The sequence below is a fragment of the Prenolepis imparis genome, unplaced genomic scaffold (assembly GCF_030444845.1).
Source record: "Prenolepis imparis isolate NDT839.2.m4 unplaced genomic scaffold, iyPreImpa1.0 SCAF_13, whole genome shotgun sequence".
Classification (NCBI taxonomy): domain Eukaryota; kingdom Metazoa; phylum Arthropoda; class Insecta; order Hymenoptera; family Formicidae; genus Prenolepis; species Prenolepis imparis.
Window position 1 is genome coordinate 7,398,490 of NW_028141171.1, and position 144,179 is coordinate 7,542,668.

The 144,179-nt window shown below is 41.3% G+C and overlaps 1 protein-coding gene across 12 annotated transcripts; it reads right to left on the reverse strand.

The window, feature by feature from the left end:
• Positions 1 to 15,189: 15,189 nt before the first annotated feature.
• On the reverse strand, positions 15,190 to 95,250 carry LOC145944866 (protein groucho). 12 transcript variants are annotated; one of them, XM_083053462.1, is made up of 13 exons: positions 95,049 to 95,250; positions 94,843 to 94,901; positions 64,568 to 64,665; positions 55,597 to 55,641; positions 40,808 to 40,945; positions 37,048 to 37,318; positions 33,511 to 33,536; positions 19,699 to 19,824; positions 19,328 to 19,610; positions 18,977 to 19,238; positions 18,585 to 18,863; positions 17,662 to 18,265; positions 15,190 to 17,534 (listed from the first exon to the last, which is right to left on the reverse strand). In XM_083053462.1, exons 1-13 carry the CDS (start codon positions 95,153 to 95,155, stop codon positions 17,427 to 17,429), a joined length of 2,406 nt encoding a protein of 801 aa, XP_082909588.1. In that variant the 5' UTR covers positions 95,156 to 95,250; the 3' UTR covers positions 15,190 to 17,426. The 12 variants fall into 12 exon arrangements, with proteins under 12 accessions (XP_082909588.1, XP_082909586.1, XP_082909583.1 ...); XM_083053460.1 differs by having other exon boundaries at positions 40,802 to 40,945; XM_083053457.1 differs by having other exon boundaries at positions 37,048 to 37,324; positions 40,802 to 40,945.
• Between the last annotated feature and the right edge of the window lie 48,929 nt (positions 95,251 to 144,179).

Genomic DNA, 144,179 nt, shown 5'->3' on the forward strand with positions numbered 1-144,179 from the left:
AATGTATAATCGATGAATTTTTGGCTCGTCTTAAAATATTAGAAATCGATACTTTTTTGACGCGGACCCTGTGCGACGCATACTTATTTTATGTTTATCGTATTAAAAAATTTGTACGCTGGTGTCTGTTTGGTACCAAATGATTCTGTAATCAATGTACTATTAAAATGTATAATCGATGAATTTTTGGCTCGTCTTTAAATATTAGAAATCGATACTTTTTTACCGCTGATCCCATGCGACGCATCCTTAATTTATGTATAGCAAATGAAAAAGTTTGTACGCTGTTGTCTGCTTGGTACCAAATGATTCTGTAATAAATGTACTATTAAAATGTATAATCGATGAATTTTTGGCTCGTCTTAAAATATTAGAAATCGATACTTTTTTGACGCGGACCCTGTGCGACGCATCCTTATTTTATGTTTATCGTATTAAAAAATTTGTACGCTGGTGTCTGTTTGGTACCAAATGATTCTGTAATTAATGTACTATTAAAATGTATAATCGATGAATTTTTGGCTCGTCTTTAAATATTAGAATTCGATACTTTTTTACCGCTGACCCTATGCGACGCAACATTATTTTATGTTTATCGTATTAAAAAATTTGTACGCTGGTGTCTGTTTGGTACCAAATGATTCTGTAATCGATGTACTATTAAAATGTATAATCGATGAATTTTTGGCTCGTCTTAAAATATTAGAAATCGATACTTTTTTGACGCGGACCCTGTGCGACGCATACTTATTTATTGTTTATCGTATTAAAAAATTTGTACGCTGGTGTCTGTTTGGTACCAAATGATTCTGTAATGAATGTACTATTAAAATGTATAATCGATGAATTTTTGGCTCGTCTTTAAATATTAGAAATCGATACTTTTTTACCGCTGATCCCATGCGACGCATCCTTAATTTATGTATAGCAAATGAAAAAGTTTGTACGCTGTTGTCTGCTTGGTACCAAATGATTCTGTAATAAATGTACTATTAAAATGTATAATCGATGAATTTTTGGCTCGTCTTAAAATATTAGAAATTGATACTTTTTTACCGCTGACCCTATGCGACGCAACATTATTTTATGTTTATCGTATTAAAAAATTTGTACGCTGGTGTCTGTTTGGTACCAAATGATTCTGTAATCAATGTACTATTAAAATGTATAATCGATGAATTTTTGGCTCGTCTTTAAATATTAGAAATCGATACTATTTTACCGCTGATCCCATGCGACGCATCCTTAATTTATGTATAGCAAATGAAAAAGTTTGTACGCTGGTGTCTGTTTGGTACCAAATGATTCTGTAATCGATGTACTATTAAAATGTATAATCGATGAATTTTTGGCTCGTCTTAAAATATTAGAAATCGATACTTTTTTACCGCTGACCCTATGCGACGCAACATTATTTTATGTATATCAAGTTAAAAAATTTGTACGCTGGTGTCTGTTTGGTACCAAAAGATTCTGTAATCAATGTACTATTAAAATGTATACTCGATGAATTTTTGGCTCGTCTTAAAATATTAGAAATCGATACTTTTTTGACGCGGACCCTGTGCGACGCATACTTATTTTATGTTTATCGTATTAAAAAATTTGTACGCTGGTGTCTGTTTGGTACCAAATGATTCTGTAATCAATGTACTATTAAAATGTATAATCGATGAATTTTTGGCTCGTCTTTAAATATTAGAAATCGATACTATTTTACCGCTGATCCCATGCGACGCATCCTTAATTTATGTATAGCAAATGAAAAAGTTTGTACGCTGTTGTCTGCTGGGTACCAAATGATTCTGTAATAAATGTACTATTAAAATGTATAATCGATGAATTTTTGGCTCGTCTTTAAATATTAGAATTCGATACTTTTTTACCGCTGACCCTATGCGACGCAACATTATTTTATGTTTATCGTATTAAAAAATTTGTACGCTGGTGTCTGTTTGGTACCAAATGATTCTGTAATCGATGTACTATTAAAATGTATAATCGATGAATTTTTGGCTCGTCTTAAAATATTAGAAATCGATACTTTTTTGACGCGGACCCTGTGCGACGCATACTTATTTTATGTTTATCGTATTAAAAAATTTGTACGCTGGTGTCTGTTTGGTACCAAATGATTCTGTAATCAATGTACTATTAAAATGTATAATCGATGAATTTTTGGCTCGTCTTTAAATATTAGAAATCGATACTTTTTTACCGCTGATCCCATGCGACGCATCCTTAATTTATGTATAGCAAATGAAAAAGTTTGTACGCTGTTGTCTGCTTGGTACCAAATGATTCTGTAATAAATGTACTATTAAAATGTATAATCGATGAATTTTTGGCTCGTCTTAAAATATTAGAAATCGATACTTTTTTGACGCGGACCCTGTGCGACGCATACTTATTTTATGTTTATCGTATTAAAAAATTTGTACGCTGGTGTCTGTTTGGTACCAAATGATTCTGTAATTAATGTACTATTAAAATGTATAATCGATGAATTTTTGGCTCGTCTTTAAATATTAGAAATCGATACTTTTTTACCGCTGACCCTATGCGACGCAACATTATTTTATGTATATCAAGTTAAAAAATTTGTACGCTGGTGTCTGTTTGGAACCAAAAGATTCTGTAATCAATGTACTATTAAAATGTATACTCGATGAATTTTTGGCTCGTCTTAAAATATTAGAAATCGATACTTTTTTGACGCGGACCCTGTGCGACGCATCCTTAATTTATGTATAGCAAATGAAAAAGTTTGTACGCTGTTGTCTGCTTGGTACCAAATGATTCTATAATAAATGTACCATTAAAATGTATAATCGATGAATTTTTGGCTCGTCTTAAAATATTAGAAATCGATACTTTTTTGACGCGGACCCTGTGCGACGCATACTTATTTTATGTTAATCGTATTAAAAAATTTGTACGCTGGTGTCTGTTTGGTACCAAATGATTCTGTAATCAATGTACTATTAAAATGTATAATCGATGAATTTTTGGCTCGTCTTTAAATATTAGAAATTGATACTTTTTTACCGCTGATCCCATGCGACGCATCCTTAATTTATGTATAGCAAATGAAAAAGTTTGTACGCTGTTGTCTGCTTGGTACCAAATGATTCTGTAATAAATGTACTATTAAAATGTATAATCGATGAATTTTTGGCTCGTCTTAAAATATTAGAAATCGATACTTTTTTGACGCGGACCCTGTGCGACGCATACTTATTTTATGTTTATCGTATTAAAAAATTTGTACGCTGGTGTCTGTTTGGTACCAAATGATTCTGTAATCAATGTACTATTAAAATGTATAATCGATGAATTTTTGGCTCGTCTTTAAATATTAGAAATCGATACTATTTTACCGCTGATCCCATGCGACGCATCCTTAATTTATGTATAGCAAATGAAAAAGTTTGTACGCTGTTGTCTGCTGGGTACCAAATGATTCTGTAATAAATGTACTATTAAAATGTATAATCGATGAATTTTTGGCTCGTCTTTAAATATTAGAATTCGATACTTTTTTACCGCTGACCCTATGCGACGCAACATTATTTTATGTTTATCGTATTAAAAAATTTGTACGCTGGTGTCTGTTTGGTACCAAATGATTCTGTAATCGATGTACTATTAAAATGTATAATCGATGAATTTTTGGCTCGTCTTAAAATATTAGAAATCGATACTTTTTTGACGCGGACCCTGTGCGACGCATACTTATTTTATGTTTATCGTATTAAAAAATTTGTACGCTGGTGTCTGTTTGGTACCAAATGATTCTGTAATCAATGTACTATTAAAATGTATAATCGATGAATTTTTGGCTCGTCTTTAAATATTAGAAATCGATACTTTTTTACCGCTGATCCCATGCGACGCATCCTTAATTTATGTATAGCAAATGAAAAAGTTTGTACGCTGTTGTCTGCTTGGTACCAAATGATTCTGTAATAAATGTACTATTAAAATGTATAATCGATGAATTTTTGGCTCGTCTTAAAATATTAGAAATCGATACTTTTTTGACGCGGACCCTGTGCGACGCATACTTATTTTATGTTTATCGTATTAAAAAATTTGTACGCTGGTGTCTGTTTGGTACCAAATGATTCTGTAATTAATGTACTATTAAAATGTATAATCGATGAATTTTTGGCTCGTCTTTAAATATTAGAAATCGATACTTTTTTACCGCTGACCCTATGCGACGCAACATTATTTTATGTATATCAAGTTAAAAAATTTGTACGCTGGTGTCTGTTTGGAACCAAAAGATTCTGTAATCAATGTACTATTAAAATGTATACTCGATGAATTTTTGGCTCGTCTTAAAATATTAGAAATCGATACTTTTTTGACGCGGACCCTGTGCGACGCATCCTTAATTTATGTATAGCAAATGAAAAAGTTTGTACGCTGTTGTCTGCTTGGTACCAAATGATTCTATAATAAATGTACCATTAAAATGTATAATCGATGAATTTTTGGCTCGTCTTAAAATATTAGAAATCGATACTTTTTTGACGCGGACCCTGTGCGACGCATACTTATTTTATGTTAATCGTATTAAAAAATTTGTACGCTGGTGTCTGTTTGGTACCAAATGATTCTGTAATCAATGTACTATTAAAATGTATAATCGATGAATTTTTGGCTCGTCTTTAAATATTAGAAATTGATACTTTTTTACCGCTGATCCCATGCGACGCATCCTTAATTTATGTATAGCAAATGAAAAAGTTTGTACGCTGTTGTCTGCTTGGTACCAAATGATTCTGTAATAAATGTACTATTAAAATGTATAATCGATGAATTTTTGGCTCGTCTTAAAATATTAGAAATCGATACTTTTTTGACGCGGACCCTGTGCGACGCATACTTATTTTATGTTTATCGTATTAAAAAATTTGTACGCTGGTGTCTGTTTGGTACCAAATGATTCTGTAATCAATGTACTATTAAAATGTATAATCGATGAATTTTTGGCTCGTCTTTAAATATTAGAAATCGATACTTTTTTACCGCTGATCCCATGCGACGCATCCTTAATTTATGTATAGCAAATGAAAAAGTTTGTACGCTGTTGTCTGCTTGGTACCAAATGATTCTGTAATAAATGTACTATTAAAATGTATAATCGATGAATTTTTGGCTCGTCTTAAAATATTAGAAATCGATACTTTTTTGACGCGGACCCTGTGCGACGCATACTTATTTTATGTTTATCGTATTAAAAAATTTGTACGCTGGTGTCTGTTTGGTACCAAATGATTCTGTAATCAATGTACTATTAAAATGTATAATCGATGAATTTTTGGCTCGTCTTTAAATATTAGAAATCGATACTTTTTTACCGCTGATCCCATGCGACGCATCCTTAATTTATGTATAGCAAATGAAAAAGTTTGTACGCTGTTGTCTGCTTGGTACCAAATGATTCTGTAATAAATGTACTATTAAAATGTATAATCGATGAATTTTTGGCTCGTCTTAAAATATTAGAAATTGATACTTTTTTACCGCTGACCCTATGCGACGCAACATTATTTTATGTTTATCGTATTAAAAAATTTGTACGCTGGTGTCTGTTTGGTACCAAAAGATTCTGTAATCAATGTACTATTAAAATGTATACTCGATGAATTTTTGGCTCGTCTTAAAATATTAGAAATCGATACTTTTTTGACGCGGACCCTGTGCGACGCATACTTATTTTATGTTTATCGTATTAAAAAATTTGTACGCTGGTGTCTGTTTGGTACCAAATGATTCTGTAATCAATGTACTATTAAAATGTATAATCGATGAATTTTTGGCTCGTCTTTAAATATTAGAAATCGATACTATTTTACCGCTGATCCCATGCGACGCATCCTTAATTTATGTATAGCAAATGAAAAAGTTTGTACGCTGTTGTCTGCTGGGTACCAAATGATTCTGTAATAAATGTACTATTAAAATGTATAATCGATGAATTTTTGGCTCGTCTTAAAATATTAGAAATCGATACTTTTTTGACGCGGACCCTGTGCGACGCATCCTTATTTTATGTTTATCGTATTAAAAAATTTGTACGCTGGTGTCTGTTTGGTACCAAATGATTCTGTAATTAATGTACTATTAAAATGTATAATCGATGAATTTTTGGCTCGTCTTTAAATATTAGAATTCGATACTTTTTTACCGCTGACCCTATGCGACGCAACATTATTTTATGTTTATCGTATTAAAAAATTTGTACGCTGGTGTCTGTTTGGTACCAAATGATTCTGTAATCGATGTACTATTAAAATGTATAATCGATGAATTTTTGGCTCGTCTTAAAATATTAGAAATCGATACTTTTTTGACGCGGACCCTGTGCGACGCATACTTATTTATTGTTTATCGTATTAAAAAATTTGTACGCTGGTGTCTGTTTGGTACCAAATGATTCTGTAATGAATGTACTATTAAAATGTATAATCGATGAATTTTTGGCTCGTCTTTAAATATTAGAAATCGATACTTTTTTACCGCTGATCCCATGCGACGCATCCTTAATTTATGTATAGCAAATGAAAAAGTTTGTACGCTGTTGTCTGCTTGGTACCAAATGATTCTGTAATAAATGTACTATTAAAATGTATAATCGATGAATTTTTGGCTCGTCTTAAAATATTAGAAATCGATACTTTTTTACCGCTGACCCTATGCGACGCAACATTATTTTATGTATATCAAGTTAAAAAATTTGTACGCTGGTGTCTGTTTGGTACCAAAAGATTCTGTAATCAATGTACTATTAAAATGTATACTCGATGAATTTTTGGCTCGTCTTAAAATATTAGAAATCGATACTTTTTTGACGCGGACCCTGTGCGACGCATACTTATTTTATGTTTATCGTATTAAAAAATTTGTACGCTGGTGTCTGTTTGGTACCAAATGATTCTGTAATCAATGTACTATTAAAATGTATAATCGATGAATTTTTGGCTCGTCTTTAAATATTAGAAATCGATACTTTTTTACCGCTGATCCCATGCGACGCATCCTTAATTTATGTATAGCAAATGAAAAAGTTTGTACGCTGTTGTCTGCTTGGTACCAAATGATTCTGTAATAAATGTACTATTAAAATGTATAATCGATGAATTTTTGGCTCGTCTTAAAATATTAGAAATCGATACTTTTTTGACGCGGACCCTGTGCGACGCATCCTTATTTTATGTTTATCGTATTAAAAAATTTGTACGCTGGTGTGTGTTTGGTACCAAATGATTCTGTAATCAATGTACTATTAAAATGTATAATCGATGAATTTTTGGCTCGTCTTTAAATATTAGAAATCGATACTTTTTTACCGCTGATCCCATGCGACGCATCCTTAATTTATGTATAGCAAATGAAAAAGTTTGTACGCTGTTGTCTGCTTGGTACCAAATGATTCTGTAATAAATGTACTATTAAAATGTATAATCGATGAATTTTTGGCTCGTCTTAAAATATTAGAAATCGATACTTTTTTGACGCGGACCCTGTGCGACGCATACTTATTTTATGTTTATCGTATTAAAAAATTTGTACGCTGGTGTCTGTTTGGTACCAAATGATTCTGTAATCAATGTACTATTAAAATGTATAATCGATGAATTTTTGGCTCGTCTTTAAATATTAGAAATCGATACTTTTTTACCGCTGATCCCATGCGACGCATCCTTAATTTATGTATAGCAAATGAAAAAGTTTGTACGCTGTTGTCTGCTTGGTACCAAATGATTCTGTAATCGATGTACTATTAAAATGTATAATCGATGAATTTTTGGCTCGTCTTAAAATATTAGAAATCGATACTTTTTTACCGCTGACCCTATGCGACGCAACATTATTTTATGTATATCAAGTTAAAAAATTTGTACGCTGGTGTCTGTTTGGTACCAAAAGATTCTGTAATCAATGTACTATTAAAATGTATACTCGATGAATTTTTGGCTCGTCTTAAAATATTAGAAATCGATACTTTTTTGACGAGGACCCTGTGCGACGCATACTTATTTTATGTTTATCGTATTAAAAAATTTGTACGCTGGTGTCTGTTTGGTACCAAATGATTCTGTAATCAATGTACTATTAAAATGTATAATCGATGAATTTTTGGCTCGTCTTTAAATATTAGAAATCGATACTATTTTACCGCTGATCCCATGCGACGCATCCTTAATTTATGTATAGCAAATGAAAAAGTTTGTACGCTGTTGTCTGCTGGGTACCAAATGATTCTGTAATAAATGTACTATTAAAATGTATAATCGATGAATTTTTGGCTCGTCTTAAAATATTAGAAATCGATACTTTTTTGACGCGGACCCTGTGCGACGCATCCTTATTTTATGTTTATCGTATTAAAAAATTTGTACGCTGGTGTCTGTTTGGTACCAAATGATTCTGTAATTAATGTACTATTAAAATGTATAATCGATGAATTTTTGGCTCGTCTTTAAATATTAGAATTCGATACTTTTTTATCGCTGACCCTATGCGACGCAACATTATTTTATGTTTATCGTATTAAAAAATTTGTACGCTGGTGTCTGTTTGGTACCAAATGATTCTGTAATCGATGTACTATTAAAATGTATAATCGATGAATTTTTGGCTCGTCTTAAAATATTAGAAATCGATACTTTTTTGACGCGGACCCTGTGCGACGCATACTTATTTTATGTTTATCGTATTAAAAAATTTGTACGCTGGTGTCTGTTTGGTACCAAATGATTCTGTAATCAATGTACTATTAAAATGTATAATCGATGAATTTTTGGCTCGTCTTTAAATATTAGAAATCGATACTTTTTTACCGCTGATCCCATGCGACGCATCCTTAATTTATGTATAGCAAATGAAAAAGTTTGTACGCTGTTGTCTGCTTGGTACCAAATGATTCTGTAATAAATGTACTATTAAAATGTATAATCGATGAATTTTTGGCTCGTCTTAAAATATTAGAAATCGATACTTTTTTGACGCGGACCCTGTGCGACGCATACTTATTTTATGTTTATCGTATTAAAAAATTTGTACGCTGGTGTCTGTTTGGTACCAAATGATTCTGTAATTAATGTACTATTAAAATGTATAATCGATGAATTTTTGGCTCGTCTTTAAATATTAGAAATCGATACTTTTTTACCGCTGACCCTATGCGACGCAACATTATTTTATGTATATCAAGTTAAAAAATTTGTACGCTGGTGTCTGTTTGGAACCAAAAGATTCTGTAATCAATGTACTATTAAAATGTATACTCGATGAATTTTTGGCTCGTCTTAAAATATTAGAAATCGATACTTTTTTGACGCGGACCCTGTGCGACGCATCCTTAATTTATGTATAGCAAATGAAAAAGTTTGTACGCTGTTGTCTGCTTGGTACCAAATGATTCTATAATAAATGTACCATTAAAATGTATAATCGATGAATTTTTGGCTCGTCTTAAAATATTAGAAATCGATACTTTTTTGACGCGGACCCTGTGCGACGCATACTTATTTTATGTTAATCGTATTAAAAAATTTGTACGCTGGTGTCTGTTTGGTACCAAATGATTCTGTAATCAATGTACTATTAAAATGTATAATCGATGAATTTTTGGCTCGTCTTTAAATATTAGAAATTGATACTTTTTTACCGCTGATCCCATGCGACGCATCCTTAATTTATGTATAGCAAATGAAAAAGTTTGTACGCTGTTGTCTGCTTGGTACCAAATGATTCTGTAATAAATGTACTATTAAAATGTATAATCGATGAATTTTTGGCTCGTCTTAAAATATTAGAAATCGATACTTTTTTGACGCGGACCCTGTGCGACGCATACTTATTTTATGTTTATCGTATTAAAAAATTTGTACGCTGGTGTCTGTTTGGTACCAAATGATTCTGTAATCAATGTACTATTAAAATGTATAATCGATGAATTTTTGGCTCGTCTTTAAATATTAGAAATCGATACTTTTTTACCGCTGATCCCATGCGACGCATCCTTAATTTATGTATAGCAAATGAAAAAGTTTGTACGCTGTTGTCTGCTTGGTACCAAATGATTCTGTAATAAATGTACTATTAAAATGTATAATCGATGAATTTTTGGCTCGTCTTAAAATATTAGAAATCGATACTTTTTTGACGCGGACCCTGTGCGACGCATACTTATTTTATGTTTATCGTATTAAAAAATTTGTACGCTGGTGTCTGTTTGGTACCAAATGATTCTGTAATCAATGTACTATTAAAATGTATAATCGATGAATTTTTGGCTCGTCTTTAAATATTAGAAATCGATACTTTTTTACCGCTGATCCCATGCGACGCATCCTTAATTTATGTATAGCAAATGAAAAAGTTTGTACGCTGTTGTCTGCTTGGTACCAAATGATTCTGTAATAAATGTACTATTAAAATGTATAATCGATGAATTTTTGGCTCGTCTTAAAATATTAGAAATTGATACTTTTTTACCGCTGACCCTATGCGACGCAACATTATTTTATGTTTATCGTATTAAAAAATTTGTACGCTGGTGTCTGTTTGGTACCAAAAGATTCTGTAATCAATGTACTATTAAAATGTATACTCGATGAATTTTTGGCTCGTCTTAAAATATTAGAAATCGATACTTTTTTGACGCGGACCCTGTGCGACGCATACTTATTTTATGTTTATCGTATTAAAAAATTTGTACGCTGGTGTCTGTTTGGTACCAAATGATTCTGTAATCAATGTACTATTAAAATGTATAATCGATGAATTTTTGGCTCGTCTTTAAATATTAGAAATCGATACTATTTTACCGCTGATCCCATGCGACGCATCCTTAATTTATGTATAGCAAATGAAAAAGTTTGTACGCTGTTGTCTGCTGGGTACCAAATGATTCTGTAATAAATGTACTATTAAAATGTATAATCGATGAATTTTTGGCTCGTCTTAAAATATTAGAAATCGATACTTTTTTGACGCGGACCCTGTGCGACGCATCCTTATTTTATGTTTATCGTATTAAAAAATTTGTACGCTGGTGTCTGTTTGGTACCAAATGATTCTGTAATTAATGTACTATTAAAATGTATAATCGATGAATTTTTGGCTCGTCTTTAAATATTAGAATTCGATACTTTTTTACCGCTGACCCTATGCGACGCAACATTATTTTATGTTTATCGTATTAAAAAATTTGTACGCTGGTGTCTGTTTGGTACCAAATGATTCTGTAATCGATGTACTATTAAAATGTATAATCGATGAATTTTTGGCTCGTCTTAAAATATTAGAAATCGATACTTTTTTACCGCTGATCCCATGCGACGCATCCTTAATTTATGTATAGCAAATGAAAAAGTTTGTACGCTGTTGTCTGCTTGGTACCAAATGATTCTGTAATAAATGTACTATTAAAATGTATAATCGATGAATTTTTGGCTCGTCTTAAAATATTAGAAATCGATACTTTTTTGACGCGGACCCTGTGCGACGCATCCTTATTTTATGTTTATCGTATTAAAAAATTTGTACGCTGGTGTGTGTTTGGTACCAAATGATTCTGTAATCAATGTACTATTAAAATGTATAATCGATGAATTTTTGGCTCGTCTTTAAATATTAGAAATCGATACTTTTTTACCGCTGATCCCATGCGACGCATCCTTAATTTATGTATAGCAAATGAAAAAGTTTGTACGCTGTTGTCTGCTTGGTACCAAATGATTCTGTAATAAATGTACTATTAAAATGTATAATCGATGAATTTTTGGCTCGTCTTAAAATATTAGAAATCGATACTTTTTTGACGCGGACCCTGTGCGACGCATACTTATTTTATGTTTATCGTATTAAAAAATTTGTACGCTGGTGTCTGTTTGGTACCAAATGATTCTGTAATCAATGTACTATTAAAATGTATAATCGATGAATTTTTGGCTCGTCTTTAAATATTAGAAATCGATACTTTTTTACCGCTGATCCCATGCGACGCATCCTTAATTTATGTATAGCAAATGAAAAAGTTTGTACGCTGTTGTCTGCTTGGTACCAAATGATTCTGTAATCGATGTACTATTAAAATGTATAATCGATGAATTTTTGGCTCGTCTTAAAATATTAGAAATCGATACTTTTTTACCGCTGACCCTATGCGACGCAACATTATTTTATGTATATCAAGTTAAAAAATTTGTACGCTGGTGTCTGTTTGGTACCAAAAGATTCTGTAATCAATGTACTATTAAAATGTATACTCGATGAATTTTTGGCTCGTCTTAAAATATTAGAAATCGATACTTTTTTGACGCGGACCCTGTGCGACGCATACTTATTTATTGTTTATCGTATTAAAAAATTTGTACGCTGGTGTCTGTTTGGTACCAAATGATTCTGTAATGAATGTACTATTAAAATGTATAATCGATGAATTTTTGGCTCGTCTTTAAATATTAGAAATCGATACTTTTTTACCGCTGATCCCATGCGACGCATCCTTGATTTATGTATAGCAAATGAAAAAGTTTGTACGCTGTTGTCTGCTTGGTACCAAATGATTCTGTAATAAATGTACTATTAAAATGTATAATCGATGTATTTTTGGCTCGTCTTAAAATATTAGAAATTGATACTTTTTTACCGCTGACCCTATGCGACGCAACATTATTTTATGTTTATCGTGTTAAAAAATTTGTACGCTGGTGTCTGTTTGGTACCAAATGATTCTGTAATCGATGTACTATTAAAATGTATAATCGATGAATTTTGGCTCGTCTTAAAATATTAGAAATCGATACTTTTTTACCGCTGATCCCATGCGACGCATCCTTAATTTATGTATAGCAAATGAAAAAGTTTGTACGCTGTTGTCTGCTTGGTACCAAATGATTCTGTAATAAATGTACTATTAAAATATATAATCGATGAATTTTTGGCTCGTCTTAAAATATTAGAAATCGATACTTTTTTGACGCGGACCCTGTGCGACGCATCCTTATTTTATGTTTATCGTATTAAAAAATTTGTACGCTGGTGTCTGTTTGGTACCAAATGATTCTGTAATCAATGTACTATTAAAATGTATAATCGATGAATTTTTGGCTCGTCTTTAAATATTAGAAATCGATACTTTTTTACCGCTGATCCCATGCGACGCATCCTTAATTTATGTATAGCAAATGAAAAAGTTTGTACGCTGTTGTCTGCTTGGTACCAAATGATTCTGTAATAAATGTACTATTAAAATGTATAATCGATGAATTTTTGGCTCGTCTTAAAATATTAGAAATCGATACTTTTTTGACGCGGACCCTGTGCGACGCATCCTTATTTTGTTTATCGTATTAAAAAATTTGTATGCTGGTGTCTGTTTGGTACCAAATGATTCTGTAATCAATGTACTATTAAAATGTATAATCGATGAATTTTTGGCTCGTCTTTAAATATTAGAAATCGATACTTTTTTACCGCTGATCCCATGCGACGCAATCTTATTTTATGTATATCAAGTTAAAAAATTTGTACGCTTCTGTCTGGTTGGTACCAAAAGATTCTGTAATCAATGTACTATTAAAATGTATAATCGATGAATTTTTGGCTCGTCTTAAAATATTAGAAAACGATACTTTTTTACCGCTGACCCCATGCGAAAGTAGCTAATTTCTATGAAAAAATATTAATAAATACTTTCGTCTATAAAATCATATCTCGACGTTATGATTATCTCTATTCACAAAAGATTCTTATAGATAATTCTATTTTGTTCGCACTTCTGTTTTAGATTTAAATACTGAATTTTTATGTATTGCATAATTAATTAATATATATTTTTCTATGCCTTGATTGCAATACATGCCTGAGAATATGTCAATTAATTATGCAATGCATAAATATTTATTATTTATATCTTTAACAGAGAATTAAAAAAAATAGAATTTTCTACAAGAATCTTTCGATCAAAATATCTACATTTCTATTAGATTCGTTCGTCTGTACATACACACACATCCATCGCGCTGCACGTTTCGCGCGAAACTGACTGCAAGACTCTGTGCAGCGGTATCGCCAAACACAGCCTATACGTCTACCACGCTGCGCGCCTCGCGCGAGACTGACGATCAGTCTCGCAATCACAATGTCTCGAGAATCAGTCTCGCGCGAGATGCGCAGCGTGGAGGATGTGTAGGGTGTCGGGTGCGCTTGGCGATACCGCTGCTCAGAGTCTTGCGGTCAGTCTCGCGCGAGACTGCAGTGTTGGATGTGTGTGTATAGACGCATGAATCTGATAGAAGCATAGATATTTTGTTCGAAAGATTCTTGTATATAATTCTATTTTTTTGGTTTTCTGTTAAAGATTTAAGTAATGAATATTTATGCATTGCATAATTAATTCACATATTTTTATGCATGCATTGCAATCAATACATAAAGAAGTATATATTAATTAATTATGCAATGCATAAAAATTCAGTATTTAAATCTAAAACAAATGCGAACAAAAAAAATAGAATTTTCTGTAAGACTGTTTTGATAATCGAGATAATCACAACGTCGAGACTAATTACGATTTTATGGACGAGAAGATTTATTAATATTTTTTTATAGAAATTAGCTACTTTAAACTCGGTTATTATTTTTGACAGTTATCAGCTGATTTCTGTCAAAAAGTATTAATCGAGGATAAAGTATTATCAACATTACTACTTTAATTTTTATAACGTATTATTACTCTGAAATTTAATTAGCAAATGAATGCTTTAGTATTATTTTTTGACAGAAATCAGCTGATTTAAGCGCCAATTTGTTAATTAAGTTTTTAAATAATATATTTTAAAAATTAAAATAATAATTTGTTTAAAATAATATGTTATGGTATTTTAAACTCGATTAATATTTTTTGACAGTTATCAGTTGATTCTGTCAAAAAAATATTATTTTAATAATTATTTTTTAAAATATGAAATCAAAGAATGGCGCGCGCGTAGCGCGCGCTTGTGTTGTTCTAGTGAAAATAAAAAATAAAAAATATCAAGTTTTAAAATAAGATGCTGCTGTATTATTGTTTTTTTTTCAGGAATGTCTCGAGTTACAAAGTATTCGATTGATGATGTATAGGATCGATGGAATGGGAATCAGCGAACATAATGATGTAAATTCTTTTATATAGATATAGAGGATTTAATTGCCGAAAGAAACAATTTTTCGCGTAGCTATAGGAACAACTTGTGAACAGTGCTTGGAAAAAGATTAACGCTGTTTGTCTTCCGTTTATTACGAACGTATATTTTTTTTTTTCTTTCCCACGGCGGCTTTCGTACGCTTTTCGCGGAGTGCAAAATGCGAACACGGAGACGCAATTTAACATATATATATGTATGTATATATATATGTATACGATACGAAACGGGGGAAGGGAAGGGAGAGGGGCACAATCATTATCGCGGCTATGCGATTCCTTTATCTTGCGTAATGCTTCTTTTTTTTTGCCCACAGTGCGTGTGTTATTCTCAACTGTAAAAGAATATCAATTCTGTACAAGTCAATGAGTTAGAGATAATTAACTATTGAGTCTTCTTGAGGTATCGTTGTTTCTATTGGTCTATATGATCGGAACTGTGCTCGTCCAAAATCGAATCCCGGAATCATCGATTCTCGTCAGTCTGCGTCTATCGTAAAACGGCACGTGGAACTGTGTTATCGTGTCCGGCAAAGCTTTTATCGTTTTATCGCGGCAGTATTATATTTCCGGAATTGAATTTCGGACGATCACAGCGGTGTCAACATGTTATGTGCCTTCCTGTAACAAAATATAAATCTCCATTACGCATCACCCGCTTTCACCATACGGTTTCCGAATAATAATGCGCTAGCTAGTATCCTAAGTCCAGACGCACTTCTGACTTTGTAAACTGCACCGAAGAGTACAGTAGTGTAAGAGTTGCTCAAGTGTCTCTCGCCTCGTTTCATGTCGCCTCGTCGTTGCAGTCGTTGTAGAAGACGAGCGCGACCGGATGGTTAAGCCTAGGGTCATGATGAATAGTCACAAAAATACTTTATCGAATATTCTGCAAAATCCGCCCACGAACGTGGTCCGCTCGCTCGTGTATGTATGTGTTTGGGAGTGTGTATTTACGAACATATGCGTGTGTGTGTATGTGTGAGTGGTATGTATATGCCTATTATGGCAGTCAAGTTGCAAACAATGTACATTATATCAAGAATCCACGCGCATACGGCGCAACTTATAGAGTTTCTATTTGTATTCGATACCACTTGTGATAGCCGTATGAAAGCCAGTTTTCCTAATTAATACGCGTAATTACCGCAAAAGATCAAAAAGTATCTTTCGCCGTTTTATTTATTTTTTTTTTCTTTATCACTGTCTCCATTCGCGCGACACGTATTTATAAAATCTCAATTACAATAAAGTCTTAACGGCAGACGCAACAGTGCCATATAATTATAAAAGAATCGTTATTTAAAACTGAAAGTGTAATAAGTACAAATTATTCCTCTTTGTCGGTGGTAGAAATGTCAAAGATCACATTGTTGGCTTCGATGCCGATGAACATACCGCGTTGATGTACGTTCAACACTGTTAGCGTGATCGATACTTATCGATTTCTCATAGCCCTACAATTCCTCCGCTACATGACGTAAACATTCTGTCTACATGTGTGCTCAATATATTATGTATAATTCTGCGACACAACATACACATCCCTACTTTGACAAGTCTACAACATTAGATCAGCGTTCCGTACGTATTCAGGTATTTCATCGCGGTGTACATTTCGTCGTTACGGTGCGAGAAGTATCTCGTCCGACGAAACGCACTTCCTCTCTCGTTCCATTTCCTCTCGCAATCGCGCACGCACAAGAGAACCTAATTGTAATGACTATATTACATCAGTAACATATTACACAAGCGACTTCATATCGCCTCCCACGTTAAAGGAGGGTATTTGCACGCATTTACTTTTCTCTCATATTCTCTCCATTCACTTCATTCTACTTACGATCATAGACTCTATACAATTTTTATACAGCCAGACGCTGCAACTTTTATATAATTATATATCTCCGTAATATTTTTACATACCATTCCCTGGTAATTTAACTGCTTTGAGAGCTCGTTACCAGAAACGTGGTATTTAACTTGGATTCCCGAATCGAATATAGCGACCATAGTACATCAACCAAGTCTTGTCAATTCTTATCAAATTAATTCAATTAATTCGCCGTATAGCTTCTTGAAGTACAAGTCACATTTCGCGTACAAGAAATTAATTTTCTTGTTTCAATTCCTCCGTCAATTACACTGAGTGTCACAAGAAACTTTAATCGATGTTGCGTAAATATTAAAATGTATCGTCGAGTCAATGTGTGGTTCAATATATCACTTCGTAGACGGTGGCTTTTTTGTCACCGGATCCTGTCACGATGTACTTGTCGTCCGTAGAAATATCGCAGCTGAGCACCGAGGATGACTCCTTCGACTGAAAAAAAAAGGAAAACGGAACCGCTTAGAATATTACACTCTATGAAATAAGATGTGATAACAGATAGTGCGCAAAGAAAAAAAGTGTAGAAAAAAAGACTAACAATGTCGCAACAATAACTAACCTGGAAAATCGAGGCCCCATACGGCGTGCGCCACGCATTAAGTAAATTGTCTTTACCAGTGGAGACGAACCACTTGCCACACGAAGCGAAGCGTAACGATAGCACGCAAGACTCGTGCAGATGCAGCTGATACTTGTCTGGCTTCGTGGCGTGAAGTACCTCGACATTCGAATTCTCCATACCTACGGCCAACCACTCGCCGGTCGGGCAATATCCCAAGGAGAATATCTGAGACGTGAAGTCGTGCTGCTGGAGTTGCCTGCCTTCCCGAAGATCCCAGGAGCGCACGGTATTGTCGAGACCGCCTGTCCAGAGTTTCGAGCCATCGGCGGAGATGTCGATGCACGAGGCGCCATCCGTATGACCTTGGAATTGTCTGACCAATGACTGATTCTGCAGATCCCACACGGCGATGTTGCCGTCGCTGCAGCAGCTGAAGCAAACCTTCGAGTCTGGTGATATAGCCAGGGCGTAACACGCCGGTGCCGAGGAGGTCAATTCGGCCTTGATTCTTGGCGTCGGGCTCGCCAAGTCCCAGATGCTGAGATTACTCGCCTCGCCGCCCACAATCAGCGTTCTGCCGTCAGGTAGCAGTTTCACCGACCTAATAATATCGAACAATGAGCGTTGTACTAGCGTTAATCTCGTTAAATACCGCCACTTATGCACGCTTTTAAATAATTATTACTCTCGCGCAGCGTTGATACGCGAGGACGGGGACGGTTGGAAAGGAGGGAGTTAAATGCATACGGAAAATGCGCGCGGTAAATCGATGCCGCGGTGCTTCGACGGATGATATACAGCCGGCGGACACGACTAAATGTCATCCAGAATTCAGTTGGAAATTAATTACATCGACCGCGTTTGGTAGTTAATGTGTGTCACGAACTGCGAATGAAGACACATGTTACCCCATCACTGACCTGATGTAGTTGTCTCGTTGCAAGCAATCGAGCTGGGAGACTGGTTTCGCGCTACCGCTACCGCCCTGACTGATGTCCCACACCTTGACGCAACCCTTGCCACCGGTGTAGACATACTTGGTGGGATTCGAGATTGTCACGGCACAGACAACCTCGCCATGAGTGAGCGTGTTTATTTGACGCGCATGACGCGGTATGCCTGGGCCAATAAGTGCGTCCTGCGGAAACGGCACCGGCTGCATCTGGCCTTCGCTAGACACGTGAAAACTGTACGCACTGCTGAACAAATAAAGATTTTCCCATAAAAATTGCGATAAATATATATTAAAACGATGACGTAATAAGGAGCAAGACAGACGACGAATTATTTATTAAAGAGGAGAAACACTCACGGCTTGCCACCGGGAGGCACGCCGAGTGGTCCGAGCGGCGCTCTCATGCTGGCGTGAGGATCGTAGAGTTGTTGAAGGGGTGGTCTCGCAGGGTAGCCGTTGAGCGCCGCCTGGGGATAGCCCAGCATGTCCACGTGAGGTCCCGTTGGTGGATGATGCGGTGGAGGATAATGCGGGGGATAAGGACCGACCACCGAGGCCGAGACCAGCGGTTTGCTGGAACTCGACGGTTTCAGGCCACCGGAGCCGGAACTGCTACCACCTACGATACCGTCAACCAACCCTTATTTTCTCTCGACGCTCTACTCTCTCCTCGTACGCTACATCAGTTGCCAATGAATCGACACCGACCTGCCGACGTGGGTGTGACCGGTTTCGAGATCGGTGTCGTCGGCTTTTCGCGTTCCTCCATCTTCTTGGCCGAGGGAGTGCTGGCGTTGCTGCTGGTGCCGCTTCTAGGCGACGGCGGTGGTACCTCTTTCTTTACCTGGCCGCTCAAAGGCACCGAGGACGGGCCCAGCTTGTCCAGACCATTTTCTCGCGGCGACGCGGTGCCGTTCGCCGCCGGACTGGTCGGACCCTCGCTCGCGTCGTCGACCACCAGGTCTTGGTCGCTCTTTTCACCATCGCTTTGCTGTCGGGGAGAACACGCACGGCTTTTTATTAAGGCGGATCGCGGATCGCGGATCACGGAGCATGGAGCACCAATATTGGATACTTACATGGCCTATGTCTTTGTCGTGCTCCTTCTTCATCTTCTTCCCTGTCAAATGCAGATGTTCGTGTTGCGGATCGGGCGTACTGCGAGGCCTGTATTTCTCTCGCTCCGCCGGCGATATCGAATTTCTCTGCAACAATCAATATTCAGCGTTAACATCAGCGTGGTCTTTAACAAAACCGTTCGACGAGAACGTTACGATTTTTATAAAATCTCTTATCGACGCGACAGAGACACGATCGGCCCTCGTTTTGCGCGATTAATCCGATTACGGAGATTTGCAGGATTTATTCGTCCGAGATTTTTTTACGGACCGCGCGATTCCACTGCCTCGATAAATTTCCACGGAAATCGTATCGAGAACGAAGGACTTCTTGCGGCCGATGGGGGATGGTCGACGGATGGAGGGTAGAACGACTAAATTCCTTCCTTCCTCTTTCGCGATTAAATAAAACGACTTTCCCGTTGGATGGGTGGAAGAGGTATCGACGGAATTACTTATCTCTCTCGGCCCGTACGACCTCCATTCGCTTCGAGGTGAACGAAGAATAATAGGACGGATCTCGTATAGAGTTTTGCTTCTTTCTATCTTTTTATGCACGAGTAGCGAGAAAAACATCAGCATGTCCGTTTCCGAAAGCAATTCAATATACTGGGTGTCCTGAACTCTTAAAGCACTTACTTCTTTTTTATTTCATCGCATCTTTTCAATATAATTGCACTCTTGTACCAATTAAAACAAATTGTTTTTCCCCGAATAGAGATCTAATTAAAAGTATTTTAATTATAATAATATGTTGTAAATAATATAATATGTTATAATATATACTTTGTCCGCGATTAATATTTTCTAACAGAAATCAGGTGATAACTGTCAAAAATTTTAATCGAGTTTAAAGAATTATAACATATAGTATTTAAAACATGTTATTATTTTAATTTTTATAATATATTATTTTAAAATTTAATTAGCAAATTAACTCAACTAATATTTTTGACAGGTATCAGCTGATTTCTGTCAAAAAATATTAATCAAGTTTAAACAAACTTTATATAAAAATAACATTCTTTTTTATATAAAATCGAGGAATGGTGCGCGCTTGTGTTGTTCTAGTCTAATTAAAGAAGAGATTTCACTTAAAGTTTTTATCACGGAAATATATTTTCAATGTTAAATATGAAATAAAAGTAGATATATATACTATTTGATTTGTTAACTCTTCATTTTTTTCTCGCATGTTAAATAAAATTATTAATATTGTTATTATCATTAATAAGTAATACACATATATTGCTTATCAATATTTTATCTTTCTCTTTCGGCACGATAAAATAAAATAAAGAGAAAAACATCAATTGACAATTTTCATAAAACATGGAAAGATGCATTTTTCAAAAATGCAAGATCGCTCAAGGATTCAAATCGAGAAAAGCCCTCACGACGAAAAGTTTTACAGACGGCAGTTTCGTCGTCGACAGAGTCCGTATACCTCCATATATATATATATATATATATATATATATATATGTATATGTATATATGTATATATAGAGGCGTACACTTATATAAATGTGGCAGAGCCCTTGTACCCTGTCTCCGATAACTGCGCGCCCCATCTCGCAACCCCGTAAACCGTAAACCTCTCCATCGCGTCCCCTCGCAGTCGGTGTCGAAGTAAATCTCCTCTTCTCAATTACCCTTCGTTTCTCATTCACTACTATCGCGTCGCCGCCGCCTCTCTCGCTCTTTCGGTCCATTACTTCGACGCCTCGGTATCATCCCCCTCTCGCGGTCGAGAGACGCCGAAGACGCTTCGAGCGGAAAGAAATAAAAAATAGAACCTTGAGGAAGATGTACGAATACGTTCGCAAGTATCTCCAGGCGATTAACGTACGAAATTACATTCCGGCGCGGTATCGTACCGCAGTCTTGTCAAACAACGTCGAGATATCACTCGAGAGAACGAATATAAAATCCCGCGACGTGGAAAAATCAAGCAATCGTGTTCTTCCGTTCGCGACGACGATATAGCGACGGGAGAAAAGCGAAGACAAAAGCCGGAGGGGGTTGAACAGGGGGAGAGTTCCGCAAACACGCGCTCCGTTCACGTCATGAAAGATTCTCGGAAGAAAAAGATTCCCCAGGAGTCGTATTACGTGCCTCTTTCGAGTTTTCCTTGCGAAAGAAGTCTGAAAGAGAGAAAGGGAGGAAGAGAGAGATCTTTTTCTTCCGACCTCCCCCGTAGAAGAAGAGTAGTCTTCTCGTTATCTGGAAATGGTCGGTCACTGCTTATCCGGCTGGAATCCACTGAAGCAGACGAGACAATTGTCGCGTCGCTTTTGAGACGATCTTAGAAAATAAGACGCGCCAAAGTAATCCAAAATATCTTTCGATTTTATCGCCGGTACAAAAATAACTTTGAGCTACTTTCTTGACGATATTTTTTTTAGCTTAAAATACTTTAAAGTATATTGCAATGTCTCCTTGGATCGTGTCGCACGTCTAAATGAATGGCGAACTTAATTTCTGCTCAAGAAGAAAATTTCTGAATGTTGTAAAATATATTTAAATAATTAAATAAATTAATATGCATGTTATTTATTACTGTTAAAACGGAGAGAGGATTCTAGCGGATGGATTATAACTGCTGCGGCGAAAAGATTCCACGAGGAAATCGCGACGTGATTCAGTTCTCTAGAAAATCATGCGAAAACGTACACCACCTCTCGTCCACAGTCGATACCGCTAGTAGTAATATGTAGGAAGTCTCGTCTTTCGGAGAGGTAAGCGCATCCTTTTTCTCCTTCTCGAGACGCCGATACCTCGCAATGTCGTTTCCCGTTTCTGTTCTCTCTCCTGCTTTCTCGCTCGTGTGTGTTGCGTTAGTGTGCATGTGTGTACAATACATACATACATATATGCATATATGTACATCGTACACATACGATATGTGTGTATATATCTCCGCGAAGAAATGATACACACGCGGCCCGCCTTCCATTCACGTAAGTTTACTTACACCTATCCCGTCGGCTATCCATACCACCTTCTCCCACAAAGAGGATTCGTGCCACGATCAATATGGGGGTTGGTACCCCTGGGGAGGACGAGGAAAAGGAGGGAGAGACGGTGGAATGTAGGAGGAGCTGCGGGTATACCGTAGATATATAGACTTTGTAGTGTTAGGGACGACTTGGTCCGCAAGCAGGCAGGCAGGCAAGCAACTTGGCAAGCAACAGCAGGCACCGAAGTACAGTCAGGGGTGGCTCTTTCGAGGGTGAGACGGGATGAAAGCGGGAGGAACGGTGAAAGGAGTACAGCGGGGGGATGGAAGCGGGAGACGGCTTTGGCCGTGTGCATAGTATTGGGGTTGGCGGTCGCAGCCATGAGGGTGGTAAGTGAGTGAGCGACTCCTTCGCCACGGCGCCTCGTCTCGACTCAACCACCCTAACCTTACGGATATATCCCAAGCCACCGACCGACCACCCACCGTCCTCTCTCTCCGGCTCCTTCACTCCTCTATCCTTTTCTCCGCCGTCTCTCTCACCCCCTTACTGCCGCTACTTACTCGCGCGCTCTTACCCTACGTCGACCAACCATCTCCGTATCCTCCGCTTGCCTGCCTGCCTGCCCTGCCTGTGGTGCCTGTTTCCCTATTCCTCGCTCCATCCTCGTCGTCGTGGCTAGGACCCCGAGAGAGAAGGTTACGAGCCAGAGTCGCGTCTCCCAAGACCCCGCAAACCCCAGCTGGTACAAGATTGCACCCAGTGGCTCTCAGCAGCGTCGTTGTCATCATCGTCGTCGTTCTCGAAGGAACGACTAACATCGAGAAATTGGGATTCCGTGCGGAGGCGAGGCGATATCATCGACTGCGGGAGATGCCCATGGTTGATGGACATTGCGGGACTTTGCGCCGCAACGAGAGATGTTCGATTAATGCATTTCGTGTCGCTAAATCTCAGACTGTCGAGCATGTCGAAGAGAAACAAAAGACAAGACTCCTAGTATGTCAACTTTGAGATTGACGTCGCACGAATGACCATGAGATATCTGTATTTCCAACGAAACTTTTGTATTTATCTTTTCGCTGAAGATATTCCGTACGTCGTGACGAGTCGGTTTAAATCTCGGACGAGGAGAACAATCGTAAACTACAATAATAGTGCATCTTCAAAATTCGACTTTTGAACAAATAAACATCCGCGGCATTTATATTACGTTGCCACTTGTGTTTCGCGGTTTCTCGTCAAACTCGCTTGAGAATAACAGCTTCGGAATATTCAATACTCGATCGCGATCTTCGCTTCGCGATTTCGCATCGGACGATTAATTTAATTACCGAACGAAATCGCGCCTGCGAGCTACAACGGCGGCAAGATTCATGACAGGATCTGAGCGCGCGCAATTTCGGGAGAATATCCAGCTTGCATCGCGGATGCATGGAATTTTTTATGATTGTGTCGGACAGGACGACGGTAATCGGTTCGCAGAATCTGCCGCGTATATGTCACTGGATCAATCGGTGCGTTCGTCACAACGGCAATTAGTACACGTGCGAATTTTTATCATCGTCGCAGCAGGGCAACGCGGCGTTTCGGCCGAACCGATCTTTTCGACAATCAGCTGATCTCCGCTCGACGAAAACAAGCAGCTCGATGTGACTTGTGTGTTTCTATACAAGGCAAATCGAATCGTATTTTTTTCAGATGAGGGATTTTAATTATAAACAGCACTTGCAGAAAATTTTTATAAAAGCGTCGATGCTGGAATTTATTCAATACAGACGTTATTGTTGATGCTGCTTGTAATTCTACACGCGGATTATCCCCGTCAAATTTTCAACGGAAGAACGAAGCGTTCTCGCAATCGGACTTGGTCAAATTGGACGACATATATAAATAAAGCTCACACGCAACGCCGCGAATCGGACCAGACATTCACAACGCTATGATTTATGACGCCGCCGTAAATAGCAAAGTTCCCTTTCTCTCGGTGCGTTGTGTATTCTCTCTCGCGCTTTTTCCTCCCTTTCTCTCTCTCGTGCATCGCTCTCTTTTTCCCGCCCCCGGAGCGGCAGAGAGTCCCGTGGTGGAATTTGCATTTTTAAATTAACTCGCGTCTGTTTGCAGCTATCTCGGCTCGCTCGGCTCGGCGCCGCGCTGCTGGGCTCCGCAATTTTATGCGGCAACGCGCGTCCCATGGCCCCCGCGTATACACACCATCATCTCGTCGCTCGCGTACTTTCTTTCGCGTACATATACGTATATACATATACATATACACATATAGGCGGTTCCATCACGTGATCGATAGTGCAACAGTTATCGTTATCGTGCCAACGAACCGGCGGTTGCAGCGAACGCGTTTTCGGTCCAAATTCGGTTCGCGCGCGCGATAAAAATTGCGCCGAAAAAAAAATAATAAAAGACAGGCAATTTCCGTTTTTTTTTTTTAATGAATATATAACTTAAAAAAATGACATTTTTGAAAAATGTTATTCTCTCCGCTGTATCATCCTTCTCTCTCGCCCTTCCCACCAATCGAAGCCTCGAGGCTCAAGTTTCATTAAATTTTCATACGAGGCAACCAGCCTCGGGCAACGTTCCCCGTCCTTACGATCGATCGATCGAGCGTCGCGCTTCTCGTAATTACTGCTTTTAATTACGGTTTTAATTACGAACATGGTTCTGACGCGAACCGCCAAGGCCATAGCGTCGCGTGAATACCTACTCGACCAGGCAGCTCGACCTGATTGCACGCGCAGATTTTTCAATGGGGGGAAAACGCCGATGGTGCCCTTGTTCGTACGCGGGCGTTGTCGAGCCAAGTCATCGAGAAAGTCCCGCAACGAAGCATATGAGTGGTCTTTTACGAGAGAAGCAGCAGCAGCTTCCTGAGAGAAGTACAGTAAAGCTGAGGCCGAGACGCGAGGAAAAGACGACACACGAAGAATGATGCGAGGGGATAAAAGACGAAGAAATCGAGGACGGGAGGCGATCGGGCGGAGAAATAAGGGGCAAACAGAATAGCCTGCGCCATAAAGTGCCTGCGTGTTATCCGCGAGGGAGAAGGAGAGAACGAAGAAACATTTTTATCGCTCCGTCAGAGAGATGGAGAGAGGGAGGAGGAAACAAAACAGACGGCGGAGCAAGAGAATGAGGACAAGCGGAGTAGCGAGAAGTGAGTGCGGTGAGAGAAGAGGAGCTACGGGTAATTGAAAAGCCCATGGTGCATCCCGATCGTCGCTTTATTTCGCGCGCGCACGCTCGGCGGTACACCGGAGCTTCTCTCCTATTATCTCACCCTTCTACCGACCGCTTGTCTTCTCTCTCGCGCGCGCGTACGTTCTCACCTTTTGCAATAAGGATGACGAGAAAAAGTCGAGAAGGAAAAGAGGGGCGCGAGCAGATGCCCGATGTCGAGGTAAGCCGGTGAGGAGGAGAGACAGATGAGGGGGGAAGAGAAAAAAAGGTCGTATGCAACAATGCCCGCGGAGGTGCATTCTCGCGCGATTACCAACGCGGCGCGGAGGGGCCCTTAACGAATGGCTTCGTAAACCATGGGCGCTTTAAGGTCATTACACATCGCAAAAAAGAGAGTTAATGGACGTCGTCGAGCCACACTGCCGGCAGGAGGCGAGACGAAAGGAGCGGAAGGTGGAGAGTAAGAGAAAGAGAGAAAGAAGAGATGAGGACCGGTTGGCCACCCGTCGCCGATCGACCGTCTGATTTATAGCGGTAGTATCTTCCACCGGAAAGACGTGAACGCGCAACCTCATTGGCTTCCTACATTAGCGAGTTAAACGTTATCCTGCGGCGCGTCCTCCTCTTGAACGTTCGCCAAAAAGCGAGCACGTGTGCTTGCCGTTAGATCGAAAAGTCTGAACGGAATACGAAATAGTCAATCGGAATTGTAGACGCGCGCGAATGATGGTGTATACCAAATTTCTCTCCTTCAAAATATACGGAATAAAAATTATACGGTACAGTACTTCGTTCTACATATATGTATTTCGTTGCGTGAATTTCTAACAAGAAGCATGGTGTTCGCAAATTTTCAGATTTTTTTTTCTGTCCGCGAATTCGCGTATCGCCCACGTTATGTAACGGTGGACGTTATATCGGAATAAAATAATGATCCTTCGCTATGTATCTCGCGTTCTCGTTTGCAAACTGCATCCATAGCGCGCAGTCCGTTATATTTCCAGCGGGACGTTTTTAATAACAAATCCACGCTTTCGCGACCACTCTCTTTTTTTCTCTCTCTCTCTCGCTCTCTTCGTCGTCGCTTTTCTCTTTCGCTTCTGCTTTTTTTCTCTCTTTCGTCCATCTCTCTCTCTCCCTTTTCCTCTTTTGTTCCTCCCGTCGTCGTCGTCGCGGAAAAAGCTTTTCACAGCGTCGTAGAAAACGCGTTGCACAGAGTACGCAGCATAGCCGGCAGATTATATTGTGAAATATACACAGAGACGTAATTACGCGACGGTCGATCTTTGCGTCGACTTACTACGAACGGCCTTTTACGGCTGCCTCATTAAATTACGGAGTAATTACCGGTCGACGAATTATTAAAAAGCTTAGTCGGCCGTTAAGCGCGCCACGAGTCGTAAAAACGCGCAAGAATGGTGATACGATCTCGAGAGTGTGTATTGAAGCACTTCGTGCGAAGATATACACACACATGTTAAAAATTATGTCATTGAGAAATCATATATATTAATATGTATTTTAAATTTTTCAAAAGGAAAGATTCAAAACTATAAAAAATATCTAATCTTTAAAATGCAAACTGAATAAATGACGAAGGGGAGAAATCGCGCGAGCTCTGAACGGCAGTCTGCGAGATGCGAAGAACTCGAGTTAATTTCTTGATTAAAAATTGTGTGACACCGGGGGCTTATATCGCTCTACAAGCTACAAACGGCGAGCGTAAATATATCAGCGCGCGAAAGCGAAGCGGAACGAAAACTACGAGCCGAGAGAGAATCGATCGTAAAGGACCGCGACGAAGCGATTCGCCGTTGAGGTACTGTTGTTAAAATTGCTCCCAACCGCACCTACGTACCGCCGCTGCTGTGCCGTGTAATAAATACGGAGAGACACTTTATTCCGTTTCGCAGAATCGTCATCGATCGTTGCAGACGCGCAATGACTATAAAACCGCCGATCCGTTGCGCTCTGATTGCGATCGCGACACGCGCAACTTTTATATATACATATGCGTATGTGTGTGTGTGTGTGTGTGTATCTTTGTCTTTTTCCTGACGATTACGTTTGTTGCCAATCGACTGTAAAACTAGGACGCGTTACAAAGTGCCGTGTTGCGTTTTTGCTACCGTCGCAAGCACAATCTATCATTTCACATGCACCTTTCGTTAATAATTGATACTTGAAATAATTAGACATCTTCCTATATTTATTACGCGATGCTTTATTGCTCTTGGTCTTGTAGATGGTTTGAAATTTACTCTGAAAAATTGGTAATAAAGCGGGAGGAGCTATAAAGTCCTATTCCATGACGGATTTAATCTTCCCCGATCTTTTCTTTCCGATTTTCATAACGATTGCGCCGCGGAAGAGAAAGGTACTTCAAAAAGGGAAAACAAAAAGAAGAGCAGAGAATAAAGTGAAGCCGAAAAGCGGACGCGACGAGGCGTTATTAAGGCGCCATGATGTTTTTAATTAATTAATTCACGGAAGCCGCAGATTCACCGTCTCATAAATTCCGGTGTCGAGAGTCGGGAGCATCCTCCCTGCGAAGGGGAAAAAGACGGGAAGAGTATAACCGGGGAAAGTATGCAAAGTATTTAAAAATATTAAGTATCCCCGAGAGAAGAGCGGATATTAAGATTAGAGTCGGAGAGGAGATCGCTGGGCTTTGGAAGGGACTGGAAGATCGTTCGAGTTAAGGGTGAGGGAAGGGAGAGGGAGGGTGAAAGTGACAGCGACGTGGAAACGGAATTACGGGATCGGCGCGGTGGAAGGTGGTAGCAGAACGTTTCAATTAGTAATTAAAACGTGCCGTGCAGTAACCCTCGCCCCAACCCCTAGTTCATCGCTCCCCTCTGTCGCCCCGCGGTACGACGAGGCTCTTGCTCTCTCATACTGTCGTCATCGCCACCGCCGCCATCTTGTAAATTAATTAATGCGTTCCTAACGAGATCAGAGGCGTCGGTAAAGCAGGAGGGTTGGCTAGTTCTCTACTTTGCCCCCCAAGAAATAGGGGTGAGAAATTCAAGAGCGTAACTCGGATCTCGCGAACCCCATGTCGGATGTACTTTAAGATTCTTCAACAGCGCAGCTTCGCTCAAATCCTTTTTAAAAACTAGATAATGTGATAATTAAGTACTTTGAATCACACACAAATATTTGATTAAAAAAAGCTTTGAATAAAACTTTAAATGGATAATCGATGCAAGCTTTTAATCTTTTGCAATTCTCTCTATGTTTAACGTATTTGAAAATTTCGTTGAATTTTATAGTCACATTGTGCTTGTACTTAAAAACACATCGGCAAATATTTCAGATTCGAACTTGCCATTACGCAAAAGTGGCCGCGAATGTTCACGCCGATTTTTCGAAACGCCCTCCTATCATCGTCACAGCCCTGGGCAAGAACGAATTAGTCTGTTCCCGGGGGTAGACAGCAGAGACAGGGTGTTAGTGGAAGGGGGATGTTGGTCGGGGGCTCGGTGTCAGGATCTCTCGACCCTTTCATCGGCGCTTCACCCGCTTACATAATGCAGCCACTCTAATTAAAATAAATTACACTCTCACGCGTCAGTTCGCTCTTTTGTCTCTCTCTTTCTCTTTTACATTCTCTCTCGGTCCCGCATCCATGCTCGTTCTTTCTCTCTGTGTGTCCCCTCCTCTCCTCTCTTTTCTCACTCTCTCTTCCTTTCCTCTTTTCCCCCCCTGGCTTTTTTTCCGCTCTCACCCTGTCGCTTTTTTGTACCACACTTTCGACCACCACCAGGGTAACGCCTCCTCTTCCACCCTCTCTCTTTCTCTCTCCCTCTCACCCCTTGCTCGTTTATTTGCACTTTATTCGAGATTTAATTTACCGACCTCCGGCGACAGCCTCGTTGGTGCGCGCTCGACTCTGTGATGGGATTAAAAAGGCGGGTAGGGGATGATAGGATGGAAGAGAGACCGGGAGAGACGAAGGGTGAGAGAGGCGAGAGGGTCGCGTAAAAGTTGAAAAAAGAGTAACGCGACCGCGAGCCTCGCGACCAATGGAGAACGAACTGCCGGAAAATGGCTGAACCAAGGAAAAAGCGAGAAGGCGTACGAGAGGGGTAGGAGGACGAACAATCGATATCGCGGCGTCTCGATTCGTAGCCGATTTTCAACTCCCGGAACAGAGACCGTGTACCTATCACCGCAACATCGCGAGAGCTTATACGCAGTAAATAACGGAATCGATTTCGATTAAACGTTTAAAATCATTCCTGTTTTCCAGATATCTGGATCGTTGGTGCGGTTGCGTGGGGCCTCTGGGCTACAAAAGGGGAGAAAGGGAGGCAATTTTTTTCCAGGTTGATATTTGATCACAATTAACGCTCAGCAAATCGTACCGACGTCATAGTCCCGAATTAAACACGTAATATCGTATATATTGTTGCATTTCTCGTCAATGTTTAAACAATTCACTGTACAAGATTAATATCACCATAAAGATATGCGTGTGACAAAAGAAGTGTGAGACAACGAATTAACAAAACAAAACAAAAAAAAAAAAAAAATAAGAGCTCAATCTTCGAATCATACAGATGTGTTTGTGAATGATGCTTTGTATATCTTGTTTATTGAACGCGTTTCACGTTATAAGTGTTTATTCATTAATGCGAGTAAGAAACGAGAAAAATACGAGCGTAACAATATGCAATATAATTGGCTTTACAATCACGATCGATTTTAGCGACGAAGATTTTATTGACATTACAACGGAATAAAACATTTACGATCTCCACAAGTACCGTCGTCGTCGTCGTCGCCATCGAGATTACCAGCTTTCGCGACAATTTATCGCGAGCTAATAGCGAAACGATGCCCAAGTACCGCGTAATTCAATTAAGCTCGTGCTTGCGTGCCGGTTGAAGTAAATTAAGAAAGCTCCTCCCTTTCTCGTCTGTATCGGTGCGATAAAAAATATTCCACGGCTGCCTCCTTTCTCCTATCTCTCTTTTTTTTATACAACAAGAAGCAGCCGATTTACGGAGTTTTATGAATTCTTTATGAATTGATGCCTCGGGATGGGAGGGATGGCGAGACGAAGATTAACTCGACTAACTCGTACAAACTCCTGCTCTTTTTTTTCCTCTTATCGTACAACGACGATGACGATGACGATGTTAACGTCGATGTCGATCTATAAGCATCGTAGCTTCTTTTTCGTATCCTCGGAAAACTCCGAGTGTACGGAACCCACAGAGTAAATATCTCTCAGGTCGTGAAAAATCCTGAAAACGGAGGAGCGAAGCGCATCTCACGCGCGCGAGAAAAAAAGAGAGAGAGAAAGAGAAAGACGAGGCAGGAAGCGAAAGGTAAAGCTCCCAAGAATGAAAGGAGAGGACTTTACTAGTACGCGAATAATAACGACTCGCATTCTCTCCGGCTGTCGCCGTTTTCGAATTGAGACGCCAACTCTCTCTCCCTCGTCTCTTTTTCTCTCTACAGTCGTATATAACCCCTTTCTTCTCCCTCACGCTTTTTTTTCTCAATCTTCTTTTTTCCCTCTTTTTTTTTACCCTCTCTGGCGATGGTTTGCCTCTTTTCCGCAAGCACCGTTCTTCCTCGTCGATCCAATCACGAGATCGGATTGCACGGTAGAGGACGGAGGCAGGAGGAGAAGCACGGAAGGACATGAAAATGCAGTTGGGTAACGAGCCGTCGAGCGGAATAGAAGTTTTATCGTGCAGCCTGCTCCACGTTGCTGCGGAGAGGAGGTATAAATTCAAAGTGACGCGAAAAAGCGGATCGATGGGAACGTAATTCTTCGCTCCTCGGAACTTGGTAAGTACGGCGTCAATTTGTTCGATGGCTCGGAACTCCCTTCCCGTTGAAAAGAAGGCGATAGACGTCTTCGCGCCGAGATCGGACTGTCGATCAATACGGCATACATACGGTGAAACGTCTTGACGGAACAAAGGAAGTAGCGAACTTTCAAATGGGGAGGGATGTGCGCGCGTAATCGCGGCCCTTTAGAATTTATTATCATTTAAATTATTAACCCGTTAGGTAAAATAAAAAGGAAAGAGAAGATTAATGAAGCTTAGGAGAAATCGATCGTCTGAGGTGTTTCTGGGGATGAATAAAGATGTAAGGGGCGAACGAAAAATCTGTAGCGAAGAGAGAGAATATAAAAGGACTTATATCTGCCCGACAATCAGTAATATTATATGACGCCGAGGCGAGTAACCCCATTAGCATTCATATTTCAATTTCACAGCCCTCAGGGTCGCAGTTTGAAACTGTGGAAGAGGTACTCAGTCGGAGCGACGAACGGGGGAGATAAACGGAAGAGAATTCACACAGGGAAGAGCCAGAGGGGAGAGGGGAACCACCGCGACGCAAGGGATGAGGGAGGGAACGTACGGGCGAAAGAGAAGAGCTAACATCGATAGCAACCTATTACCATCTATCTCCATACCAATGTAATGGACGCGCAGCCCCGATTATCAATCCGTAATAATTGTGCATATTAAACGGACGCTAATTATCGGGCTGGCAGCGTGCCGCGGGCGCCATCGCCATCGAATCGAACGAGTTACACAACTCGGCCCGTTCGCTCTCGTAGTAAATTTTACCACGGCCGAAAGAGGATCAATAACCTCCCTCCCTCCGCCCACCCTTCCCAAAAAAAGAGAGAAAAAAATTCGTCGCCCGCTCGGGTGCGAAAATATTCGCGAAATCAAATATCAAACTGTGTTTTTCGCGATTCGCCAAGTGGTACGCGAATTTTTCAACGAGCGTGAAACCTTAATCGCCCATTCGTTTCGCCGCATCGCATCGGTTAATGCGGGAACGCTGTTACGACGCACGGGACCGTTTAATCGACGCCCGAGCTAACTGCGTTCATCGATATTCATCGATCTCGGAAAAACGAAAAAGAAAGTAGGAGCGAGAATGGAAGTTCCGACCGCGTCGGCATCGATTCGCCTTTCTCTCGCGCGAGCCTTTTGCCGAGCGAGCGATCGATCGATCGGTAGGACGATCTCGCAGGACACTCGAGAGAGACCCGGGAGGCGGAGAGCGCGAACGGCGGTACCCTCGAGCGCTCTCGAAGCTTTTTTCCTCTCCGGAACGCTTTTAATAAACGCGTGCGCCGCAACTAGCGGACGTTTTATGTTATCGAAGAAGGAGAGAAACGCGGAGAAATAGAGAGGTCAAGAGCGAGCGAGAGAGAAAGAGAGAGAGGCATCGGGTGGTCGATGAAAGCGGAAGGGAGTGCTTTTGACGACGAGCTTTTTATGGCCCTGTGTTCCGGTGTTCAGGCTTTTATGTCCATTCCGCGTTTCCTCCACCTTCGTCGCCATCTCCGCCTTCCATCCGCTTTCTGCACCGCTTCGCTCTCTTTCCTTTTCTCCACGCTATCGTGTATCGCGCTAATTTCCTCTTTCGCTCTCTCGTTCGTTCGCTATCTCCGCTATCATCCAATAATACATCGCGCTATCATCCAATAATACAAGCGGCAGTGTAATTTCGCTTTATGGGGTGAAATTTTACGTACTTGGCAGTATCAGCGACACGCTTGTCTTTCTCATCCGTGACAAAATAATAAAAAATTACTTAAATAATATTTAAATGTGATACTCACATGTCTCTCCTCGGCTGGATTGAGACCTGCAACGTAAAAATTTCGTGTGAGTCACGTATAAAAATCGCACTATCGTTAAGACTAGAGATATATCTAACAGCGCGGCTTTATTTGCGAAATCGTCCGTGTGTTTCAGATATCATTTCTTCAAAGTCGACATATCTATTCCTGACAGAATGGACGCGTCGTGAATGTTTTTCATTATTATTACAACGTCGAAGCGAATATAGAGTCGACGATATGTCGACGGAATCTTTTTCGCGAAAAGAAGGAGCTAAAAGAAGCGGAAGATGGAATATACGCGAGACTAGCTAGAGTTCTCAAGGATTTTCGAGACAGTGATAGAGAGGGAGAGGGAGAGAACGCGGAGAAAAAGAAAGACCGGCTGGAATAGGGAGCAAAGAAAATCCAGACGGAAAAGCTTTGTCCTCGAGAAGCTGAGTTCATAGTTTGCCCTCGCTCGATTTCCCCAGCCTCTCCTTCTCCTCCTGCTCACCCTCCTCCTCCTCCTCCTCCTCCACCTTTCTCGGTTGGTACACTTCGGTCTCGTAGGAAATATCTTAACGATATCTTTTTCCTCCCGTTACCCCATCCCATCACGAAGTAAGAATTACACGAGCCGTTTATGTTCCTGGTGCACCGGGACCACCATAAATTGCCTCTCTTTTCTCCCGCGACATTAACCACCGCGGAAATAAAATATTTTTATTGACGCGCAAGAGACAGAGTTTCGATATCCGCGTTATTGAGGCGCGGCGTCTCCTTAAAAATAAGTTGCACAATAAAACGCGCATTTTCGTCGCTCGATGAAACCTTAATTCCTAAGCTTCCCATTTGGACGATATTATCGAGTATCAACATCGCGAACGAACGAGTGGTTTTACTATTATAGTCTTTATAGTCCGTCAAATAAAGGGAATGATATTATAGTCTCTCGGGGAAGAAGGTCCTGATGGAGCGGAGAATTTTCTGATATTTTTCCGGGCATCGTCGCAAGTAGCTAGACGTAAATATGCGGAAGAGGCCGAGGATCAGTGTTTCAGGGGTTAAAAATTCGGGAATACACGTCCACGAGCTGACACGTGTAAAACGGAGCAATTTCGAAAGAGAGAGGAAAAGAGAAAGAGAACGAGCGATAAGTATCGTTGTTCTCTTCGCGCCACAGTACTCGCTAATGCCCCGTCATCCCCCTTTCATTCTTCCTACTATCCGGCCAGGAAACTCTTTTCTCTCCTCCCACACTCGACTACTCTTCTCTTTCTCGCGCACGTGCTCGTAAACGGACGCGGAAGAGCGCGCATAATTTTCTACTAAAGCGCGAAGAGGTCGTCGAGTATTTCCGAGAGGCGTTTTAAGGACCCACGTACTCACATCTCGTCTCCCATCTTGGGGGGCGAGCTCGCTAAAAGTACCGAGAACATACATATATACAACTCGCCCATTAGTCGGAAAATTATCGCGTAAAAAGTAGTATGTTTCGAATATTTCGAATTATCCAACGAAAATCTGTTTTATATTAAAATCGTACTACTTCTACTTTAGAAGCAGCGATATAGAGATAAACCTTGGTAAATTGAGCGAGAATCAGAGAACGCCGCTATTATAAACGCTGTAACAATGGCCAACATTAATTTCTAATCGACCATAAAAACTGTAGATCGCTGAGCGAATAAAAAGAAAGAAAATCTTCATGTACAGCCAGCCGTTGGCAGATATTACGTTGGCGGATATGTCCGAAGATGAAGCCGTTTTAGTACGAGATGCGAAAAACCACCGGAGAGGAGAGAGCAAAACGATAACGGGGCGCGCTACACACTGGCAGAAACAATTCGCTTCAAGCAATGTCCCGGAAAGAAGGGAAGAAGTTTCAGTTGTCACGACAGAAATACTGGGCCGTTACACGTCTCTCGGTTCGCGCCGAAATCTCGTTTCAAAAGAGTATCCGCGACAATGTGGACTGTGGCAGATTCGTTTCTTTTTCGTCGCGCTTTTTTCACTCTTCTTCTATTTCAACGAAACAAAATGTATGTTCGCGCTTTGACGAGAAAAAGAAGATAAGTTTGTAGAACGAGTACAGTCGGATAGAGAAAACGAATTCGAAATAATGTCTAAAGTCTAAAGCATTATCGAATATTTCGCAAATATGCAAATGTAAACACAATTTGTCATTTAAATTTTAATTATTGAATGAAATTTCTGAGAACACTTCCGTCGAGGTAATTGCGCCAAGATCGGTGAATATTTAATTACGATAGCCCCGACAATAGTCGGAAAACGCAAAACAACACGCGGAGCAAACCGACCGGAGGCTATACATCCAGCTTGAGTAACATAGTTAGGTGCGAGCGAGTCGAGGGAGAGGATAGGCAGGGTCAGAGTGGAGGCCATCAGGGAATAGAGACAGCGAGTAAGGGTGGCAAGCGCGGGAAAGGCAGAGGGGAACGGGTTGTGGAAGTACACTCGTGTCGAGAGGAGATTCTGAGTGCTCTCTTGAGAGATGGTTGTGGTTAGAACGAGACACGCCGAGCGAGACATCGGAGAGGAGCTAAGAAGCGCGCGAGAATGAGGACGATAGAGGAGAGAGAGAGGGAGAAAGAGATGAGTCTGGAGCACCGCGCATCTTCGTCAGCGCTACGTGGGGCCCTCCCGAGAGTGCGAACGAAGATCATCTTGTACTCGCGTGACGTGCCAACGAGAAAGATGGAGAATGAAAGAGGGAAAGAGAGAGGACGAGGACTTAAAACCATCGGAGTAGATTCTCGAGGTCAAGATCGAGAGTTTCAGGTGCTTCTCTCGGATTTAAGCACGGTCTCGTTTGCGTCATCGGCTCCAAACCGTGTATTTAAAATAGCAGAACGAGAGAAGGTTCTGCTTAATTTCAGTAACTTTCGAGTCTCGCAAAGTAGTCCCTCTCTTCTCAAAAACGTTCTCACGAAGACGTTTTCATCCGTTACACCGACGACAGCTCTCAAACAGATTAATCGGTGTTTACGTTCATCGTCGCCTACGCATACCGCTGAATCATCGATGAGATTACGAGTCACGACGAACGCGGCAAAACAACGCGTATCGTCTCATGAGAGGATCGGTTACCGGCTTATTCTCACAGAAGTCAAGATAAGCGATTGAACAGCAGGTAGCCAAGTTATACGGGGAGGAAACTGGATACGCAATTCGTTCCACGAATGAGACAGTTAGACGGATCGTTTGGCGCGCGAAATCACGAGCGAGTCGCTGAGTGCGCGAGAGTTGCCCGAGACATTGGAACCAACGGGCTTCCACGAATCGAATCTTCTCTATTAACGCGGGCTGATCTCACGTTCGTTAAGAGAGATATATTCTACACGTAACCGCAGCGATTGACGAAACTGAAAGAGATACTTTTCTCGCAATTTTTAACGCGAAATTTGATACACTCGAAATTTTAAGCTTCAGACTCTGTTTTATAAATTTTTAAATCTATTTTTTTTAGACATATGTCTCGAGTTTAAATATTGTAAAAATCTGATATAAAAAATGTAAAAATGTACGTCTTACCTCCGTTAGGCTTCAGATCGTCAGGCTGACCTCGATGAAGGTCCGGTTTCGTCAGCATCGACAGTGGATGCGCGGCAGTACCTCCCGGAGTGGCGGCCGCTCCCGGAGGAAGGCTCAAACCGAGAAGCGCGGACGCAGAGGTGGGGACCGGTATACCGGCACCTGGGCCCAATCCAGGAAGTCCGGGTATACCCGGATGTGGTCCCATCGTCGCGCCAGGCGGCAATTGCTGGGCGTGCATCTGCTGCAGTAGTCTCGGCAGGTCCGGCCTCTGTTGCTACAACCGCGAGAAAAAAAATTTCACGCGTAAGTGATATCGGTTGCGCAACAATTCGTTTGATCGTTATCGCGATATCGGGATATCATCGCCGGTCGCCCTTCGTCGTCGATACGCGCCGCGAAGCATCGCGTAAAAAAAAAAAGAAAAAAAAGATTACGCGATTGCACGTACGTAGATATGCGCGGGATGACGCGAATTTATATCGCTCGGATCTCGATAAATTTCCAAGATTAGATTAAGTAAGTGGCGAGGCAATTAACGGGCTCGAGAGCGCGTAACGGTGCCTCTCGAGTATTTCCGCTGTAATTACCAGATAAAAGCGAACGGGTATTATTCCGCGAGACGTGAAAAAACGCGATGCGCGGGAATCGAGGCGATCATCGCTAAGAGCGCGGCAGATTGGAATTGAAGGGGGCGGATAGGATGTGGGGGAAAACTTTAATAGCGCGTCGATATTATCGTCGGCGGCCGCTATAGCAGCACCGCAAACGAGAGATGAGGGAGAAAGAAATAGAGAGAGAGAGAGAGAGAGAGAGACAGGGACTCGAACCCGATAGAAGTTCGGAAATGATTTTTACAGGCTATCGGTTTAGCACGATGGTGTAGTGTGTACGCTGCCGCAGCTTCGTTAGGAGAGTCTGTTTGCCGAACGTGAACTCACGTTTCCAGCGCGGACAAATGCATAAGCAAATAAAATCGCGCGAGCGAGCGAGCGAGCGAGCGCGCGCGGATTTAAAAGCACGGCACGATGGGCCTCTTCCCTCTCACTCTCTCTCTCTCTCTCTCTCTCCATCCGTCATAATTGATCAAACAATTTCGTTCCCACGAGAGGAGACAGGGAAACAGCGAGGGAGCGAACAAAAAGCAACGCAACGATAATTCGCTGGAAAAATCGCTCTGCTTAATTCCGGTCACGATCGCGCATTCTCTGCTGGTTTTCTTCTTCTCTTTCCCTCTCTCACCCTCTCTCTTTGCAAATTTCTCTCTTCTCTCCTCGCCACTGCCAGCCGTTGCCGCCGTTACGCGAAAATACACTTCGTTACAGTCAACGGAGAGGCAACTTTCCATTAGCAAAGCATACAAATTGCCGAGTAAACTCCGCTAAGTTTGAGTAACCTCCGCGTTCGACCTCGCTCGGGTAAATCAAAGGCTGCGAAACAAGTGGAAAGACTTACGCGTTCTCCCCTTGGACGAGCGAACCGACGAACGAGCGAACGCAGGCGAAAAGTTTCGCGGAAATCTTAAGCGTATCTCGCCCGTAGTTTCCTCGTTAGTTGGACCAAGCCGCTAGACAAATTGTGGACCTGTTCAGCGCCGTTTTAACGGTTCGTGGATCACGATGCGGCTCGGCGGGCGAGGTGAAACGTAGGAAACTGCGAGAGAGAGAGAAAGAGAAGGGAGGATGGGTGCGCAGACGGCGAGTCGGAAGAGCGGAGAGTACACTACACCCACACCCGCCTGTAACCATGTACACTCGTTAAGGCAGGCCGGAGCGAATATTCCGGGGAGTAGTTTGCCGAGATAATTAAATGGCTTAACGATATAATAACCTCGCGTCGAGTGTCGACTGTCTGAACAAAGAGCCACCCACAAAACATACAAACAGAGAAACGTGTATAAGCGTGCCGGTGCCGCGCCACCGTCTGTGTTGAGAGACGGAGATTGAGTCGAAAAGGAAGAGAAACGGGAATAGAAGAGAGAGAGAGAAAAATGATTTGCGAGGGGGGCGACCCTGCGGTCCACACTAAGCCGTCTGCGAAACGTTGCCAGAGATTCGAGGAAGTCGGAAGCCCGTAGGAAACGTTCCTAGTTTCCATTCTTGATAGCGATAATAATCCTGACCCGGAGCTGCTATCCTCACGGATCCAACTTCCACGCGAAGTGTTACCCTCTTACCCGTGCCAGGAAACCACCCTCATCTTCGCGCCGAGATTCCCTCGTAATACCGTAGCAATGCGACGAAGTGACGAGCGAGAGAGAGAACGGCGCTTTGACTCGCGGCGCGAACAAATTGTACGAAAGTTTCCGAGGTGCAAATTTCGTTTTACAAGCTCTTGCTAATGAGCAAGAAAATAACGGGGGAAAAAAAAACTAGTAAAGTTCCTCTGAAAATTACATTTAAAAAGTCGCGTTAAAATGAAATATACATACGCGATTTATAATATTTTTATCTGTCATTGTCAAATTCATATCAGGATAATTATTGTAATTAATTAAATACGATACAGAATTATTAAATGCAATATTTCTCGACGTGTTCTTCGTTTTAAAGCGTTTCGACTCACGATCTTTTTCATTTCCAGATACAAAGTAGCTACGTCTTAATATTCATGCGAATCTTTTCGCGGCACCTGCTGCCAAGGCTAGTTTCCTCAGCAGTTTTCACCGTCGTCATCGTCGCCGCTTGCTGACTCGGCCAGACGCAAAGCTACAGCCAAAAGATCTAGAGGTGGGGAGGGATCGTTTCAACCTTCTTATATTGCGTATCGTTGTATCACTTGGTAAGCGTCTTTGGATATCGCGATCGATGCAAGGTGCATTTATGCAAGCGTATCTATTACGAAGGCACGTAAGTTAATATCATTCGCGATATCTAAGCTTTACAAATTACGGTATTATTCCATTCGCCGTCTATTCGTTCGTATCAATGTTTATACCGATTATCATAAAAAATAAAGATCAGTTTCTGCTTAGAAAGAAAGAAGCTATCTAATCGCGATATATAATTCGCGAAACGAATCGTGTTTATTCCCCGGCACACATCTATCCGCAACGAAATCGAGCGGCGAGTCCGTCGTGGCTTGTTCAATTCGATTCATCCGACATGGCTGGTGGGATTTAAGAGAAGAGAGTAGACTAAGATGGTCGGTATTTCGGAATCCTGCTAAGGATTTGCCGCACGTACCCCGACAACGTCGCAGATCCGTGGAAGTTTCTCCGCGCGAGGGAACGAGAGGTAGGGGTGGCTGGAATGCTGATTACTCGGCGTTCGTGCATCGTAACACTATAACCTACCCCCGGCGGCCTGGGAAACCAGGCGGGAAGACTCCGGATAAGATTCAGGGGAGAAACGGCTATATAGATGGCGGGAGCGGATGCGGCGAGGGGTGAGGAGAGAGCGAGAGATCGTGGAGGACGGGGAGAAAGAGCCGGAACGGAGCGGAGGAAGAGAACCCGGTGGCTTAATAGGGAGGAAATTGAGTGCTCGAGCAATATTGAGGAGGATTCGGGATTCGCCAGGATCGTATCCGTCCCGTCCGCTTTTGGATTCCTCGGACGTGCATCGGCTTCCAACGTGGCGTACCCCGCAGGGGTTCTCCATTCGCCGCGAATGCTTTTAACGCTGAAACGCACGCATATCATCGGGCTGCCACGCATCCGGTCGAGTATGCCGCGATCGGCGATCCGACGATAATACCCGACGGCGGAGGCATAGAGGTCCGCCTTTCGAACGAGCGATATCATTGCACATACACTTACCCCGATGATAGTGTTCAGCTCGGTCATGGTCACTTGTTTGGCTCTGTCGACCGCCGTGGCGACTTGCTGTTGATGCTCCTGCGAGAGAAATGGCAGGATCTGCGCGATGATGGCGTTCAACCTTTTCGCAATCTCCGTCTGAAAATTATAATTTTTTAAATATTCGTGAGAGAAAATTTACCTTTGCAAAATTAATACTATTATGTCAAAGAAAGTCGAAAGAGAAAAATGTATGTATATATATATATATATTTCGTCACAGGCATTCAATGTGCACTTTTTTCCTTCATGGAGCGATCACCAGCATTACGAAGGCATTACGAAAGGCTGTTCGATCCGACACTATATCGGCGTTATAGGCTGCGTCCCCCAGGACCCCCGGGCGGCTTGTTCCGGGTCGTTAAGAAAGGTAAGGGCTAGCTTAACGCGCCCTCGCGAAGGAAACGAGTGAAGATGCAGGTGCGACGTAACCGACTGAGGGTGTTTACGACGCCCTCCGGCTGGAAGAGACTGCCGGGAATTAAATTAAATCCAGGCAAGATTGCCACAGTGGCGTAGGTATTCGCGTGTTTCAAAGCGTACTGTAATTTCGCTGCAGTCTAATTTATTTCGACATATCAATGAATCTTTCCGGTTGTTTATTATATCTAAATAGTAATAATATAATTTAGTGATAATTCAGTATTTAATATATATAATTTATTCCGATAAAATAATTCCTTTGTCCCCTTTTTTGATATTTTTCCCATCTCTGTGTTCTGACTTTTACTCTAAATATATCATATCAAAGTGCTAACCCCCGTCATTGGATAATCGTGCAGAGATCTATGCACTCTGGGCCGGATAACTCGGCATAATAATTCACACGGTGCAACATCGTAGCGCGAAACTCCATTTAATTATCGCGGAATCAACAGGCAGCGCACGGAACGGAGCGCGGACCATTTTCGACGCTTTCGTCGAGAAAATGAAATCACTTAATTACCTCGACAAAGCGGCGGCTCTGGCGCTCGTTTCCCCGCCAACGCGTAGAATTCGCACGCTCGAGAGACGCGGAAGCGGAAGTCGCCGATTCGTCGCGAAACCGGGAAGCGAACCGCTGGTTCTACGTGCCCTCGATCCGTCTCCCGACGACTCATAAACGCCCCGAAAATATAAGGCCGGTTGAGCTCGCGGCTGATTTAAACGCGAGCTTCCTTCAACGCGTTTGCGCCGCCGTTTAAACGAACCTCGGATGCTAATTGAAATATCGCCAAGCCACTGAGAAATTCTTGGCAAGTTTCCCTCCCTCGAGCACATCTCGACATCTCGGTGAACGAGCGGAAAGAGAAAGAGGAACGAAGAAAGAGGAAAGAGGAAAGAGAGAGAGCGCGCGGAAAGAGGAGGACTTGTTTTAATTACTCGTCGTCTTCTGAGTGCTGGTTATTAAGCCGCTAATTATAATGTACGCGAAAATGAGTCAAGCGAAATATCGTATACGAGAACCAGGTTTACATAGTGTAGAATGCATGCGCGCGCGATACACAGAACGTGTAACTTTATGGAATACCGGAATGTTGAAAGTATATTTTTCGTATGCATCCAAAAATGTGAATAAACAAAAATGGAAAAAAAATTCTAAAGAAAAAATGTAATGTAGCTTTAAAAACTTGTTATCAAATGTAAAACGTATAAATGTATGAATTTACAAATTGAATTTTTTCTTCTTTTTTATATACAGAAATCACGGATATATTTATTATTATTTACGTTAAATGTGTGTTTATAACGATTGGCGTATTATCATGAAACAATAACAAAACGAAACGTATGAATGAAAACGGCTCATTATCGTGAAACTCAAACGTACCTGTGTTGATCGCAAGAATAACACGCAGAGGGTGTTTCGTAACGTGTGTGGTAAAGTTCTATCTACTCGGCGTATACTATACTACAGTAGTTTGCTGCAATACCAGAAGCAGAAGATTCCGAGTGAGTGGTAAGACCCGGGGAGAGGGAAACATTGTGGACGAGAAATGGTGGCGGCTTCAGGGAGGAAGGGACGACAACGGGGGTGGAGCCGTCGCAAACGTAATTGCGTTGCCAAGAAGTTTTCCCCGGGTGAGAGGTAACCAAGAAAATAATGAATGGCTCGGATGCTCTGCTACTACTCTCTCGCGTCGCGAGAGAAACACCAATGAAAGAGAGAGAGGAAGAGAGAGAAATGGCAGAAGTAGAGAAACGAGAAACCGAGTTTTGGCCGCGGTGTTCTCGTTGGCCTGGATTTCACACGGGGGAGAGATGAAAACCTCGCCCCGAGAATGAATTTTTCTCTTCAGTTGTGCCAAATTGGACCAACGAAGATTACTCTACTCCGCGGTGCGCGGAGGCTTTCGCGGCACGAATGGCTTTTTCTTTAAAATAGCACTTGCGTCGGACGCGGCGTTATATTTGCGCGCGCGCTATCGGGAGCAACTCGAGATTTCAACGACAACGCGAAATCTAGGATGAATCGTGATACATGTAGAAAATACCTTCGCAGAGATCCCGGAATCTTTTTCGAGCCATTTTTCCTTTTTCCCCGAACAGCTACATTCTTTCCGAGAGACATGACAAGGAGTCGTGACGTGCCGAAACGGAAGACGCAGATGCCCCGGCCTCGTAATATCGCGAAAACCGCAAGAAACTCTCGCAAAGTGCTATCCCCCCCCCCCTACCACCTTCCGCTTACACGTACATACGACATCGCTGTTGTGTCGCGCAAACACAGAGAATACAAGCACACGCGCGTCTCAAAGGAATCAGGCACTCTCGAGAGAGATGCTCTCCCATACATATAAATAAACACTATAGCGTATGTCTAAAAGCAGGCAGCAACATTCACGGCATGAAAATGCAAAGCACCCGAGTGCCGTCGATAAAATTCCCCGCCTGTAAAACGGTGACGTGAACCGAATGCTCTTTCACCACCCCGGCTCGGCGCTCTCGATATTGCCGATAATCCGATACTCGAAGCTGCTTCGAGAGAGAGAGAGAGAGAGAGAGAGAGAGAGAGAAGGTGATGGGCCGCCTCCACGAATCCGGCTGCGTCTATGTATATACATACATATATGTATAAACGATGCATCGAATATTGAAGAGCGACTTCTTATTTCTCACCTCGTGGGCGACACTCCTATTTTTAATAAGAACCTTCCGCGGCGTCGGAAAATATTTAATCGAAGAGTCAGCGTTTAGTATTTTACCAGAGGGATGAGAGAGAGAGAGAGAGAGAGAGAGAGAGAGAGAGTTTGCGGCAACAAAGCCACGCTCGCCGCCAACCTCTGCCAACCAACCGGAAGCCGTTACTTGCGCTAACGAGTAAACCAACGGCTGCTCGTCGGACTTTGGTGGTATTATGCTGCGCGAGCAAATAAACTGGCGTGTTCGGCTAACTCCCTGGTTTCTGGTAAGCCCCTGCACACCGGCGGCGGTTCTCGCTCGCTCGCTCGGCCTGTAAAGCCCGGCTAACGTCCGCGTGATTGCAATATCCCGCGGCTTGCGGAGAATACCGGATGTAACCCGTGTGTACGCGCGCGCATCTGTGTACACACGGCTGGACCGCTGTGTGCAAGAGCGCGGATGCTGGGTTGGACCAGAGAGACGCGGGGATGTTGAGAGCACCGCCCGTTAAGGCATATACGACGACCGACCGAGCGAGCGGAAAGCTCATTGTCCGCCCGTTGTTTCGTATGTTCCGTCTCCTGTTACGTACACCGAAAGTTGGATTAAATCAATTTTCCGCCAGGTGTCAGCTAATTTTTATCGCGCCGCGAAACAGCCAACCAGTGCATCCAGCAGTAGCAGCGGCTCTCTTTCCGCCACGTTCGTCGCGCGCGACGACGTGAAAAGAATCGATAATGCTCCGTGTCTTTTGTTCCGTCTATCGCGCGCGTCCGTACGCGACGTAACTGACAAATAGGTCAAACGCTATAACAGCAGAAATTCGATACGCGAGCAAAATGAGAGAGAGGAGAATCGAGGGTCCCGCAGTTGGTCCGTAATATCGTCGATATGTGTAACCGCGATATATGTGCGTGAATAATATCTATTTGAAAATATCCGACCGTTCGGAATCGCGAAATCAATTAGATCGCGCGGTTCGGAATCGCGCGTAGAGGGAAGAGGAGGGAAAATCGCGGTATATCGCGTGTTACGGCGACGGTGACTGTGTCACGCGTGACGAATACCCGACACGCGGGATTTTCTCCGGGAGATGCGAGCGAGCACCAGGGGAGATGAAACGGCCGCAACGCTTGAAATTGCTTGTATAAATATTGAAGGCTCGCCATTTTCATTCGGTTAATTTTCCGCGGTGGACGCGCCCGGAGAGACCGCGATGAAATTTTATGCGCTCCACGCGCGTCTCTCTCGACGTCGTTGCACACTCTGTAACGCGATGCGGCACGCACGCACGCACTCGCGCACACGCACGCGTGATTTCGTTCCCGAATAAAAAAAACACACAAAGAGAAAAAATCTCGATGTCGCGTAAAATGGTCAACTCGAATAACTCAAATCGCTGTTAAACGGATTATCGGGACGAACGGGTCACGAATGACGATGATATATCGGATGTACATACATACATTGTGTTGATGGTTGTTGCACCGCGAGATGAAGAATACAATTGCCAATCGCGATGCGGTTTCCGGTTTTGATTCGTGCTTTAACACGGCGTAATAGTTGTCCGCGCGTTGTGACAAATCTAATACAATTCGATCTCTCTTTCTCTCCCTCTCTCACGCGGCGTTTCTCTCATTAAATACACAATTAGATTTAAAATATTTTAGTCACACGTCGCAAAACTCGAAATACGATTCCGAGTCGCGATAGAATTGTCGTGAACGAAATTCGAATCGGTCCTGCGAACATAGCTCAGGCCAATTTCCAGAGACAGAGGGCAATCGACGAAACGCGGAGGATCGAGAGAAAGAGAGAACGAAAGAGCATTGTACGCGAACGTTCGAGAGTAAACAGGCTACAATCAATTCGGGGTTCGTCGTGGTCCCGCAACGAGGGCGGCGAGGGGTGACTTGGAGTGGCCGCAATTCGGGGAACATCTACAGCCCGTGTGTACGAGGCGTACGTGAACGTCAACACCAAGTGCGGTACGATATGCACGTGTGTATGCGTGTGACCCGAGAGAGAGAAGTCGTTGTTGCCACTAGCAGTCGGTATTGCCGTCACCAGCTACATCGTCTCGCTAGAAATACTAGGATAGAGAGAAACAGAAGGGGAGGGGCAAAGAGGATGAGAGCAGAAAGGACCTGAGGTTCTGGCTAGAGATCCCTGGGCCGAAGGAAGACGAAGAAAGGGACGGGGGCTCTCGTTGGAGAGAAGGATAAGTGGTACTCGAGTCGCAGCAGCAGCTCGGCAAGGCAGAGACCCGACACAGACGGCCCGACCCCGAAAGATCGAGATGTTTGGATGTTTGAACGTCGGAGTGCTGTCTCAGCACTCGAGCTTCCATCCATCCTTCCCGTCCATCCCTTCCCTCGTCCATCCCGGCATTGCTCTTCGTGAATGTTCCGATCTCGCGCGATGCTGGGGATCTACCGGGTGGCTCGAATCGTTTTCAGATTGACAAATAACAAAAGTGATTGCGCGAGTGCTACTCGTCATCATATCTCTTCTTCCCCGCACGGTGTAAAAATAAAAAATGAATATTTACAAGGAAGAAAACTTTAAAGCGTGTGTGTGCGCAAGCCAGAAAAATTCTCTCCATTACTTTCGCGCCTTATCAAATTATTCGACTTCTCAGGTCTCACCCTCTTTCCGTACAAGACGATGCCAGACGGCCGTGCGGCTTGACAGAGCGATCGATCAGCGAGTGTTAGTGGGTTACGGCCGGCAAATTAGCGGCACTCAGGATATTAAACGGCCAGAATACCCATCTCGTAGTGCGCGCGCGAGCACGACCGCGATAGTGTCGGTAGTCAGCCAATAACAGCAGCGAACCTCGACTCGGCTATTAAGAGGGATGTACAATCGGGTTGTTAAAAAGATGCTGAGAGCCACTATCGCCGCAGCAGCAGCCTTTTCATCTCGAGAAGAGTGTGTTATCGAGCGGCGCGATTACCGTAGACTGTAGACGATAAAACGGCGGTCTTTGATTATTATTATGATTATGTCGCTGGCATCCAGACAGCTTATTCAGAGAAGCGACGTACTGTTTAATATTTAAACTTGGAGCGAACGTGGATTGACTTTTCGCGCAAACATCATTGCGCAGGGTTTCGTTTCGGAGTTTACCCAGGGAATCTTGGAGAAAAGCCGCGAGGAGAGCGAGAACGAGGCGCAGTTGATAATCCCGACCGCAGCAACGTATTCGTGTGGCTCTCTGCGCGTATATACGATGGTCACTCTCTGGTCGAAGCGAGTGTGGGGCCGGTAGAGACCGCTAAGCCCACCTGATATGTCCCTCATCCTCTCTGCACTACGACTACTACTACTCTAACTTTCTCTCTCTCTCTCTCTCTCTCTTTCTCTCTTGCTTCCCCTTCACCCTTCGCCGCTGACCCTTTCCTTTGCACCCTGCCGAGGGGCAGTCCGCTTTCGAACCGCAAACCGCAACGGGCTACTGCCTTGATTAAACGCGCCATAGACCGCCATTATCGCTGATTGCGCTAAACATTAACGGACTGGCCGCCGAGGCCGACCGACCTCCTGCTCTCCACCCTTTCGAGTCTCGCTGTATGTACAGTGGCCTCTCTAACGGCTCGTTATTATTGATACGGAGTGAATTTCGAGCGAGGTGTATCCTCCTCTCTCACTCCGTTTTACCGGTTTTGTGTCTTTGACAAGTGCTTCGCGATCGGTTCAATCGAGATTCTCGAGTCCTCACAATTAACGCATTATCGAATACGTATAAGACACGCGCAAATCGAAATTGAATCCTCATCAAATATCATTTACAATCGAGTCGCGTCAACGCATTTAAACCGCGTGCCAAGCGGCGCATAGCACCTCGCCTCGAACGTAAACGCGACTGCGATAATCAACGCGGAGAGGTCGGGAACGGGACTGAATGACATCCAACGCGGCGCAAAGCGAGCAAATTAGTGCCGTGGCAGCGAGCGCGAGGTCTCGCCTTATCCTGCGGATGCCGTTAAGACGCCTCGTTAAGAGTCTCCCTTGTCCCTCCTTTCCGTCCCGCGCGCTCCGCCCCTTCTCTTGGCCTCATTCCACCAGCCAGTGTCTTGACACTTCTCTACCGTAACGCTCGGGCGCCTCGGACGCATTTGCCGTAGCGTCGTCAACGACAACTACAACGACGAAGACGACGACGACGACGTCGACGGTAATCCGCATTGCCGACTCGACTTTACGACCGCCCACCGAAACACCAAGAAAATTATCGTCGCCGGGCGACCTCCGTAGATTCTCCGCTGGCGAATACCGGAGAAAACAAGACCCATCTTCCTTCCTTCTCCACCCACCGAACGTCCGTGGGGTTAGCTCGCGCAGGAAGTACAATTAACTTAACGCTAATTGCGAGATGAAGACCGAGCGGTGCGGTGAAACCTGCCTCCGGCAATTCGCAGACTCAATTACTCAGTCATATGATACAGTGATTAACCGCGCCAGTTTCCTTTATACCTCGCCCCCTCTCCCTCATGGTTCAATTTTCCACCCTCTCTCTCTCTCTCTCTACCTATCTTCCCTATCTCTTTTCACGAGAAACGCCAAAATCGCACGATTTAACACAATATGGTAAACACCACGAAAACGAATGAATAAACTACTTTGAAATAAAGCACACTATGTATCTAGTAAACAGATGAGTTTTGATATTCAATCTTGAAATCAAAATAAATTTTAAATCTGCAAAATTTAATGTATCTACGTCTAGGAAAAAATTAATCAGAAATTTTTTCTCTTGGAGATTAGTTTCATTAGATATAATTACTGCGTCACGTTAAACATAGTGCTTAACGATGTTTATTCTTTTTTTTTTTTCTTTGACAACTCATTGAGCTTGGCAGATCGTAGAAAGAAGGGGGAAGTGAGAAAAGGAGAGAGAGAAAGAGAAGGTAACGCGATATAAAATATGATAAAGCAGGCAAAGAGGGTGATCTCTTAACGACACCCCTGGCACGAGAGGGCTCGAGGGTGTTCGTTCCACCCTCTCGTTGATAGCTGACATAACGTTAACGTCCCTGCGTCGATAAAAGTGCCGGGCTCGACTGAATAAAGTCGACGGGGGTTGGATTCGGGAGTTGCTGCTTCCGAACTGTAGGGCGAGCATGTAAATATACCCGCGAGAAAGGGTAACGTCGCCAATCTATACCCTCGGGCGCACATTAGATTCGCGCACCCGATACTCTCCTTTTGTTCAAACTAACGTTGGCCAAGGGAAAACTTCTTATCTCGCCTGTATTCACGTAACTTTGCTCAACTCTCGGACTGATATCAAGAACGTTTGAACGCGTTCCACATACAAACATGTTTAATCAACAAAGCATGTTTAACGTGTTTAAGCTCCTCGCGGTTTATTTCATTAGCAAACAATCTAAACGAAAAAACTATGTAATCTTTCGATAAGCGAATGAGAGAACGTTTGAACGCACAATAATAACAAAATGGAGATCTTATCACGTATAGTTAACGTCCATCAACGAGACTTGTATAAAGATAGTCTCGAGGATAGGCTCTTAAAGCCTGAGATGACGATAATGGAGCAAAACCGGAATCTCTTTTTTTTTTCAGACCACCCACTGTGTCGCACCTGTACACGTCGCGATACGGCGCGATATACACGTCGGGGTGAGTTTTACGGCTCGCGGTTTAAATACGGTACTTACAACATAGAAAAAGCATGAAAACGCCGCGTGAACGTGCCACGCAAAACGCGAAGCAGAGGCGCGACAAGAGAAAGGGGAGTGGGGCGGAAGAAACGGAGGAGGTCAGTCGTAAAAGTCATAAAAGACGAGTGATAAAAGCGATCCCGGTGCCGCCACCGACATCAGGGCCAGTAGGTAGTTACGACTCTCTTGGGAACGGTCGCGAGAGCTGTCTACATGGATCTGAAATCCCGAGAGTACCACCGATAGTGCACATATACACACATATACGTCTCTCTCTCTCCTTCTCTGGAAGACGAACTCTTTAAGATCCCGAATTAACGACCCGGCTATTTCCCGCGCAACGCCGCGGGTTTTACTGCGAAAAATTTAAGTGCCCGTTTGGAGACGCGAGAATTAAGCGTATCCCTCGTGTTTCGCCCGAGCTCCCAAAACCTTGAATTCGATATAAACGTAAAGTGGGAGAAAGAGATAGAGAGTAATAAAAATTCATGACTATCGCGCATCAATGTACTTGCGCTTGTCATATGATAATTTCAGATAATATTCGCGCGAGTATGAGCGCGAATTTCCGCGCAGACTTCTTGAATTACTCTACATATATGAACACGAGTTGGTTAACTAGAATGAATAAAGATCGCGTACATCGAGAAGAAAAGATAACTCGATTGCAACTTGACTTCGCATTGTGTACGCGAAACGATTTTTATACATTTCCGATACGATAAATCAAAACTGGAACAGCCTGGACCTGTCAGATATAAATAACTCGACTTCCTGCTCGCGGGAAAGAAAGAACATGATTCGATTCGCGTGCGATACTCTCTAGCGATGCCGGCGAAATCCATTTGCGATGGATAAAACTATCCGCGGATTGCGACGTCTCCGAGTAACATCCCTCGTATCCGCGGGGCGAGAGAGAGAGAGAGAGAGAGAGAGAGAGAGGCGCACATATTGTGCGCGCGGACAGGAGAAGAGAAAAGGGATCGGGGCCGCGCGGTGCCCGCGGTTGAAAGAACTTATCGTGTTGAGAGATCGCGAGCATGGAGAGGACGTGTATCGGGTACATGGAACCCCGTCGATATCGCGGATTCCTACGCTGAAAGCATACCCGGGTGGTGTGTATGGTCGTATAAGCGCGCACATATATATCTATAGAGGAAGAGTGGAAGAGGGATAGACAGACACACACGTATGTACTCCCAGCGGATGCGCTCTCTCGCGACACTGAGAAAAGGAGGACGTAGACACGAGTGTGCAAGCGAGGGTAGACATTTCTGTGTATATTTTATTGTGCACATATTGCGAACCGCTCTCCGCCAAGCTGCACGATATACACGAGCGCCATGTCAAACTCACACCGACGCGACGTACCTCTCGCTAGGGACCCTCCGGGTTTCGGTGGCGGCGGGTGAGATCGGGGGAGAGGAGGATCTCGCACGAGTCGTGGTTGGGCGAGGTCGAGGGAGAAAAAGCGAGGAGCGCAGCGCGTGGAGAGGTCGACGGCGGTGGCGTGGAGAGCTCGATTTTTCCGATAGCAAATTTTGCTCTTCGCTTTTTCCCTCCCGAACACCAACGCCGGAGCCACTGCCACCGATGCGTCCCCACCGTCAACCACCGCCGTCCCCCTCGTCCGACCACCTATCCGTTCACCCTCTGCCGCCTTCGCCCTTCGCCCCGTACCCCCGACAGCGACTCCCGAGTTTCCCCTTCCGGCATTGCACCCTGTTCTACCCTCTACCCCTCTGACATCAACGACCCATTCGTTCCTCCGCTCTCGTCGCGACGGCCCAGAGACTCGCCCTCTTTTTTCTCCCTTCTGCCCACGATCACTCCCGCCGCGCGGCCTTCTCCCTTTACCTCCCTTCTCGTTCCCTTTACCTCCCCGCCCGCTTTCCTCTCAATCACCATCTGCTTCTCCGCCTCCACCTGGCGCGGCCCGACCGATCAAACCAGTGGCACTGCAGACACAATAAAAACGGGAAAAAAAGCGGCGGCTGCGCACACATTTCGCGCAGTTACTCTCTCTGCCTCTCTCCCTTTTTCCTCTCTCTTTCGCTCTCGCACGAATAAGGGATGACGGGATACCGGACGCTTTTGAGAAGTTATTCATGAAGCGCCCGACGAGATTCCTCGAGCGTCGCGTATTTTTTTCCCTTTTTTTTTCCAGACGCGACGCGCAACGCTCTCGATAAAAAATATCGAATCGTACGGTTTTACGGACTCGTTCGTTCGACCAATCTCGAAATAGCTCGACGATTTCCTCCAACATTTCATTGCTTATATTTCATATCATTCATCTCGATGACGAGTCGAAAACTCGTTTTATCGGATATACATCGGCGCGAAATCGCGATCGGTCGATTATTTTTTTTCCCCCGAGCGAAAGATGGAGCACGCGCCAACAAGGGACCGCGAGCCGAACGGGTATTGACCATCCGATATCGATATTTCGCGACGCTTTATCGCGGACATGCTCGTTAAACCGATAAATGAATAATGAGCGCACTGTATATGGGATGGATATGGAGAGACAACCGTGGGGGACAAACGTCCGGGGGGTAAAGGAAGGCGGGGGTGGAGAACGCGCGCGGTGGAGAAAGGGGAGGACGGGAGGATGAGGGACGCGAACCAGCGAATCGAACAAAACAACGAAATCGAATCACTCGTGGTGGCCGCCCGTACTTTTCATGCGTGAATTTTCCAACTGCCCCGACACGTACTGCAGCTGCGGAATCGCCGGTAATAGCGTTAGTAAAATCGAGAGTAATGCCTGAAAGCGTTTACAATACGCATCGCTTCCTGCAAATAAAAACGTGGGACGCGCGTGATCGCCATCCAGCGCAACAAAGCGCGACCGCGTGGTCATCATCATCGGCCGATGACACACGACGAAACGGGTCAAAATCAAACGATACCCCATCGTGGTATGACGCGATATTTTCGATTCTCTACCAATGCCAGGGTAAAACGATAAAAATAATACCACAGATAAGGTACATCGACATTTGCTTTTTTCGTCAACAAATATATTCTTGAGATTAATCTTTCAGCAGTCATCTAATGCGGTTGATGTTGATATTTGTAATTAATGTCCAATAATTACACGAATAATATTACGATCGATCGATTTCGAAATAGACTATTTTCTTGACATTTGTGTATTATACATATTTCATACAACGTATAAGAATATTCTCTCCGATATAAAACCAATCTCTTATTAATCGCAACAGATCGAAAAATGTATTGTTAGTCGGTCAATGCATAGATGTGCGATATATTATACATACATCCATAAACTATCCGACAATCGCGATTCCGGCTGACAATAATTATCGTACAGGTGTAACAGGAAAACGTAACAGCTCGGTTGCGGTCAGACGGCTGACGATGATGACAGTAATTGCCGAGAATTAGCGACGTTAATAACCCCCTCCAGGCGGGTGGAAGAGAGAGAACGGACGCGCGTTTGCTCGATGCGCGGACACTTACCGGGCTGTTCGGCGCGTTAATGTAACACCCCGATAAATCCCCAGCGCGCCCGCGTTATTTTGCTCTTTCGCATCGTCGGATCCGTTATTCATTCTCACCCATTCTCTTTCTCTCTCTTTCTCTCTCGCCCCTGTTTTTTTGTTTTATTTCCATCGCGCGCCCGCGAACGACAACGCCCGGCCTCGTCATAAACGCGCGGATTATTAATCGCGGTACCGCGTGGCAGGAGCGAGCGTGTCGACGAGGCGGCGGTACGGCATTTCGATTTTATAAATATGAGACCGGATACACACGCGCGCACGCGATAATACCGTCTGATAATAATAAATCCCCGTCCGTCCACGGCTAGCGGAAGCGATAAATCCCAACCGAATTAAAAGTATAACGGCGATAATAATCATCTCCTGATTTGGGAAAATACATAGCGACGGCACCGTCACCGTCGTATTTCAAAGAGCGTCGTCTCGAATGCTTACCTCGAAGATATCAAGGGCATAAAACGGCGGATAGGACAGGATCGCGCGCGCGTATTGCGATTTCCTATCGGAATTTATATTCCATCGCTCCGATACCACATTTCACACGATATATATATATATATATCTCTCGCAGCCTGTAGCCCCACGTACCAATATCCTCGTGGAGAAAGTCCTGAAAGAGTTATGCTCCTCATTCAACCTTAATATGTATGTAACTTTACTGCGACGCAGTAGACTTACTAGCGGAAATCCGCGCCCCGTATATAGAAAAATCGCCGTTCCGTCTCTTCGAATATTATACCCTTCTTTCCCCCTTTCGCGCCATCTATATATTGATATAGATTTTTACACCAATTTTTTTCCTCGTATAATTGCTCCTCTCTATTACTCCATTTTAAAATATAAATGCTACAATATGTCGAGGAAACAATTTGGACACATTTTTAATTACCGTTTAATATGTCTTTAACGTTTGCGAATGCGTCGACGTTATATTATTCGTTCGAGTATGTTTCCCGTTGAGGAAAGGAGATAAGCAACCTGCTACCTGACTCGCGCGTCGCTACTAATAGTTTTGTGCAGACCTGTCGTGAGGTCTTATTCATGATGCGAGGGACGCATCCTGCCGGAAAAAGGAGAGGAGATGGAAAGAATGGGCGAGACACAAAGCGGACGTGCGCGACGGGAGCGGAGAAAATAACGGGCTCACAGAGCTGCTAAATATTCAATAAACGTGAGCATTACACGTCGCTGCACGCCTACGACAAGGATAGATTATGAAGGAGGCGTAGATGAGGGGGCGAGACGATCGAAGCGGGCGAAGAGAAGAAGGATCGCCCATTCATTCTACGTGATCGAGATTCTTGTTCAATAGCGTGTGCCTTCTCTAGGACACTCGGAAGCTACGTCGTTGATATAGCTGGCTTGTCGATAATTCGACGAATCCATTTGAACGTCGCTTTCAAAACGAGATAAACTTCTCAAACCTTCCGCGAACGACGAATCAAACATCTATTTTCCAGATAACAGTGACAAAAATACTGTGTAATTTTTCTTTACCAGATTTATATATACAATTGATTGAAAATCGTCGAGGCCAGCTCTCGCCGAACATTTGACTTCGACCCGACATGTCCTATAATTAAGAGATTGAATCTCGTTGTCGATCGATTAACGTGTTTCTTTCTTTGCTGCCTTTGCGAGCATCGTCGACTTTAAATTATTCGATTGGGCACCACCTTTCTCTCGTCGTTCTAAAAAAAAATAAAATAAAATAAAATAAAATAAAATAAATAAAAAAGAAAACCTAGGGACGCTTCGAAAGAAGATGAAATCAACGTTTCGCGGTGGTTGTTGTCTACGAATGTACACGTGCGAGAAAATAAAAAATTCAAATCGACCGTTCGACAAGATGAATATGGATACAATGCAGAAGGAACTTGACTACGAAATCTTTGTAATGCAAATTTTCGAAATGAATCCTTACTCAAAAATAATACGTAGAGTCTGATGCTAGTTGTATGCAAAGTTGTATGCAAAACAAAAAAAAACTCATTTGATTTGATCGTGCAACGCGAAAAGAAATAAAAAAAACTCCGCGATTCACTCCGAGTGCTTTTCGAAAAACGCGGTAATCTCAATAGTTGGTAATAAAAGTTTTGCTGCTCAATCCGGTTGTTTTCTCTATTTCATTGCGCAAGACTTTGCGCGAGAAGCAACCCCGGGAACCTCGGTCGCGCTATTTGCATATTATTACCTTGTTTACATATTTATTCAATAGCCAAGACCCCGGAGGGTCGCCCCATAATCGAACCTTTCTCCTCATTCGGCCCTTTAATTTCGGATTAAAGCCTGCGCGCACCAGGTGCCAACTGAGAGATTAATAAATCACCGCAAACCCACGTCGATCATGTTCGATACATATATAGTTCTTTCTCGTTTCGACTACGATACTTTGAAAATAATATAAGCAGAATTGAATGCTCCTTACCTGTTTGTGCATCTCCACGTTGAGCCCGTACGACATCTCGTAATACTGCAAAAGTAAACGAAAGAGAGATTAGAACGTAATCGCACAAGTTATATCGATATTACACGTAATTAGTATAAGCATAATTGTGTAACTGAATACATCGTTATATGCGTTTCGTTGAAAGCGACGTCGACGTTAAGCGCAAGGTGATGCGTGCATAAACTGCGTAACGCGGTCTTTTCATGCAAAAGCTGAACTTTGCCGGAAGGTTGCTTACACGGAACCCATTTCACGCATTTACATTATAGCTTTGTCATCTTATCCTTTCTAAAGACGATTGTACGCAAATTTTCCGTTAATCAGAATAGCTATAGGAATATTCGAATAAATTTGCGCCACGAATGCAAACTGTATTTAACGCGAAATAGTTGTATTCGTAAGACGATTCGAGTACAATGAGAAAAATTAGCGTATAAATATCACACGTAAAATAACAAAAAAAGACAAAGCCACTCTCCGCATGATTAATCGGATTATCGAGTTTCGTGCACCAAGATGTTGCTTGAATCCGTAATGACGGCCGCGCGGGAAGAACGCCTCGCTGAGGATCCTTTAAGAGCCCCTTTGCGATTGCAGGGTTGAGATTATATCGATCAAATGAGATTACGAGATTACGAAAAGCGGACCAAATTGAGCCGTAATGCGAGACCGCAGCCAGTCGGTAAGAGGGATAAGCGCGTCGAGAGAAAATGAGAAAAAGGAAGACGAGAAAGGAACAGCTCTCTCGCCGCCTTCTTCTCCGAGAGGTAGAGAAAGAGAAGAGTTTGTATGCGCGCGCGCGCAGAATACACGTGTGCGTGTGAGTGTCGAGCAAAGACCGGTTTCTCGTAACATCGTTTCTACATCGTGTGTACAAGACTCAGCCGGGGCTCTGGCTTTAACTAATTCGCTCACCGTGCAGCGGTTCTCATTTTGCACGCATGAGATTTCCGATCGTAAAGATTCGCGACGGAATAAACGTTCGCGCGTACTTAGCGAGGACCAAGTTATTATTGTCGGTTCTTCGCGAATATGTGCGTCCGTGCTGTATCGATGCGGTCACGCGCCGAGGGAGAGAGAGAGAGAGAAAAAAAAGAACGTGTAATGACAATCGCGTCGAGAGGAGGAGAGAAGAAAATCCGGCAGTTTGTGATTTTAACGAGCGTCTTGAATATAGTCGCCGGCATTATTCCCCGGCAGAATCAACGACCGTTGTGAAACGGACTTTATTGCCCGGAGGTCGTAAAAGAGCGCACTAAACCGCGTTTTAATATATCGGCGCAGCTACGACATCACAGTCGGTTTAGAGTTTTTTTCGCGGATACGGTATAAGGGGAATCGTAAATGTAATAAACGCGCGTTAAGACGGGGAGGCCGAAACGCGGTCGAAGACGGTCTCACGCTATATCGAACCCGACGTTACACGATTTTAGCGACACCCCGACAGTAATATACATATCTATTTCGCGCAATGCGGTAGAATTATCGTTAATACTTTAAATGTGAGCAAATTCGTCTGAATTAATATTTTACGAGCCTGCTTCGGACAGGCCGTGATTAATTAAACCCGTTTGTTTTAATAATTCGATATTCATTCGCAGCGGTTTATCTTCGAAATTACGATTATTTTGTAAATTGTGAGCGCTACAATGTATATAGAGAAAATACAAATGTAGAGAGAAATTTGGCCGCGCGCACACGCTTTGCTTTTAAATATAAATTAATTCGCCCATATTTTTATTCCATTCGCGCTCACGAGCATTACCAATAAATTGCGAAATGTATATTTCAATCGGTTTTGTTCTTGCGAAAATAATAATTTCGCTGAAAGCTTGTAACCTACGTTAGCGTATAGGATAACGTAATTATATATTTAAATTCATCGCGATTCTACGTTAAAATGCCGCGAGAGGACGATTAAAAAAAAAAGAGAAGAGCGAATTATTTTAAAAATCTAGCGATATAATATTTTTTTCCCCCTTGTCTCTCGTCGTATTTTTCCGCTTTGAGAAATCTTATATTTTTTTAAATAAATCGTCTTCTTTTTGTCGCATTTAACGTCTGGAACTTATGTTGGCTCGGCTTCTCTCTTTCTTGCGTGGCATTTTGGCGGATTTACCGAGAGAAAGAGGATGACAGTTAAAAAGTGCAGTTGCACGGAGATCGTCTCACCACACCGTTCCAATGAAGTAATTGGCCTTTAATTAATAGACCTGGCGAAGGAGACGGGAATGTCGGGAGGTCAGGATCTTAATTATCGCGAGACTGGAAACGCTACTCCCGCGGTCGAGACATCTAATACAAGTAGTGGAACAGCGTAAACAGCGACAGTCGGGCTAGACGTGTAAATTCGATAACAGCGACTAGAAATATTTACCGAGATACTATCGATACTTTCGATATTTATACGCATTTCATCGCGCAATCTTTTTTTATGCGCCAGCAGTCGAGAGAGAATAGCATCATCTCGGTGTGTATTTTTATTCCCGGCGCGTCTTTTCATCTCTGCTCTTAAAGTCGGGGATAAATCGAGCCTTCACATCCAACTGAATTTTCATCCACTCACCAGAAAGCGGTATGTATTGAGAAAAAGGTTCGGATCGTTATTATAGCTGAAAACTTACTCCATTGTGGTACTCTCCGATTCGCGACCGATTTGATTGCGAAAACGATTCCCGCAATCTCTTTTCAATTCTCGACCATCCGAACGATATCGATCACGATCGGTATCTACATACATCCCCTCTCGCAGAGAGGGGGGAAGAGGAGGAGGAGGAGAGAGATTCTTATCGTACCCTCCGTCGTCCTTCAATGGAAATCGCTCCTGTTACGAACACACTTTAAGCGATGCCGACATCTGACTCTGACCGCATACGACTTGCAAATTTCGCCCTCGATGTAGCCCGTTCCGCGGTCGATTCGAAGCTTTGATTTAATCAAGAAAAACATACCACACGACATATATATATATACACGAGCAGACACGAATATAACTGTTTACGCTCGCGTATTCATGCTACTACGAAATGATTCGGTAAATTCAACGAGATGCGGAGGGCTTTTAATCCTCTCTCTCTGTCCCTCATCCCCCGAACACGCACGATATTCTTTTCGTATCCAATGTTATTTTTACATCTAATGGAGACGTTCGGGGAGAGTCACTCGACTGGCGACCGGCGCACTTCGCGAGCGGAAACACGAAACGAAGGACGTACTCGTACTAATGTATGTATCGGATGGTCTCCCGTCGCGCTCGCTCGCTCGCGATTCGCGTGCTCGTAAAAGTCCACGAGCTCTCGACAATTACATGAAAGAGTCGTAAAGGCGTAATGTCCCATGACCGTCGTGGTACGGTATATAACGACTTTGTGTACCTTCGTCTGCGAATCATCTTTCCTCTGGTCGCTGTGGCAGCTGAAAGCGCGACGTCGCGAAAAATTCGCGGGGAACCCGCGACACAGGGAACGGTGGCTTTACGCGTATATATCCGCGATTGTTCGAGGCGTATTATTATTCTCGACCGTATTACTCTCGGTAGTAATTCGGGGAAAATCATCGTAATTCGACGAGGGAGAACGACGATCTTCTTACGGGGCGATTACCGAGAAAAAGATCGTAACGCGATACTTTAACTCGATGTTCGCCGGTGGTCGAAGGATGCATCGACGATTCGTAGGTACCCGATGATTCGCGCGACCTAAAACCGTTTAGCCGACTGACGCGAGTATACCTACATACATACCTGTTGCTAGTTAACGCCGGCCTAAACTCGATACTACGATAAATTCTTGTTACGTCGGTAATCAATCATCAATGATAAAACGGCGCGATAGAACGATAGCGCAATAAATATGCTTTCGTGTGCTCGTCAATCGAAATTTGATTAAGTGCATTCTGCGGTTTCGTTATGTTTCGCGCCGACGTTCGTTACAGCGCGGTGAACAGAACAATAAGCGCTACATGTATATATGTAACGAAAGTGGGATAAAGTGTGATATGTATACATTTAGAGGCTGTCACACACGCGGGCGTGAGTCGCGGGCCGATCGACTGTACATCGGGGATAAAAGGGATCGACGTAGACCCAGGCCAAGATCGATCGGTCGATCGATCGATCGATAGAGGAAGCAAGAGCGCGTACCTGGGTAACGCAGCTCTTGTACGACGTACGTACGTACGTATGTACGTGAGACGATCGCGCGATTAATCTTCGTGTCGGCATGAATCGGCGGAAGTGCCACGTCCACGCGAGAGCGAGCGCCGCGCATTTTATATCAAGTTATTTGCATCCAACGCGCGGCCGCGCGTTATAGGACTACGGCCTATAAATTATCGTCTATAATGCACGCCTCGCGAGGCTTTGGCTCAACAAACTTCGCACTGTAAACTTACGGCCGCGAATAGACGCGCGCGCGATTCTATCATTATTTCCAGAGTGAATTTAGAAAACGGTCCACTTGGAAACGATAAATATTTTCGTCATAAATTTACAAAGTTTCAAGATAATATACACTTTAATCTTTAGAGTAGATCTAGATTTGTGAACACTAGGCGATGCAATTTGAAAATTATCGTATTACACGAAGACACGCATTAAGATAAGCATCTCTATACGAACGCACATCTCTCTAAATTTTTTTTCCTGAAATGATAGATGGGAAAAAAATGTAGATGCCGAGATGTCGCGGCACAACTGGCGTGAAATTAAAAGCCGGTATTCTTCGACCTCCCGCGAAGAAAGTGGTGCACCTCTTCACGCTTCACGGAGCTTAATGAAGACGCATGCACGGTGACTGTGTATCGCGATAACGAAGATCTACGAGCGAAAGCAAGCCGCGACTCTCCCGGCGTCTACGTGTATATACTCTCGTGGGACAAAGCCGAAAAACAAAGCCGAAAGAGGAGCCACAATTGCGAAGAAGCAACGTGGCACGCGCACACCCTAATGTAACCCTAAATTACTTTGTTTTTTATCGCAAGACAAATAATCTTTTTATCGCGGGTCAGATGTCAAAAGATGTACACTTCAATTTTTTGAAGCGTGTAATGTAAATGTGTTAAAGAATTTAAAAAAGAGAAAGCTATATAAATCTATAAAAATTACGTTTCATATATCGCAATATTGTATCGTGGCGCAAATTTAACGAGAGCGAGCTAAATGTCGAATATTTCGCGACGCTTCAGCGCCAAGAGATATAAAATGGACTTTACGAGGATTCATCTCTAGGCGCGAAACGAGAAAAACGCATCGCGTCGTTCGGTCCTTTTTTTGTTTTGCGACAAGTACGATTACCGTCGATTTGTTCTGCACTAGGTTCTGTAAGCTTGTGGACTCACCATGACGTAGTGGCGCTGCATCTCCGTCTTCTCCTGGGCGAGTTTCTCCAGCTCCAACTTAATACTGGACAGAACAAGCAGGAAATCACACGTGTAAGCTAAACATTAGTAAGTGCAGGCGACATTCAAAAGCTGTGGAGGCAAAATAAAGGAGAGCAGGGGAGCCTCTATATATCTTTCGCTTTAATAAATCGGGGGAGAGTTTTGCGGCACATTTCGGCCATATAATAGAGAATATATAACGCCGGATTAACCGGAGGGGATTATCGAGACGTCAACGAATCGAGGGTCTGACTTGGGTTCCGTGGCGAATATGAGGAATGCGATACCATGTTTGAAAACGCGTCATTCGACCTGTGATATAATAACGATTCGTTTAATCTGTCCCGGATTGTTTTTTCGCACGTGCTCTCTTTTAACCTTCCGAACCGGTTCGTTCCTTCCACGCCCCCAAATTGAGGGATATTGCGGAGGGGTGGTGCACAGCCAAGCCATTAAAAACACACAATTAGTGCAGCCGCAACAAACATTGATTATAATTGTTATATACTGGCCATTGTGTATATACGTGTTTGTGTGTATACACGTGTGTATATATGTATATGTATTTGCGTATGAATTTCGTCAAAGTGGATCGTGGAAAATATCGCGAGAGTGCGAATAATTTATAAAAACGCATTCGTCGAATTTACGTCGCGTTCGACAGGGAAGCCGTATAAATACAAACGATCGCGCGGCGTTAGACGAAGTTATTATCCCTCGGGATCTAGCGATAATTAAATAATACTTACCACGAAAGAGACGTAATGGCGAGAAAATTCGCGCGCTTAATCCACCTCTCGTTCGGAAAGAAAGTTAATACGAAATCAATACGAGAATCGACCGCGGGAGCGGCAGTGCGCAGGTTCATTAAGAGTTAATCCTCGTCGCGTCGCGCTTTTCACCGACGCGTTAAAGCGCATATTAATATTCACTTGGTCGACCGCACCGCGTGTTATGCTCGCGACATCGGAGAGCGGGACAAAGACCCCGTCGTCACATCCGCGGTGGCGATAACTTTTTTAACGACGACAAGCCCGCGCCATATTTTTGTTTAGCGCGTCTGCTATCCCGGTGCAGAGGGATATAATCTCGCGGTGACGACAAAACCGCTTGTGTACCGCGGCAAATGAATGCGTTCGTATGCCTGTAACGCTCGAGTGCATCGCGATGCTGATGCTGCTGCTGCTGCAAGCTGCAACTGCCGTCGCCGCCGTCGCTGCTGCTGCTGTTGTTGCTGTTCCACGATCGTATATACCTGACGATAACGCGAGTGTAGGTGCATCGTCTCTGTGTGATCCATGTTTCTCTCTCTCTCTCTCTTTTCGCGGTTCCCAGTATTTTCGGCTCGCTCGGGTCGCGATGATAATTTCACCGTTTTCGCGTTTTCCTTCTCTATATGTGCATGTACGGCGCGCCACAATCCCGGAATTATACCTCTGACATTACTTTGCGGATACGTGTTATTTTTCTTCTAATTGCGCTCCAAACGAGAAAAAGCGTTATAAAAGTACATACGCGTGCGCTTTTACTATACATCGCGGTTCGGAGAAAATTCATCTCGCCGACAAAGTCAAATCGGTTTTGTTTTTTTTATAATTTCCCGTCTCTTTCAGCTTCTTCGCAATTCGCTCGCGAAAATTGAAATAGCTCGACCGCGACCGAGTAGATACCGCTCTCGAATTCACGCGCGACGAAAACGAATGCATTTTAATTCGGGAACAACGGCAAGGTGATTTATATGATTCTGTGTATCTATGTATACGTGTGCGTGTAATGTACGTGTGTATGTATGTAAAACGCGCTGCCCCTTTCTATATACGTTCTCATCCTTCTCCCGGCTTACCATCACATAATGCCTCTGTATCTCTATTTTTTCACTGGCCAGTTTCTCGCACTCCAATTTAAGGCTGTGTAAGAAGAACAAGAACAGAGCATTAATATCCAGCAGCCCTCGAAATCGTCGGAGCCATTGTCTCTCCGCGCGTCATCCTTCCTCGCGACATTAAAGTTAAAAGCGCGCCGTATATAATACGCATGTATGTATCGTAAAAATAAAAATATCTTACGATTGCGTAAAAGCTTCGCTTCACGAAAAAAACGAAACAAAGGTAGTTTTTTACCGATCATTTTTATTATCGAGTCAGCGCAGAGATATCACATCGCAATGTCAAAAAAAAATTCCTTTAAATTTCTTTCTTCTTTTTTTTTTTCTAGGAAAAAATTCAGAAGCCGCGTAATACCGGACGCGAAGCCGTCCGTTTCATTTGATTCGAGGAAATGGTAGAATGCGCGCGCGAGGTAATTCCGACGCGGCGTTTAATAATCGTGAAAGCCGAATCAAAGTACGCTAGACGCGACGCAATCTCATCTATAAGGCGATAAATTAGCACGGTATTAACGATCGCGCTCGCGAGCGGCAACTCTCGTTACGCAAGCGGCAATACTCGCACAGTCGGAGAGTCGATTAATTATTTCAGATTGACGGCGTGCCAACGATTTACGAGACGATTTATCGGGAATCACGTTGCGCGCTTAAACACATGCGATTACTACACACGTGACCGAGATATAGGCTCTCCGTTTCACGCATTCGGACATGTTTTTACCTTTCCGTGATTAATATCTCAATCTGCGAAATTTATGGATATTGTTCTCATCGCAGCGCTTCTATAAATGTACAATTTATTCTAATTTAAACAAGTTGTACCGATATCGCTATTTTTTAATCATTTTTCTTTTCATACTTTACACGTTTAATCTTCGTAAAATGGGAATCGATTATTCTACGTACCACGACTCTACCAAACTCTGATTAGAAGAAATAATAATTATATGCCAACGAGCGCTTTTTGCCAAATCTGTCAAACAGCGTGAACCGACGTATTTCACGAGGAAACCATTGCACTCTCTGCGATTGCAAACACGTGCACTATCCAAACGCGATCCTCGCTCCTTCTCCGGGTCGTGCATACTTGGATGTACACAGCTTCCGGTCGGACAAACAATTATCTGCCTACGCCCGTCGTCGTCCCGTACGTCCGTTTACGTGCGTTTTGCGTGCGCGCCCACGCAGTATTTGCACGCGCGCCTAATGGATACGGCTCTATACGGTGTCTACAGGCGCCAATCCGTTTACTCCCTTCGACAAACTACTAACCGCCGAGCGGAGTTTACATCGCGCTCAACTATCCGCCGGGAAAATGTTTAGTTTCGCTGAGAAAACGAGGATCCCCGGATAATTGTTAAAAGTGAGATTGGCGTGAATTTTGGGACAAGTTCTACGTCAATATCTCTTACTCAAGGTATCAATAAATTTAATCAGAATAAAATATATCGTCGCGCATTTTACAAGAAGAAAATTATAAACAAAAATTTACGTCGATAAAGAGGTTTCAGACAATGGAGACGTACGTTTTTATTATATAATGTTGATTGAACGACTTGTAATAAATTTACTTTATCTCTCGTTTTACTCTTATTATAAAATAAATAAATGAAATTAAAACATTACGTACATCCCCGATTGACTGCAGGTTACAATGTTTGTGAATATTAAGGAAAAGATGGATACCTGTGGTACTGGGCCTGCAAGAAATTGAACTCCTCCTTGATACGATCGCAGGACTCGCCGACTGAAAATTTGAACGGCTGTCCAGGCTGCGGTGGACCCTGCAACACAAAAACACCATTAAATGTATCAATGCACCACAATCCCTTAACGCTATTAAAGCTCGTAATACCCCAAGATTTATTCGAGAGATTTTGGTCTCTCGCTTATTCGCAGGTAACACGAAATCGATATATATATACGGGGTCGGGGCAAAAAAATGCACTTAGATGAAAGACAACACCGAAGGAATTAATGCTTTTTTTTTTTTTTTTTAACCTGTAATACATTTATCTTCGTTTATTTTATCTGCTATTAATCGTTATTTCTGTCTTCGTACTAATGGAATTTAAAATGATTCTTGCAGGCTTTCGCCAGATAATAATTTTGATTTTCCAATTTTTGGATATTTTAATTTTTTTCGTATGAAAACGTTTGGTACATAATATACTATAGCAATTTCATTTATTAGAAATGTTAATTTTTCTAGTAATTATATTTCTTATATCTCATTTATACTGGTATTTTTATTTGTATAATTATCTTTTTTATTCATTGCATTATGTATTTATAAAGCACAAATGTAACGATAAATAGGGGATAATGTAAAACTTGTTCCGAAAAGCTCAACGAGTTTCTTATCGATTGAAAGGGAAGACCTTTAAAATGTTTAAAATCATGCTATTATTCAATCGAACTAGCGACCACGCTGCTATTTACGTTTGAGTTTAAGGATTGAACTTGTACTCAACTACCTGAATAAACACAACTTTAGTTTTAAAAGCAGCATGTCATATCGCAAATGTTTATCTTTAATCCTACACTTATATAATTTCGATAATCATTTACATAAGTTTATTCGTCACCTTATTTAATTTATAAAAAAAAATATAATTTAAATATATATATTAATTTTGAACAAACAATAAAGAACTAATTTAAAACCACTAGAACTAAGCATGAAAAACGGCGACGATTTTAAACCTCCTCTGGTGTTTTCCAGCTCTATTAAAGTGTGTTCCAAAGTTAATTAGTTATATCTATACCAATTGTAGAACGATATCGCAAGATGCGTTATCTCTTTTTGCCGCGGTACAGTGTGCTGTAGCAAATGCCAACTGACTTTGGTGGCTGCTGTATCAGCGCCCACGAGCGTAAAAGCCACATTATTACCGGTGCTACCCACCTCCGTATACCTGTTAGTAATAACGTTACGAGCGTGTTATCGATCGTTTTGCACGTCGTGCCCCGCAAAACGGATACGCCACTATGGCCTCGTAAAAGCCGGAATAGCTTCCCCTTTCCTCCGCGTCCGATCGTTCTCTCGTGTCGTACGATCTAGATTCCACGGCGGCCAAAGAATGCCGGAATCGCGGTGTTTCGTGCAGAAACTCGCTAACGATTCGCTGACGATCGCGACCGCGTAATGAAAATCGTGCCAAAACTCGTAAAATAAAGATCAACTCCCGGACGCATTATTGCGCTAATGACTTGTACGTGACATCGGCCAGTCCACGCGATACATCCCCAACTCGATAACAGAAATAAACATAAATGTTCAACAAATCGATATTCCTTCTTTTTTACATGTATAAATCTCTCTCGCATTATTTCTTATATTTCTATAAAAAATAATTTATTATATTATCTTATATTAGAAACATATTTTTAATTTCTGTATATAATATTTTTTATCTCTGGCGTTTATTATATTGTATTTACGTCGTTATTATATTTATATTATATTCGTGCGCGTCGATGTATCTTAACGTGCAGTAGCCCTTTTAGAGAAGACCTTGTAGCTACTTGTATATAGTCACCGCAACGTGTTTTATTAATCTTCACGGTTTCAAGTCGAGCTCTCTCGACATGTGCATTATCGCACATGTATGTTCCAATTACGCCGGAGGATTTGCGCGCCAGGCGTGTAATATCTTTAAACGGCTCAAAAACTCGGGATGAGCGAAGCCGTACCAGACAAGACTGCGCATCTTGCTTACTCGCGGGTTTGCTTGGGCGAACATATAGGCATGCATATACATACATACATCCTTCGTGATTTTCTTTAAACGCAAAACTACACGAATAGAAATTTTCTTTCATTTATCAAACATTATAAGGAACGGAAGAGCCAAGGTTAACGCGAACCGGCGAACAGTTGATCGCGACTAAATCGCTGATCCGATTTGTATGCGACAAAGTCGCACGACGGTCAATCCAATTAATTTATCAGCTTTCGCTCCTACGGAACAAGGCAACGGGCGTCAGACCACGATGCGCTGCTTGCCATTTTCCAGTGCAGCTCGTTAACAGATCGATACTGCAAGGCTGCGGCTCCATCGGAATATTAATAATCGTAAAACAGATTTTTATTCGATTAATTGCATTCACGATTCTCTTATAAATTATGCTAGCTGACATGGCAAACAGCGCACAGATGATGTGCAATAAAAATATGAAAATATCGAAAAAGTAATCTTTTGTATTATATATACAAATGCCGAAAGCACAATGTCGATAGAGGGACAAAAAAGAGAGAGGGATATTTTTCTCTCTGGGATTGTTTGTGAAACATTTATCGTTTTTTACCTTTTTAATCAAATGAAGCTGACGACCGATGGCCTTTCGCGAGAGACGGGAAAGCAACACGCGGTTTAGCATCCGTCGAAAAGCGAAGCGCGCGAATTATGTCGTTTCGACGAATAATGAGAGAACGTAGCCGTCGCGCACGTCAATCAGTGTCCTTTACGTGTCGCGGCCGATTTAATTATCCGATAGCCTCCTCTCTCGCGCATCATCATTCCCCCCGTCCCTCTCTTCTCACGCACCGCGCGTTTTTTTATTTTCCGCGCGATCGAGAGCCAGGGCGTTCGTTCGCGCACGAGCGTTATTCAAATCGCGCGTTATCGTCCCCGACAAGACCGTGAAAACGATAGCCAGGTCCGGATAACGACAAACAAGAATTGGCATTAAAGCGCAACGACCGCGCTTTTATTGGTTTTCGAGTCTCGCGCGCGACATTTAATACATCGAGGGCCGGCATGATACCGGATTGCCGTTTCGCAATATATTATCGCGAACGGCTCAATGGAGCGAGGAGGCCGCTCAATGGACGTTCGTTAAAGCCGACGACGGGCGACGTCGCCGTTTACGGACAACGCTGCCCCTGCGACAAAGAGGGAGGGAGAGAGAGAGAGAGAGAGAGAGAGGCAGACGACAACCCGGCCACGTCCTAACGCTAACAGCAACTAGACCCAATCGGTTGCGTTTGCAGCCACTCAAGTACGCTTAAGTGGCGCGTATCGCCGCATCTAATTACGTTACCTCCATCGATCGCGCCGTCCGTCATCCACTAGATGCCTGATTATCGGCACGTATTATCGGACAGGTTAACTGCTCTCTACGGTGTCCCCGCCTGTGAGATCAAATCCGTAACCAAACACCAGGCACGCGCGCACTCGAGTGCCAAGAACATTTGCTCATCTCGAGATACGCTAAAACGGACTTGCCTTAGTATGTCTAATGCAAGTTGAAATGCTGCTGGATTAATTAGACCTAAGCCTATTTGAGGTATCCTCGAAAATAAAAATAAACAGAATTTATATCTATGTTCAAAATGTATAATCTATTATCATATTAAAAATCTTTGGATGCATTTCAATTTACATACCAAGTTATTTTATTTAAAAAAAAAGTATAAAAACTTTTATCAAAAATGTCATTAAAATTTGTTTCTAAAAGAAGAAAAATAGATAATGAATTTGTTACATTTGCAATGCAATATACGAGAGAAACATCCATTTATTTGTATCACCGGAAGCATCCGATATACCACGCTAATCAAAGAGACGGTAGTCCTGAGAGTTGGTGGCCGGGCGTATACTCGTCCGCTTTACTTAGAGACTCTCGTGAGAAACTCGCTAAGCCATAGCGGGATTACGCAAAAGGACGACGCAAACACAGGGAGAACGGACGGGTAGCTTCGAGAGGGTCGGCGGTTTTCGTCGTACCGCAAAACCACCGACTCGTGGCGCGGATTCCAAAACCACCCAGCGACCAGAACCGACCGCGTTCGCCCTATAAGCGAACCTCCCTCTACCACTTTCCGTTATTCCGTGAGAGAGCCACTGGTCGCGAAATATCGTCGAAATATCGTGCCGGCCAGAGAATAGATATCGAAATACGCTTCATCCTCGTAACGATTTAAGTACCGTAATCTAAATTTCCTGAGAATATATATCTAAAATCGCGCGCAAGATCAACCGCAATCAACGATATACAATATAATGAGAGTTCTGGTTTATAATATAATTTTTTACAATTTTCGCAACAAATTGGTCGAAAAACGATAACGGAAATCGAGATGCCCGAGTATATACATACATACAAACCGATTGCCGAGCAAGCGAGCGAGCGAGCTCGGCAAACCCGAGCACGATCGAATACTGAAATTATGCAACGCGATAACAATTCCTGTAATATCGCCAGACAATACGCCTCAAGATTTGCATGAAGTGCGGAATGAGAATACACGGAAGGAGAGAGAGAGAGAGAGATACGAGAAACAAGAGAGAGGGAAACGGATGTACGAGCGGTTGTATCTTATTGATCATTATGATTATTCCCCGTAGCAGACTGCGAATTCGCCCCGAGACTGCGGGGCACGACCGCTATTTGCATAAGCAATGCATTTTGATTCGTAGACCCACATTGTACTCGGCACACGGGGAATGACATAAATAATGTATAGAATAATGATAGCACGTGCGCCGCGAAAGCGAGTCTATCGTGAAACGAGACGACGCGATTTTCGCGCACGTAATTCTTCGGTATGCTGAAATTGCGATGCGCCGCCGCGGCGCATGCATTTTGTTCTATTCTCGTTAATCATTACGCGCGCTATGTATGATTCCCGCGGTGTGATTCGCGCAAACCACGTACACGCGTCGCGGCAGATCTCGATGTTCTACTCGAACGCAATCGCGAATAATATAAATTTCTCAAGTGTATAAATAAAAGAAAAAATGTTTTAATACATCAGAAATGAGGAAACCTTACAAAAGAGAATTAGAGACTCGCGCAGTCTCGCATATATAATTCTCCCTAAACAGTCTACTTAAATTTACGATAAGCGCGAGGGTATAGAGCGTGGCGTATACAGAGCGTGGTTAATAAAAGCATTGTGGCGTAAGACGCTATTTCACGGGAGAAGGCGGTAATCTGTGCCAGCAATGTATCTATAATACGTTCTTTTGCATGCGTCAGTCTAACCTGTCGCGCGTATAACCCGCGATGACGCCAAAGCGAGCTGAAAACACCCCGACGCGCATATACGCGCGATTCTCCGTCCCGACATAGGCAGGCGCTCGTGCAGATCGCTCGATAAGAGGCGACCGCGGTAGTTTAACCCGCCGAGCAATTAAAGCGATACGATCGGCGCTCTCGCGAAATAACGTCACACCGACACGGCGTTGGATACGTGAATAAGTGTCACCCTCTCGTCTCTCTCTTCCCGCGTACACACAGTCTTCTCCACAATATGTTTCTCTCTCTCCCGAACGCCGATGTATTTACACTCGAATGCTTTGCATGGCGTCTCTCGCGTGCGCACGACGCGACAACCACGACCACGACGACGACAACGATGACAACCAGCTGTGCACGCCAGAGATCGTTGCACAGGGGACTTAACTTAATAACACACGGATGCTGACGTTTATACACTCGCGTTTTGCCGCTGGCAAATGTTGGCATGGCTGCTCTCTAAGCTGACGTTCTTTTAAAACTCGATTGCGCCAAAAATCGTTTTAAAATTTTCGACGAAAGAAAGAAATAAAATACGGATATTCCACGCGGATTTGTCAGCGCAATGATAAAGAGAGTACATATGCAGCGATGGTGATGCACAGTTGTCGCGTCACAGAAATCAAAAGGCGAAGAACCCCTGTATTCTGTTGTATTTTGCGGATATTATGTCGGGGGTGCCGTAAAAAGAAATGTTAGACGTGACAGGCTCGAGGTGAAACACGAGATAACAGAGCGACAGAGAACCAGGGAACGTCGAGAAAAAAAAAAGAGCATACGAAAAAAGGGAAGAATAAAGATTAAGCGAACAGAAGCCGCGGGCAAACAAAGGGCCCGAGAGCTATGATTCGGCCGTTCCGAGTAGACCAGGTAATTACTAGTTGAACCTCGGGGAGAGAACGAGATAGAGAGAGAGAGAGAGAGTCCCTCCGCGTCTTTTTCCTCCGCGCGCTTCCCATCCTCGACTGGCTCTCGACCTCGTTGAAGGCGAGAGAAAAAGACAGAAAAAAAGAAGGAGAGAGAAAGAGAGACAAGACTCTCGGGCGAGAGAAGAAAAACTATGATGGTGGATAAAAGCGCCACGAGAAAACTCCGTCGGACTGCGCGAATGAGCCGCGCGTGGTACTTTAACGACACAAAGGGAGCTCAAATATCGGCCAACTGTCGTGGCCCGCTGCTGCTGTCGCCTCTCCCAACTCTCCGGAACAACCGTTTGCTCTCCTCGTCTCCCTTTCATCGTCTGGTACGCTCGGTTGCCGGTAGAAGCATGAGCAGGAGAAGAAGAAAGGGAAGGGAAGGGAAGGGGAGGGAAGGGAAGGGAACTACGACAAAAGCGACGGCGCTACAAAAGCTCTGGCGATAATAGGAAGCACGGCGGGAGCCACCCTGGCAGTTCGGCCACCTAATCTGTTACAGTCATAAACCCCGTTCTCGCCCTCCTCTCTACCCCCCTGCCTGCTGTTCACGGTGCCGCCCTTTTACGAGCTGCTCTCCCCGAGAGCGATTCACCATTACGTAAAACGCTCTCGTCATTTTCTCTCTTTCTCTCTCGCGCCAGAATTTTTCTTTTGCAAATTGATTCTATCGGCGCGGCGGGGCATTCATCCCGTATTGTCAACGAGATAGTCATCTCATAGATACGCGCGTGAATAAATCGAATCAACGTCGAATTTATGTCGCGGGCTTCTCTGCGAATTTTTAACATTTGACAATTATAGTTAAAAACGATGTTCTTTTTTTTCCCCCTCTCGATAGAGCATCGCGCCTCTCGCGATATCAACGGTCCTTGAGGGCGTCGCGCGATACTCGACGGGGAATCTGTAACACGAGGGTCGTCTCCCTCAGGGACCGAGGGGAGAGATCGCAGGAATATGTTATAATTACCGCCAAACTGAACGCCGGATCAGGAGTCAGGCGAGAGAAAAGAGGGGAAGATGGGATCGTACCTACCTACCTATCCTACCCTCTTTCGCTTCCGACACTCGCGACAATGCCGTCCCCCTTCCAATTTCTCGGGGCTCGATACTATACCAGCTCTTTCCCCTCTCTTTTTACGACATCCCCATCGCGCATCGCGGCGCAGCCTGTAACGTCAAAATGAAATTTCTAAGGACGAAGACGGCCGCCAACTCTCTTACCGCTCCCTTTTATAACGATAATCTCGTTACCCATGCCGACAACCGAGGGTGGAGAGAGCGAGTGGCACCCCTTGTTGTTGTCTGCCACCCTCGTGCGCGACGAGGGAGCGCGTACGTCGAGGCAATGAAATCCGAGCACGCGGCCACATCTCTCGAGAGCATCTAAATTGCGATTCTAATCACCGCTCTTGCGAGGACCCCCGACCGTCTGTATCGCGGATCATAAATGCGCGATCACGCTGAGTCATAAGGCGCATCCCGACCGAATTGAAAATGACAATCGACAGTTCTCGATGGAAGGAGAGGAAAAAAAACGTTCGTGGAAATACTCGCGATTAGGCGCGTAAGAGAGTAAGAAATTGCGACAAATGATATCGTGGAAAAAATATCCGTGGAGAAAAAGAGAACTTTAGCCTTTATAACTGTAGAAAACTGATATATTTATACATTCTATGAAATTGGAAAAAAAAGACGCGAGAAGAGAACTACCAGAGATGACCATATGTCGTCCAATCGTAAGTAAATTATTTTTTTGTCCACGCGCACACGCGACGATCACGGCGGGACCTCTCACGAATCAACTGCGTTCAATTCGATGCGCTCCGAAAGCTTCGTTTTCGCATTAATCGTTTTTTCTATGCTCGACACAGCTCGACAAAGGAAGAGAGAAAGAGAGAACTGCCGCGGGACTCTCTCGTTGCTTCCCTTCGGCGATCGAATACAAGTCGAAAAACGAAACGAACGCGAGGAACAGGAGAAGGGAGGGGAAAAGAATGTCTCCCTGATGTCTCCGGGTTGTCGAGCCATTATCGAAGCTATCTCTCGACGGTCGACTGAGCGTTTTTAAGAGCGTAGTCGACCTTTATCTGCGAACAAGCTATAGCTAATGTAGATCCCGACTGTGCGACTCAACTTTATTCTTTCTTTTTTCTTTTTATTTCTATCACTATACCCGCAGGCCGACTTCGTAATACCTGAAACAGAACTCTACACTACACAAGGTATCTCGAAACCGCTTCCCCTATTTTGTAGCTTCTCGTATTTCAAAGAAGTCAATCTCTCTTTGCAGGAAAAAGAATGCGTTGCTTTATGGAAAACAGAGAACAATTTTTACACAACAAAACCATACACATCTGATATCCTTCTCATTCAGAAACATTGTCTGTATAAAATACAAGATATAAATAAAAAAATGTAAAAGATCTCTAAGCGTAGCGTATCTATGAGAGAGATCCTAAACGAATAACGGAGAACGCGCGAGGACGACGAGAGAAGGAAAAAAAAAGAAAGGAGAAGACGAAAGGATGGTAGCCGCGGATGAGCTCGAGACGGTAGTATATACGGTAGTCGGCGTGTATATCATTAACCTCATCCTCGTTTTTCGTCTCTCTCTCTCTCTCGCCCCCACAGCCGCCCACCCCACCTTCGTGACAAGCATGGGTCTCGACGGGTCCGATGAAACAGGAATGCGCCGTCTTGTTCTCTCATCCGCGTCGCATCTTTCTCTCCTCCTCGCGCGCGCACGTTCCCCTCGATATATCCTCCATCTCCGTCCATCCCGCGCGATACTCGCCCCGTCTCGCTTCCAGATGACTCCGACTCGGCGCAGCACAAACGAGTAATTAACTATCTCCGTGTGGGACACGTGTTTCCATCGTGTTCCCTGTCCTTCTCCTTCCGTTCGTCTCTCGCGCTCCCACTTCCCCTCCTCTCTCTTCTCACCCAGTATATGTCTCTTCCGCCGCTGCCTTCCACCTCGCTCTACCGACTCTCCGTGTTTGCACACACTCTCTTATGTTAATTCGGCTTAACGCCCAGGAGCCCTCGAGGGGACGAGACGAGCGTCTCGCTTCGTCTCGCCTGGCCGAAAAATTACAGACGATCACGAAGAGGGAGGCTTGCGACGACTGGGGTGGTCATGGACGATCTCGTGGAAAATAATAGGGATGTTCGTCCACTCGTGTGTTACGATACTGGGGAGAGGACACGAGCAGAAACGTAAGGGTCACTCGACCGTTCGTGGGATATAAATGTTCCTAACGTTATTCGTATATATACTCGATACAATTTGCGCCTTTACGCGAGTTTCGCGTTAACGTTACCGCTAATTTTCCTCGTGAAACGGATCTCGACAAAACTCCCGACGTTAGTTTATTTCAATTATAAACTTGCAAAATTGCAAACAATGTTTGAAAATTCTACCATCTTTTTCAACAAAGTTCTTTTTGTCAGTTGACAGTTTTCAATTCCCCCTATACTTCCAGTATTTTTACGACCGTAAAGTTTCACGATTTACAATTCGATGTGAATCGAATCGGAAAAGCATTGCATCGGCGGCAAGAAAGATCGATAGATGAATAGGTAGATAGACAGATAGGAGAAAGAGAAAAATACGCTAGCAACAAACTCGATTATTTCGACGTAATCCATAGCGAACGCTTAATGGCTGGGGTAGTAATACCCGGTCGCAAATTTATCCATAGCATTCATCTTCCCATTAGCGGTGAATAATTCTGTTGGCGTTTACGTGTCAATTCCCCATTCGTCGGGGCTGTAAGATGATTGGCCGCAGGGTAGAGGAGATGGTGTCGTCGCACGGTCACGACCTCTTCCGCTCCCTCTTGCTCGTATTCCCTCTCGTTGAAAAATCGAACCGAGAGAGATCAAAAGACACGCGGTAGTGGATCGGAACATCGAATAACTGCAATAGATGTCGATAGAACACGTCAGTCTATACAGAGTGTTCTTTTACTAAGCGCATACTTCTTTTTTTAGCTACAAGCTTCTTGGTTAATTCTGAGCTAATATTTTCTCTGCAAAAATGTCTGTCATAGTTCTTTAATCATAAACAATTATAAAAACAAAAGACTTTGAAAACTAAATTTCAGAGAAAAAAATAAATTATATTTTTTAATCTCTTGAAGTAGATTTTTTGTGTGTTAAAATTTTAATTTGAACGTTTGTCGATACTTTGACGAGAAAAAGTGGATTCATAATTAATCAATGAATCGATAATTTAAAGAAAGTACACTTAATTAAAAGGCATCTCGTTTACTGTATGTATATATGACAATACTATTTAATGTACTATCTCTTGTCTCTGTGCGAGCATAATCACAAAGCCATGATATGAATGATATATCACAAGAATAGAAGATATTACTATTTAATATAGATTAGTTCATTAATACTCGGCTTAGTAGAGTTTACAGTCCATTATCTGTAATCCCTCGGTCAACAGTTTATCCAGTGAAACCTAATCTTTTCGCTGATAAAGACAAAAGAAGAAGAGAAGGAGGAAAAAAAAAGAAGTACATGGTCACGAAATCTTAGACGAGACGTTCACCAATGCGCTGCACAATGTAGAAACAGCGGGAGAAGAAAAGAGAAAAAGAGAAGAGGGAAAAACACGACAAACTGCCAAGACTAACGCCAATTAGTGCCATTCTCTCGTACGAATGAGTCCGAGAGGTCCCTTCGGACCTCTCGACGAGGTTCTCTCGGACTTTCTTTTTACCTCATACTACCTGCAGAGAGCAAGCCGTATTTACCGCTTTATGCGTATACAGGGTATCCGCAAAACCGCAACAGGCGCTATTTCAAACATGGTTTCCGTGACAAATGTGACGACGTTGACTTTTCTTTACCGAGAGAGTCTTTTATGATGGTACGTTAATGTCGAGCAGAAAAACATCGTGATAATTAGGCGTGAAATTATATCTCCTTACGAAGACAAGGCCTAGGTAAGTTTAAACTCGGGTCAAAATGAAACAATCTGGGTGCATTTGGATAACGAAGAGGAAAAGCTACAGAAAGCTAAATTAGACATAATCGTATCGGTCTCCTTCGATCTTTTAGTGGACCAATTTGACACTTTTGGGTTTCGAGAAATACCTTAGAAATTTGAGGGGTCGAGTCTGACTTGGCGTATACATTAAGAAGATTATTTCAGTAGACAGGAAAGAGAGATCCGGCCAATTGTACGATTCATTCGTTTACCTGCGGCGAAATAATCATTCAAAATTTTTTAGCGGCTGTAACAACAGAGCCGGGAATCGGAATAATTACACAGTTTAGCGAGATATTTAATCATTATGACGCGTTTTTCTTCTCTTTTTCGGATCGCGCATCAGCGATTATTATTTATTACGTCGTAAAGCGTGTCACCGAGCAAAGAGACGGAGCGATACGGGATAAATTGTTCGTCATATCGAGCGTGTTGATCGCGGCGGGAGAGAGAAGGGAGTAGAGAGAGAGAAAGGCAGGCATCACGCTCGGCCTATTATCGATATTGCGTGTATCACGCGAAACCGCTTCCTACGCGGTCACCGCACATTAACGCGTAATTGTATCTAAAGGTAAATACAGACGCGATAAAATCGGTAAACGCCTCGCGCGTTACGCGTTAGCATCGGCAGATGTGCAGCTATTGCGTGATAAGATCGCCACGGGAAAGAGAAAGCGCAGGGTAAGGAAAGTGGAAATTAAAACCACGTCGCTGCTCACCGCACGGTTCACAACACACATACCTACACACATATGTAAGATACACAAACGAACGCGCGTACATCCCGGCCGCAGAGTTCCTCCATCCATTCGGCGGCGCGGCACCGTGTAATTACGTCGAGCGAGAGCACGAGATCGCGATCCGGCTCGGCCAGGAAACGTATAATGGGAGTATAATGCGTGAAATTTACTGGCCGCATCGGCATAATGGACGACGTGACGCTCAAGATATCACCGTGATTCCATATTTCCGAGTGCTCCGCGAGCGCGACGCGCCGAAGCGTAACGCGGCGATCCACCGTCGGTTTAGATATCCGGATTTTAATACGAGCAATTAGCCGAGACGGGACGATACCAGCCAGGCCGGACCGGATCGTTTCGAATATTCGCATCGCATCGCGCGTTTATCGCGCCCGATCGCGGCCTGTAATTTCGCCGAGTCAAATTTCAACGTTGCATATATCACCGGACATCGCCGATACACGCGGGGATTCAAATTCAATTAACCCCGTCAAGGTAGCGCGGAAGAATCTGCATTTTTAACGAGATGATATTTAAAATTGCGCACAAGTAACTCTTTGGGAAATTTCGAGGATCCGGTAAACACGAGTAGCGCGAAGAGCAGTTACTCTATAGAGCTTCCTGTATTACACACGTCTCTTTATACGTGCGAGAGGCCGGCTTGCGCACAATCGAAGATTAACATATTACTAATTAAGCAGTATATATGGACGCGTCGTATCGCCTCGAGAATAAATTAAAAAAAAATATGTGAGAGAAAGACGCGCGAAGGAGTCTACGACCGGTTTACGCGCCGACGGCGCTGACGAGCGCGCAAGCAAGTTTTTTCAGCTGCGCACATTCAGACGCATTTGAACAGCGTGTCGGAGCAAACAGACCGATTAAAAGTATCAATATTTACCGAATCGGGGGTCCTGCGCAAACGTGCGCCGTGCAGTTTACAGGAGGTAGTAAACCCGACGCGACGGCGAGGTCTAATGCGCGCGTGTGTACGCGTGTAACGCCGTTCACCCGCCCGTTGACATTCGCAACGTGTACCCTACTAACTAACGTCAGCGCTTCGCACCGTTCGTTCCCCGCTAGTTACGGATCGCCGCTCATTCGCCCCATCGTTCCTATCTATACTCTTTAGTCCTATAATATTACGTGAGATAAACGAAAACATTTTGAAAACAGATCCTTCCAAGGTGTGAATGGAAAATATACATGTAGAAAAAATCTACAAAAATTCCTAAAGTAAATGTAATATAAACCTTCTTAATAAATTGCACGAGAGAGAAAATTTAATTCATGATTTTAATATACATGTGAGTTTTCAACGTTCAAAAGAGAACAATAAGAATGTGTATAAAGTGTAACTTTTGACACATTAGTGCCATAATTTTCAATGGACAGGGTATACATTGGGAATTTAAGGCAAAGAAAAATATCATTATGTACCATGTGTCTTAAAATATTACAAGGGACACCCTTTAAACGCGTGACAGAAGCCGATCTTTTCAGACTTTTCCATCTTTGTGTCTACGTCTTTCACGTGCTACCTGGGTTACCTGGCCACATCCGGCCATAAATGCCTATTATTATTATTGTTATTAGGGTTGAACCTTTCTTTCGGGTTCTCATTATGTTACAACGTTGGGCCTGTTCTCGGGCTAACGACACCGAATAAAGCGACGTTTGACTTTTGCTGTCGCACGCCACAGCGATTATCGCTTACAATGACCGATAAATACGTACGAATGTCTTTTTCTACGAGTCACGTTTCGCATGCGTTCGTAACTCGACTCGATTAGCGCGAAAAAATTGTTTGTCCGCGCGGCATTCTACGCCGAGCGCGTCGTTACGGGTTTTTAGCGCAAAAGAGTTGCGTCGCGATGAAGAAAAGAAAAAAAAGAGGCGTTAATATCCTGTGTAATGGTCGGCGAAACATTGTACAAGAGAGAGAGTCGAGCGAGAGTCGAGCGAGAGAAGAGAGAACCGAGAAACGGCGAACGTGACGGGACTATGCAACGATTCCCGGACTCCGACAGAGTCTCGCGGTGGATGATGATGAGTCGACGACGACGACTAAGTCGCCATTATCTCGACCAGGCCATTAAATGCGGACAACGCCGAGTCCGGACAGCGGGGCAAACCGCTGCTCGCCTCTCGATTCACGGATCAACGACTCCGACGTACCGTGGCGAAACGCTTTTCGCCACGGCCGCGAAGCTAATGTCGGAGGACGATGGCGAATGCGATTGTTCCGCGCGTTTTGTATCGCCCGAATTTCGTGTGTGCGCAAATTTCATACTTTTACTTATATCGGTAACTCGATATCTCGGAGAGAAGAGTTTCGCAACACGTATGCGACCACACGTGCACACGTGGCCGCGTTAACCGCGGACGACGTACGATTTCGTGTGCGCATTAATGAAATTTTAGCGCGCGAAATCCGATACGCGAGCGCGCGTTTCTGCTGATCGGAATCGCGTATTAGCGCGTCCTCGACAGACCGAAACTCGAGAAGTTTCGCTCCGGAATCGACGACGGATCGTGTTACGAGGTGCAAATCGCCTGGTTCGAAGTAACGGGAGAGCAATCGAGCGTGAGACCGCGCATCGGCGAAAAAAAAGAAGCTCCGTCCGCTTCCCGTCATTCGCGGAGAAGAGGAAAAATTCTCGCACGCGCGTCATCCTTACGATATTACGTAATCGCGCTCCATTTTGCGAAAAGTAAAACAGAATTTAAAATAGCAAGGGAGTCCGTCGCGGAAGCGCCTGATCAAGGACGAGGTTAAACAGGGTTAACAACGATGTAAATTATACGAACGTAAATCAGATCGTCGCGCGCCGGGCCGCGCCGGCGCGGCAAGTCGCGACGCGGCGGTACATTAAGTATGCAACGTGCTGTAAAATAGACCGGTAGCGGTTTCGAAAAAAAAAAAAAATGAGAGAGAGAGAATGTGCCGCGCGCGATCGAAGCGGCCATTTCGCGGAGCGAGCGAAACGTTCGACGAGTGAGCCGCTACTATACATCAACGTCGCGATATCTCGACACGCGTAAAACTTTCCAACTCCGGCTAAAATTGAAGCGAGCAATTCGTTTCGCGTCGCGAGATACGATCGTCTCTCCGAAATATCCGCCTCGTCATCGATATCGTTATCAGTCGCATTCTCGAGCTGGAGCGAGCGGAGGGAGCAGTGCTTTGTTAAGCTCTCTCTCTCTCTCTCTGACACATAATTTATTCGGGTCTGAGAAAATTGAACATCGATTAAATTCGATAGCTATTTAATGGTTGCGCACACACAACCACGGTTACGCAGTTTATCCGCCGAATGCCACTGTTGATACCCGGGGAATAAATAAACAGGCTATTATTATCGTTATTGATAATTGAGCAATCGCTAACTCACCGGATGCCTGGCAGCGGCGGCGGCCACGGCGGCTGCGTTGATTCCGGCGCTGGGATACATCCTTCCTGCGTGATTTCCCGCTTTAGCGAGAGTTCACAACTTTTATTTATGTATATATCTATATCTATCACACACACATACACGTAACACTGCGGCGATGTGCGCCCACTTTTTTATAGCGCGCCGAGACGCGTCATGTCACGCCGACACACTTTTATCCCCGACGACGAGTATGTATACTCCTCAACAATAACAATAACAAACAACACAACAGCAACAAGCGGAGTAGAAGGGAAAAAAAGAACGACGACGACGATGACGGGAAAGACTCGGATTATACACCCGTGACTCGGCCGCTACGAGGCCGATCGGCACTCTTGGCGATGACGTGTCGTCGTCTCGCGACGCGTCGTGAACGTGATCCGCAACACCACGTTTCCTCGCCGAAAATCCATCGGCGGTCTCCACCAATCCATCCGTCACTACCGTCCCATCGGTGCGCGGCTATCTTCATGCGCGTGTACAATCGCGGTGGCGAGTCTCCCGGGTCTCGCCGGGTTAAGGTGGGTTGGGTGTTGGGTGGCACGTTACGCGTTTATTCGAGGAAGTCACGAGCGACGGGACGCGAACTGCGAGAGGAGGCAACGATCTCCTTTGTGTCCGCGAGCGACGCGGCGTGCCCCTTTTTTTCGGTCGGTAAGGCAGGAAAAATTGCAACCGTCGCCGCCACGTTGGCGTACCGGAAGAAGCCACCAGCCGAGATTATTTTCTACCGCCCCCTCGCTCCCCCCGTGACGCGACCACGTTCCACGGTTTATTACGGATCTATATTTACTTCAAACTCGTAGCTTCTTCTCGCTCGCGGCGCGAACAACGCTGGATACGTTACACTGGCACACTGTACACATCTTCGTTGTTTACTCAAAGCGCGAAACGCGCGCGCGCGCGCGCAAACGGTTTCTCCGAAAGTCGCTCCGAAAAACGACGACGCTCACGCGCGTTTAAAAACGTCACGTCTCCTCTCTCTCTCTCTCTCTCTCTCTTCGGCGAAACTACTCGATGGCAGGTCACGACCTCCTCTACGAGAGTTTTCTCGTACGGTAGCGCAGAAATTCGATGTGAGCGTCGCGAAACGCGCACGTAAACGACACTAACGAACCTGTCGCGATAACGGCTACGAAGCGACTGGTGGACAGACCGATAGAGGAGAGAGATCGCGAGATCCCCCACTACTTTGTTGCCGCCGCGCCGGCTCCCTCTTTGCCGCTCTAACCCCTACTACTCTCTTCCTCTCGTCATCCTTTCGCCCCTCGTCGCTCTCTCGCGGCCCCGCTACTCTGCGTTTAAAGCCGCCAAGCATCCCCATCGAATGTCTCTCGTCTCCTCCACGCTTGTATTAACCGGCGCGATAGCTCCTTCGCAATTAAGTCGCGTTACGTAAGGATCTTGAAAAGGCGAGCACGAAAATCACGGCTCGTTAAAACGTTGCTCTACGTGTTCCTCTTACCAAATCTATCTTTCTCTCTTTCTCTCTCTCTCTCTCTCTCTCTCTCTCTCTCTCTCTCTCTCTCTCTCTCTCTCTCTCTCTCTCTCTCTCTCTCTCTCTCTCTCTCTCTTTCTCTTTCGCTCGTCACCGCTATTGTTACGTACGCTCGATGCGTTTTATCGAGCTTCGCGACGAGATGATTTTCGATCGTCTACGCACGTCTTTACGATCGTCTTTACGCGTCGCTCGCTCACCCGCGATGAATGGCAATTCCGGCAAAATGGAATTATATTATCGTCATTAAGCGGCCTAGCGTCCCGATTTTATCGTTTCGCTGACCGACATTTCGCGCGCGGCGGCACTTTGACTTTACAACAACGTTGCGAAACGCAACATCGTGCTCCCGATTTGTCCTTTTCGCGAATGTACACATAAAAAGTGACTCGACACTCTTTCTCTCTCTCTCGCTCATCGCCAGTTTATCGACGTTGATTACCGGCCGTCCGTTTTTTTTCCATTGCGCCGGAGGCATTATCGCCTCGATACTGACAGTGACGACAGCGTCGAACAGCAAAATTGCGTGCAAATAATATTTGCGCTCGATCGTCTTTGGAATCTGAGCAATTTGGCATATCAATCTCAAAAGCGAGAGAAAGAGAGAGAGAGAGACAGAGTAAAAAGTTGAAGTTAGTCGCCGCGTCATTATTCGCGCTGATACGAGTACTTTCGTCGTAGACTAGCTCCGACTCTGGTTTGGATTTTTGCGAGTCTCGAGCAGAGAAACGCTGGTCCATCGGATACCGAAAAGTTTTCGGTCGTTGACGAATACGACAGGGACGTATATATAAAACGAGGAGAGAGAAAGAGAGGAAGATGAGGCGCGGCATGCCGGGCATACGCGTCGGTATTAGTCGTTCCTCCGGGTTCGCTACGGCGTGTGCAAACAAATCGAAAGTTTTTCGCAAAATGGCCGTCACCGGGCTGACACGGATGTCCGCGTAAACTCCCTCTCCCCCTCGCTCCCACCCTTTCCGCCTCGCTTTTCCCCGTGCCACGTTTCCCCGCTTGTCGACCGACTGCCTCTCTCGCCACTCGTGATTTCCCTCACTTCCCACACTACCACAAATATGGCGCCTCCACCCGTTTTCCCAACCCCTATACAACGTAGCTGCATAAAGCGACAGAGCGAGAGAGAGAGAGAGAGAGAGAGGGGGGGGGATACACGTACACGCCGTATACACGCGAGGAGACACATATCCGTGTGTGCCCGTGTACGTGTGTACGTTTGCGTTTGTGTATGCAAGTGTATAGCGAGTACCATCCTGTACGCGCGATTGTGTGTGCTAAGGGGGTGCCCCTATGTGAATATCGCGCGGCACACAGTCCCAAGCAGTTTCCTACTTGATTGCCGCTATCGTCCGCTCGCCTCGTAAAGGCGATGGCTCCGCGCGGACTGCGCCGTGCACCCTGAACCAATCCACGTAGCTCCAGCCGACACTTGGCCAATCGCGACGCGTCTGGTGCAGCCGATCGACTCGGCGATGGCAAAGAGTCGAATGAAAACGCGACCTCGGCCAATGGCGTAGCGACTTTTTCAGATGACAGGCGCACGTCGGGTCCGCGCGGAGTCGTTCGCTCACTCGTCCCCGAGCCTCCCGAGAACGTACCTATACTGAATAAAGGTGCTACGCGAAGCCGCAGCGAAACATGAAAAATAGGGGGCCACACGAGGAAAAACACGGACCTGAGGGAGGAAGAAGCACGAGGGAAGAGAAGGAGGAGGTTGAGGGCGCTGTAGGATGGATCCTACGAACCGAGACACCGAAGGCTGGGTGCAGTCGGGGATGCGTGGGATGAGTCGGGAAAGGAGGCCGGGAGGACGACTAGAGTATAGAGGCCGAGGATGAGAATGGAAAAGTAACATAACGAAACGTCGATCCCATTATCCGCAGTTCTCTCCCTCTCCTCTCCCTCTCTCTCTCTCTCTCTCCCTCTTTATCTCTCTTCCGCCTCACCCGCAACCGTGCAACGCAACCCACTTTCGACCCTTAATCCAAAGGAGGATTAGAAAAGCCCATTGTCATGCTTGGCGGGACGCGGGATGGGTAATACACGTACGCGTATGCGCGACGCGACGTTTCGTCCCCCCTTTTGCCTGTGGCACGTACGAGAAGGGGCGAGAGAAAGAGAAAGGGAGATAGACTCCCCCTTAATGAAATATAATAAATACGCGATGAAGAGCGCGCACGCGCACGTACGTCACGATCGCGGTTCCGTTTATCGCGAAGACCGTACATATATACATATACGCTTTTTGCGCGATTCAGAGACGCGCCGCGCCGGGCGCGAGTCTGCATCTGTCAAATCCCCTCGCTTCCACGATCGCGCGCTCTTTCGTACACCGTCAGCTCGCCCGATCGTCTCTTTATCTTGTTTTCACGGGGCGAGAAGGAATATAAGGCAGTGCCGCGGAGTGTTGGCGAAGCTGTCGGTCGCGCTTGGTCGGTTGCGGTTTACGCGAAGCTGCCTCGCCTCGCCTCGTCTCGCCTCGCCGGCTCCGGCGGTTTGCGTGTTCGCTCGCAACGTGGATACCTCTACGTGTCCTCGACGCGGCTCTGCTCGGACGCGGCTCTGCTCGGGCCCGGCTCGGCTTCGGCGCTCACCGAAAGGCCGCGAGAGAATTGGAAGGAAGGAAACGCGAGGAGAGCATAGAGCTCTACGTTCTGTACGCGAGGGAGAGAGGAAGAAAGAGGGAGGGAAAGAGGGAAAGAGAGAGAGAGAGAGAGAGAGAGAGAGAGAGAGAGAGAGAGAGAGAGAGAAAGAGAGAGAAAGAGAATGACAGAGACGTAGGAATGCGAGCGGTGCGAGAGGAAGAGGACGATATACCGTGAAAAGCGCCGACGAGCGAGACACGCTGCTCCGTGCCGCGCCGGCAGGCGGCTCCGAACCGGTCGCTGCGGTTGCCGCGGTTAACCGCGCCGGTGCTCTCAACCCGCGGCGACCGCGACGGTCACAGAGCCGCTACGCCAGCTTCCTCTGCGTGTATCCCTTTTCGAAACGGCCCGATAGATTCGCTAAATTACGCTCATGACGCGAATTCCGCTTTACATCTGCGCGAAAACGTCGAATATCGTATAAAAAACTTGTTATAATCTCTCTCTCCCTGCTTGAGTTTCGTCGTATCTCGATTCTTCGGGCCCTATATCTCGTTCGTCTCGACCGAGAGATAATTCACGCGTATTGGAGAGCGTAATCATCCACCGAGCAACCATCATCACTTACTATTATATAGGCACGGATGTTGCTTTAATTAATCGTTATCGGACCGAGAGAGCCTCTTCGCGAGATCATCGGTCTGTTTTATTCGTTACGGAAGAGAGGAAGAGAGATGGGTCGAAGCGACTGAAAGAAGGTCCACAAGACGACTTGTATATGCGCGAGAACGAGACCTACGGGTCTCTTGCCAACGCGGAGATTTGCGAGGATGACGGGGCGCTCTGTGAGAGAGCACTCTCGTTAATATTTTTACTCTTGAACGTCGGCGAGTATATACGCGTACATACACAGACGGCCAGATTGAAAATAACTAAATGCCGAATCACCGTCGCTACTAACCGCGCTACTCACGCACACGAAGCTTAATGGAATGTGGAATTTTATTGCTCGGACACTTTTCCATTATGCAAATGTACCAAACAACTATACTTCTCCCCGCGATACAGATCGAAGGATCAATTTTAATTATCATCGCGACGGAATAATTAACAGATTGTGTATGTCGATACATAAAAAAATTAACATAAAGACCGATGAATGATTACTGTATACTAATTGATATCAATATGAGAGAATAAAATATAAAAAATTGGTCACGCTGCAATCATTTTTACGAGACGGTGTGATAGTTTTCCCCTCCAGTGTCAGAACTCAAATATAATCCTATCCCTTTTGTCATTTCTCGCGCGAGGTAGTCGATAGATACGCTACGTTATTATCCCTTAATCGAATTGTTAAGCAACTCTCTCGCCAACTCCATCGAGTGGCGTTAACACGGTCGATAGAAACAGAAGCGAGCGCAACCTTTGATTAATACCTCACTGATCGCAAAAAGTGGAAGAGACGAGCCGACATCAGCGGCGTTTTTGGCGAAATATTAGATTTCGCGTGTATGTGTGTGTTTATACGCGTGTAGGTATGTGTCTCGCCTCGAAGCTGCGACTCTAGCTGCGGCTGACAAATGCCTTCCGCGATTCTGGCAGCGGTGTACCGTTATCCAAATTACAAATAACACACCGCCGTTGACGTTTTATCCAACGCCCGAAGACAAATTGCAGCCAACGTGGGACGGCCGAGCTCGAGATTATCCCCCCTTTCCCTCTCGCGCTTCTCTTCCTTCCCCCTGGCTTCCAGCCGCCACCGCGTCTTCCAACTACTCTTCGTGGGGTAACCGCGTGTCGTGGACTCGGTTAATACCGGTAGTTGCTCGGCCCCTTGGTCGGCACACGGAATTAACACGGCGAAGTGTATTTATGGATCAGGCCCGAGACCAGATATCCCGAGGAAGCGCAGGCAGATCGTTTCATCTCTCTCCCTCTCTCTTTCTCCCTTTTTCTCGCTCCTTTCCCTCCGTCTGTTCGCCTCGCCTCGCCTCGTCGATGTTTCTTTTTCCTCCTCCATGGTGGAGGATTAATTAATGAGACTGGACAAGCCAGGCATTATTACCTGCTTTACAGCGCGCGGCGCACTGGCGTGGGAATGTCTCTTCTTTGCTCGATTATCTCAAGAAGCAGCGAAATTTGCCGAGCAAACTTTGGCCATTAATTTTCATTCTCGATCGAGACCATAATAGTTGACGTAATAGGACCTGGAACGCCTAATATGATCCACTGTGCTATCGATCGCGTTTTTTTTTATGTCTTGTCTTCCGCGACGAGAAATTCAATACGTAGGACGGAAGGTTGCTCTCCGATGCAAACGTCGTCGTGCATACTTGGCGACGCGACGATACGCGACGCGCCTGGAATTCATTTTACATCGAGACGGCGCAAGGACGTCGGCTACCTTGGACACGAGTTTGTTCTCTCGGTAATGATTTCTCGTCGTTCATCGCGTTTCCTTTGTTTAGCCGAGTATGGAGCACGGCGGAGCGGGCAACGCCGAGGGCGCGATAATCAAATAACATCGCCCTTGTGCCCGACGCCATTGGTCCACATCCCGCCGCATACAGGACGTGATACACGTGTACTTGCAGCGTGTAACGCGTGCTCGAATATAGTGGTCTCTCGGTGTGCATTTGCCATGCACTCGCAGAGAGCCGCGTACCGCGCGTAATGCACATTTGTAAAGCTATACGGTCTCGCGTAACCACGACTAGACATTTTTCACCGCGCCGAGTAACTTCTTTAATTGAAACCTTTTGTGGAGGAACAAAGTGTATCCTCGGTAACCGTATAAAAAAAAGAGAGAGAGAGAGAGAGAAAAGAGTAGAAGAAAAGAAAAACTCGCCGTCATTTCAACTTTAATAGCGGCAGGAAAAAGGAATTACAGAGAGCGCGATATTAATGTCAGCGCGAAAAAGAAAGAATTATTATAGCCGTGACTGAGGCGCCCGTGGCTAAACACGTAATAGAACGCGTTTAAATTGGAGCGAAACTTAATTAATTAAAATGGACGTCGCGGCTTGGCTTAAAATTCGATTTTAGGTCAGTCGTGAGAGGTTAAATTAACTAACGAGATATTAGTGCTGCGAGATAATTTAAGACTCTCTACGCTAAGATAGCTGCTATATTGAGTTCATTGTACATTGTTAAACGCGGTAGCAATATCGATTTTTCTTCAGATAGTCCCTCGGTTTGTAACATTAATGTCAATGTTGCAACGCTCGATGATTTTATCAAAATTTCCAAGGTATCGAACTATTTCTGAAAAGTCAACTTATTTACAGGTTTATCGAATTTAAGATATTTTTACACGCACATATAATGTGCAGGAAAACTTGTCGACCAAAACTATACGTATTATATATCCCGAAAAAATTCAATGTATATACGGAAAGCTAAGAGAGGAAGTCTGGTTTCTCGCGCGGAAAACGAATGGGCAGTCGCGTCGTTTATATACATACAATATACGCACTCGAATTGAGAGAAACGAGCGGGCCCGACGAGAGGACGACGACGACAACGACGACGAGGACGAGGACGAGGACGACGACGTGGTGACGGCAAAGAGGGCGATTTCGTCACGGCAGTCACGATCGTCACGGTCGTCGCGCTGCGGCTGAACGAAGCAGGGGAAGGGAGACTCGAACGACTAACAGAATTATACCCGAAGACCATGGAAGGTTTTTAACGGTCGATTTGCCGCGTAGCTCTCCCGTGTGGGTCGCCACGCCGCTGCCGTGTTTCCTCTCGAGCTCTTCAGCAGCAGCCAAGGCGACGGCGACAGTGCGACGCTCACCCTACAGCCAGTTAGTGCCCTTAAACCGCCCTTACCCTATATGCCGTTCGGCGTTTCGTCACGCCAACGGGGGGTCAAAACTGGCCGCAGATGTCGGCTATAAACCTTCACGTACGGACACGACCCAATGCTCTTCCACCGCGCGATCCCTTTATATATACGTGTAGTTTCCTCTCTCTCTCGCTATCTCTTCATCTCTTTCGCCTTTCCCTTTATATACACCACGTCGTGTCGTTTCGCTATTGTATCTTCCGCTGAATATACACGCCCTTAAATAAATCCATCCACGAACCCGTTGCGTCGCCGGGACCATCTACCCCTGCCTCCGTTGCCCTTTGTTGTCTCTGTTACTGTCGTTACCGAGATTAGGTTCGCGTTTCACGCGCATCGTCCGGTCCGGCGACCTGTCCTCCGACCATCCCCCTCATCGAGCTGTGCTTGTTTTTATTGACCGACGGAGATTTCGATTTCGAGAAACCCGATCGCGCGGACGTAACAAGTCATATCCGTGTCGAATTAATCATATCGCGTTTTGGCGCGTTTGACGCCGTAATATACGCACGCGTTTACCAGCGCGTTTAATATCGGCGAACGCCGATCGGACGGCGGGAAGCCGTGACACGTTTCGAGATATTCCAGCGCGATCTTTAACGACGAGGCGCGGCGGATCGTTAACAATCGCTCGTCGACGTTTAATTAACCGAGGCCCGCGATTACGGACCGCGCTCGCTCGCTCGTTCGCATCGCGCAACCAGAGTCCCGCGGCGCAATCGCAATCGCGCGACTGTAACGACCCATGCACGAAGGGGGAACCGTAAAAGGCCGGCGAGGCAATGACGAGAATCATCGCTTCTTCTCCGTCGTGCCTCCATCCTCCGTTCCGTTCGCGTTCGTCCTTCTTCTTCGCTTCTCTCCCTTCGTCATTCGCGGCACTTTCGTGCGGCGCGCGTTGCACGCACGCACGAAGCGAATTACAACGATTGAAATTCAATTCCGCGCGCGGCCGAGCGGCTAATTAGACGCAATTGAGGCGGCGACGGCGGTGGCGAGTAGGCGACTTGCCATCGGTATGCAGAGACCTCGAGTTTATCCCGGAGATCGTTCGCCGCGTATGTTACAGCTTGTGATTACCGGCGTGAGAGGAAGAGAAAGAGAGAGGGAGAGAAAGAGCTCTCTCAGCGATGTCAAAAACGCCAGAAGTTATCTCCTCGAACAAGATACGTGAATATAATGTGGCTTAGCTCCGAGACAGTCGAGAGCACGAATTATGTACAGCCCCGGGTAGAGTACGTAATCCGCTTTCGCGATTCGAACTCGGGAGACATACTTCTTCGGGTCCGTGTATACGAGGTCATAAGCCGGTCAAAAGCGAGGCGTGAGGCACGAGACGATTAATGTAATCGGGCATGCGTGACGAATAATTATTCCTTCGAAAGCTGCATCGTTCGGAGCAGTCTGTCGATGTTAACCGCTTGTATCCGCCGCGTTACGGCGGAATGAAATATCCGACGTTGAAATCTCATACCACGACGACGACGGTCGTTTATCGATGGTTATTTCCATTAAACAGTTCGTATCCACTGATGTTATACGACATACGCGCTGCATCGCGTATATGCATAATTATAAAAGTTCGTTTAATGCTCGATATCATTTACACGTTGATTAAAGTAACGAGTAATCATAAAATCGTGTCCGTGCTTCATGCAGATTCTTTAATCAAAATTCGAAGCCAAATAATCGAGTATAGACATTCATTATACAGGATAAGCCGGTTGGACTATGTTTGACGACGCGCTTTTCAATCGATGTAAAAGTCAATTTTCGTTAATAAAAATTATTTCAAGAATAAATAGAATATATATATGTGTTGTGTTGTTGTGTGTGTATAAATTTTTTTTTATTCTTACAGTACAAAGTATTCTCCGCTCTCTCTCTCTCTCTCTCTCTCCGTAAAGTTTAGCAACCGGCGTTGGCAATTAGCACTTGTAAAATCGCAAACGATCGTCTCTGTACGCGACAGCCGGCGGACCCTCTTCGAACGGACTCGTATTTACCGAGTAAACAAATCGCCCCGATCAGGGGACCGTGAGTGCCGCGTCATCGAGCATCGGTCTTTCCCCTTCAGCCTCTCTCGAACCATCGACTTCGCTCTCTATGCGGTCCGACGTTTCGTTAGCAACGCGATTTCCAGCTCGTCCCCCCTTCTTCTAACACGCTCTTACTTTTCCCCCGATCATTTCCCGCCCCCTCTTTTTTTTCCCCCGGTTAACCATCGTACCGTCTATTGCGTTATTATTATCCCGATCCACATCGTGGCGTCATTATTATCCACAAGAGCGCCGGTGGTCGTCCGTATAACCATCGCATCGGCGACGACCGGTGACTTAATAACAACCCGCTACATTAGTGTGTATAATAGACGCTGCCGACTAACGTATAAGCCTACTAATATACCGCTTTTTCTCCTCAGGTCCTTTCCCCACCTGTTCTCTTTCCTTCTCTCTCTCTCTTTTACCGATCATCTATTTACTATCTTTTAACGGATTGTTCGGCTTTTTTTTCACAATGTACTTCGCTTCCCTTTTACACGATCAACGCGCGGTTCCTCAAAGGCGTTCGCTCGACAGACCCTCGCCAGCTTGAATCAAGTGTTGCGTCACATGGTCGTATCACCTGTTCAACCGCAAGAAGGGCCATTTCGCAGTAGGAATTTTTTCACGGGGCAGACAATATATCAACTCGAATATCTAGCAACTTTCGTGGACATTGTATCGCCAAGGATAACGAGGAGTAAACGAAAGGATTATTTGCAAATATAAAAAAAATTGTAAATTAAAAAAAGTTTTAGAGTTAAAAGCTGCGCTAATAAACATCTGTATTCTTACGGGATGATGAGGACTGTTTAACGCGCCACTGACTTTCTACGGAAGACAGCGACTGCTTGCTTGTCGGTGGCACTTTCGCTTCACGATAACGATCGGAAAACGTCTGCTCTCGTCGCGACAATGGCTTGTCACTCGGAATAATAATACGGAGAGCTGGCGTAGGCATAGACTCTACGGACCGGCAAGTTCTTCGAGCGAGCATAATGGCCTATCCGGCGCACACTTGCACGCTTCGAGCCCATCTGCATACGAGGGTGCGCCCCGTAAGAACGATCGTCGTTATACCTCCTTCGAGCAGCGACGCAGCCGACGCGGTACCGAGACAATGCGCCGTTTATCTTCGATCAAGCGGGAGGAGAGAAGAGTGGCTCCGCTGATGCATAACGCGTTTCGATGTAGCAACCGATAAATTGCCGAAGAGTTTAGGTGCGCGATACTCGAAACGATTTCTCGAGGAAAGCTATTAACCGCGAGATTTTCATCGTTGCTCGTAAAGTACGCAATTCGGAAGGTCCATTGTTTGTAATTTATTAAACGTCTTTTCGCTAAATGATCATTACGTGTTGTATTAAAGAAACATAAATCTTTTATAAAATTATATTCCCCAGTCTAGATTCTTCTAAAAACGTTGCATTAGGTTAAGGGTAATTTGACATCTGCACAAGAGCGAGAACAGCTTTCGACCGAGTCTCTTATTTCTCAAGGGTCATTCTCGATTTCTCCCGCTAGATATCTGTTGTCCGGTCGACCCGTCACGTGTGCGTGAGAGACAGAGGGAAGAAGTAGCCGGACCGGATGACAGTAAATAACGAGAGAGATCTTCGAGAAACTCTAGCCGCCAAGTTGGGGAGCGTTACAAGGGAGCAATCGAGCATCAGAATCGAAATTCGATACCCGGCGCGTATACCCTCGCGTTTAGAAGCAGTTTTCAGGACGACCGCGTGAGAGAGGTCCGTGTAAGATCCGGGTTAACCGCAAGCAAGCAAGGAGGGAGGATGACTCTCCCGCAATGGAAACGCAAGACATAAAGAGAAAGAGAGAGAAAGAGAGAGAGAGAGGACAAAAGACTCTCTTCCACGTAATAACTATCATCTTATAGCCGGAGGTACTCTCTTCCTTTAATTCGCGCCGCTCTCCGAGACACATCTCTCGACAGTCCCGGTATCGAGTTTACGCGATGAAATCACGTACGCGCGGCACGAACGCGAACGCACGTGTGTACCTATCGGGGCTAATAATAACATGCGCTCGGCGCTCGTCGAGAATCACCTCCTAATTATAACTCGGCTACTAATGATCCGTGAAATTTAGTAAGTACAGCGCCGTGGCTCGTAACCTGGAAATTAAACGGTCCGCCGATCCGTCGAGTCCGTTCGATTCCCGCCGGCGATCCGACGAAGCAATCGTTTTACACAACCGAGACTCCGATATATCCCCCTCTCGCTCTCGCCGAGTTATTAGAGAAACGTCAAAGATGTATATACACTTGTACACACATACACGTGTGTATATATATATATATATATATATATATATATATATATATCGTATCGATACTCTCTCACCGAGCGCGCGGTTATGTATTACATCCATTAAAGCCATATGCACGCGCGAAGGTACGCGCGCGGTGGCGAGGGCAAGTTTGTAGGTACCTGACGTTAATACGTTCCGCCTGGATCTGCATCTGCATAAGACAACACCGTGCGAGCGTACAACGATCGAGACGGTTGGAGGAAGGGAGAGGGAGGGAAGGTTCCGACCGGTACTAATTATTTCGCCTCTCTGACACGATTGTTAGCCGCGTCCCTCTCGACATTACATCTCGCTCTCTTTCTCTTTCTTCTTCTTTCTCATTTTCTCTTCTTATAATTAATTTACTTATTAGCATAAATAATGCTGTATCTCTCCTACGTTATTATATTATTGCATTTATCCGCGCGTTATTACTCAGCCTTGAATACATTTTTATATGTATATTCGTTTAACTGTAAAGCCGGTGTGAAAATATACATCTATCTAAATCTCTTTTCCCTCGTTTATACATTAATGAAAATTATCAAGACTCTCCTGTTTCTTACTTTCTCTCTATTGCCTCAATCATTTTTATTTTGCTCTATTCTTTCTCGATATGTTTTTTCTCTCGTTTCAAGCCTCGACAGTAGAAAGGAAGGTTATTAACGATATTTCGCGATAAGCAAGCGCGATTCGATCAAAGTAACTATGTCACGCATGCACGCGCGTCTATATAAATACTCTCTCTCTTTCTCTCTACGTGTATTAAATTTTTCTCCGCGCAAAAATCAGCACGAATCGACCTCTATGCGCGCCGCGTATCGCCCGACCGCGTGTATATATTAATGCTCGCGTATGCACCGCCCGGTGCAATACGCTCGTTATCTGGCGCATAACGCCGTCCGTCGCATGCAAATCGCGACGTGTGTGCACGATGAAAGAGTGGGTCGCGCAGAGAAAAATATAGCGCGATCCGGCAGGCAGGCTAGGTATATACGTGATAAAATCGCACGAGGTAGCGCGTAATCGCTTTTCGCGGGAAATAATTAATGTCAACTCTTACGTAAGGCGGGGCCGCGAGGAAAGAAAGGTGGAGCTTTTAACCCTTTCGATCTCTATTTGCTAAATGTCTAAATTTCTTCCATGTCGAGTCGCTCCTCTCCTGCGTCACTGCATTTTGCAGACGATTTTTTTTTGCAGAACGATTTTTCACGGCGAATGTGAACCATTATATCGCTTTCTCGAGAGGCGAAGAGTGAAAAGTTGGCTTGCACGGAATCGAACTTACGTGAATTACGCGAAACGAACGGTTTTGAGATGAACGTTTGCGCTCTCGCGACTCTGCCGTAATGAATTCCACGATAGTGATGGGCGGAACATTAAGAAGAGACTGGGAAAAAACGAAGCTACGAACGAGAGAATAAGAGAGAAAGAGAGAGAGGTGGCATAACTCGTGTCATCGTCTCAGTGGAAATGAATTTTTCATTTCGCGCTAAAGTCGCGAAACGGTTCGTGACTTAAAGGCGAAGATTAAAGGGCGCGGCGCCGAGCTTTTCTTCCACTCTCTGTCTCTCCCGCACCCCTTGCTTTTATCCCCGGCGGAATGTAAGAAGGAAACGACGAGGGCGGTGCCCCGCTATTATTTTTCATTGCTCGCGCGCACACGATCCTTTTCCATTTCCCCTTTATTCCTTTCTTTTTTTTTCCTACTCTCTGCCTACTTCTCTGCCTCCGTTTTCCACCTCGCTCGTCTCCTCTTCCTCTCTCAACGCGATGAGACGCCGCGAGTGTTTCCTTAAATTTATATTACCAGCCCCGAGTTACGATGAACGAAGCTGCCACGGAAGAGGGATGCGATCCTCGTGGATTATTCAATTGGACCGCGCAATTTGTATCGCCTCGCTTTTCTAGGCCAACGCAATCGTTGCCGAGCATTATACTGACAATAAGTACGTCGGAAAATACGATTGGATCTCTAAGTCGTACTTCGATATCATCTTTGTGAGAGAAAAATACGAAAGATGACGACAATTTGATAAAAAAACATGCGCGAGCATAAATTAAAATATATTTATTTTTCATTTCATAATGTGGAAAAAATTCGTCTCAAGCAAACTATGGTATATGACAAGAGGTTTACCTAGATCTCATAAAATCTCAAGCGTATGATGAAAATTCATTATTTTTCCTCGGCTAACGAATAACAAAAGGAATATCGCGGCGAAGCAAATCCAGATTAAAAAAGTTTATAGTTCTACATGAGTTCTAAAAAGAGTTCTGTCTTCTAAAAGCCAAAAAAAAATATTAATTAAAATGAAGATGACCGGATATCCATGTATATCTATAGATATCGAGGTGAGACGCCGATTTACAAGAGTTTTGCTCATTCTAGAGCAGTACTCGTATAATTTTGGGCATGTACAATGTCTTTTCAGAGTCCTGATAATTAAAAATTTTTAAATAATTGTTTATTTTGAGTGACATCCCCATTACCGCTATAGAAATATTATAAAATAAATAATTTCTCACTCACCGATACGTAGATAATAGACGTAGACAACAACGGAATTGTAGTAGACAGCACACGTTGATCTGAAAACAAAATATTCAAATTATGTATATACATGTGTGTGAGTGGGGAGGGAGGAGTATGTATGTGTGTGTACAGGGGTTTTGAAAGTAGGGAAACGATCGAATATCTTAATGCAGTTTAGAAAAAAATGTTTTTATTTTGCATACCTGTTGGTTGCCCCGCTGTCGCCCGATGCCTCCCCGGGCCTCCTCCTCCTCTCTTGGTAGCACTCAAGACACTCGCGAAAACACGAATAATTACGATCGCCCGACATTTTACACGGCACTCCCGACACGCGAAACTTTGCACGACACTCCCGACGTGACGCGTGAATCGCACGCGTATTTCGCGTACATTGCGCAATGAGAATAAACGATACGAAAACTATAATCGCACGAAGTAACGTCCGCTCGACACAGTTGCCCCAGGGTCGCCTGATGCCTGCCCGGGCCGCCTCCTCCTCCTCCTCCTCCTATCTTATCACTAATTCTTACCTGTAATAATTAATAAAATACACAAACCTATATATATAGAGACACTTAACAAATATAACAAAAATTATATATTTCTTAAAAGAAATTATATATTAATTTTGCATACCTTATAGTTGCCCCGCTGTTGCCCGATGCCTCCAGGCCTCCTCCTCCTCTCTTGGTCCATGGTAGCACTCGCGAAAACACGAATTACGATCGCCCGACACTTTACACGGTACTCCCGATGCGACACGCGAATCGCACCCGTATTTCGCGTACATTGCGCAATGAGAAAAAACGATGCGAAAACTATAATAGCGCGAATCAACGTCTGTTCGACACTCGAGAATCTCGTAGGCAAACACGCGCGCAGCTTATCAGCAACCTGTAACAAATAAAATAAAATAAAATATTACTATTTTAATTTTTATAACATATTATTTTCAAATTTAATTAGCAAATTTTTAATTTATTAATAATTTTTTACAGAATCAGCTGATTAAAGCGTTAATTTGCTAATTAATTTTTAAAATAATATAAAAACTAAAATAATGATGTTTTAAATAATATAATATTTTTGACAGTTATCAGCTGATTTCTGTCAAAAAATATTAATCGAGTTTTTAAAATTATCAGTCCTTTTAATATAAAACCGAAGAATGGCGCGCGTATAGCGGACGCTTGTGTTGTTCTAGTGGAAATAAAAGCGAAATAAATATTCGGGCAGAACAAAGGGATACAGTACTAATTGAAAAAATCCGGCCTCCGCGATTCTATCGAATTAAGGTCGTCGGGTTTGGATATCGGACCGTATCCATAACTACTAAATTACGGCGTTGTATTTCCTCCCCGGGAGACCCCCTCGTCGTCATTGCACACGTCCTTTCGCCAGATGCCGTTCTCCCGATATCATCTCTCTCGCTCTCCCTCTCTTTCTCTTCATCTTTCCAACGATGTTATTACTTATACCGCAGACCATCGACGACGGTTTATTTTGTCGACGACGTAAGAAGACGGCAATGACGGTGAGTAACAGAGATGACGACGACGGAAAACCGAAGGAAAAGAGAAGACAAGGAAGAGAGAGAGAGAAAGGGAAATTCTACGCATCGAAAGGGGAGAGGAATATACAAGGTCTCTCTCTTCTTCTTCTCAACGGATTAAAGCGCGAATCAATATTGGGCAGCGAGGCGAGGTTTTTTGTCGGCGCTGAAAGAAATCCCCTACTTCCTCCTGCTTCGAGTGAGCACCACCACCAATTCACGGAGTAGAGAGATAGAGTAAGGGGAGGAGAGGAGTCATGCTCGCGGCGGATAAAGTGAAGAGGGTCGGTCGGTCGCGAAGCGCGACGGAAGGACGGAAGGATGCGCTGCCACACAGCGGGACACGAAAACGGAGTTGCGCGCCGCGAAGGAAGGAAGGAAGTAAGAGGCGGCAGAAGGAGGTGAAGAGAGAAGTAAGAGAACGAGAGGATTCCGTTCGAGCAACTTACCGGACTTGTACGTTCTCTCTCTCCTTCTCTCTCCACGCTCGAGGATTTACAGATTACGCGCCGGTAGACCGAGCCCGCTCGAGCGCTCCGAACGAGCGCGGCGACGGCGGCGACAGACGTGAGAGCGAAAGCGAGATCGATGCAGGAATGGTGCGAAGAATCGTGAGAGCGACGAGGATGGTCCTAGGGTCCGAGTCCGCGCGGACTCGAACTCTCGTCGAGCACCTCCGCCAATCGGACGACGCCGTTTGCGCGCGTCAACCAATCCTCGGACAGTGCGGGTATTATACGCGTTTATTATCAGGCGGCAAAAAGAAATGACTGTTTATAAATAATTAGAGAGGTTTTAATTAACCCTCGGGAAGCTCTTCTCGGACCTCCGCTATCTGCCGGCAAGGCGAGACGAGGCGAAACGAGACGAGACGAGACGAGACGAGGCGCGGAGCGGCGCGGCGCGGCGTTTTAATCGTTCGTCCGGTTTCGCTCTGACCGGATCGGCCGACGTCGTATTGCCGCCACCGATAACGAGACGAGGACCATGTTGTTCGTGCCGTTCGTCGCAGCCTCCTTTCTCGCAATACAGTCCTCTTTTGCGCGCGCGATCCGTGTTATATTTGTAAAACTAAACCGACGTCGATGTAGGTATCGATCGTTAAAGACGGCTATCGCTCTCGCTTGGCGATGATTCGATACATCTTCGCCTCTCTCTCCTCTTACACAGGCACATCGCGTATGCGTAAATATAATACTTAAAGTAACGATACACACGGCAGACGCTGCTGCAATTTCCGGTAATCGATTTCTAAAGGCGCAACGGCGCGATGCCTTCGCCAAATTCCTTTATTAAATATTCAGATCGTGCGTAAGCTCCCGCCGATCTCGAGACCGTGCAATCGGAAAATCTGCCGCGTTCTACGCAAGGGAAAATCAATGCGGCGTCGAAAAGTTTTTACGATCGAGTGCACCGCTTTTCTTCCTCCCGCCACTTTCGGTACTTGCCTTGGTCCACTTCTCGTCGAACCCTTCGCCAACAAAAAGGTGCTCTGGCACTTCTTTTTAGTTCTCGCACGTATGTACAGAAAGCCATAAACCCTCCCATATATATATAAATATATAGTATACAATACGTGTGTAGCTCGAAATTTATTATTGTAGATGAAAAGGTTTATCGAACGAGATATAGCGAACAAATAGGTGATTATTGAATAGCTACAATGGCGAACAGCTAAATACCTATATCCTGTTTGAAAATATTACAATTTAATAGATGTTTCCAAATTTTTCTATTCATTAATCAACTATTCAACAATATTTTAATTTGAATTAAAATTTTTTAATACTTTTTCGCTGAAAAAAATTTCTCAATATAAAGTTTGACGAATGCTTGGATCTTTTATTTTCTTGTATATATTGCAAATATTTTAATAATATTGCATTTGGCACAACATCAAGTTATTGATATATAAAGTAAAATATTTTTATTTAGTAACTTTGATTCATAAGATGAAAAGGGGCAATCGACTCTGAAGATTTTCGTATCTGTCATGCGCGATGGATATTATTTCAGACGAGATACTCGTCGAATAAAGAAGCAGAAGGAAAGTAAATCGCGCCGTTCCTCGATGATCTTTGGCGGGCGGCCAAGAAATTTGTTTCGCGGTTACGCCGAGCCGAAGGGAGAGAGAGAAGAATTATTATTTCTCACTCGGTAGAAACGTCAAATATATCGCTGTAGGCGATTCGGCGTCATCGACGACGACGGCCGGGACCGAGGATGAGCGCGCAGCGTACGAAATCGGTTTCCGGTCGAACGGTTCCGCGAAATGATTTATTGCGCCATGAAGCGTGGCGAAAGAGCTGAAACGAGCGGAGCGTGACCCGTGACGAGCGGTGTATTACAGACACACATCGGTTGGATGATTCGTTGTCATCTCTCTAAGACGATGAGGAACGTTTCTTCGGAGGTATATCCCAAATAAGTCGAGAGTAGGAAAGAGCTCGCTCGTTCGAGCGTGGAAAACGGAGTAATTACACGACGGTGCCCTGTCGCGCGCACAATCGCGTCGTGTAAGTCGCGCAACGATCCTCGATAACGAAACTGCTGTAATGTTCGATCGCCGCCGATCGATCGACGCTATATGCTCGTCATCGTCCCGATCGTGTTCAGCTCGAGGAGCTAAAGATCCACTTACGAACTCGAGAGCGAATTAATGGGCGTGTCGAATGCGCCAATCTCCTGATCGACTTGCTCAGACGATAAACGCAACCGGGATAATAATCGGGACGGTTTAATTATAATAACTGATTTCTCTCCCAGACGCGCGCCGTTCTCTTCCAACCCAACTTTATCCGTCTCTCACGTCTCCCCGTTTCGTTTATTTATTTATTCCTTCTAAGAAGGGACAAAGTACTTTTCTCTCCCCCGAGTTGTTCTAACGAGAGCAAGGAAATTTCTACCCCAGGGGCGGAATCTGACCTGTCTTTCCCGTATTTTCCGCCAGTTCGTACGTGTATATATATATATATATATATGTACATATACAGAAGGGAGGAGGAGACGATGAAAGTTCCTTGGGGGGTCATCGCGTCAGGGAAGATCCCTTAACCTCGACTGCGTCGCTGATTAAAGCATAAATGGTAGAGGGATATATGGAGAGATTGCCGAGCGTGAAAGAGGGAGAGAGAACGAAAGAAGAGAGGGGGAGAGAGAGAAAGGGAGAGAAAGAGAATAATGAAAGCAAATACAACGTGAAGGGATACCTAATTGTAAGTACATTATACCCTCGCCCTCGGTTCGGGCGAGATTATACAGCTACTTCTTTATTGCCGACAGTGGCGTCTTTTATCCGTAATCCCCCCTCCCTCGTCCAGCACTCGGTCCGATTATAGTCAAGAAAAGATGCCTTCTCGTGTCGGGAAAAAACACCCTCTTCCGCCACTTTACTATTGTTAATCACCCCCGATTCTGAATATATTCGACCTCTATTACAACGCATATCCGATATTAATGTAGTGACGTTCATTCATATGTCATAGAAAAAAAAAAAATTGTTAAACGTATCGTTGCGCAATAATTCCATGAAATTGTGCATTTAATTCCCTTGTTATGTTTTTTTCTATCTTTCTCTTTCTCTCTCTAGAACCAATGGTGAAATTGCTATCGGTCGTACATTACATCGGTCATATTGCGATAGGTTAATATGTACACACGAGAGGAGAGACGATGTGTAAATTGTTTACTCTCCGAGCAAACATACCAGAGAATATCTATTATGAAACTATTTACGATTCTGATTGAGAATACTCCGTTGACGTTTGTAACGTTCGGGAAAAAATTTTAAATTCTCTAATATTAAGCAGTCCTACAGAAATAGCTTTATATTGTGTAATCCTATTATTAATTAAAAAATGTTCAATTTCTATATAATAATTTCTATAATACAACTATATGAAAATAATGACTTTAGATAATAAAACTGTTAGAATAACAGAACAATTTATTTTTTTACAAAATTTGTAAGAATAAATATTATGGGAGGATTTAAATCTCTTTTTCTGATGATTGTCAATATATAAAAATTTGAATTTGCAATAAAACAGAGCAGTAAAATATACTGTATTCCGTGTATATGTGTATATATCTGATATAATTTTCGCAAATTTATTACTTCGGAAATATAAAATAAAAAATAATTTAACCCTCACCAGTACGATGCACAACTAAAATGCAAATATATATATATCAATTATAAAATAGCATCTAAAATAATTAATATTTAAAAAAATATTTATTGGGCACAATTAAAAGAATTTTTTTAAATATATACATTTATTATTTAAATATGTATTTAAAAAAAAACATAATTTACGAACAAAGCATTTTTCAGATATAAAAATTTATGAAATATAATAGATAAAATTTTAAAATTTATAAATATTCTAAATAATTATAAATCTTAAACGCAAAATTGAAATATTTTATATGTAAAATATTAATTATTGTAATATTTTATATATATTAAACATTTTAAAAGTATTTGAAAAATTAAATATAAAATTAATACTTAACATTTTATTTTGCAATTATATTGCATAATAATGTAATGTTGAACATTATTGCAGAGATAAAAAACCGAGTGTTGTGTTATGTACCTACATAATTTAATAAATAATATATAATAGATTAAATAAATTAGAAATAAAAATATCAACTTAGTTGTTCTGCCGTTGCTTTCCGAAAGTCTTCCTTTTTTTCTTTTCTCGTTCATTCTTTACTGTTCTTTACGGTATTCACATGACATATATGTACTCACTCGCGAAAATGCGATTAATTACAATCGCGGAAACTAATCAGCAAAACATAATGATTGACTATAGAACTTTGCCCATCACTTTGCACTTTCGACGTTAATCGCACGCTTACTATGTTATATTGCTACAGAATATAATAAAACTAAAATTATGACTTAATGACACACAATGGATCGTCCAAAAATACAATCGAAATCTAGTATTACATGCGCGATACATTTCGAGCACAAATTCCACGAGATCATTGCATTATGCTTTCAAATGAATATACGTATAAATTCAGCGAAATATCTGCTTCAATAAATAGCTGTCGCTTCGACGCGTTTACGAATTGTTAATTACTAATTGTTAATAGTGAATGATCGCGTTTAGAAAGGTTATAATAACGATGACACACGGAATTGTTGCTTGCTCGCTCGAATCACACTGTATGAATGACAATAAGATGAGATTTCATATATGCAATAGACACACGCCGAATATTTTACGATAAATAATGTATCGTAAGTACGATGACCATTCGTCCTTTATTTTAATTAAAGGATTAGTCCTTTATTTCAAGTAGCTGTCCTTTAGATTTATTTATATTTTATATTTCCAAAACTCAATTTTTTGTTCTTTATTTTTAAAAGAATGTCCTTTATATTATAATTTTTTCCTTTATTTTTTATTTTACATTTCAATGTTTGTCATTGACATGAGAATTTGTACGATTTGTAGACAACGGAATCTTTTTCCAGAATCTATTTAAGAAAGCAAGGATTTGTTCCAAACTATAAGAATACATCTTCTGATAGTCACAGAATTATTCTTTTTTTGCTCATCGATCTTCACACACTTTGGTCGCAAAGTGATTCCGAAACCTGTTGAAACAAAGCCCTAGAATTTTCAGATTTGTCCTTTATTTTCCCTCAGAAAAATATGATCACCGTAATTGTAAGAAATACCGATGCATGCGGTCTTTTCTTTTTCTCTCTACTTTGATTACATACTTGGCGGTAAGCGATATATGTGGTATATCGCGGCGCGGCGCGCAGATAGACGAAAAGATTATCATTGCTCACTCAACATTCGTACGCGGAAGATATATCAGTGTATATTCGAAAATGTTAACATTAAAAAAAGAATAATTATCTTAAATATTGCGATAAAACAATGGTTTCTATAAATTATATATACATCTATTATATATATATCTATTATTTCAATTCTCATTTTAAATGATTCAATCGCATGAAATATTTGCTTCGATAAATGGTTGTTTCGATACGTTTATGAGTTGTTAATCTAATTGTAATAATCGTAGAGAATATTAGGATAATAATTATTTCTTTAATGCTTCGATTCGAATGTATCCCACATTAACTTTGAATCTTTCATCCAATGTAATTCGTTAGATGTAATTTGCCTATTATTTTCGAATTGAAAACAGAGTGATTCACGAATCGAGTCATTAAAGTAATGAGAAAAGGGGTGATAAATGAATCGTTTATTAATAATTGATTTAATATTCAAGTAGTACAATATTTCGCATGCATTTATTTTATATACTGTATTAAATATTTCATGCGGAAATATATTACGAATATAAATTAAAATTATCATACGATATTCGGCGTTCGTCTTTTTGTGTTTATAGTTTATAGAACATTGTTGTTTGTGCGGGATCATCTTGTTGTCATTCGTGTGATAAGCCACTGTTTCGTGTGTCGTATTATCTCTTTATAGGCACGATCGCGGATAAGTATTAGAAGATATCAAATGCGATCATTCTCTATTATAATTAGCAATTAATGATTTCTGTTTTTGTATCGACATAACTGATATTTATCGAAGCAGGTAATTCGTGCTATTTTTTAAGTAAGAATAATACATATTAATTTCGATGAATTTATCTATAGAAATTCGAAACGTTTCGCGCATACAATTATATTTTCCAACGATCCATCGCATCATAACTATCCGCATTAATTTGCGTAGTATTCTATCGCAATATAATAAACTACGTGTCGCGTGCGATTAACAGGAGTACAAAGTGACGTGCAAAGTACTGTGCGATCGTCATATTTTGCTGATTAGTGCGTGGTCGTAATTAATTGTATTTTCACGAGTGTGTAAATCATATAAGTGACATGAAGAAACAACAAAGGATGAATAAAAGAGAAGAAAAAGAATCAGGAAAGAGCGTATGACGAAGACAGAGAATAATTGTAAAGCGAGTATTTTATTTATAACATATTTAATGTATTATATTTATTATTTGTGAAATTTTTCAACTGCTCGTTTTTTTATCTTCAGAATAATGATTCGTTACATTACTGTGCAATACAATGCATATAAAATGTTCTAAATTTTATTTTTAAAATTCGCTTGTCTTTTTATCTCCGCGATAATGATCCATGTTATATTACTTGATTATTGCGTTATATATGTATATAATGCACATGCAATGTGTTCCGGTTTTTATTTTTTTAATATTGAAAATATTTATAATTCATATTTCACATTTGCATTTAAGAGAATTTTAATTATTTTATATATATAATATATATGTATAATATAAACAATAAATTTTTAGTTACATTCTATCGTAAATTTCTATATTAACATCACTTCCGATTTGCCTCAAAATTTGCATCTTTATTTTCACGCTAAAAGGAAGCTTCATGTAAATTTTGAAGCAAATCGGAGGTGATGACATTAATATAGAAATTTACCTTTCGAATATATAAAAACATTTACGATTCCAAAAATAATGCTTTTCTCAGGGATTATTGCTGTCGTCCAAAAAACATAAGTCGCGATAAAAACAACATATCTGATCTAAATTTCCTGTGGAATAAAATCCCGCCTCCACTAATTGCTTCTTAGGATAATATTTCGTTCGAGATCATGATGCAGAACTTTGAAGATGAGCTTGATAAAAGCGATATTTTTAAGATGCTTACTACACGGAATGCAGTAACGTAAAAATATTAAGAACAATATTGAGATCTCAAATGCTTTCATATTTCGTTTGTTTTTCGTATAATTTGTATCAATATAAAAAAAATTTCAGCTAAGTAATTCATTCATTTGTTCCACAGTATATCAATATCTGCAGAATAAGAATTAGTGTTTTATTATCGCTACGTAAAAATGTTTAGAATTTTATATAAAAAAAGAATAAAATTTCTCACAAAACATCAATGTATACGGCGCTGTAAATTTAGTGCATTATAGTAAATACCTTCGCCTCTATTTGTTTTTCTTTTCAGAATATATAATTTCGAAATATATATATATATATATATATATATATATATATATATCAAGAAGAATATTTGCAGGAATTTTTTCACAAAGAGACAAAATGTTTGTGTTTCGTAATAGATGGATTTCGAGATTGTACATATTGAGCTAATTCTATAATTGCTTAATTACTTAAATACTTTTTCTGTCCGCATAATTAAAAAAATTAAGTATAATATAATGCGAATTAGTTCTATAATGCGAATAGTTCAGTTTTGTATGCAGATTAAATTTTCAATTAAGAATATCATGTTTCAATTTTATTTTTTATTTATCTTGTTTCTAAAATCGACTTTTTAACTAACTGTGTGCGATCAAGCTATCAATAACAGTTTCATATTGACATAGAAATTGATCGAATAAACATTATAAATTATAAAACATTCGTAATATAAAATCGTAAAAGTATGAATTGAAATAATGAATTGTGGGTTCAATAGTTTCAATAGTTTAGTGAAAAATCGACATTACTCTTTTTTCGCTACTCTGAGATTGAGCAATTATTTTTATAAATTTGATATTACATAAAAAAGAGCAACATTTTGGAGATGATTTAATAAAAGATTTGATACATGAAAAGATGTGTATACATTTATTTCCTACACTCGTAGAAAATGCTCGAAACTACACCGACGATATATTATATATTCGCGTGTATATAAGTACATGTACGAAAGAAATTTGGACGAGTAACTAAAAGACAAGAATCTCCGCGATAAGAAACTAGAAGACATGTAGTTTCAAACCACGAAATGCGATGTACGATAACTAAAAACCATTGAAAATTGTGAAAAAAAAAATCGGCATATCTAGTTTCAGTTTTTTGTTTACCTATCGAAGAACCGATGCCAAGCCGGTCGAGCGTACCATATAAGGACTAAGAGATAAGCTAAGCGCGACAAAGACGGAAGAAAGGGTATAGAGAAAGACGCAAAAAAAAGTCGCTCGAGCTCGAGTCCGCGTGGACTCGAATAAAAAAGAAAAGGATAGAAAGAAGAAAATTCGAAACGCCAGTAAGATGCAATGTTTCACCAATAAAACGTGATGATTTGCGAGTGAAATAAGATTCGATTTTTTTATTGGATTGAGAATCGAACGACTTTGAATTGTTGGTCATCGCTCGATGACTCCACGCGTATTTAGACTAATTCCGCATGTATTATTTAGGTCAGAAAATTTTGTCGATAAATCGTGAAATATAGGTACGTGCCATGCGGGTCAAACGCATCTACCAAACCACGATTTTACGAAACATTTAAAAAATCACGAGTTCTGGTTGAAAATGCAGTTTTGAATTGTACACGAAAAACAAGAAAAAAAAGTGCAAACCGCATAGCTCTATCTGTTATAGTTTCCGAGATATCGATTTTTTTTCTTCATCGGAACATAGAAATTTTTCGACGTCAAGTCATGAATAAAAATTTTTTAAAAGTTTTGATAGTTTTGTTGACAATTTTGGGTAGCATCTGACGAGTTTTACCAATAACTATTAATGCTCGAAGCGCTGAGATTGTTATATAAAAAGTTATCGCAAATTTTCGTATGACAGGTCGAAATATTTCTGGCCCGACGTAAAAGTGAAATAAATCGATATCTTTTAAACTATAATAATTAGAGACATGCGGTTTCCACGTTTTTACTTGTTCTATCAATAGCTATTAATTCTCCAAGTCTGATTATCAGAATTGTTAAAAATTATTTATTCAGCTGGACATAGAAATTTTACAATAAATAAAAATTTTTTTAATGTTTCTATAGTTATTTTAACAATTTTGGGTAGCGCCAGACGAGTTCTATCAATAACTATTAATTCTCGAAGCGCTAGGATTAATATATAAAAAGTTATTGCAAACTTTCGTATGACAGGTCGAATAATTTCTGGCCCGACGGAAAAGTGCTAAAAGTGAAATAAATCGATATCTTTTAAACTATAATAATTAGAGACATGCGGTTTCCACGTTTTTACTTGTTTTATCAATAGCTATTAATTCTCCAAGCCTGATTATCAGAATTGTTAAAAATTATTTATTCACCGGGACATAGAAATTTTTCGACAATAAATAAAAATTTTTTTAGCGTTTCTATATTTTTTTTAACAATTTTGGGTAGCACCGGACGAGTTTTATTAACAACTATTATTGCTCGAAGCGCTGAGATTGTTATATAAAAAGTTATCGCAAACTTTCGTACGACAGGTCTAAAAATTTCTGGCCCGACGGAAAAGTGGTAAAAGTGAAATAAATCGATATCTTTTAAACTATAATAATTAGAGACATGCGGTTTCCACGTTTTTACTTCTTTTATCAATAGCTATTAATTCTCCCAGTCTGATTATCAGAATTGTTAAAAATTATTTATTCACCGGGACATAGAAATTTTTCGACAATAAATAAAAATTTTTTTAGCGTTTCTATATTTTTTTTAACAATTTTGGGTAGCACCGGACGAGTTTTATTAACAACTATTATTGCTCGAAGCGCTGAGATTGTTATATAAAAAGTTATCGCAAACTTTCGTATGACAGGTCTAAAAATTTCTGGCCCGTCGTAAAAGTGGTAAAAGTGAAATAAATCGATATCTTTTAAACTATAATAATTAGAGACATGCGGTTTCCACGTTTTTACTTGTTTTATCAATAGCTATTAATTCTCCCAGTCTGATTATCAGAATTGTTAAAAATTATTTATTCACCGGGACATAGAAATTTTTCGACAATAAATAAAAATTTTTTTAGCGTTTCTATATTTTTTTTAACAATTTTGGGTAGCACCGGACGAGTTTTATTAACAACTATTATTGCTCGAAGCGCTGAGATTGTTATATAAAAAGTTATCGCAAACTTTCGTACGACAGGTCTAAAAATTTCTGGCCCGACGGAAAAGTGGTAAAAGTGAAATAAATCGATATCTTTTAAACTATAATAATTAGAGACATGCGGTTTCCACGTTTTTACTTCTTTTATCAATAGCTATTAATTCTCCCAGTCTGATTATCAGAATTGTTAAAAATTATTTATTCACCGGGACATAGAAATTTTTCGACAATAAATAAAAATTTTTTTAGCGTTTCTATATTTTTTTTAACAATTTTGGGTAGCACCGGACGAGTTTTATTAACAACTATTATTGCTCGAAGCGCTGAGATTGTTATATAAAAAGTTATCGCAAACTTTCGTACGACAGGTCTAAAAATTTCTGGCCCGACGGAAAAGTGGTAAAAGTGAAATAAATCGATATCTTTTAAACTATAATAATTAGAGACATGCGGTTTCCACGTTTTTACTTGTTTTATCAATAGCTATTAATTCTCCCAGTCTGATTATCAGAATTGTTAAAAATTATTTATTCAGCTGGACATAGAAATTTTTCGACAATAAATAAAAATTTTTTTAGCGTTTCTATATTTTTTTTAACAATTTTGGGTAGCACCGGACGAGTTTTATTAACAACTATTATTGCTCGAAGCGCTGAGATTGTTATATAAAAAGTTATCGCAAACTTTCGTACGACAGGTCTAAAAATTTCTGGCCCGACGGAAAAGTGGTAAAAGTGAAATAAATCGATATCTTTTAAACTATAATAATTAGAGACATGCGGTTTCCACGTTTTTACTTCTTTTATCAATAGCTATTAATTCTCCCAGTCTGATTATCAGAATTGTTAAAAATTATTTATTCACCGGGACATAGAAATTTTACGACGGGTCAACTTTAAAAAAAAATTTTTTTAATTTTGATAGTTTTCTTGACAATTTTGGGTAGCACCTGACGAGTTTTACCAATAACTATTAATGCTCGAAGCGCTGAGATTGTTATATAAAAAGTTATCGCAAACTTTCGTATGACAGGTCGAATAATTTCTGGCCCGGCGTAAAAGTGGTAAAAGTGAAATAAATCGATATCTTTTAAACTATAATAATTAGAGACATGCGGTTTCCACGTTTTTACTTGTTTTATCAATAGCTATTAATTCTCCAAGTCTGATTATCAGAATTGTTAAAAATTATTTATTCACCGGGACATAGAAATTTTTCGACAATAAATAAAAATTTTTTTAGCGTTTCTATATTTTTTTTAACAATTTTGGGTAGCACCGGACGAGTTTTATTAACAACTATTATTGCTCGAAGCGCTGAGATTGTTATATAAAAAGTTATCGCAAACTTTCGTATGACAGGTCTAAAAATTTCTGGCCCGTCGTAAAAGTGGTAAAAGTGAAATAAATCGATATCTTTTAAACTATAATAATTAGAGACATGCGGTTTCCACGTTTTTACTTCTTTTATCAATAGCTATTAATTCTCCCAGTCTGATTATCAGAATTGTTAAAAATTATTTATTCAGCTGGACATAGAAATTTTTCGACAATAAATAAAAATTTTTTTAGCGTTTCTATATTTTTTTTAACAATTTTGGGTAGCACCGGACGAGTTTTATTAACAACTATTATTGCTCGAAGCGCTGAGATTGTTATATAAAAAGTTATCGCAAACTTTCGTACGACAGGTCTAAAAATTTCTGGCCCGACGGAAAAGTGGTAAAAGTGAAATAAATCGATATCTTTTAAACTATAATAATTAGAGACATGCAGTTTCCACGTTTTTACTTCTTTTATCAATAGCTATTAATTCTCCCAGTCTGATTATCAGAATTGTTAAAAATTATTTATTCACCGGGACATAGAAATTTTTCGACGGGTCAACTTTAAAAAAAAATTTTTTTAATTTTGATAGTTTTCTTGACAATTTTGGGTAGCACCTGACGAGTTTTACCAATAACTATTAATGCTCGAAGCGCTGAGATTGTTATATAAAAAGTTATCGCAAACTTTCGTATGACAGGTCGAATAATTTCTGGCCCGGCGTAAAAGTGGTAAAAGTGAAATAAATCGATATCTTTTAAACTATAATAATTAGAGACATGCGGTTTCCACGTTTTTACTTGTTTTATCAATAGCTATTAATTCTCCCAGTCTGATTATCAGAATTGTTAAAAATTATTTATTCAGCTGGACATAGAAATTTTTCGACAATAAATAAAAATTTTTTTAGCGTTTCTATATTTTTTTTAACAATTTTGGGTAGCACCGGACGAGTTTTATTAACAACTATTATTGCTCGAAGCGCTGAGATTGTTATATAAAAAGTTATCGCAAACTTTCGTATGACAGGTCTAAAAATTTCTGGCCCGTCGTAAAAGTGGTAAAAGTGAAATAAATCGATATCTTTTAAACTATAATAATTAGAGACATGCGGTTTCCACGTTTTTACTTGTTTTATCAATAGCTATTAATTCTCCCAGTCTGATTATCAGAATTGTTAAAAATTATTTATTCACCGGGACATAGAAATTTTTCGACAATAAATAAAAATTTTTTTAGCGTTTCTATATTTTTTTTAACAATTTTGGGTAGCACCGGACGAGTTTTATTAACAACTATTATTGCTCGAAGCGCTGAGATTGTTATATAAAAAGTTATCGCAAACTTTCGTACGACAGGTCTAAAAATTTCTGGCCCGACGGAAAAGTGGTAAAAGTGAAATAAATCGATATCTTTTAAACTATAATAATTAGAGACATGCGGTTTCCACGTTTTTACTTCTTTTATCAATAGCTATTAATTCTCCCAGTCTGATTATCAGAATTGTTAAAAATTATTTATTCACCGGGACATAGAAATTTTTCGACAATAAATAAAAATTTTTTTAGCGTTTCTATATTTTTTTTAACAATTTTGGGTAGCACCGGACGAGTTTTATTAACAACTATTATTGCTCGAAGCGCTGAGATTGTTATATAAAAAGTTATCGCAAACTTTCGTACGACAGGTCTAAAAATTTCTGGCCCGACGGAAAAGTGGTAAAAGTGAAATAAATCGATATCTTTTAAACTATAATAATTAGAGACATGCGGTTTCCACGTTTTTACTTGTTTTATCAATAGCTATTAATTCTCCCAGTCTGATTATCAGAATTGTTAAAAATTATTTATTCAGCTGGACATAGAAATTTTTCGACAATAAATAAAAATTTTTTTAGCGTTTCTATATTTTTTTTAACAATTTTGGGTAGCACCGGACGAGTTTTATTAACAACTATTATTGCTCGAAGCGCTGAGATTGTTATATAAAAAGTTATCGCAAACTTTCGTACGACAGGTCTAAAAATTTCTGGCCCGACGGAAAAGTGGTAAAAGTGAAATAAATCGATATCTTTTAAACTATAATAATTAGAGACATGCGGTTTCCACGTTTTTACTTGTTTTATCGATAGCTATTAATTCTCCCAGTCTGATTATCAGAATTGTTAAAAATTATTTATTCACCGGGACATAGAAATTTTTCGACAATAAATAAAAATTTTTTTAGCGTTTCTATATTTTTTTTAACAATTTTGGGTAGCACCGGACGAGTTTTATTAACAACTATTATTGCTCGAAGCGCTGAGATTGTTATATAAAAAGTTATCGCAAACTTTCGTATGACAGGTCGAATAATTTCTGGCCCGGCGTAAAAGTGATAAAAGTGAAATAAATCGACATCTTTTAAACTATAATAATTAGAGACATGCGGTTTCCACGTTTTTACTTGTTTTATCAATAGCTATTAATTCTCCAAGTCTGATTATCAGAATTGTTAAAAATTATTTATTCAGCGGGACATAGAAATTTTTCGACAATAAATAAAAATTTTTTTAATGTTTCTATAGTTATTTTAACAATTTTGGGTAGCACCGGACGAGTTCTATCAATAACTATTAATTCTCGAAGCGCTAGGATTAATATATAAAAAGTTATTGCAAACTTTCTTATGACAGGTCGAATAATTTCTGGCCCGGCGTAAAAGTGATAAAAGTGAAATAAATCGACATCTTTTAAACTATAATAATTAGAGACATGCGGTTTCCACGTTTTTACTTGTTTTATCAATAGCTATTAATTCTCCCAGTCTGATTATCAGAATTGTTAAAAATTATTTATTCACCGGGACATAGAAATTTTTCGACAATAAATAAAAATTTTTTTAGCGTTTCTATATTTTTTTTAACAATTTTGGGTAGCACCGGACGAGTTTTATTAACAACTATTATTGCTCGAAGCGCTGAGATTGTTATATAAAAAGTTATCGCAAACTTTCGTATGACAGGTCGAATAATTTCTGGCCCGGCGTAAAAGTGATAAAAGTGAAATAAATCGACATCTTTTAAACTATAATAATTAGAGACATGCGGTTTCCACGTTTTTACTTGTTTTATCAATAGCTATTAATTCTCCAAGTCTGATTATCAGAATTGTTAAAAATTATTTATTCAGCGGGACATAGAAATTTTTCGACAATAAATAAAAATTTTTTTAATGTTTCTATAGTTATTTTAACAATTTTGGGTAGCACCGGACGAGTTCTATCAATAACTATTAATTCTCGAAGCGCTAGGATTAATATATAAAAAGTTATTGCAAACTTTCTTATGACAGGTCGAATAATTTCTGGCCCGGCGTAAAAGTGATAAAAGTGAAATAAATCGACATCTTTTAAACTATAATAATTAGAGACATGCGGTTTCCACGTTTTTACTTGTTTTATCAATAGCTATTAATTCTCCCAGTCTGATTATCAGAATTGTTAAAAATTATTTATTCACCGGGACATAGAAATTTTTCGACAATAAATAAAAATTTTTTTAGCGTTTCTATATTTTTTTTAACAATTTTGGGTAGCACCGGACGAGTTTTATTAACAACTATTATTGCTCGAAGCGCTGAGATTGTTATATAAAAAGTTATCGCAAACTTTCGTACGACAGGTCTAAAAATTTCTGGCCCGACGGAAAAGTGGTAAAAGTGAAATAAATCGATATCTTTTAAACTATAATAATTAGAGACATGCGGTTTCCACGTTTTTACTTGTTTTATCAATAGCTATTAATTCTCCCAGTCTGATTATCAGAATTGTTAAAAATTATTTATTCACCGGGACATAGAAATTTTTCGACAATAAATAAAAATTTTTTTAGCGTTTCTATATTTTTTTTAACAATTTTGGGTAGCACCGGACGAGTTTTATTAACAACTATTATTGCTCGAAGCGCTGAGATTGTTATATAAAAAGTTATCGCAAACTTTCGTATGACAGGTCTAAAAATTTCTGGCCCGTCGTAAAAGTGGTAAAAGTGAAATAAATCGATATCTTTTAAACTATAATAATTAGAGACATGCGGTTTCCACGTTTTTACTTGTTTTATCAATAGCTATTAATTCTCCCAGTCTGATTATCAGAATTGTTAAAAATTATTTATTCAGCTGGACATAGAAATTTTTCGACAATAAATAAAAATTTTTTTAGCGTTTCTATATTTTTTTTAACAATTTTGGGTAGCACCGGACGAGTTTTATTAACAACTATTATTGCTCGAAGCGCTGAGATTGTTATATAAAAAGTTATCGCAAACTTTCGTACGACAGGTCTAAAAATTTCTGGCCCGACGGAAAAGTGGTAAAAGTGAAATAAATCGATATCTTTTAAACTATAATAATTAGAGACATGCGGTTTCCACGTTTTTACTTCTTTTATCAATAGCTATTAATTCTCCCAGTCTGATTATCAGAATTGTTAAAAATTATTTATTCACCGGGACATAGAAATTTTTCGACAATAAATAAAAATTTTTTTAGCGTTTCTATATTTTTTTTAACAATTTTGGGTAGCACCGGACGAGTTTTATTAACAACTATTATTGCTCGAAGCGCTGAGATTGTTATATAAAAAGTTATCGCAAACTTTCGTACGACAGGTCTAAAAATTTCTGGCCCGACGGAAAAGTGGTAAAAGTGAAATAAATCGATATCTTTTAAACTATAATAATTAGAGACATGCGGTTTCCACGTTTTTACTTCTTTTATCAATAGCTATTAATTCTCCCAGTCTGATTATCAGAATTGTTAAAAATTATTTATTCACCGGGACATAGAAATTTTTCGACGGGTCAACTTTAAAAAAAAATTTTTTTAATTTTGATAGTTTTCTTGACAATTTTGGGTAGCACCTGACGAGTTTTACCAATAACTATTAATGCTCGAAGCGCTGAGATTGTTATATAAAAAGTTATCGCAAACTTTCGTATGACAGGTCGAATAATTTCTGGCCCGGCGTAAAAGTGGTAAAAGTGAAATAAATCGATATCTTTTAAACTATAATAATTAGAGACATGCGGTTTCCACGTTTTTACTTGTTTTATCAATAGCTATTAATTCTCCCAGTCTGATTATCAGAATTGTTAAAAATTATTTATTCAGCTGGACATAGAAATTTTTCGACAATAAATAAAAATTTTTTTAGCGTTTCTATATTTTTTTTAACAATTTTGGGTAGCACCGGACGAGTTTTATTAACAACTATTATTGCTCGAAGCGCTGAGATTGTTATATAAAAAGTTATCGCAAACTTTCGTATGACAGGTCTAAAAATTTCTGGCCCGTCGTAAAAGTGGTAAAAGTGAAATAAATCGATATCTTTTAAACTATAATAATTAGAGACATGCGGTTTCCACGTTTTTACTTGTTTTATCAATAGCTATTAATTCTCCCAGTCTGATTATCAGAATTGTTAAAAATTATTTATTCACCGGGACATAGAAATTTTTCGACAATAAATAAAAATTTTTTTAGCGTTTCTATATTTTTTTTAACAATTTTGGGTAGCACCGGACGAGTTTTATTAACAACTATTATTGCTCGAAGCGCTGAGATTGTTATATAAAAAGTTATCGCAAACTTTCGTACGACAGGTCTAAAAATTTCTGGCCCGACGGAAAAGTGGTAAAAGTGAAATAAATCGATATCTTTTAAACTATAATAATTAGAGACATGCGGTTTCCACGTTTTTACTTGTTTTATCAATAGCTATTAATTCTCCCAGTCTGATTATCAGAATTGTTAAAAATTATTTATTCACCGGGACATAGAAATTTTTCGACAATAAATAAAAATTTTTTTAGCGTTTCTATATTTTTTTTAACAATTTTGGGTAGCACCGGACGAGTTTTATTAACAACTATTATTGCTCGAAGCGCTGAGATTGTTATATAAAAAGTTATCGCAAACTTTCGTATGACAGGTCTAAAAATTTCTGGCCCGTCGTAAAAGTGGTAAAAGTGAAATAAATCGATATCTTTTAAACTATAATAATTAGAGACATGCGGTTTCCACGTTTTTACTTGTTTTATCAATAGCTATTAATTCTCCCAGTCTGATTATCAGAATTGTTAAAAATTATTTATTCACCGGGACATAGAAATTTTTCGACAATAAATAAAAATTTTTTTAGCGTTTCTATATTTTTTTTAACAATTTTGGGTAGCACCGGACGAGTTTTATTAACAACTATTATTGCTCGAAGCGCTGAGATTGTTATATAAAAAGTTATCGCAAACTTTCGTACGACAGGTCTAAAAATTTCTGGCCCGACGGAAAAGTGGTAAAAGTGAAATAAATCGATATCTTTTAAACTATAATAATTAGAGACATGCGGTTTCCACGTTTTTACTTGTTTTATCAATAGCTATTAATTCTCCCAGTCTGATTATCAGAATTGTTAAAAATTATTTATTCAGCTGGACATAGAAATTTTTCGACAATAAATAAAAATTTTTTTAGCGTTTCTATATTTTTTTTAACAATTTTGGGTAGCACCGGACGAGTTTTATTAACAACTATTATTGCTCGAAGCGCTGAGATTGTTATATAAAAAGTTATCGCAAACTTTCGTACGACAGGTCTAAAAATTTCTGGCCCGACGGAAAAGTGGTAAAAGTGAAATAAATCGATATCTTTTAAACTATAATAATTAGAGACATGCGGTTTCCACGTTTTTACTTGTTTTATCGATAGCTATTAATTCTCCCAGTCTGATTATCAGAATTGTTAAAAATTATTTATTCACCGGGACATAGAAATTTTTCGACAATAAATAAAAATTTTTTTAGCGTTTCTATATTTTTTTTAACAATTTTGGGTAGCACCGGACGAGTTTTATTAACAACTATTATTGCTCGAAGCGCTGAGATTGTTATATAAAAAGTTATCGCAAACTTTCGTATGACAGGTCGAATAATTTCTGGCCCGGCGTAAAAGTGATAAAAGTGAAATAAATCGACATCTTTTAAACTATAATAATTAGAGACATGCGGTTTCCACGTTTTTACTTGTTTTATCAATAGCTATTAATTCTCCAAGTCTGATTATCAGAATTGTTAAAAATTATTTATTCAGCGGGACATAGAAATTTTTCGACAATAAATAAAAATTTTTTTAATGTTTCTATAGTTATTTTAACAATTTTGGGTAGCACCGGACGAGTTCTATCAATAACTATTAATTCTCGAAGCGCTAGGATTAATATATAAAAAGTTATTGCAAACTTTCTTATGACAGGTCGAATAATTTCTGGCCCGGCGTAAAAGTGATAAAAGTGAAATAAATCGACATCTTTTAAACTATAATAATTAGAGACATGCGGTTTCCACGTTTTTACTTGTTTTATCAATAGCTATTAATTCTCCCAGTCTGATTATCAGAATTGTTAAAAATTATTTATTCACCGGGACATAGAAATTTTTCGACAATAAATAAAAATTTTTTTAGCGTTTCTATATTTTTTTTAACAATTTTGGGTAGCACCGGACGAGTTTTATTAACAACTATTATTGCTCGAAGCGCTGAGATTGTTATATAAAAAGTTATCGCAAACTTTCGTACGACAGGTCTAAAAATTTCTGGCCCGACGGAAAAGTGGTAAAAGTGAAATAAATCGATATCTTTTAAACTATAATAATTAGAGACATGCGGTTTCCACGTTTTTACTTGTTTTATCAATAGCTATTAATTCTCCCAGTCTGATTATCAGAATTGTTAAAAATTATTTATTCAGCTGGACATAGAAATTTTTCGACAATAAATAAAAATTTTTTTAATGTTTCTATAGTTATTTTAACAATTTTGGGTAGCACCGGACGAGTTCTATCAATAACTATTATTGCTCGAAGCGCTGAGATTGTTATATAAAAAGTTATTGCAAACTTTCGTAAGACAGGTCGAATAATTTCTGGCCCGACGGAAAAGTGATAAAAATGAAATAAATCGATATCATTTAAACTATAATAAATAGAGACATGCGGTTTCCACGTTTTTACTTGTTTTATCAATGACCATTAATTCTCCAAGCCTGATTATCAGAACTGTTAAAAATTATTTATTCAGCGGGACATGGAAATTTTTCGACAATAAATAAAAAATTTATTAATGTTTCTATAATTATTTTAACAATTTTGGGTAGCGACAGACGAGTTCTATCAATAACTATTATTGCTCCAAGCGCTGAGATTGTTATATAAAAAGTTATTGCAAACTTTCGTATGACAGGTCTAAAAATTTCTGGCCCGACGTAAAAGTGGTAAAAGTGAAATAAATCGATATCATTTAAACTATAATAATTAGAGACATGCGGTTTCCACGTTTTTACTTGTTTTATCAATAGCTATTAATTCTCCAAGTCTGATTATCAGAATTGTTAAAAATTATTTATTCAGCTGGACATAGAAATTTTTCGACAATAAATAAAAATTTTTTTAATGTTTCTATAGTTATTTTAACAATTTTGGGTAGCACCGGACGAGTTCTATCAATAACTATTATTGCTCGAAGCGCTGAGATTGTTATATAAAAAGTTATTGCAAACTTTCGTAAGACAGGTCGAATAATTTCTGGCCCGACGGAAAAGTGATAAAAATGAAATAAATCGATATCATTTAAACTATAATAAATAGAGACATGCGGTTTCCACGTTTTTACTTGTTTTATCAATGACCATTAATTCTCCAAGCCTGATTATCAGAACTGTTAAAAATTATTTATTCAGCGGGACATGGAAATTTTTCGACAATAAATAAAAAATTTATTAATGTTTCTATAATTATTTTAACAATTTTGGGTAGCGACAGACGAGTTCTATCAATAACTATTATTGCTCCAAGCGCTGAGATTGTTATATAAAAAGTTATTGCAAACTTTCGTATGACAGGTCTAAAAATTTCTGGCCCGACGTAAAAGTGGTAAAAGTGAAATAAATCGATATCATTTAAACTATAATAATTAGAGACATGCGGTTTCCACGTTTTTACTTGTTTTATCAATAGCTATTAATTCTCCAAGCCTGATTATCAGAACTGTTAAAAATTATTTATTCAGCGGGACATGGAAATTTTTCGACAATAAATAAAAAATTTATTAATGTTTCTATAATTATTTTAACAATTTTGGGTAGCACCGGACGAGTTCTATCAATAACTATTATTGCTCCAAGCGCTGAGATTGTTATATAAAAAGTTATTGCAAACTTTCGTATGTCAGGTGGAAAAATTTCTGGCCCGACGGAAAAGTGATAAAAGTGAAATAAATCGATATCATTTAAACTATAATAATTAGAGACATGCGGTTTCCACGTTTTTACTTGTTTTATCAATAGCTATTAATTCTCCAAGTCTGATTATCAGAATTGTTAAAAATTATTTATTCAGCTGGACATGGAAATTTTTCGACAATAAATAAAAAATTTTTAATGTTTCTATAGTTATTTTAACAATTTCGGGTAGCACCGAACGAGTTCTATCAATAACTATTATTGCTCGAAGCGCTGAGATTGTTATATAAAAAGTTATTGCAAACTTTCGTATGTCAGGTGGAAAAATTTCTGGCCCGGCGTAAAAGTGGTAAAAGTGAAATAAATCGACATCTTTTAAACTATAATAATTAGAGACATGCGGTTTCCACGTTTTTACTTGTTCTATCAATAGCTATTAATTCTCCAAGTCTGATTATCAGAATTGTTAAAAATTATTTATTCAGCTGGACATAGAAATTTTTCGACAATAAATAAAAATTTTTTTAATGTTTCTATAGTTATTTTAACAATTTTGGGTAGCACCGGACGAGTTCTATCAATAACTATTAATTCTCGAAGCGCTAGGATTAATATATAAAAAGTTATTGCAAACTTTCTTATGACAGGTCGAATAATTTCTGGCCCGGCGTAAAAGTGGTAAAAGTGAAATAAATCGATATCTTTTAAACTATAATAATTAGAGACATGCGGTTTCCACGTTTTTACTTGTTTTATCAATAGCTATTAATTCTCCAAGTCTGATTATCAGAATTGTTAAAAATTATTTATTCAGCTGGACATAGAAATTTTTCGACAATAAATAAAAATTTTTTTAATGTTTCTATAGTTATTTTAACAATTTTGGGTAGCACCGGACGAGTTCTATCAATAACTATTAATTCTCGAAGCGCTAGGATTAATATATAAAAAGTTATTGCAAACTTTCTTATGACAGGTCGAATAATTTCTGGCCCGGCGTAAAAGTGGTAAAAGTGAAATAAATCGATATCTTTTAAACTATAATAATTAGAGACATGCGGTTTCCACGTTTTTACTTGTTTTATCAGTAGCTATTAATTCTCCAAGTCTGATTATCAGAATTGTTAAAAATTATTTATTCAGCTGGACATAGAAATTTTTCGACAATAAATAAAAATTTTTTTAATGTATCTATAGTTATTTTAACAATTTTGGGTAGCACCGGACGAGTTCTATCAATAACTATTAATTCTCGAAGCGCTAGGATTAATATATAAAAAGTTATTGCAAACTTTCGTATGACAGGTGGAAAAATTTCTGGCCCGACGTAAAAGTGGTAAAAGTGAAATAAATCGATATTTTTTAAACTATAATAATTAGAGACATGCGGTTTCCACGTTTTTACTTGTTTTATCAATAGCTATTAATTCTCCCAGTCTGATTATCAGAATTGTTAAAAATTATTTATTCACCGGGACATAGAAATTTTTCGACAATAAATAAAAATTTTTTTAGCGTTTCTATATTTTTTTTAACAATTTTGGGTAGCACCGGACGAGTTTTATTAACAACTATTATTGCTCGAAGCGCTGAGATTGTTATATAAAAAGTTATCGCAAACTTTCGTACGACAGGTCTAAAAATTTCTGGCCCGACGGAAAAGTGGTAAAAGTGAAATAAATCGATATCTTTTAAACTATAATAATTAGAGACATGCGGTTTCCACGTTTTTACTTCTTTTATCAATAGCTATTAATTCTCCCAGTCTGATTATCAGAATTGTTAAAAATTATTTATTCACCGGGACATAGAAATTTTTCGACAATAAATAAAAATTTTTTTAGCGTTTCTATATTTTTTTTAACAATTTTGGGTAGCACCGGACGAGTTTTATTAACAACTATTATTGCTCGAAGCGCTGAGATTGTTATATAAAAAGTTATCGCAAACTTTCGTACGACAGGTCTAAAAATTTCTGGCCCGACGGAAAAGTGGTAAAAGTGAAATAAATCGATATCTTTTAAACTATAATAATTAGAGACATGCGGTTTCCACGTTTTTACTTGTTTTATCAATAGCTATTAATTCTCCCAGTCTGATTATCAGAATTGTTAAAAATTATTTATTCAGCTGGACATAGAAATTTTTCGACAATAAATAAAAATTTTTTTAGCGTTTCTATATTTTTTTTAACAATTTTGGGTAGCACCGGACGAGTTTTATTAACAACTATTATTGCTCGAAGCGCTGAGATTGTTATATAAAAAGTTATCGCAAACTTTCGTACGACAGGTCTAAAAATTTCTGGCCCGACGGAAAAGTGGTAAAAGTGAAATAAATCGATATCTTTTAAACTATAATAATTAGAGACATGCGGTTTCCACGTTTTTACTTCTTTTATCAATAGCTATTAATTCTCCCAGTCTGATTATCAGAATTGTTAAAAATTATTTATTCACCGGGACATAGAAATTTTTCGACGGGTCAACTTTAAAAAAAAATTTTTTTAATTTTGATAGTTTTCTTGACAATTTTGGGTAGCACCTGACGAGTTTTACCAATAACTATTAATGCTCGAAGCGCTGAGATTGTTATATAAAAAGTTATCGCAAACTTTCGTATGACAGGTCGAATAATTTCTGGCCCGGCGTAAAAGTGGTAAAAGTGAAATAAATCGATATCTTTTAAACTATAATAATTAGAGACATGCGGTTTCCACGTTTTTACTTGTTTTATCAATAGCTATTAATTCTCCCAGTCTGATTATCAGAATTGTTAAAAATTATTTATTCAGCTGGACATAGAAATTTTTCGACAATAAATAAAAATTTTTTTAGCGTTTCTATATTTTTTTTAACAATTTTGGGTAGCACCGGACGAGTTTTATTAACAACTATTATTGCTCGAAGCGCTGAGATTGTTATATAAAAAGTTATCGCAAACTTTCGTATGACAGGTCTAAAAATTTCTGGCCCGTCGTAAAAGTGGTAAAAGTGAAATAAATCGATATCTTTTAAACTATAATAATTAGAGACATGCGGTTTCCACGTTTTTACTTGTTTTATCAATAGCTATTAATTCTCCCAGTCTGATTATCAGAATTGTTAAAAATTATTTATTCACCGGGACATAGAAATTTTTCGACAATAAATAAAAATTTTTTTAGCGTTTCTATATTTTTTTTAACAATTTTGGGTAGCACCGGACGAGTTTTATTAACAACTATTATTGCTCGAAGCGCTGAGATTGTTATATAAAAAGTTATCGCAAACTTTCGTACGACAGGTCTAAAAATTTCTGGCCCGACGGAAAAGTGGTAAAAGTGAAATAAATCGATATCTTTTAAACTATAATAATTAGAGACATGCGGTTTCCACGTTTTTACTTGTTTTATCAATAGCTATTAATTCTCCCAGTCTGATTATCAGAATTGTTAAAAATTATTTATTCACCGGGACATAGAAATTTTTCGACAATAAATAAAAATTTTTTTAGCGTTTCTATATTTTTTTTAACAATTTTGGGTAGCACCGGACGAGTTTTATTAACAACTATTATTGCTCGAAGCGCTGAGATTGTTATATAAAAAGTTATCGCAAACTTTCGTATGACAGGTCTAAAAATTTCTGGCCCGTCGTAAAAGTGGTAAAAGTGAAATAAATCGATATCTTTTAAACTATAATAATTAGAGACATGCGGTTTCCACGTTTTTACTTGTTTTATCAATAGCTATTAATTCTCCCAGTCTGATTATCAGAATTGTTAAAAATTATTTATTCACCGGGACATAGAAATTTTTCGACAATAAATAAAAATTTTTTTAGCGTTTCTATATTTTTTTTAACAATTTTGGGTAGCACCGGACGAGTTTTATTAACAACTATTATTGCTCGAAGCGCTGAGATTGTTATATAAAAAGTTATCGCAAACTTTCGTACGACAGGTCTAAAAATTTCTGGCCCGACGGAAAAGTGGTAAAAGTGAAATAAATCGATATCTTTTAAACTATAATAATTAGAGACATGCGGTTTCCACGTTTTTACTTGTTTTATCAATAGCTATTAATTCTCCCAGTCTGATTATCAGAATTGTTAAAAATTATTTATTCAGCTGGACATAGAAATTTTTCGACAATAAATAAAAATTTTTTTAGCGTTTCTATATTTTTTTTAACAATTTTGGGTAGCACCGGACGAGTTTTATTAACAACTATTATTGCTCGAAGCGCTGAGATTGTTATATAAAAAGTTATCGCAAACTTTCGTATGACAGGTCGAATAATTTCTGGCCCGGCGTAAAAGTGATAAAAGTGAAATAAATCGACATCTTTTAAACTATAATAATTAGAGACATGCGGTTTCCACGTTTTTACTTGTTTTATCAATAGCTATTAATTCTCCAAGTCTGATTATCAGAATTGTTAAAAATTATTTATTCAGCGGGACATAGAAATTTTTCGACAATAAATAAAAATTTTTTTAATGTTTCTATAGTTATTTTAACAATTTTGGGTAGCACCGGACGAGTTCTATCAATAACTATTAATTCTCGAAGCGCTAGGATTAATATATAAAAAGTTATTGCAAACTTTCTTATGACAGGTCGAATAATTTCTGGCCCGGCGTAAAAGTGATAAAAGTGAAATAAATCGACATCTTTTAAACTATAATAATTAGAGACATGCGGTTTCCACGTTTTTACTTGTTTTATCAATAGCTATTAATTCTCCCAGTCTGATTATCAGAATTGTTAAAAATTATTTATTCACCGGGACATAGAAATTTTTCGACAATAAATAAAAATTTTTTTAGCGTTTCTATATTTTTTTTAACAATTTTGGGTAGCACCGGACGAGTTTTATTAACAACTATTATTGCTCGAAGCGCTGAGATTGTTATATAAAAAGTTATCGCAAACTTTCGTACGACAGGTCTAAAAATTTCTGGCCCGACGGAAAAGTGGTAAAAGTGAAATAAATCGATATCTTTTAAACTATAATAATTAGAGACATGCGGTTTCCACGTTTTTACTTGTTTTATCGATAGCTATTAATTCTCCCAGTCTGATTATCAGAATTGTTAAAAATTATTTATTCACCGGGACATAGAAATTTTTCGACAATAAATAAAAATTTTTTTAGCGTTTCTATATTTTTTTTAACAATTTTGGGTAGCACCGGACGAGTTTTATTAACAACTATTATTGCTCGAAGCGCTGAGATTGTTATATAAAAAGTTATCGCAAACTTTCGTATGACAGGTCGAATAATTTCTGGCCCGGCGTAAAAGTGATAAAAGTGAAATAAATCGACATCTTTTAAACTATAATAATTAGAGACATGCGGTTTCCACGTTTTTACTTGTTTTATCAATAGCTATTAATTCTCCAAGTCTGATTATCAGAATTGTTAAAAATTATTTATTCAGCGGGACATAGAAATTTTTCGACAATAAATAAAAATTTTTTTAATGTTTCTATAGTTATTTTAACAATTTTGGGTAGCACCGGACGAGTTCTATCAATAACTATTAATTCTCGAAGCGCTAGGATTAATATATAAAAAGTTATTGCAAACTTTCTTATGACAGGTCGAATAATTTCTGGCCCGGCGTAAAAGTGATAAAAGTGAAATAAATCGACATCTTTTAAACTATAATAATTAGAGACATGCGGTTTCCACGTTTTTACTTGTTTTATCAATAGCTATTAATTCTCCCAGTCTGATTATCAGAATTGTTAAAAATTATTTATTCACCGGGACATAGAAATTTTTCGACAATAAATAAAAATTTTTTTAGCGTTTCTATATTTTTTTTAACAATTTTGGGTAGCACCGGACGAGTTTTATTAACAACTATTATTGCTCGAAGCGCTGAGATTGTTATATAAAAAGTTATCGCAAACTTTCGTACGACAGGTCTAAAAATTTCTGGCCCGACGGAAAAGTGGTAAAAGTGAAATAAATCGATATCTTTTAAACTATAATAATTAGAGACATGCGGTTTCCACGTTTTTACTTGTTTTATCAATAGCTATTAATTCTCCCAGTCTGATTATCAGAATTGTTAAAAATTATTTATTCAGCTGGACATAGAAATTTTTCGACAATAAATAAAAATTTTTTTAATGTTTCTATAGTTATTTTAACAATTTTGGGTAGCACCGGACGAGTTCTATCAATAACTATTATTGCTCGAAGCGCTGAGATTGTTATATAAAAAGTTATTGCAAACTTTCGTAAGACAGGTCGAATAATTTCTGGCCCGACGGAAAAGTGATAAAAATGAAATAAATCGATATCATTTAAACTATAATAAATAGAGACATGCGGTTTCCACGTTTTTACTTGTTTTATCAATGACCATTAATTCTCCAAGCCTGATTATCAGAACTGTTAAAAATTATTTATTCAGCGGGACATGGAAATTTTTCGACAATAAATAAAAAATTTATTAATGTTTCTATAATTATTTTAACAATTTTGGGTAGCGACAGACGAGTTCTATCAATAACTATTATTGCTCCAAGCGCTGAGATTGTTATATAAAAAGTTATTGCAAACTTTCGTATGACAGGTCTAAAAATTTCTGGCCCGACGTAAAAGTGGTAAAAGTGAAATAAATCGATATCATTTAAACTATAATAATTAGAGACATGCGGTTTCCACGTTTTTACTTGTTTTATCAATAGCTATTAATTCTCCAAGTCTGATTATCAGAATTGTTAAAAATTATTTATTCAGCTGGACATAGAAATTTTTCGACAATAAATAAAAATTTTTTTAATGTTTCTATAGTTATTTTAACAATTTTGGGTAGCACCGGACGAGTTCTATCAATAACTATTAATTCTCGAAGCGCTAGGATTAATATATAAAAAGTTATTGCAAACTTTCGTATGACAGGTCTAAAAATTTCTGGCCCGACGTAAAAGTGGTAAAAGTGAAATAAATCGATATCATTTAAACTATAATAATTAGAGACATGCGGTTTCCACGTTTTTACTTGTTTTATCAATAGCTATTAATTCTCCAAGTCTGATTATCAGAATTGTTAAAAATTATTTATTCAGCTGGACATAGAAATTTTTCGACAATAAATAAAAATTTTTTTAATGTTTCTATAGTTATTTTAACAATTTTGGGTAGCACCGGACGAGTTCTATCAATAACTATTATTGCTCGAAGCGCTGAGATTGTTATATAAAAAGTTATTGCAAACTTTCGTAAGACAGGTCGAATAATTTCTGGCCCGACGGAAAAGTGATAAAAATGAAATAAATCGATATCATTTAAACTATAATAAATAGAGACATGCGGTTTCCACGTTTTTACTTGTTTTATCAATGACCATTAATTCTCCAAGCCTGATTATCAGAACTGTTAAAAATTATTTATTCAGCGGGACATGGAAATTTTTCGACAATAAATAAAAAATTTATTAATGTTTCTATAATTATTTTAACAATTTTGGGTAGCGACAGACGAGTTCTATCAATAACTATTATTGCTCCAAGCGCTGAGATTGTTATATAAAAAGTTATTGCAAACTTTCGTATGACAGGTCTAAAAATTTCTGGCCCGACGTAAAAGTGGTAAAAGTGAAATAAATCGATATCATTTAAACTATAATAATTAGAGACATGCGGTTTCCACGTTTTTACTTGTTTTATCAATAGCTATTAATTCTCCAAGCCTGATTATCAGAACTGTTAAAAATTATTTATTCAGCGGGACATGGAAATTTTTCGACAATAAATAAAAAATTTATTAATGTTTCTATAATTATTTTAACAATTTTGGGTAGCACCGGACGAGTTCTATCAATAACTATTATTGCTCCAAGCGCTGAGATTGTTATATAAAAAGTTATTGCAAACTTTCGTATGTCAGGTGGAAAAATTTCTGGCCCGACGGAAAAGTGATAAAAGTGAAATAAATCGATATCATTTAAACTATAATAATTAGAGACATGCGGTTTCCACGTTTTTACTTGTTTTATCAATAGCTATTAATTCTCCAAGTCTGATTATCAGAATTGTTAAAAATTATTTATTCAGCTGGACATGGAAATTTTTCGACAATAAATAAAAAATTTTTAATGTTTCTATAGTTATTTTAACAATTTCGGGTAGCACCGAACGAGTTCTATCAATAACTATTATTGCTCGAAGCGCTGAGATTGTTATATAAAAAGTTATTGCAAACTTTCGTATGTCAGGTGGAAAAATTTCTGGCCCGGCGTAAAAGTGGTAAAAGTGAAATAAATCGACATCTTTTAAACTATAATAATTAGAGACATGCGGTTTCCACGTTTTTACTTGTTCTATCAATAGCTATTAATTCTCCAAGTCTGATTATCAGAATTGTTAAAAATTATTTATTCAGCTGGACATAGAAATTTTTCGACAATAAATAAAAATTTTTTTAATGTTTCTATAGTTATTTTAACAATTTTGGGTAGCACCGGACGAGTTCTATCAATAACTATTAATTCTCGAAGCGCTAGGATTAATATATAAAAAGTTATTGCAAACTTTCTTATGACAGGTCGAATAATTTCTGGCCCGGCGTAAAAGTGGTAAAAGTGAAATAAATCGATATCTTTTAAACTATAATAATTAGAGACATGCGGTTTCCACGTTTTTACTTGTTTTATCAATAGCTATTAATTCTCCAAGTCTGATTATCAGAATTGTTAAAAATTATTTATTCAGCTGGACATAGAAATTTTTCGACAATAAATAAAAATTTTTTTAATGTTTCTATAGTTATTTTAACAATTTTGGGTAGCACCGGACGAGTTCTATCAATAACTATTAATTCTCGAAGCGCTAGGATTAATATATAAAAAGTTATTGCAAACTTTCTTATGACAGGTCGAATAATTTCTGGCCCGGCGTAAAAGTGGTAAAAGTGAAATAAATCGATATCTTTTAAACTATAATAATTAGAGACATGCGGTTTCCACGTTTTTACTTGTTTTATCAGTAGCTATTAATTCTCCAAGTCTGATTATCAGAATTGTTAAAAATTATTTATTCAGCTGGACATAGAAATTTTTCGACAATAAATAAAAATTTTTTTAATGTATCTATAGTTATTTTAACAATTTTGGGTAGCACCGGACGAGTTCTATCAATAACTATTAATTCTCGAAGCGCTAGGATTAATATATAAAAAGTTATTGCAAACTTTCGTATGACAGGTGGAAAAATTTCTGGCCCGACGTAAAAGTGGTAAAAGTGAAATAAATCGATATTTTTTAAACTATAATAATTAGAGACATGCGGTTTCCACGTTTTTACTTGTTTTATCAGTAGCTATTAATTCTCCAAGTCTGATTATCAGAATTGTTAAAAATTATTTATTCAGCTGGACATAGAAATTTTTCGACAATAAATAAAAATTTTTTTAATGTATCTATAGTTATTTTAACAATTTTGGGTAGCACCGGACGAGTTCTATCAATAACTATTAATTCTCGAAGCGCTAGGATTAATATATAAAAAGTTATTGCAAACTTTCGTATGACAGGTGGAAAAATTTCTGGCCCGACGTAAAAGTGGTAAAAGTGAAATAAATCGATATTTTTTAAACTATAATAATTAGAGACATGCGGTTTCCACGTTTTTACTTGTTTTATCAATAGCTATTAATTCACCAAGTCTGATTATCAGAATTGTTAAAAATTATTTATTCAGCTGGACATAGAAATTTTTCGACAATAAATAAAAATTTTTTTAATGTTTCTATAGTTATTTTAACAATTTTGGGTAGCACCGGACGAGTTCTATCAATAACTATTAATTCTCGAAGCGCTAGGATTAATATATAAAAAGTTATTGCAAACTTTCTTATGACAGGTCGAATAATTTCTGGCCCGGCGTAAAAGTGGTAAAAGTGAAATAAATCGATATCTTTTAAACTATAATAATTAGAGACATGCGGTTTCCACGTTTTTACTTGTTTTATCAATAGCTATTAATTCTCCAAGTCTGATTATCAGAATTGTTAAAAATTATTTATTCAGCGGGACATAGAAATTTTTCGACAATAAATAAAAATTTTTTTAGTTTTTCTAACCTTTAAAAAATGTTTGTTCATCGGAACAGTGTTTATTGTATTATAATTTATATATATTAAAATTATATTATATTTTTATATAATAATTAAGATATAACAAAAAGTTACGCATTCCCAATTATAAATTTAAAAAAGTGTCTTATTTTAAACTTTGTGATTAAAATATTTGTAAAAATCAACTTAAAAAAACATTTTTAATAACAATTTCTTATATATAAACTTGAACACACACAAAATACAAATAAAATTCGATTAGATCTTAACAAATTAAATATCAAATATTAATGATTTCATATAAATAACATTTAATAAAATATATTTAAAAAAAACGACATATTATTTTTACTTTTCAAAACGTTTTAATTTTATCTGGGTTATTATTATTTTATGCTTGTAGATTAATGTAGATCAATGCGAAGTAATGCGTAATTCCAGAAAAAATATACATGTGTATACATGTATTGCGACAGTGAGACACTCCTCGGAATAATATTATTTCCTATCGTTTCAAATTTCGTTGCTTGAGTATCCATTGCAAACAAGTCCGTGTGTCCAGCCGATTTGTTATCATCCCGAAACATTATGAAAAATATTTGTTTAAATAAAATAATTTTGTCATATTCTGTTTCTCTCGCATTTTTCATTGATCATTAATAAATAAAAATCAGTATATAATGGCTTTTCATTATTATAATAAATAATTTACCATGTAGTTGCTCCGCCATTGCCCGATGCCGCCCCAGGCCTCCTCCTCGTAGAAGTTTCGAAACACTTGCACTCGCGTTACTTTTTCTTGTTCGCGACGCCCGTGTTTTAGCTATCACATTTTTGACGCATTTCGGTTAAATGCGAGACTCGCGAGAGCTTATTCGCGCACTGCCGATGCTCTGTTTTGGCGTCGCCGTTTTTTTTCAAGACCACTTCTCGCAGGGTCTTGTCCAACGAAAATGGCGACTTCACCGCGACGCACTCAGAAGTTGCCGAAGGACGCAAGCGAGACGAACGAGCGAGATTCACGGTCGACGAGATCAATCTCGCGCTTGCGATCATCACGATTCCGATGTTGATACGCACGACACGATCGGATTTTTCCGATAATTAACCACCAGACACTAATTAACACACACTCGCGGACCGAACCGGCAATGAGCGCGCGACCGTTAATCACGAACAGTGGCAAGTACCACGAGAATGTAGCAGCGCTTGTCGAACGAAAATGGCGACTTCGCCGCGACGCACTCGGAAGTCGCCGAAGGACGCAAGCGAGACGAATATTGAGCGAGATTTACGACCAACGAGATCAATCTCGCGCTTGCGAGCGCGATTACGATGTTGGTACGCGCGACGTGATCATATTTATACGATAATTAATCACCAAAGATACTAATTAATACAATCGTTCTTTCGCGGAGCGACAAAAAGCGCGCGACCGTTTATCACGAACAACCGACGAACAGCAGTGGAGCTAGACTGGCACTGCCAGGTTCGGAACGCGCAGCGACAGCGACACGCGCGCCACGTCGTAGTGGTGGGGGTATGTAGAGGTCGCGCGTGGGAGCTCGGCGAATCACATCGCGACTACATACCCCCACCCCCCACCACTACGCTGGCGTGACTTCGTTGCGCGTTCCGAACCTGGCAGTGCCAGTCTAGCTCCAATGATGTTCTTCGGTTGTTCGTGTTCAACGGTCGCGCGCTTCTTGTCGGTCTGCGAAAGGACAGGTGTCTTAATTAGCGTCTTTGGCGGTTAATTATCGTATAAATCCGATCGCGTTGCGCGTACCAACATCGTAATCGCGATCGCAAACGCGAGATTGTACTCCTCGGTCGTGAATCTCGCCCAATATTTGTCTCGCTTGCTTCTTTCGGCGACTTCAGTACGTCACGGCGAAGTGGCCATCTTCGATACGTGCTGCTACATTCTCGTGGTACTTTCCATTTGTGATTAACGGTCGCGCGCTTCTTGTCGGTCCGCGAAAGGACGAGTGTATTAGCGTCTTTGGCGGTTAATTATCGTATAAATCCGATCGCGTCGCGCGTACCAACATCGTAATCGCGATCGCAAACGCGAGATTGATCTCCTCGGTCGTGAATCTCGCCCAATATTTGTCTCGCTTGCTTCTTTCGGCGACTTCAGTGCGTCGCGGCGAAGTCGCCATTTTGATCATCTTCGTTCGATGCAAAGCCCAGCGAAAAGTGTTGAAAAAAGCGGCGACGCGAAAATGGAGCTTCGGTTTTCGTGCGCGAATAAGCTCTCGCGAGTCTCGCGGTTTGCCGAAACGCGTCGAAGATTGTGATAGTTGAAACCCGGGCGTCGCCGCTCGTCGCGAACGAAATAAAGTAACGCGAGTGTAAAGTGTTTCGAGCTATGCTTGTACGAAGACAGTTCCCGACGCAGAGGTTAGTTTCCTATAGGAAAAATCGCGCCGGCGAGGAATCCGTTCCCGCGCTTGTATATGTTGTTCGCGCGCTCTTTTTTTGTTGCATCAGGACGATTTTGTTATAAGATCGCGATTGTATATATCGTGTGTGTCGAATAAACAGACGTCAGTTCTGTTCGTCGCTGTTATTAGCCTTAACGGTCGTTACAGTAATATGATATGATACAGTAATGCAATTTAATTGTAAGTCGCTTGCGCTTTCACATCCGAGTTTTTACGTGCGCGAACATGTTGCGATCCGTGGATATATCTATAGTTTCTAGCTTACATATTTATATTGTGTATGTATAATGCGAAATAATAAGATTATTCTAATATATGTATGTATTTTATTTGTTACAGATAGCATTGCGATACACAGTGCGATTCACGCGTCACGTCGAGAATGCCGTGTAAAATGTCGGACGATCGTAATTATTCGTATTTTCGCGAGTGTCGTGAGTGCTACCATGGACCAGAGAGGAGGAGGAGGCCCGGGGAGGCATCAGGCGCCAGCGGGACAACTGTGAGGTATGTAAAAAACATTTAACAAAATTATATACTTATATATATTGCACACACATGTATATTATAATTTGAATATTTTGTTTTCAGATCAACGGCTGTGGACCACACTTCTCTATTGCAAGTATCGGTGAGTGAGAAATATTGTTTATTTTAAACATTTCTATAGTGGTAATAGGAGTGTGTGAAGCGCCTCATTCCGTGCAGACTCATAAATAATTAAAAATTCTTTATTTTTAATATTTTTGAAATTTTGTTTTTTTCTAAAATTTTTTAAATAAATAGTTCAGGCGATTAAGCCAAAGAAAATGCCGTCCCACATACATTTTTTTTTCTGGAATTACGCATTACTTCGCATTGATTTACAAGCATAAAACAATTATAACCCAGCCAAGATTAAAACGTCTTAAAAAGTAAAAATAATGTTATGCCGTTTTTTAATATATATTTTATTAAATGTTATCATTTATGAAATCATATTTGATATTTAATTTGTTCAGATCTAATTTAATTTTATTTGTATTTTGTATGTGTTCAAGTTTATATAAATGAAATTTTAATTAAAAATTTTTTTTAAGTTGATTTTTAAAAATTTCTGAATTTTTTAAATCGCCAAGTTTAAAACAAGACATTTGTTTAAACTTATAATTGGAAACACGTAACTTTTTGTTATAATCTTTATTATAATATAATATTTTAATTTAGATGTGTTCCAACTAAATATTTACAATATTAATTTAAAAACAATATTAAATTTAAATTTTTTGCATAATACATTGGTACTATATGATTTACAATATCTCAAATTTATTTTTCTTGGCATTTTTTTTTATAATCATTCTAATTACACTTTTCTTATTAAATTAAACAATACTAATATTTAAATATTGTATTTTATTAAGAAAAAAAAAAAAGAATTAATTACACGCATTTCATCGCATTACTTAGAATTATACAGCGTATTACATGGAATTACTTAACATTTTCGTTAAATCGCAATACGTGTACAAATTTTTGATGAGTGATACACCCCTCGATATCACTCTGTCTTACGACATTTTCCTTATCAATAATTGTTCAAATTTAAAAGATTTATAGTTTTACAAGAGTTCTAAGAAGAGAGAGTTCTACTTTATAAAAATAAAAAATATTAATAAAAATTAAATAAACACCAGCAAATCTCTTACTTGAACATTGAAGTAAGAGATTCTCTGGTGTTTAGTTTTATTAATATTTTTAATTTTTAGAAGGCATAACTCTTCTTAGAACTCTTGTAGAATTATAAATCTTTTAAATTTGAACAATTATTGATAACGAAAATGTCGTAGGATAAAGTGATATGCTGTGTGAAATTGACATATCAGTTTGTCCTTAGGCATTTTCTTTGGTTTAATCGCCACAACTATTCATTTAAAAAAACAAAAACTATAGAATTATTGAAAATAAAATCGAAACTCTCAACATTTATGATCTTACACGAAATGATATGCTAGCTTATTCACACATACGCCACTCGATATCTATAAACGACAAAATAAGTAAAATAAATCGAGTATGTCTATTTATTGAATCGTATGTATTTGTTCCGATTTAAATCGTAGAGCGACGCACTCGCATATAAAAGATAAGGGCGCGCGATGATAATATAACTGCGATAACAGCACGCGAAATTTTTCTACAGTAGAGCTCGACAGGCTCGAAGGATTAGTTAATCTGAAATCATTTTTACCGAATAGTTTGTTTATGAATAAAAAGGTGAGTTTTATTCTTATCCGCCTGTGAAATATAACGCGATGTTGACGCTGCGAGACTTTAGAGGATGATGGGGATATGGCTCTCTCTGTATGTTTCTCTCGTAAATCCGAACCTTAGCACCGCGCGAGCGACCTGAAATTCCCTCCTTTCTTCGCTTCTCGTCTCGTTCGCCCTCTCATTGTCGAGAAAACCATTGTCTCCAAAACCGATCTCTGCTTACCCTCTCGAGGCCCTCTCTGTAACAAACAAGGTAACAGGATACAAGTACTCCGAATCCCTCCATTCGTAACCTGTTCCTTTTGATCATTCTTTCTCCTTCTCTCCGTCTCGAGTGAACTCGTGCGCGCTTTTTTCTTTGTTTCCTTTTGCCCGCTTCCTTTCGACCCGTGTGCTCTCTTTCCTCGTGTCGGGTCGAGATCGGCTTCCACCAGCTTGTCGAGCGATTTATTGCCCGACCGTTCCTACCACAAACACAGAACTGTTTAGCCCCGTTTTCTATCTCGTAAAGGGTAGAATAGGTAGAGGATATCGGTGCGGAACAAGAAGAGGTGGAAAAAAATGAAGAACGCGAGAAAGGCAAAGCAATACCAGGCGAGAAAAGTGGATTGTAGTCGTGTACATACGGCCGCAAAAGTGCCGACCAGCGTCAGGTTTTTATATATCGCGTTCCGAACAAACGTTCTTGAAAAATTTATACGCTCTTTAATTAATGATTATTAATGTTTCCGCGCGCGAGGAGTTCTCGAAACGCGCGCACGCTCGCGTGATGCGCAAACGCGCTGTGTATCGTAACTTTTTTTCTAATTAGGCAGGTACACACAGACGCCGCGCCGCGCCGATGGTATCCGCGAGAATTAAAATAATTTTATAATCGACGACGCCATTAGCGCCAGTACGCGAGGTTAATGACCCCCGATGCATTAATGCCCCGCGGAGAGCGCGATTTCGTTCGACCGCGCCGGAGATAAAATTTTTAATAGCGATAGAATTGTACGCGCGCGAACCTCCGATTTACATCCGATGGGGGAGCGGAAAAAAAGCAAACAGATTGTCGAGGGGGGAAAAAAAAAGAAAGACAGAGAGAAGTTTGCGCGATTTAATCGCGTCTCTGTATCTCGCAACGATATTTTATAGCGCGCGTCGCAAGGAGACGATATCTATCGTTGTTCGCGATCGATAACTGGCTCGATCGAACAAGGAGAAGGCGATCGTCGTCGGGACTTTCCGGGACGCGACGATAAAGGATACGATCGACAGGACCAGGCAGAAAAAAAAAAAATGCGTAGCGGTGAATCGAGACGTTTTTCCGTAATGAAAGGCAGGCCGGGGTCGTAAAGAGAGAATTGAAGCGCGGTCGCGACGATCGAGCACCTGCCTACGAGCACGAGAGGGATCTCCCAAGGGGGGGTTTCACAAGGTTTCTGCCTGGAACTCGTGAAAATAATTCCTTACCTTTTAAGGTATGCAATGCACGCGCGAGTAGATATAAGCCGAGGAGAGTGCGTGCCCCGTGTGTTCTCGCCTTACGTGGCGCGTCTCTTTCTCGTTGGCTTAAACAGGATCAAGCAGGTGTCTCTATTGTAAGCGTATCTGCGGATGCTCGCTTCTCTAATGCACGGAGCTCGACCCTCGATAACCTTTCTTTGGATAATTTATTAAACGCAGACGCGACGCTCTTAAGCGAAGCTTTTCAAGAGAGAGACATCTGATTTATGTACTTATTATATACCTTTCTAGTCGATTTTGTATATATAATTTTTTATGTACGATAAATGTGTATCTCGAGACTTGATTTTTCGATGAAACTGTACAGTGTGGTTTTTAAGTAGCGCGCAAATGTTGCGGCTCAGCGATGATGTTTCACCGTAACGAGCCGTTTGCGAATTATCGCCCCTCGAGCATCGAAACCGCTCTCGTAGACTTTTAACCTTAACGATGACTGAGCAATTGACCGGTAATGGCAAACCTTTATTAGACGTCGTTCAAGTCCGTTACGCTCGAGTGGCGTCTTTAAAAATACATACGGTCGTCGTAACGGACTTGTCCGACCGGGTCGTTTACCGTTTCGCCGGCATGTATTATCGATCGTGTCGAATAAATATATGATATCGGTGTATTAATTTCTAAAGCGTCAACCGGCGCGCGATAACGCATTGTGTCCCGCGTTTCCGTCGACGGTAAATATAACCGTTACGACAAACACGGCAAATCTTTATTGCATATATGTAATAAACAATCTAAACATCGTGAAACATGCATTCCGTTCGTATATATATACATATATATACACACAGGTCCAAGGTTGCAATGTTGTTGCTAATACATTGACCGATGTATATATTTCTCGATATATTGTTTCATTCGATAGTCTCTCTGATTGCCGCGCAAAAAAAAAATATTTCGCACTCTCTTTTTCGAATTTTCCACGCGGCCACACGGGGGGAGAGGGGGAAAGGGTGGCGATAAAAGTAAATAGCGCGATCGTTTTAGATTTCGCGGCTTACGCAACGGCGCGGTTATCGGAACGATTATTTAATAAACGACGCGTCTAACGACACGTTACGAAAATTTGGCACGCACGACGACCTGATCTAACGAATAAATAAGCGTCCGTTTCCGATGACGCGGGACGAGGGTAGAGAGGCGGGGAAACGTGATTCGAAGCCCCGGCGTGACATAAATATTTGCCGACGATAATACTTCATTCCCGCCTCCGGTTACCGGACCCCGCGCTTCGTCATACTTTTACACGCGCACACATGCGGGAGAATATATACATATACGTAATAGTTATAAGCATCGTCTACGCCTGCAGGTGACTGTGTAACAGCACGAGATAATCAATCCCCGAGTGTCTGAGCTCTCCTCTAGCCTATCCCTTTCCCCTGCTAATCCTCTCCCCTTCTCTCCCAGCAGGCTCGGCGCGTAAATATCTCGTGCATTAATGAGTCATTATCGCCGTACCGTTATGGCATTCGTCCGTGCTTACGGGCAATGCATTACGAGCTCGGGAAATCTTTTCATCACAGTGCCGGGCTCACGCCGGGGGTTAATCCGGATGAAAGTGGATAAGAACGTAGAATGGGGCTGAAGGAACGTAAGGGGGGGGGGGAGGGTCGAAAAGAAGGCTAAATCCGTAGATAAATTTTACATTTATTTTAGTAAAGGGCCGAAATCGTTGCAAACAGACGTATTGCACAACCAAACGTCAGACTAGAAATTTATATTTTATAATATCGATATTTTTACTCTCTCGCGCATATACGATGTCTGATATTAGGTAGATATTATTCTCTTCGTAATTACATTGCATACTTGTAATATAATATTTATCTATTCATGCGGATGTGAATAATTATGAAGTAATCAAAGCGTTTTGATTTTTTTTTTTTTTTTCACAAAGTGCCTATTAACTAGAGAAATAAAGTTGCATGTGCGGAATGTCGGGTATCTATTAAGAGAGAAAGAGATAGAAAAAGCGTTCGTTTCTGCGTTCGATCGCAATACTCAAGTACGCTGCGAGGGGGATTGTTTGTTTTTAATTTGCCTCGCAAATACGTTTTGCGCGCGACAAAATTTAATGAATACTCCAAAGCGTTTGCCGCTTGCAATTTTGTGTCACATCGTATCGAGTCGCGCGCAATTTAATAACTCCCCGGGCTAATCGCGTCGAATGCACAGAAGAGCGAACGGTGGAGGAGGGGAGGGAACGAAAGAGAATAAAAGGGAAAGAGTGAGAAAGAGAGGAAGCGGGGAAACAAATCGAATGTATTTTGGTCCGTGAAAAAAATTGAATTTTGTTCGCGTTTTATACGGAATATGTTTCAATAACAAATACAATCAACGTGAAAACATAACGTTGCGGCCGCTGCGCAAAATGTAGGAAAGATACGCAAGGGCGGAAAAGCAATTACCCGCAATCATTGGTAATTCGCCGCGACACAGAGAGATGAGAATCGTCGTTGGCGTGCTCAATAGGTATATTGGCCGGATATTTCAAGTGGAACACACACACAAACACACCAAAGTCTCATCCCTCTCCTCGAAAGCTCTGCTTATCGCACCGACGTCGTCGCGCCCGGCGCCAACGGCGCGATGGCATTGTCACTTTTGTGAGGAGCTCTTAACATCTTTTCGAGAACGAAAGGCCACTCTGCGTGTCGTGCTATAGTAGATAGGCAGCCGACTCGGTCGAGTCGAGAGCGCTCATATGCTCGTCCGCTCGGGAAAAATTCATTTGCGGCTCTCTCTCTCTCTCTCTTTTCTCCCCTCGTCTACGAGACCCCTCTCGACTCCTCGAGTCTCGAACACGTCGATTCCGATAGGGTCGGACTGAACAATACACACAGCGCAAGTTTTACCAGAGGGCGATCTTTTCATTGTTTCAAAGTATATCAGTCGTTTGCGCGTATCGGACGAATGTGTAACGAATTTCGGGGAAAATATCGAATGCGCGATCGATCAAATTGCAAATGTTCTCTCTAAACGATAGTAATCTTTGATGATTTTTTTGTAAAAACATCGACAAGACTTGTAGTCGAATAAATAAATTGCACGCTTGTAAATTGCTCTGTTTCGTTTAGATACGCGTTTCAATTATAATTGCGATAATGCAGAAAACCGATCTGGCTCTTCCTAATTTCTTGAATTAACACGCGAAAGTCGTTGGGGAATATTTAACCGAGCGAAACTTCTTTACTTCTCTCTCATTTTATCCATCTAACTTTCGAGAAGCGAATTCAAGCTCCTTTACGCGCCTTTTCTCTCTCTTCCGTCACTGATATTCCTCTCTCCCTATTTCTCTCTTATCCTCTACTTACTCCCCTACATCGTCACGATCCGGTTTCTCGACACCTCATCCCTCCATGCCGTCCGACGTGACTGGAGGTATCAATCTCACCCCCATTCACGACCCCTGGAAACGCCGTGTTGCCACTTCATTACCTCGTGCACCATAGTGCCGATGTACGGGTTTTCGGGGAAGGAACCAGGGGTGGCTGGGATACAGTCCGCGAAGAAAATCATGTGTGAAAACTTGCAAAGTGAAAACTGAGATACGAGCGCGAAATTAAAAAAAAATTTGCAAAAAAGAAAACAAAAATTTTCTCATTTTACAAGAAATTTATTTTCCTCGCAATTCGAAGAGTCCCCGTACAGTAAGTTATTAGTGGAAATATGTAAAAAATTACTCTGCGAGTATGGAGCGCGTTTCGGAATTTTGCGAAACGCGTGTGTTATATGCAATATTTAAACGAGTATGATTTTAAATCGCCGCAATCAGTCGATACGCGCGTATATATGTCGAGAACGACAAACACAAAAATATCTACCGCCAGTATACGCGAACGATAAATGTCGAGAGCCGCGTAAAAAAAATTCTCTAACACTGCGGGCATGAAAACACGCACCAACGTTTCTATGCATATTGTATATACGCGCGTACGCTGCGATTTCGTTAAATTGTTCGAAACAAAGCGTTCTCTCAAGGCATCTTCGAGGCAATTTACGCGATCGCGATACAGCATTCGAGAAACGCGTTGTCTCGTTTATTATTCCACCCGGACAATTACGTCGACGGACGGCAATTATATACCGAGAAGTAGAATTAATGAAACGACGAAGGAGATCGGAAAAGCGAGAGCTTCTTTCTTGCCTGTCGCGCGTTTTCCCCTTCGGGTGCCAATCGTCGGCCAATTTGTCGCGTGGCAACCATTTCCGGCCTATCGAAGGGCCACCGTACATGAACCTGCCCTCGATTGGTTGGATACATATCTGCGGTCAGGCAAAAGGACGATTGATGGGGGCAGTGGCGGCAGCAGTAGGGTAGGCGCAATAAAATTCACAATTGCAGAGGGTACGTACGTGATCGTGAACGCGCGCACGTTTTCGAGATATTATCGATGTTTATATTTGATATTAATCTCGTTGATGTTTGCGGACCGCGTCGTTCGTTACATTATTTTAATTAATTATTTTAATGAATACAAACGTAACCGGACACACGCCTCCTACGTGCCGCGATATGTACGCATATATATATACTTTCGAATGCATTTTATTAATATTACGGGCTAATATTATGCGCGAGCGAACGCGCAACCAGTCACTTCCGTTAATGAGGTTGAAGCAATTTAGAATCGGAGTCTCGAACGTGATTGCGCTCTTACGAGGTCCATTTCGAGATTGCTTTTCCGAAATTTCTCTCACGAAGGGAATCTCGAGGAGTCGGGACGCTCTATTGCGAGAGTGGTGGCAAAGTATACAAAATAGAAAGTGAATCCTCTCACCCTTTCTTCCGTCCTGATTGTTCGAGGGGATTCTTCCCCTCGAAAATCGAGCGTGGCGAGTTCTCATATCCATTACCTCCTTGGTGCTCCATAGGTAGATTGCATCCATGAACATGTGGTTGGTCCCCCTTTTACGGTACACGCACCCCTCGTGCTTTGTTCGCCGGGGTGCTTTCGGGCACGTCTGATGGCAGTCGCGTTAAATCGCATATGCGAGTCGACCCGTGTTTTCTTAATTCTCTAACGACGTGATCGAGGGGATGCTTCGACCTATTCCAAATCCATCCCTTTATCGGAATCGAACCTTTCGCTTTGTCAATAGATCTCTGTGAATCTACGTTCGTCGATTCGCCCTTAGATATACAGGTATACGTACGTATGTATGTGTGCGTTAAATTCCAGGGTCGAGGATGGTAGGTGGCAGTCGAGGGGCGCGACGGTCGCGCAGAGTAGGTTTAGGGGGATGAGCCTGATGAGGCTGTTGATACAATCACGAGGGTGCGGCGGTGTGGGGCTCCGACAAGCGACGGGATCCGACGAGGAAGAGTAAGTGAGCGGCGGAGCGAGAGCGGGGATCGGGACAGGGAAAGGGACAGAGACCGTGGTGGCCTATTAACAACCCTTGCCAACATCCGGCAAGCCGACATTACTCCCGACTAACCCCCTCGAGCGCGGTGCTAACTGTGTGTATGTTCAACACGCGATCTCCGTGTTAGCCCCCTACTACCCGACCATCCAGCGGGCCAGCATCAACGACGCCGGCATTGCGCCGCTCCGCGTACAGAATTCGCTCTCTCTCTCTCTCTCCCCCTCGTACCACCTACCCCATTCTCACCACCTCGCGATCTCCGTTGGCCGCAGCGCACCCGATAGAACTCGAACATGCTGTCACAGAGGCGTTGAGCACCTGTTTCCTCAAAATTGACACGTTGCCATCCCTGGCGACACGCCCGCTATCGACCTTCGTGTCAATCGATCGAATCTCGCGATCATCCATTCTCTCGGTCGACTATACCACCGTGTCTGCATTGGCTTTTGATGTGCATACACGTAATGTTTTTTTTTCACAGTTTTATTCGAACGATTATGTTTGTAGAAAAAAGGAATAGACGCGTTATAACCGACGCGTAATTCAGATTCTTTCACCTCGGCACATTGCATTATCGCCTTCGATCGCGAATCGAGTTTCATCGAAAAGAGGGCGGCGTATATATTCGCGATCTCGCTCGAAAGAGAATACGGTAGGTTGGGAAAACATCCGCCGCGGTTTAACGATCGTGTTGAGGTCAGTCGATAAAAATAAAGTGAATCGCTCGCTCGCTCGCGCTAAAATTAACGACGTGTGGACGTGGAATATGGCTATGAAACTTTTACTGGAGTGTAAACCTGGATATTCGTGCTCGTTCGACTCGCGAGCGGATGTCGATCAGAGAGAAAGAGAGGCAAAGTCGCTATCGCGGTATTGCTCGACTTGATCGCAAAGACAAAAAACGACGCGAAAATAGACTTTAAAATGTCATGGATTATTCTTTCGGAGATAAAATCATAGGAGAGAAATTTCAATATTGGAGTTTATTGCAGATCTAACTTTCTCGCAAAAAATTATGGAAAATGTCTTCTTCCGCTTATCTTTCGACATACATGTCGGGTGCGTTATTCGAACGAAATAAATCTCGGCGAGCCAATTATCGCAGCCCACGCGCGACACCGCGCGCTTGCTGTCACGCTCCGCCAATTCGCGTGCTCGCGTATATGTGTATGCCTCCGTATTGTATACCGCGTCTGTCCTCCGTCGTCGTGCGTTGGCCCGTACGCGTTGCGTATACCAAATTTGCATGACGCGCACGCGGACACGAGAGGCGAAGCGAACGGCGTCGCTGATTGAGAATTAACATAACTGCAACAATTATATTTGGCAAATTGGTATAACTCGTTTGCGCGAATATACATGATTGACGGAAAATGCTCGCTCGCACTGCGGAGAGTTTCAGAAACGTTGCCCGAAATCTTTCTATTTTCAGTTCGAACGTCAAACACATTATTCAAATTCTAATCAAGTATGCGGACGATTTTCTTAATTAAAGTTATCAGAGAGAAAACTCCCTCTCTCTGACATGAAATTTAATTCGAAGGATTGAATGATCCCCCTTGTCGTTAGCGTAGCTTTTGACACGCGAGCCCGCGGCATCACGCAACACGGAAATGAAACATCATCGACGCGGCGTGACTCGGGGAAGGGAAAGCGTTATCGGCGAAGGGCGAGTCGCGATACGAGTACATCGCCCTCGCGTCGTCGTGGGCGAAACGGCATCTCGCCGAAGGGCGAGATAAGGATAAGTTATCCTCTCGCGCAACCCTCGTAACGACGCAGGCGGCAACACCGTTTTCCTAGATTATCATCGCGAAGAAATTTTGCGTGGGCGACGAGTATAACAGATTTTTACACTCCTATATATCCGTGCGCGTGCGCACACAAACATTCTCCGATTTCCTATACGATCCCGAAGGCAACAGCGAACACACAATTCTCGGCTACCGACGTAACGAAGTAAAATAAATCGCGGCCTGACGATAATAAAAATCAACGAGTTTCGCGATCCGAGCGTCCCTTCGATCTGAACGGAACGTGATTTACCGTGGCGGAAGGAAAGGGAAAGTGGCGTAGTCTCGAATCCTATTGTCGAACAGGCGGTGACGGAAGGAACGTTCTTAGGAAGAAGAGGCGAAAATGATTCCGCCGGCTGAGCAAAGAGTGTGAGATTCCGACTTTAACGGAGGGGCTCGAGATAAGTCAGGGCCTTCTGAAAACTTAATTACCTGTGTAGGCCCTATAAATTAATTTCTCTCGATTTTCTTGCCGACCCTTTCCCACTCCCCTATTCCCGACCACCATCTCGATCCGTCTTTTCCCCCTCGAGCCGTTGCCAAGCGCGTAATTCCGCCACCATTATTCCCAGCACGTCTCCAGTCGCCCCCTCGTTTCTCCCGCGGCTATATTTTCCACTCCCGATCACTAAAGACGCGGGGGCTTTGTTCCTCATTTACTTTTTATTACTATGGCGATTCCGGCAGCGGCTCTCTGAAACCCGACACTTTGCCCATGATTCAGCCTTCTCCCCGTTTCTTTTTTCTTCTCTTTTACTAACACCTTTTTGTCCCTCGTCTTCGGCAACGTTTGCTCTCGTTTACGCGATTCCTTTCGCGAACGTGTTTTTATTCTCCCCAATATAATTTTACGACCGGATCTTCTCCAACACAAATAAGGATTTCGGTTCTGAAATTTTCATTCGGGAAGCTTTCCATATAGATACCGAATAATGATGGCTAATTCGATCAGAGCCACTTTTGCGTACAACTACTACTCCTAATGGAAGTTGATAACGTAGACGGGGAACGAAGCGACGACCGAGAGGGTCAAAGTGTGCGCGAGAACACCGAGGGGTTAAATACGAAAACAAGCGTATCCAGCCGCAAGTACCCTCCAGTACGCGTCATCGCTAATACCCGGCTCTGTGTCATGTCGCGGACGATGGGCGTTGTGTCGATGTGTGGTGTCGATGTATGATGTCGGTGTGTGGCGTTAACGGAGGGAAATGAGAGAGTGCGAGAGAGCGTCGGCGTCGGCAGTGGCGACGGCGATGGCGACGTCGACGGCGGCAGCGGCAGCGAGCGTGTGCTCGTCGTGGTGCTGTATTACGACCCCATCTCCCCATCTTGCTCCCTCGTGTAGCTCGGCGCCGAAACTTTCAGTAATTACTGTAATTGGTCCAATTAACAGACTCGCTCGAGCGGCCCCTCTGGCTACGAACCCTTTTCCCCTTCCGTCCCTTTCGAAACTCCACCGCTTTGCCTACTCGGTCGCTCTTTTCATTCACTCTCTCTCACTCTCATTCTATCTATCTGTTTCTCTTTCTCTGTCTGTCGATTTTCTTCTCTCTCTCTCTCTCTCTCTCTCTCTCTCTCTCTCGCTTCCTTCCTCTCTCTCGCTTCCTTCCTCTCTCTCTCTCGCTTCCTTCCTCTCTCTCTTTCTCATTCGCTATAACGATGCACATCCACGTCAACGCGCTCCAACACCAACAAGATCAACTCGCTGACTGGCCAAACTCGCTGGCGATATGGCTGAAGGCAACCGACCTGCTTCACTGTGATATATCCGTGTATGTGTGAGGTTATATAAGTGTATATCTACTCTATGGTCCTCATCCACTTCATCCTCCATTTCATCCTCTTGCCCCACCTTCTCCCTCGCCGCCTTTGACTCCTCTAACTCTCGGCACTCCGCGCGAGTACTACACTCCTAGTACTCGTAATCCGAAAGCAATGTTGCGCGCATCCGAGATACGAGATGTATCAGAGTTTCCGCGGCGGAAGTAACGCTCAAGTTTCGAGGCGAGACCGAAGTGGAGATTATTTTCGAGTGTGTAGTAACGGGAGTCGCGGCATTACGGGAGCGAATGCGATTAACTAATTATTGTGAATACGAGAGGCGACGCGAGTTTATCTATACAAGCTGTTACCATTATCTTTTTCCACCATGCGCGATCCTGTACCGAGAGATTGGCACGTAACGCGCGAATTTTGCGACAATTTGAGATTAACGGGGCTAAAATCGCCGAGGAGGAGGGAAAAGCGGAAGGGCCATTGATTTATATAAGCGATTACTTTATTTGTATTAACGATTCACACGCGTTCTCCATTATTTCTATCGGGAATATTATATTTCACGTATTGGACAATTTTGTGTCGGCAGTGCGCAAGCCGGGCACATTACGTCCATCGATGTTATTGCTAGCGACCGATGTTAAATAACAATGAACACGTACGCCGCGTATCCGTTTGCACATTATTTAACGGATTGTTTGTAGGTGGACAAATGCCGATCGTATTTTACACGTTCCTTATTGATATGATAAATATTAACGCGGTGCATCTGCATAATGCCAAATTAACAGATTTGTTTATCGAAAATGAGAGCAGGACCGACTCTGTATCTCGAACCGGGGCTTATAAGAGGGAGAGAGTCTCGAATAACTATTATTTATCATCAATTTTTTCTACAAAGATAGAATTTTTTTTTTTCTATTATGTATCAAGAATTTCTATGCGATATGGCGCCCTGTATAGATCAGTCGCGGCATTTCATCGTCTTAGACAACGTCTGTCTCGTTTTCTCGCCGAGTTTTCTCCCTTTCGTAATTTGCGAAAGGCAGCCCGTAGTCGCGTCGCAGCATCCTGCAAGTGGCAGAAAGAC

What these genes read in the sequence shown, in the direction of transcription:
- LOC145944866 (XM_083053457.1), bottom strand. Translation starts at nt 95,155, where the DNA reads ATGTCGGGCGATCGTAATTATTCGTGTTTTCGCGAGTGTCTTGAGTGC. An exon ending in ACACTATCATCGGGGTAAGT is followed by an intron (nt 37,325 to 40,801) that starts GTATGTGCAATG and finishes TCGCGGTTGTAG; the next exon opens with CAACAGAGGCCGGACCTGCC. An exon ending in GGTCACACCCACGTCGGCAG is followed by an intron (nt 19,239 to 19,327) that starts GTCGGTGTCGAT and finishes ACGGTATCGTAG; the next exon opens with GTGGTAGCAGTTCCGGCTCC.